We start from the raw sequence: 121,896 nt of genomic DNA, 5'->3' as shown, positions 1-121,896 counted from the left end.
GCCAATCAAAGCTGCATTCAGGCAACGCTGCAATGACAGCTCAGTTAGTGCCTCAGCAGCCCTCATACTGTGCGGTGATGTGTAGAAGAATTACATAGATAGTGCAGGAAATAGTGATGTTACCTAAAAGAAAAGGAGCAAGGACAAAAAAGAGAGGGGAGATATTAAACTCAGGAAATTAAAACAACATCCTGCTTTTAATTGTACAAATATTTGTTGGGTTTCTTTGGATTGTAACAAGGGTTATGGATGCATTTTTTATTTTATAGGTTATTTAACATGAACAAAGCAGAATTTACAATTAATTAATGTAGATTAATTAGTCTCAAATAAAGATTTGATCATTGCAAACAAACCTTAAGAAGTAATGTAATTACTTTTGGAACTTTTTTAACCCAGCATGTAGAGCTAATGTCTCTAAAAAATGCCATTTCTATTGTTATTATTGTTGTTTTGCAGTTGTACATCAAGCCTTTTATGGTCAGTACAGTCACATTATTAACCAACAGTATGTTGTTGTTTACAGCGTGCCTCAAAACGTCATTACGTATTCCCCCAGCTGGACCAATGAGAGCACAGGAGGGCGTAAAGCGGTCTGGCGCCGGGTAAAAGGGATTTGACAGTAGCAGGTTTCTAGCTGATCCTTCAGTTGACTTCCTCAGTGGGGCCGAGACAGAGACGATGGCGGCGGCTGCCTGCAGCCAGCACACCGCTGTCACTACCGCCACCGTTAGTGGCAAAAAACCGCATGCTAACAGAGAACATAGCCGGAGGAACCGTGAGAACTCTCGACGGAGACAAGCGGCTCTTTTGTTTCTCAGTAACATCTCCCTGGACGGCCGGCCAGTCCAGAGTAATTCCGCTGAAAATCAAGGAACACGCCACCACAAACACAACGACTCGGAGGGAGCAGACTCCAGCTCTGCGGCGGGGGCTGCAGCCGGTTTGTGTCCGGATACCGGCAACAGTAGTAGCTACGGGACATTCTCTAATGTACCAGCTTCCGTAAGCAGCGGGACAGTCACTCATTCCGCGGCACCGAGAACGGGACTCACCACCGTGCCGCCGATTCTCGTCCTGCCGTCGGACACGGACTTCAACGATGTGGGGAGCACCGAGGTGTTGCTGGAGTGTCGCAGAGGCTCGTTTCCTTCCTCCGGGAACAGTAACCTGCTCTCGGCGTCCCCTTCCAACACCAGCCTGCTGCCGTCGCCGGTGGGACCGCGGAAGTCGTCCACTTTGCTGTCGGTTCAAAGCTGTAACTCGGTGTCCTCAGAGCCGCGACAAAGGTGAGATATATACGGCGGCGTTTCTGTTCTCTAATCGGGTGAGCGGTGCCATCTGAGCCTGGCTTTCAAGCTTGAATTTGCATGTTTGTCGTCGGTATTCCCTTTTAAACAACACCTGAAAGTTAACAGGGAGACCAGCTCGGCAGGTAGACTGTAGCCGGAGTAGTTTAGTTTGACTTTGACTCGAAACAGTCTTTCTTGTTCACAAACTGAAGCACCGACATTTCATGCTGAATGTGAGCTGGTGATCCCAGAGTTGATGTGTGAGTTCAGCTACTTTTGCTCCGGTCCACTCACTCCTCAGACATTTAAGGACGTTTTAGGACGTGTCAGCGGTCACGATGCAACAAATTCACGGTTAGTGTTGCTGCCTGGAGGTAACCGTGAACTCAGAGCAAGAGCTTGTGTAGTACAGGACTCATAGCAGTTGAATTTGGGACGCAAACTACTGAAAACCCAATACCACCAGCATTTAATGACATCAGACTCACGCTTGCATTTTTTCATTTAGTGGCGTAATATCCTTTCCTAGAAGAAACAAGACATGTGGTGACAGTGTTGTTTATGTCTTTAACTAGGTTGCATTGCGTGGGAAACGGCTGGCATTTAAAAACGAGCTTTTGTTCTTATTTTGTTTCCTATTTTTGGTTTCTGTCTAATTTAGTTTCAGTTAGTTACCGGAGTAACAGTGTGAGGTTTTGTCTTTTTAACTATTCCAACATAGGTGTAGCAAACTCTTGACTCACTCTCATGCAGACATCCCAGTTAGGGTACCCAAGAGCCTGCAACACAGATAATAAACAAAACAAATTGAAAGTTGATAACCTATAAAATAAAACCTATACCTAAAAAAGACCTATAAACAAAATGTGTTTTAAGAAGCGATTTAAAGAAGGTTCCTGACTTCTTGACCCTTATCTCCCCGGGCAGTTAGTTAAAAGCCAAAGGGTCCTGATGAAAAAAAGCAGGGTCACCTTTAGATTTAAGTCTGGACTTTGGAGCTGTAAGGGTTGCACTGCAGTGTAGCCTGGGCCTAGACCCAGATCTGTGGTTTAAATGGGAAGGGCAAAATCTTAAAATCAATTCTAAAATGTGCAGGAAGCCAAGACTTGAGTGATGTGATGTTTGCTAAAACCAGGAAAAAGCTGCACTGCTGCGTTCTGAACTAATCAAAGTCGTGAGAGTAACCTGTTCAAGGTGTTATAATCAAACCTCGAGGTCTTAGTGTGAAAGTACTGTTTTTATTCTCAAGATCGTCGTTGTTTATGTGTTGTTCACCAGGTTTATGGGCAGGTTTATCTGGTTTTTTTTTTCTCCCTTGAGAAGGTTATGTTTTTGGTAGGGTTTGTGTGTATGTTTTTCAGTCTGTAAACATGGCTCGAAAAGTATTGATTGAATTCTGATAAAACTTTGTAGAGGTGCAGAGTGGGGCCATATCAGCAGTCCTTTAATATTTGTCTTCAAAATCAGCTTAAACTGGCAGAAAATGGACAGGAAGCTTTATAACTTAGAAACTATCATTCTTACACTTGTGGTGTTTATACAGTACTTTCTGAATGTTGAAAATAAAGATTTACAACATCATGTCACATTTGACCTCTGACCTCAACTTCAAGGATAAAATTTCTCTGAAGGTCAAAGTGATGATGATAATGACACTGTAGCTATTTAAAGTGACAATAAGTTTTAAGACTGACAAGAACATGTTGGCACGGGATTTGTTTTGAGTCTAGTTGAATAATTTTATTATGACATTGTTATGTACACTACAGTAACATGTATTTAGATGGTTATAAGCTAACAATTTGAGTACTTGTATAATTAGGGCTGGGTATCGTCACTGATTTCTAGAATCGAGTCGATCCACGATTTGATTTGATTCTATTCAAATCGGTAAAATTTTGCCTCAGACAGTCAGAAATATTATAATTCAGATAACGCATCAACATTTCCATATTTTTTGTCTATAAAAAGAAAGCTGACACTTGTGAGACTTTATCCAAGGTGTGAGCATCACAGCAGATGTCTTTGTGTCAAAGTAGCTGAGGATAAAAACAGAAAAACATGAAGGTGATTTTCCTGGCCTGCGATTTTATACAAATATTCTGCAGTAGATCAAAAACGAAAGAAAACCATGAATCACCTCATGAACATTACCTGATGCTGCTGAAGTGAAGCAGAGAAGAGTTACAGAGGTTTTATTAGAGACACAGCTGAGCGTTTTGCATAATTTACATAAGTTTAAATTTGTTCAGTAGCCTATTGAACGGCAGAAATGAGGCTTTCTTGTCGGACGTAGGCAAAGGAAAAAACAGCGTCCGACAGCGCTGTAAACAACGGTAGACTTGCGCGTAATAAGCAAGCGAATAATGCAGAAAACAGATTTTTAGACGGGAAACTGTCCTTGAAGTACACACACACAGAGACAGCGCGCTTTGCATGAAGTGTGATTTTTATCATGCTGGAAGCAAAACAGCAAAAGTCAGAGGGAATTCATATTGGAGAGAAGTAAAACCTGCAGCTTCAGAATCAGCGCAAAAATTACGTAAACACAAGGCACGGACCCGCCGATGGATCAGAATCAGCGAGCTGTCAGCTTTCAGCCCCGACCGTGTCCGTGCCGTCGGGTGAGAAAGGCGACATCTCAATGATTTGATGCGTCGGCGGGTCCGCGCTTTGTGTTTACGTCTTTGTGCAGAATCCGTGTTCCTGCTCTCATTTACTGTTTTAGCTGTTTGTAGGGCTGCCACGATTTGTTGACTAGTCACGATTACGTCGACTATCAAAATCGTCCACGACTGATTTAATAGTCGACGTGTCGTTTGAAGCTTTGTAAGATCGCAAAAGACGCAGGAATAATAGCAGGATTTAAGAGTGTAATAACGGACTGAAACAGAAGATGGCAGCACAGCATGTACAAGGATGCCAGCTGCCGTTAAACCCCGAAGAAGAAGAAGCAGCTGTGTCCCAGAATTCATAGCGCGGCCCAGCTTAGTTTCCAACAATGGCGGTAGCTAGTTAGTTTTAATATTACTCTTATTATTCTTTCTGGGTCACAAAATAAACGTTTAACATATTTTCAGGCGAGAATGTAGCTGTGTAAACCTCAAATATCGGCTCAGTTTATCAGGACACCACATATTTTCAAAAGCGCTCCGACGTTTTCGGAGACGTCTGTTACCCACTAGCTCGATAGCTAGCCGGGGGCTAGGTCACTAGCGCCGTGAGAACACCGGACTCCCGGCAAATTGTTTTCAAACTCACCGCCGTCTTTCGCGACTCAGGTTAAATATATATGAGTCACTTAGATAAATTAAAAATGTTGTTGTTTGGCTTTTTTTTTTTTTTTTTTTTTTTTTGTATTTTATTTGTTCCTGAGTAAATCGGTTTGGCTGAGATTAAAGTTATAGTTTTTACACAGCTGAATAAACGTCAAGCAGACAGCTGATTATCAGAAGTGTGAGATGCTGGAGAATATACTCCGGTGTCCTGTTATATTTTAGATAGCAAGGAGTTTATTAAACTTTACCGAAACAATCTGCAAATTTCATTAAAATTGAATAAACTATCATCTTGTCTTTATTTTTAGTTAGCACCTTAAAAGCTTAAAGCTGTAAGCTAATGATAGTTATATAAGAGCAGATGCTGCTGGTGCAATAAGCTGTAGTTTTACGTCCAGTGGATGATGATCTGATTAGTCGACTAATCGCATAAATAATCGGTGACTAGTCGACTATCAAAATAATCGTTTGTGGCAGCCCTAGCTGTTTGGTGGTTGTTGAAATTTTGTGAGGTTTAACCTGAGGGCAAAATAAATGTATATTTAAAAATCGATTCAAGATTTTAATGAATCGATATCACGTTATCCAAGCTAGAATCGATTTTAATCAATAATCAAAACCCACCCCTATGTATAATGTATCTGAATAATTATTTTTTGGAAAACAGGCCAAATAAAAATAGCCTAAACTTTGCCCTTATTTTTACTGCACAATAAACTTCTTAAAGTCCATTTTAAAAAGAACAACAAAAACAAAATGAATCTATACAAAGTACAAAACTATGTCCTTAAAATTAAATCGTGTATTAAGAGTGCGTGAATCAAATATGACCTAAGATTGAACCTTGTGGTACACCATAGGTGAACAAACTGTAGAAGATAAATTACTTGCATTGAGAAAGTTTATTTCTCAATAAGTTTATTATTTGGTTTCATTGACATAAAATGAAACCAAATAAGTGCACTTTCCTCATGCATGTTTTAAGTTGATCTACTACTTGAAAAGAATGAAGAGAGTCGTGGTTAGCTTCAAGAGGACCTGCATTGTGTAACGCGCTAAAGCATAATTACCAACAATTTTCTTCATGTGTTGGCAAATTTTACTCTATTAGCAAAGCCTAAAGCTAAAGTAAGGTCCTTTATACACTACCGGTTAGAACACCCCAATTTTCTAGTTATTTATTGCAATTCAAGTCATTCAAGTCCAATGAATACCTTGAAATGGTACAATGATAAGCTGTGAAATGCCAGAGGTTAAAAAAGGTAAGGTTACACAAAACTGAAAAATAATGTACATTTCAGAATTATACACAAAGGCCTTTTTCAGGAACCACAAAATGGGTTTACTTAGTCCCTAAGGACCCCAAAGCCCTTTACACTGCATTCAGTCATTCAGGTAATGGCAAGCTACATTGACAGAGCCGAGGCTGCCGGACACTGGCACCACCAGGCCCCCTGACCACCACCAGTAAGCAAACATGGGGTATCTTGCCCAAGGATATTTGGCATGTAGACTGGAGGAGCCTGGGATCGAACCACCGACCTTCCGGTGAGTAGGTGACCCGCTCTACCACCTGAGCTACAGCCACCCAAAAGATAACCAGGCTAGACCAGAACTACCCCAGGAAGAAGGAGCAATATCTGCCAAAGGTGACACATCAAAGTAGACACATTTGACTACTTTGATGTGTGAAAGCTGTAGAATATATTTTGGTCTATAAATTGATTCCATGAGTTCTTTTTTAACTCCAATTGCTTATTTGTGTTATGCTTTTTTCAGAGTGCAATGACACATTAAACTGCATAATTTTCAATAAAAACTGGAAAAATTGGGGTGTTCCAAAATCTTTGACTGGTAATGTACTCTTTATTTTGTTTTATTAGTTGGGTTTTATTTCTTTTTAGAGTTTTAATTTTAAATGTGTACTTTTTTTATTTTTCACTTGGCTTTTATTTTTCAACCCTGGCTCGTTTTAGTTGACTCTGATGACTGTGGTAGCCAGCTGTAGAAGCCAGCGGCTTTGTAGGCAGGATATGAACCCAGAAACGGTTAAAACCACCAACAGACGTGCCGAAGACGAGCTGCCTTCTGTACCACAGTAACCCCCAGTCGGTTTCAGTGAGGTGTTTACTGCTCTACTTATGTTTCTCTTCCTGAAAGAGGGGGGAATTCAGACATGCCTACAAAAACAGATGGAAATGAGCTGGATAAAAAGAAAGTTGCAGCAGCAATGAAAGTGAGAGATGAATTTCTTAACATAAAGCCTGTGTGTGTTTTTTATTTAGTTATTTAATTTTTTCTTGAGTGACAGGGAGTTTGTGTGTTTATGATGCATTCTCACCTGGCAGCGGTTCATACACGCTGATCCTGCGTGAGTGCTGATGGATGGATCAGCATCGTCATCATGTTGGCAGCGCTTCAGACCCAGAGAATGCCAGCCACGCAGCGATAAACACCGCTTAACCTATTTACACCTAACAACAGGCTGGGAAATTACCAGCAGATAACAGCTCATCAGTCAGACTGCTGCACCAGCTTTCAGCTGCAGCTCCTGTTGTGTGAGGATTTGATTAATTTACTGTGATGATGCACTTACAGTGTTTTATTATTTTTCCCAGCAAGTGGGCTGCCAATAATATTAATGAGTAAAATTTACACACCTAATATTGGTCTGTGATGTCAAGAGTGTGCGATGTGAGGATAAACTTCATTTGATTTGATTTGACCACATTATTATCATTTTTGATGGTCATGAAGTGTGAGGAAGTAAACAAAGGATCAAATAAAACCACGGACAGGAGGATAGAAAGATAGTTTGAAGTGTTTATCAGATATTTTTTTTAATTTATTGTGTGTACAAGTTTCTGTTAAATTAAGTAAATGATTAAAAAATCAGATTTCATCATTACTTTATTATTTATTTTAATCTATTTTTTTTTTTGTCAGCAGTGCTGTCTTCGCCTCCTCCTCATGACAGGCAGCTTCACACAGCCCTCCCCTCTCTAGTTGATGTTCACAACACTGAGTAAAACTCCCATTTCAACAATACTGACGTTGGTAAAATATACAATACAATTAAACAGCTGTAAATGGCAACCTGGCCAGCACAGCGTTAACATTAGCTACCCAACAGTAGCGTTAGCCTTTTGTTACCATTAAGGTAGCAGGTCTGAATACGGGACAGGAATGATCAGTTTATAACTTTATATCAGCAGACATAACATTATGCATAAAATTCCCATTTTTGGCATATGTGCCATATGCCATAAATATTGTATTAAGAAACAAGTGATGTTTTCATAATTAGTGCCACAATTCCAATTTTTATTTTATGTCTCATATTTTCAAGCTCTCTTTGAGGCCTTTCAACCTTTGCTTTCGTCTGCAACCTTTAGCTGCATTCGTAGAACAGTGCCCCCTAACAGTGCAACAAAGCACTTAGCTTGTTACTGTAACCATGTCTTTAAATTAGTGCAGTAATCATTTATTAATGCTGAAACACTTTCTACACTCGGGCTGAAGCGCTGCTCACTCGCTCGCTGCAGCAGGAACCCAGTTCCCCATGTAAGTCATTAAACTTTGATCCGATTCCCACCAATAATCCACTCGCTGGTTTAGGAGGGAAACTGTTCTGCAGATTTGGGGCTCAAAGAGCTGCTGAACACATAACAAATGTTGAGTTTCCTGTGTTCATTGGTTGCTGGGCCTGGTTTTAAACACACTGTTCTTCTCACCTAGACTCTTCCTGGTGTGATGAAGTTGGCCATCATCAGACATGACCATCAGTCGCACTCTGTTTAGCCTTGAGGTTCAGTGTGTGTGAAGTGCTGCCAGCCAGCTAGCCAACCACTTCATTTGCCTGCTGAGTGAACAAACTGTGAAACTGACACTCTGTTACAGAGTAAGGACACTTAGCTGTTAGCTAACACACTTTCACTGCTGCTGTTTTGATACACCTTCACTCTGTTCAAGGAGCTTTTTGATATTTGATATCTGGAGGAACTTAAGCATCTTTCTTTCTTTCCGACAGTGGGTTTCCAGTCATGTGTGCATGATATTGAAGACTAGTTTTAACAGGCTTTCATGCATGGTTGGTGGGGCTGTGTATCACTGCTTGCTCATGGTTTGATCCATATCTTTCACACATGATGCATATGCACAGGCCATATTTTCGGCACCTGTTTTGTGTTAACCAGTAAAACGACAGCTTGACCTTCCCACTCAGCTCTCTCTTCACCAAAACACAATGGTAATACATCCACATCTCTGCAGACGCTGCTGCAGTCACTTTTTCCTGTCCTCTGCTTGTGAACGGCGGCCCGGAGATTCTTCGTAAACACACTTTTCTGCTTAAGAGCCATGACCTTAGACTTGGAGGTGCTTATTGTAATGTTTGCAGATCGGCTGGTTACAGCAAAGTGGAGTTATCTGGCAGTGCACTCACTTGCACTTTTGCTTTTCTCAAACTGTCTGCTCCCACAGCTAATTTCATGTGACTGCCTGTCACTGTTGCTTTTCCCTCCGTTTTGCCGGTGTCTCCATTGCAAGTAAGTGGCAAGGTTTGTTATACTCCCACTGTACTTGGTAGTATGCAGTTTATCACGCTGCAGTTGTTATATCAACAGCCGTTTGCCTGTTTTTGGTCAGGAAATGGTGAATAACAAACACAAACAGAACCGATTTATGATGTCTATATATGTAGTGGTTGCTTTGTGATGTGCAATACATGCAATATACTTATTTTTATGTGGAAACTAAGGGTTTCAGGGGGGAAATAAAATACACAGAAAAAAATTAACATTGGGTCAGCAGTGGGCAATATCTTGAGATCATACGACGGCCCTTTAGGGCAGAATTCCACTTCATTGTATCTCAAATCTCTCCAAAAATTGAGTTAAAATGATGTCACACATGGTTAGTTTTGCATTAATAATTACTACTCACACGGCTCCAGTTTTACTCATTTTATCAGGCTTTTACGTTTTTGGCACACTTACTCAGTTGCGGTGCAATAAATCGACACAATTGGAGACGTGCTTTGTGTAAGCCTTTTTAATGCTTGTGGTCTGCTTGTTTCTGGTTCAGCCGGTGTCCCTGTTCTGGTCTGGATGTTTGTATATTCTTCTAATTTCTGGATACAAACCATGTCTTTTCAGCCTAAAGGGCCCGTCTTGCATTGTTTTCACTCTGATTCGATTGTGAAATTTCTGATCAGAAATCAGCACCATGCTGGTTTCTGTTTACGAAATAAATGGCAAAATCAGGATGTGAACTGCATCCAGTGTGTGAACGTATTGTGGTTTTGATCCATGTAATTATGAATCAGATCAGTCAACCCTACTTGATGCTCTCCTCGTGGACTTTCTCTGTTCTTGTAGCTGTAATTTTGCAGTATTATGAAAATGCTGGTTGCTCTTTTATGAGCGTATGACAGATGCATGAATAAATGCATGTACGTGATATTTTGAAATTGGATGCATCCATCATTTGTTGAATAATACTGTTGAATTTACTGCACAACAGAGCACAAAAACAGTTCAGCTGATATCCAGCTTCTTAGTTTTGATTATATTACATAATGACTTTATGTTTGAGCTCAAAAATGAAACAAGATAATTCAGTTCAGAAGGCATAAAAGATTTTTTTCTTTTACAGTTTTATTGCTGCTTTTTTTGGAATTTAGGACAGTGTGAAGTTTCAACTGAACTAAACCAAAACATTTATTAGGACACAGTCTGAAAGGGCGTAAAGCATGTAATGACATAATCTAATTCATGATTAAATTTAACCGAGCTTTAATCTAAACCTTAGGTTTTACATTTCTTTATATCGCTCTCCAGCTGTCCTGGAAGAATTTCTCTGTCTGAGGGAGAAAAAAGGAGCAGAGACTTACAGAGCACCGACTGAGCAAAGTCACCAAAGGGTTTTTGTAGGTAATTTAAAGTGAGCGTGTCAGCCTACTCAGAATTTTGTGCTGCTGAGGAGCATTAAAAACGAGGTGATGGTGCTTTTTCGTAGGGTGCTGGAGTATCCTGTCTGTGCGAGTTTGGCTGGGTGTCAGTTATGTTGTGTGGGTGCATGCGTTTGTGTATCTAAAGGCCCGTCACAGTAATTATATTATCAGCACACTGCGTGATATTTGGATATGACCTCAACCATTTTCCCTTTGATAGCAGATCTACATAATAACAAGTGCAAAGACTTTTATGTTCCACCTTTTAACTATTGGCTCATTTTGCATGGAAAGGTGCTTTTGTCACTTCGGGACTGGTTATGATTTTCTTCTGCATTTTTCCACAAGATTCAAAAGTACTCCACCAATTCAGTGTTGTACTTCTACAGCAGACTCATAATTTAAAAAAAAAAAAAAAAAACAGGATACACCTTACACACTTGTGTCTATTAAGTTGATGTTGCACTGATGAGGAGTTGCTACCAAATCCTTAAACTCAACTGTCAGAATCAGCCTTCGTGTTGTACTTTTCAGCCCTCAGCTGTAATAGTCTGATGATATTGTCTCCACCCCTCCCTGATCTCAAGGTCAAGGTCACAAGGTCTTGTCTTTTTCAGTCTTCTTGTACCTGCTGATCTGGGTTTGCTTTGCAGACAGCCACTAATTAAGTTGAGTCAAGCCGTGTTGACAGTAATCAGCCTGTGTGTGAACTTTGCAGGATTAATCACACCTGTGAGCAGTCTCATCAGTGCACGCTGCTTTTCTAGGTTACTTAACAGGATCTTGGCTGTCCTCAATTCATAGATATGAGAATTTAATAGTGATACTACAATCCAAATGAAATATGTTGATGTCTGTGTGCCTTATCGCCTCAGCTAAATATAGAGGGGAATACCCTGCATATCTATACGTGCTGTGGGCAAATGTCAATGCTTATATCTGATTGTGACTCCTGCGCTGACTCTGTTTTTAAGTACAGCCACCGTTGACATCATACTTGGTTAGTAAGTCCCATTTTGAAGCTTCAAGCTGAGTTGTTTCCATCCAGCTGTTTGACAGCAGAGCAAGGGCCAGATGTGACTGAGAAGTCCATAAATGCTGCATGTTTGTGGCTTACTGAATTGTCAGTCGCACGCTGAGACACACTCGGCTTCATTCTCCTCCTTTCTGACTTGAATTCAATTAAAGTATTGAAGGACTGTTGTGGTGAAGAGAGAGCTGAGCCGGAAAGCAAAGCTCAGGTTTGAGTTGATCTACATTTTAACCCTCACCTATGGTCGTGAACTCTGGGTCGTGACTGACAGAACAAGGCTGTGGATGCAAGCAGCTGACATGAGTTTCCTCTGTAACGTGGCCTTCGAGAGAAGAACTCAAACATGCGGAGCGAGCTCGGTGGAGGAGATGAAGTTGTTTGGACATCTGATCAAGGAGGCATCCTGATCTATACTAAGCCATTAAAATGCATAATCTTACATTTGCCCTAAATGTCTTTTTCTTTTAGTGCACAGTGTAGGTCTAACATCAAGAAAAAACATGTTTGTGCCAAACGCAGTATTTTTTAGCCTTAGCAAAACACACCTGAGGACTTTTAGTTTTCTTTTTTCCTCCAAGACTGACGCAGCAGATCAGTTTTTGTGCCAGGGGAAACACTAAATCTCTCCTGACCTACCTATTAGGCAGCCACTCAGTCAGGCCTCTTTGGCTGAACTTCCCCTGGAGGTTCAGGTGTTCCCTGAATGACTTCATAGAGTCACTGACATCTAATTCAGACTGACTAAAGAGGGTGGTTCCTTGTTTAAATGGAGATTTTCCACTTGTGACATCAGGCTGAAAAGACTCGCTGAGCTCATTTGCATGGATATGTTTTAGGATCTTTGCATCAGTGTTCATTAAACAGTCTTTTACTGCCAGGAGTTTGTAAGCAGTTACTGGCTGAGAAAACTGGAATAAAGCAGAGGAAGAGCAACTGAAGGTCAACACTAATCTTCTCAGTGGAACCGGATGAAAGAGTGAAGTGGTGTTCACACAAGCGCTGTTTTACAGAAGAAGCTGTGATCTGGGTGTAATTAGCAGGACATTCGTGTTAATTTAATCGCATCCTTTTAAACCAGATCATTACCTTTTACTGGCTGTGAGACACCATCATAGATCCAGCATCACTTTAATGATGTAAAATACCAGGAACAACAGTCCTTCAATGATTAATGTGCATTTTATGACCTCAGAATTGAAAGGAGGCACTTAAATCTCTGAACATCCCAACAGTCGCCAAATAAGTGCGGCTTTAAAATGGACCAATCAAACGTTTCTCTTCTGATACTGGTACAGATTCCTTTGCTTTAGTTTGCTCCCGATACTGAGTAAGAGTTTGATACCAGTGTTGGTGTTCTTGCTTTTATGTGCAAGACATCAAGGTCTTTATTCTACTTTTCATTTGTCTCATGAGAACATTTGAATGCTGCCATTTATGGGTACCCACTCAAGGAAGTGGGTTGGATGAGGCACAGACAAAGAGGAGATAACGTTAATGTTACCCTGACTACAATAAAAGCTGCCTAGCATGTGTTTGGCCACACATTATGAAAATGAGAAAGCGGGGGTGAGGCATTTAGTCATGTCAGCTCACTTGTCCAAACTTTGCGGTTAAACCTACTCTAAACAAACAAACAGCAGATAAGACACACCTCCAAACTGTTGAGTCTTTGCTATTAGCTTCCTCCAGGCCGCTGCTGCTGAAGCGTGGTGGAGTAAAGACAGAAAAATATAACATTTAATTGAATCCATCGGCCCATTATCCTTATCCAAACAGGCTTTTTGGGTCACGATTGGACTGATATCCAAATATATTGGACAGTTACACCCTTATTTAATTCTTTACAGCTTTTAAATGGCCATAAAAGGCACAGTCACAGCAGTCGTTTCAACATTAGGAAAAAGCTATGATGTGGGTCGAATGGAAGATAACTATCATTTTCTTTAGGAGTTGATTGTTTTGAGTTTCTTTTTCTTCACTTTATCTTCCTGTTTTTGGTTTTGTTTTTTTCTCATCATACTATATTTTTTTGTGGTTGTTTGTATGTTGCCAGACATACGTGGTGTCATGTTGCAATTCCTGTTTCGTGATGCCTGTATGTGGCTCTTAACACGTAGTTATTGCATGTTAGTGTGGTGAAAGCAGTAAGGTTTAAAGACTCTTCATGTAATAAATTAGCTGGAAATGATTCAGACTAATAGAGTTTGTTTACTGTTATTTTTTTTTAGTCAAGTCAAGTGTCTTTGTCGTTCCAAACGTGCACTGATACACTACACAGTGAAGCGAGACAACGTTTCTCCAAGACCGTGGTGCTACATATGACATATGGCAGACAATCTACACAGGACTACATAAAGTGCAATGTGCAAAAACCAAAGCAAAGACAGTGCAACAGCAGACAGAACAGAACGATGCAGGCACAGCAGTGCAATAGAAATGTGCAAAAGACTGAGCATTTTTATTCACCTCCTTCAAGGAAAACTGAGATGAACTAAGTGTGGTTTCAGAGAAAATCTCCTTATCAACAAAACTGAACACTTTTCATGCTAAAATAACTTTAAACTACCCAAAAGTAGCTGTTCTTGCTTCGGCCTCTACTACAGTACCTGTCTGCTTACTGTGAAGGAGATATGTTTTGTACCGTAAAAGCAAAATCTGTGTGGAATATCAGTCAGCACTCAGGCAACTGATATGTTGGATATTTTCCCTGCCTCTCGCTCTCTGCCTGCACACACCAAAAGTGTTGCAGAATTTGTTGTCTGAAGGAGTAAACTTATCAGATTCAACTGGAAAACTGATTAGTACAGACTTTGACACACACACACACACACACACACACACACACACACACACACACACACACACACACACACACACACACACACACACACACACACACACACACACACTATGAGAACAAACAAGGGGACCTGGAATCTGACTGACATCATCTGTGTGTCTTACAGTGTTTGTGTTTGTCTAAACATGCACACCTGTCCAATGAAACCCCACTCCCATCCACATCCTTAGCACACGTGACGCACAAACACACTTTCTCGCTTCACATCAGCCTGACTGTTCAGATGATTCTGGTACAAACTCTGAAGTCACAGATCAGAAATTTTAGAAATACTTCAGAGGAAAAACGATCCAGAGCGACATTCCCATTGTTGGATGGTAGGAACTAGGCTAGGCGAGGCTAGTGGTAGTGACTAGTTAGCTTTCTAGAGGAAGCATTTTGAATTAGCTCTTTGTGTGGGTGACTTCTCTTGTAGAAGAATGAGGAAGACCTCCTTTATGTCTCTTATTTACCACACTCACCAATCAGTAGCTGCATAAATAGCTTACTTTGACATTGAAATATGCTCCCTTGGCATCTGGGTTCTTATTTTTTTTACACTCTCTGCACCATAAAAATATAACCATGTACTCTTATTTGTATCAGCCTACCATGACTCACTCATGCTACTTCAGAGTACTTTAAATCTTTTCTTAACAAAGTGATATGTTACACATGACTTGTTACTTTGTGTTTTGCAGAGAATGTAAAAGTGAAATCTCACACATGCCCACATGTGGGACAAATTCTTCTGCTAATAAAGATGCTCATCAGTGCATTCCTCCCACAAACCCACCGAGTCTTATCAGTCACATCCAGTTTGCAGAACTTTGTTCTCTAGAAACAGTTTAGGCTCCTCAGTAGGCTGATGAAGGGTCATTTCCTCTCACATGCTTCTGCTTTACTGTTTACTTTGTGCGGTTAAAGCCTTGTTAGTAGTGTCAGAGTATCTAAAACAAAAAAAACCCAAAACAACCTCAGCTTAGTTTTGTCTCTGAAAGTGGACCTCTGATACTTATTTTTCTATTTTCTCATTCAGTTATTTTTGTTTCTGTGATTGTTCTGAATGTTTGTACTAAACATAGCCAAATAGTTAGGTCAGTGTATATGTAAGAAACCTGTCAGCCAACATGTCTGGCTTCAGACTGACTTAGTTTATTTTGTTTTGTAGCTGCCTGTGTAAGGATTGGGTGATTTGCTTCTTAGTTTAATAATAACGATAATAATAACAACAACAGCGATGACAAGGACGACAATAACAACAACAACAACAATAATAATTGTTTTTGTTGTGCTCGTCACGGGTCACCTCTCACTCACAGCAGTTTTTCACAGGGAAAAATGTGCGGTGCAACAAGGTTACAGAGACGAGATAAATGAGCATTTCCGCAGATACGATCGTGCTTGGATTTAAAAATCAATCCAGCAGTCAGAAATGCCCTCCGCCTGTTTTCTCTCGTTTGGTGATGATTATTATGGCTCCTTGTAGCTGCTACACAAACACACATGCATGAACTTACATGTATAAACTCGCCTGTGCGTGCTCAGAGACATCTGTGCTGCATGTGTCAGTCATATTTGGATATGACTGACACTGACTGAGGGTATTGGTTAAAAATCACAGCAAGTTATTCCCATAACCTTTTACCATTATTGATCCCTGACATGAGCATCACAAGCATGGTCTGGTCTGGACACAGACATACTGCACAGGGAGAAACGTAACCACAGATTTGTTAAACACTTTAAGATTTGTAAGAAGCAAGAGGACAGGAAACATTTTTCTAGGAATCCAAAAGATAACCAAGAAATATTACGTTTTGGGTTTTTTGAGAAAAAAAGAGGAGTGAGAGAAGAATGATAAGAAATAATGGAAGTTTTTGTTTTTTGGACCCAGGGGATCAGGCTGAAGGCGAAGCAGAAGGTGTTTGTTAATCCGGTGACGTAAGATGCGCAGCAGGCCTGCTGGGTAGACTTGTGTGTGTGTGTGTGTGTGTGTGTGTGTGTGTGTTGCTCAGTCAGACGTCCATGCAGTGTAATCCGTGTGGTGTCCGCTGTCTGTCAGTCACTGTCAGAAGTGTGGACACTGTCCTTATACACTGCTGTGTGTGTCTGTTTGTGTGTAGGATGGAGATTTAAGAACAACATTTAATCTATGGTTTGTGTTTTTATTAGTTTCTATGTTTGCTCAGGATTTAGCATTTAAGTAATTGTAATTGTGTGTGTGTGTGTGTGTGTGTGTGTGTGTGTGAGAGACAGAGAGAGGGAGGGACACTTTAAGGCATTCACACACGCTCATGCAGACAAGTAAAGACAAAGTGATGGTATGAGAGCAGAGTGTTTAGAATTTCACTTGCCATTTAGTTCCTTTTTTTTACATGACTGTTCTTATTTTAGTCTGTAGTTCCTGCCTTATTCAAACCAGTTACACTGATGTGCAGCAAAGCAAATCTTTGAACGCCACCAGTGAACCTATTAAGGTAATGATGCCAATAATTAATGATGATTTTAAAAATCATTATTAATGACTGAGACAGGTATTATTTTTTATTATTATTATTATAATTATCATTATTATGATTAATGACTGTTGCCTCATAGCACGTAGGTCCTAAGTTCACTTCCACCATCAGGCCAGGGTCTTTCTGTGTGGACTTCACATGTTCTTCCCGTGTTTGCGTGGGTTGTCTCTGGGTACTCCAACTTCCTCCCACAGGGTCAGGCTGATTAATGATTCTAAATTGCCCATAGGTGTGAATGTTAGTGCGAGTGGTTGCGAATGTTAGCCCTGCGGCAGACCTGTCTGGGGTGTACCCTGCCTCTCGCCCTATGACAGCTGGGATAGACTCCAGCCCCCCACCCCCACCTGCGACCCTCAATTGGATAAGCGGAAGAGAATGGATGGAATTAGAGTGACAGGTGCAGGTTTCCTAAACCTAACTATGTTAACTGACCCAACTCTCAGTGAGGTCAATCATGACATCCTTCTCTGGTTTGTGTATTTTTTAATTGTGTTGATTTAGCAGTAGATGTGCAGACATGCAAACAGATGGTTCAGAGTAATGAGCTGCTTGTGGTTTGGTTCTTTCTGGCTGATATGAGATGACTTTAACAAGGTCAGTATTGCTGCGTCCATATTTAAAATAAGACTTAAAAAATATGTTTTTTCCAACATGAAACTATGAACAAAAATCATCTGTGCAGAGCGAGACTAGGGCTGAACGATTATGGAAAATAATCTAATTGCGATTTTTTTTGGCCCCAAAATTGCGATGCGATTATTTTTTAAGGTCTTTGTCTTCTGTATTATTAAACAAAGACAAGCAATACATCATATAGTATGGCCAATACTATATTACATTAATTTTAAACTGTTCTTTCCTGGAAGACAGACCTCTGTTATGATGACATGAGGTGATGCATGAATTGATGACTGACATTTTTATTTAACTTCTTCAATCACAACAGTATATTTGAACATACACAATAGTTTATTTTTAGCTTACAAACATCTGAGCATAAAGTGCTGACAAGGAACCCTGGTGTAAACATTAAAATGAAAGTCAGTACAATGTGCAGATTGCAGAAATATACATAAACAAAATCAGTGGCTTTACCACACTCAGTTTTTCGACATCTGTGAACTACTAGACAGTCATTCAATTAAAAAATAATATTAAATAAATAAAACTAATAAATAAAAAATACACACATCTTACTGATCTCTGCAGTCAGTAACATTACACATAAAGTGCAAACATAATAGCAATTGTATAAACACACACACAAACACGCCTTTAAAGTTTAAAGGCGTGAAATTGGACGGTCTAGCCTTCTGATTAGCGTCACCGCTGTCTCGGTGGAGTTTAATAAACTCGGCCGTCTGCTTCTTGCTATCTAAAATATAACCAGACACTGGCGTAAATTCTCGACTGTCTCATACTTCTGTTTAATAAGTTTTCTGTTTGACGTTTAGTCAGCTGTGTGAAAACCAAGGAGGAACCCACCCGGGGGATTAATAAAGTTTTATTTTATCTAATCTAATAACTTTAATCTCAGCCAAACCGATTTACTCACGAACAAACAAAACACTGAAAAAAGCCCAACAATAACATTTTTAGGTTGTCTAAGTGACTTATATATTACGTTTAACCCGAGCAGCGAAACTCCGCGGTGATCTGAAAATGATGTGCCGGGAGTTGTGCCGTTCTCGGCCGCATCAGTAATCCTCGAGCTCCCGGCTAGCTGTCGAGCTGGTGGGTAGCAGACGCCTCTGAAAACGTCGAAGCACTTTTGCAAATATGGGATATCTTGATAAACCTAGCAGATATTTGATGTTTACACAACTACTTTCTCGCCTGAAAATATGTTAAAAGTTTATTTTGTGACCCAGAAAGATTAGTATGAGTAATTTTAAAACTTAGTAGCGGCCGCCATTGCTGGAAACTGGAGTTTGGCTGGGCCGCGCTATGAATTCTGGGATATGGTAGTAATTTGGACAGCCTTCGGCGCGTCGCTGTGACGTAATCGGTCTACAAATGCGGCCTCAGGAGGATGCAGCCCATGAATTTGGACATGTCCAGAGTATAATCGCAGCCTTTGCGGTTAGAAAATTGCACTTGATCATGTCGCGATATTATCGCAAATGCGATATATCGTTCAGCCCTAAGCGAGACATACAGGAGAAATAATAATAATAATAATGGATTGGATTTATATAGCGCTTTTCAAGGCACCCAAAGCGCTTTACAATGCCACTATTCATTCACTCACTGGTGGAGGCAAGCTACGGTTGTAGCCACAGCTGCCCTGGGGCAGACTGACAGAAGCGAGGCTGCCATATCACGCCATCGGCCCCTCTGGCCAACACCAGTAGGCAAGTAGGGTAAAGTGTCTTGCCCAAGGACACAACGACAAGGACAGAGAGCCCGGGGATCGAACCGGCGACCTTCCGGTTACAGATATGCTTCCCAACTCCCTGAGCCACGGTCGCCCTGAAATGGACGATAATAGGCCTTACAGGTTTCATATAATAGTTGATGTAGGTACTTATTATCTGTGTTGCCTTTTTAACAACTTGTTTTTCTCATGAGAGGAATTATGACTTTGTCCAAAACCAAATGTTCAAATGTTGGCTGCACCTAATTAGATTTGTAATTTTAATTATGATTTTAGCTCCCAACATGAACAACTTCTCCACTCCTGAGTTGATACTTGGGTTTGGGTATCTGCTGATACTAATTAGTGGTCTGACACCAGTGTGGAGTTATTATCATGTTTCTTCATTTTTACTTAGAGACTAGGAGTCTCATGTCATATAAAATGAACCAATGAACCAAAATCGATGGATAATCCTGATAAATAATCATTAAACCTCAATCCAGTTGATTGTGATTTGTTGTTGTTGATTTTTGCACATGATCTTGCAGCTCTATCTCAGATGAGAATGATAGGGCATTAACATTTAATCTTTTTAGAAAATTATCACCATAATTATTGAAAATAATTGTGATTATGCTTTTTTTCCCATAACCAAATGGCCTGCTTCCTAATGAATTGGCTTCATTAAAAGTGGATTATTAGCCCTGATTGCATGTACTGATGTGGCAAACCAGCAGTGTGTCAGTTAGTGCACAGGTCATTTTTCAGTTTTCATCCAGCCTTGGTTTATCACCAAAGAACACCAATTAATTGTGTCCTGGTGTTTGAGTGTATGAAGTTACTCTTAAATGTCCTGTGATGAACTGAAGTGTAATATTAGAATGAAAGCAGATATTTTTGGACCAACATAAAGGACTGAGAGAGATGAAGGCAACGAAAAGTAGTGAGGAGTTAAAAGTAGCTCTGGCGCAGAGGAGAAGATTATAGCTGTTTTTCAGACTTCATGGATAACGTGACATCTCCTTTGTTGTGCTGTGACTGACTTTTCAATGGATCTGTCTGGTCTCAATAGCTCTCATCGCACAGCGAGAGAAAGAGGTGAAAGCATGTGGAAAAGAGTGTCGGTGCTCAGTTTAACTTCAACTGCATGTTAGTCAGTGTTTTTGTCCAGGCACTTAAATGAAGAGACCTCCAAATAGCTCCATAACTAAATTATTATGACAGTATCTTGTCTGAGATATGTTGGTGTCTGTATCCTAAATGTTAGGAAGTGTTTGTTTTTTTTATGATAACTTGAGTGTAAGTGTAACCATCAGTCTATGACAGGAGCTTCTACAGGATCTGTGATAATGGCAGTCTAAGTGAGAAAGAAATTATAGTGAAACCGGCCACCTTCAGAAAACAGCCTGTCACCACATGGCCTATACTTAAATGCAAAGACCAAAATATGACCTGACTAAAATATGACAGTAAGTTAAAAATACACATTCCCATTTCACAAGTAATAATAGTAATAATAATAAAAGCTTCTTTTGTGTGACAAGGTGTGTGAGAAGGGGATGCAGTGACTGTATGTGACTAAGCTGGGAGAAAATAAAGCGTGTGACTGAAGACGAGAAAACACGTTTCAGTGAGGTAGACAAATGGATGTGGAGATCAGGCCAATAAAGTGCAGTGTAAAAATATCCAATAATCATATCCAGCTGGCTTGTACCAGTTTATTTTAGGCTAAAACAACTCGAGCTATTATTAGTGTGACTCTGGTGATCATGACTCAAACTAAACAAAGTGACTCCGACCCAGACAAATTCATCACTGCGGTTCCTAAAAACAGGAGCAGAACCGAACCTGCTCGCTGCTCACTCGCTGTTTCCTGAAGGTCGCTTTATTTCTAAAAAATGCACTTAAACACTATTCATTCAAATCCTAATGGGTCGACCTAAATATTATTAACTTGAATCATCACTTGGGTTTCACTTAGTTCAATGGTTTTGTTTGTAAAATCATAGTTTTTCATTAATGTACTCTGCAGCAGCAAAGTGTTTGGTTTGGCTTAGTGTGAGTATAGAGAACAACCTGGGAACTCAAATGTTCAAACCCCCAATAAAATGACCCCAAATCACCTTTCTTACAGCTGCAGTGAGTAGCTATGGCTCAGGTCATCTTCTAATTCAGGCCAGTATCAGAAAAAATTGTAATAATTGTAATAATCACCAAAGTCACAAATTGTCATGTTTTTCTGTGATATCAGCACAACTTTGAAACCAATATAGTTAGTGTCTGTTGTACTTATGAGCCTTAAAAAATGGCAGCTGCTGTATTAACTGAAGCCAATCGGTGTGAATGTCTAAATCTAATTAATAACGTTAACTGGAACCGTGATATGTGGTGAAAAACCATCAACCCCCAACCTTGAAATGCAGACTGTTTTTGGCTTTTCAAAATAAGAAAATGTTCATTTTGTGCACGTGGACATGAATCAGTACTGCTCATGTGGGACAGATAAAGAGTCACGTTCAGTGACATGAAATTTGGAGTGGGAAATTTGTATCGAGGAACACGAAAAGAAGCTCAAATTAATTTCCAAAACCACAAATCAATACATAGAGACTGTGACTGTTTCACAAACTGCCATTTGAGTGTGCTGACTGCCCCCTCCAAAGGTACGTATGTCCTTGAAATCAAAATTTCAAAAGTCTATCAAACAAAGCCTTGTGTGAATGCATAAATATGTCTCGTTAGGGTAGAATAACCATTAAAACCAGTCCATTTCCAACTTTCAAGTAAATCACAGCAGGATGCACCCACAGTAGATCATTTCACACAGCAATTGTGACATAGTAATAATATGAGTCAGTACAAACAATAATCTACAACACAACCTACATCATTATATCTGTATCACTGAAGGAGAAAAAAATACCACTTAAAAGTAGGAAGATATGTTTATTATTATTCTACTTATTCTGCAGAATAGTGTCACTGTACCCATCATTCTTCAGTTAAAACTGCGGCCTCCATTAATGTCGTATTATCAGTTGTAAAAGTTCTGGTATATCAAGTTGGCAAAGAAATCGATGTAAAGCAGGGGTGTCACAAATAAGGCCCGGGGGCCAGAATCAGCCCAATCTGGCCCACTGGATGTCTTTGGAAAATGTGATTGTGGTGGTAATAACTTTTGGACTTTTAATTGTATTTTCATAAAGTTAACATCTTGTCCTACTTTGCCAGAGTCATTCATACTAAATTAATTAACAAAAACGTAGCAGTTTGTGCAACGAGTTCCCAGAACACTTTCTGTAGGGTTGTGCATTCATTTCTTATGATTTAAGTGCAGAGAACTGTGCCGACTGACTTCTTTTGCTACAGCAGCATTTCTTTATCATGTAGAAAAACTGAGACATGAAATTGCTCTTCTTCTTATAGTGAGATACAGCTTTAATATGCAGTCAAACTTCTTTACACTGAGGGAAAATGGATTTTCACCAGTTCAGACCACTGAAAATCAAAGTGTGGTCCGTGATGTAAAATTAGTTTTGACATTCCTGATTTGTATTTGAATATAAACGCAAGACGACATTAGAGTTTGCTTTTGGCTAAACATCCTCTGTAAGAAGGAAGTTATGAAAAACAAAATCAGCGGTAAACAAGATAATAGCACCTCGCGTGGTTGTACCCTCAGTATGTCTTTATCTGATCACCAACAATCATCTTCCTTAGTAGCAGCAAGGGAGTTATCACTGGATCTTTCCGTTCCCACAGAATGGGAATTTTCCACAGCATCCCAGACAGATGAGGCTGGCTGGTTCTCATGAAAATGGGCTGCTGGTCAGAGCGTTGTAATCACGAGCCCGCTGATCCACAGCTCAGACACTGGGACAGATTTAGACTGGGAGAGTGGTGGCGTCAGCTATCTCTCTCTTTGCAGATATTGTTGATGTTTATTCCTACAGCGTTTCCTCACTCAACCCTCCAAGCTGAGAAAATAATTTCAAGATAACTGACAGGGCTGTTTATCATGACAGTGCAAAAAAGCCATTCTGTTAAATGTCAGTCACACTCCAGCTGAGGAATTTTATGATAATTGTGTTTGGGTGTCTGATTGTGGTCTCTCCAAACAGGTTGTTAAAGCCAAATTGTTATTTGTAGCTGCCACTCATGAGATGAGTTACTGTCATTACTGCAGCTGCATATTATTCACCCACGTTCGTAAGAAGGGCTGGGCGACAAACCTCAAATCTTTTTTTGTCAGTGTCATAAAGTCTGAGTACCAAAGGTAGCACGGACTTTCTTTACTTGTTCTTGCTAATTTAACTTAACATATTGGAACATATTCTGTATGACTTTCATCTGTAGATGATGTTGGAAGAAAAAGGTCCAGGTAAGTTGGCCTTTCTCACATGTACCAGGAGATTATCCATATTGGATATGTCCCAATAACTGAAAATGCTCTGTGTGGGTTTAAGGATGGGTAATATAAAGAAAATTTGCAGTAATGATATTAATAATGATATTTCTGACCATATAGAAAAAAAATACAGTTTTATTAGCGCTTTCAGGCAGTAGCATTTATAAGGTATACGTGTAAATAAAGGGTGTTCTTCATCCTTTCCCAATGAGCTGCTGTGATTGTGTTCATTCATTACAGCACAAGTCAAATGTGACTACAAAAGTAGCCTAGGTAGAGTTATCCCTGAAATGAATAAGTGAAAGTATAAAATAACTGCTTAACACTTTAGTTTAATGTTAACTAAAGTGTTTAACATTGTAACTCTTCAGGACATGTACAGTATTTTCTATTTAGAAAAGTTGTTTACTACCCCCTTTAAAGTGCGTCGTTTTGACTAGTGTCGTCGATACTTTTGTATGAAATTTCATGTATCATGTAAAAATGTATATTTTTTTAAAATTTTTTATTTACACTTGTTTGGGATGGATTGGAGCGTAAAAGCTCTTCTTCTGTCTGAAGGACTAAAAGTAAACCTCATTTTATCCAGAATCCCGGATCTTGTCTGAGTATTTGATTGGTTTTCATTCCATCTTTGATAACTTTGTCATCTTTCTTTGTTTTACTTTTGGTTCCAAACATCAACTTGTCCCCATGACAACCACGGGCAATCCAAGTGGAGTAGTGTCCTGCTCAAAGGCACTTAAGTAGAGCAAGTGTTTGCTCTTGTAAAAGCAGATATGTCTTTATTTGTCTTTATCTTAAACACTGAGCGCCATCATCTTTGTCATATCCCTTACCATTAACTTCATCCAGTGGGCTCTTTCCCTTCCCACACAATGGAAACAATCCACAACATTCCAGTATGCCGCTCACTGATGGTTCCCTTGGAAATGGAATGCTGAGAAGATTCCATCACGTGAGTTTGGCTACCAAAGATAGAATGTTTGGGATTGATAACAAATGAGGCGTGACAGCTTAGAGGGCTTTCGTGGCTTTTTTTATTTTAAATCTATATTTATATCCACAGGAGGAAAATGATCCATGAGGCTAAATGAAATTGTGAACTTCTGTACTGTGCAGCTAGTGACGTGATGTGATTGAGGTTGGCGGTGCCGAGTTCAAGTTCAGTCTGCACGTTGAAGTAGCATGGAAGAGACTGAGCTCAGTGGATCTGACATAGAACTAACTAATTAATTAATGAGCCAATGAAGTTAAAGAAAAGAAGGATGCTTATTATTAAAACTCTCTTGCAGATGTGACCAAAGTATTGTAAACGAGTCCCGCATGGTTCTGAAATGGCACCAGGCAGGCAGTCAAAAACGATTCATGGGAAAAGAGCGAAACATTTAATAGATTTTCAGGGACATAAAAATGTAATGAATCACGGCACCGCTGCACCATCATAATATCATTTTAATTAAGTGTTTGACCAATAAATGTGGCCAGAAATTATTTAGGAGGTGATACGTTGCTGTTTGAATCAATTTAAATTCCTTTGTCAATATGTGAATTGTGTGTTTGGTCGGGTATTTGTTGACCAGCAGAAGGCAACAATCCTCTTAAAGCCTCACATTCAGATGTCACAACCCAGATGTTATAACTGCATAACACACATGTACACAAACACACACATGCACACACACACAGCAGCTCTCATCTCCCAGTCATGTATTACTGAGTCAGACAGTGAGCAGCAGCGATAACAGTGATTTAGACTCCATGTGGTGTGGGATCAGCAAGCCGACCATAAAAAAACAGTAGCAGATGCTGTGTGTGTGTGTGTGTGTGTGTGTGTGTGTGTGTGTGTGTGTGTGTGAATTCATAGTTGTGTAAGCGTTATGTTTCCCAGCAGACAGCCATCTCTCTATGGGCTTGCAGATCAAATCTCCATTGGCTCCTGTGAGAGTGTTTATAAAATGTTCTGCTTAAAAATATGTTATATTGTCCTTCACGCAAATGTTAGGGACTGTATTGAATGATGGCTGTAATATTGTAGGAAGAGATTGGATATGTTTTTTCTGCATGTGTTTATAACATGTTTTCTTCAGACTTTTTGTAATGTTGTTTCTCAAAATAAAAATGATTGATGTATGAAACAAAAGCCATTTATAAAATGCACAGTAAGGTTGGTTTCTGTTTCCTACCAATGACTCCTGATTATAGTCATGCACACTGTTACGTGGGGGAGAAACCATATAAAATCACCTGTTCAGGAAAGTCGCTAACCGACTATTGTCAAAACTGACGAACGATAGGAAGTACGGAGTCACATCATGATATGAATTGTTTTTATAAACCAGCTTGGGTTGCAAATAAAAACTGAATGCAATGGTTTGCATATTTTATAAATATCATCTTTATTTAAAGTACAACACAGTATGTATAAAATATTTAAAGTGAGAAACGGTGCCATTTTAGAATAATATGTGCTAATATTTGCTCTTTAACATGAGGAGACCAGTTGCTAAAATTTGGCTGCTCGGCCATCCTGGGTCTCCTTTGCTATATATTTAATTTCATGGTGCTTCACATGTTTTCAGTTGGTAAAAGGTCTGGACCACAGACAGGCCAGTGCAGTATCCTAACTCCTCTTACTGCAAGAAGCTTCAAATCCACCATGTGGCCGAGGCCTTTCTGTGTGGAGTTTGCATGATCTTCCCATGTTTGCGTGGGTTCTCTCTCTCTGGGTCCACACCCACAATCCAAAGACGTGCACTTAGTGGCATTCATTTCATTGGCAATTCTGTGTGTGTGAATGGTTGTCTGTCTGTATGTGTTGTCCCTGCGACAGGACGGCAACCTGTCTGAGGTGTACCCTGCCTCGTGCTTTATTGTAGCTGGGCCACTGACCCTGGATTGTTTTAGCAGAAGAGAATGGATGGATGGGTGGGTGGATGGACTACAGACAAGCCAGTTCAGCACCCAGACTCTTCTGTAAAGCTATGCTTTTTAAAAATTATACAATTCCTTCCTTGAAAAGAAGTCATCTGGACGAGTGCATGTGTTGCTCTGAAATCTGTAAATACCTTTCAGCATTGATGGTGCCTTTCCAGATGTGTAAGCTGTCTATTCTAATGCACTAATACAATCTTTTCTTCTTCCAAAGATGTGATATTTAACCTGCATTTTGTGGATGGGACACAGTGATTTCTGAAAGTGCTCCCGAGCTCAGCGAGGCGTGCACAGGCGTGACAGAATCACGAGAGCCCAAAAGTCACAGGCATCCAATGTTGATTTTATTGGCTTTGTTTTTTGCGCACAGAGATTTCTCCAGATTCCTGGAAGTTTTTGGAAAACATTATGCACTGAAGATGCAATGTTTTATTTTATAGAACATTATTCTGAAACAATATGTAGGCATATCTTTTCCAGTTTGGTAAACTTCTGCCCGTTTTAACTTCTGAGAAACATGTAGATGTTCAAACATTATTAGTTGATCCTCCACCTGTTTAATTTTACTAGCACTTACTGTGGTAAGTATTTATTATATTTGATATTATCTATTGTGAATGAGTGGAGGATTTTGGACACAGCAGTAGTTTTAAATTCTCAAGAACACAGAAGCTAAATCAGCAAAATATAACAAGAAAAAAACAACAAACTCCCCCCGAAGAAAAGAACAGAAACCAACTCGAGAGGCAGATGTATTTATCCAGTTGCATAATCCTGTATTTATGATCTAGTGTAGAGTTATAGGAGAAATATTCATCACCAACCAATAATAGCAAGAGCATTATAAATGTGAGTTTCTATTTGTGGCCAGTTTATTGGCTTAGTTCAAAGCATTGTGTAACCTGATCTGACTGCAGCACTGCATGCTGGTCCTCTGAGTATAAATGAAATATGGGACTTTTCCTTGTTTTTTCTTACATGTAAGATGAGGAGCAACCCTCGCTGAGGAAGTTTCTGTATGTGTTTGCAGAAATGTATGTGCATGATTATGGCGACTGTGCTGCATCGTGACATGATGTTCATCATGAGACGATGTAAATGACCGCGGTGCAGTAACATGCAGTTTCAGCTTGTGTAGGTGCCGTACGTGTGTGAGACTAATGCTGATGTCAGTAACGTTATGTAACTGCTGTGATGTCACGGCGCTGAGCTTCTTGGCCCGCTTTCATGTCGAGATCTGTTGTTTTAATCCATGAGGGTCGGCACAGTGATACAACCTGGCTCAGAACTTGACCTTCACCAGGCAGACACACAAACTCGGGATGTGTTTAGAACTCAGAGATGTGAACTGTAAGAAGAATTTATTTATTTTAGTGATCCCTAAACTTGTGCTGTATATTTATTCTGAATGTTTTAATTTGTTGTAAAGATGGAAAAATATGTGTTTTGCTCAAGAAGCTTTGGTAACGTTCCGTCTTGAGGCATTTTTAGGCTTAATTCTGTGACTCTGTGAGTGTGTGTGCGTGTCTTTTAAGTGGAAACTGTGTCTACTGGCAACCTCTTTCTTGTTTACAGATTTGAGAGCAAATGCCCTTATTAATATTCATGTTTTTTTTCTGTCTCGCTCTCCCTCTGCAGAACTCGTAACCTCTCCGGTGGTTCTCCCAGACCTCGACACACCAAGAAGATTCACTTCATCAAAAATATGAAACAGTACGACACAAGAGGCAGCAGGTGAGCCACACAGACTCCCACAATTCTGTACCATCAGATTTAACAATGAGCAGTAATACAAACTACTTACTTTAATACTCAGAATCTGCAATACACAGGTACATACCAGGACCCTGAAGGTTCATATCTATATCAAATATTATGATGTCATTATGTTGCCTAGCAATCACCGAGCAAAGAGCTGAAATAATCTGGTTTTAGCATATAAGCATCTATAACACCTAATAAAAGTATCCCGTCATTTTAATTTAATCACAGTGGCATCTCATTTTTATCTACAAAGGTTTAATTATACAGGACATGGTATGATGCCATAAGTTCCCTAGCAACAGGATAAAATAACCTTTTCGAGGAATATAAACATAAATATAAAAATAAATAAATAAAGTTTCTCAGTGTGATCATGTTTTGTCACCAGCGTGCTGGTGTTCAGCATGTTTGTGCTAAACATGCTGAACACTACTGTAGCATAAATATGTATCATTCTGTTATAGCTCTATTGTTAAATATAAGTCTTCAGAGTGCAATTATTTTTCTTGTGAGGTCTGTATAAAGTGCTGGTGACTTTTATATCCCATTTTTGTATACATTTTATATTTGGTGTCTTTTAATTTAGCTTTTTGAATTATCAAATCACAAAAGGATGAAAAGTAAAAACAAACAATACTGAAAAACTGAATCTTTGGTCTTGAACTCTGAAAAACAACAAATCTTTGAAATGTTTTGCCCACGTTTGGCTCCACAGTGAGTCTGAAGTTGTTCCCTTAACTATATTTGAGTTTGAAGGTAAAAAACACGTCATTCAGCTGCTTCAGCCAAGGTGTAGACTGTATTTAGAGGCATGTTGATCCCTAATGTCCCCCAGCATGTGGAACAAGGTCGATGCAGCAGGTTGAGGCCTGTGGAGGTCTGTGAAAGCTTTATGTAGAGGTGCGCTATCAGTAGAGGCTACAATGGCAAATGCTCTGGCTCTTTTTCAAACCGTTCCTCCTACATTGACTGCTCAGGAATCACAATGAAAACTGTGTGGTACGTTTTGTAACGCAAAACTCGAGGACTGGCTGAGGCTTTTCTGCTTCTTTCTCATTGGGGCAGTCCTTTGTGACAGTGTACAGAGGTCACAACACTGATCTTTCCGTTATTGTTAAGTCTCTGTCAGAACTAAGCCCTACATACGCTGCTGACTTGCAGAAGTGTGTCGCCTTTACAGCAGGAGAGGAACCAGAGAAGCCTGGACAGTGTCATTCTGTTCTGCTTAACTCTTCTATTGTATTGTATTCGTGTCCTTCCTTGTGGAGTGTATAAATACAACTCTGGGTCAAAAGGGCCCACAGGGCTGCTCATCACATAATAACAGACTGACTGAGGGGTAATTGTTTTAAAATAGATCCAGTAAAGAGCACCAGTGCTGTTTGAAATTCAGCTAAGTCACCATGTTGTCACAGAGAAGAGGAAATGTTAGAGCTGTCTTCCCTCAGAATGGGCTGTTGTGTCCCATGATCCTTGTTTGGGTCATCCTGGGAGACTTTAAATGGTTCACCTTGAGGTCACCTGTAAAAATTGCTTGTTTACTTCCTTTTAAAAAAGGTTTTCTTTGGAAAAAAGAACCAAGACATTGATTGACAGTGAAATATAGAAACAGCTCACAATAACAGTCGTCTCAAGGTGCTTTATTTTGTGAGGTAAAGAACTTAACCCAGGGACAAGACAACACTCCCTGGGAATGTACTTGGTGAGAGTGGGGAGAAAGACCTCCATTTTAACAGGACGAGACCTCAGGGAGGGACAAGCCATTTCTTGCAACAAGTTGAGTGATGAGTGGAAAGTGGAGAGACCAAAAGAAAGCATAAAGAAAATGGACAAAACATAAACTACTGCAGAGAGTAGACAAAATTAACTGACTGCATGGGCAGTGTGGTACTTTTCGGCATTTATCACACCGCAGGCTAGCAGCTGCACGTGTGCAGAGTGTGGTTAGATGCTGCTTCAGTCGATTGTTTATATATCAGTTTACTCTGACATGCCAACTCTCATTTTGCACATCAAAGTGATGGAAAGCAAACAGATGTCATCTGCTTGTTTTCCACCTCACTTGTTTACAACTATAAGTCAGCTGAAAAGAGGGCCGAGCAGTCAGTGGTGCTCGGTGTCATGATATCTTTGAACCAGCAGGTAACGTTTTTGTACTTTAACAGTAAAATATTAGTAATTAGTTTAAGTGACAGGTGAGCAAAGTAGGTGACCTTTTACAGTGTAGAATATCCACCAAGATCCATCCAAGAATTGTAAAAGTTCTTGTTGTGTTTTTTAAAATCAAATTTATGTTAACTAATTATATTTATATATTTTTTTAGTTTATTTTTTGTTTTGTTTTTGGGGGGAAATGGTGAAATGGAGAGTTTTCTGCTCTAGTTAGTTCCCAGCAAGATGAAAATGTTCTGCTGTTGCATATCATTTATTAAAAAGCATAATTGTAAGTCACATTAAACCTTCCACTACGCATACATTTCACTGATGAAGCGTAATTGGAACATAATGCTGTCTACATTTGATTTGAAACATACAAAAAAATGCTAAATGTTTTGTCATTTTAATTTTTTTATCTATAAATTTCCTTTGTTTGTCTGTTGTCAGTGTAGCTACATAGACAAAGCTCTGGGTCAGTGGTTCAGTCCTCAGTGCGAACATTGTCTGTTTTCCTTGTAGGTGATTATGGAATAATGTGCCCCCAGTGTTGTGAAATGTGGTGTAATAAATGGATGGGTGCAGGGGACAGACTCCCCAGCACAGTCACGTTTTCAGCAGCTGTGTTGCGATGTCTCTGCTGTTTCCACTGAGCTCCCTGGTGACTTCCTGCTCTTGACTTTCCCATGCATCACAGGGAACGAGCTTTGTGTGTATTTTTGTGTCTCCGGCTCACACAACCAACAACGGCAAATTCAAACTCATAATCTGTCTCGAGGGATGATCAGAAGGGTAGGAGGAGCAGCCTCCTGTCTAAATTGAACGAGTAATGATTCATGCTTTAATGACCTTTAATGTTGAATTTTCCATCGCGCTGCTGCGTATTTAGCTTCCTAAAGAATTAAACTTTGAACCGCTGGGCTCCCTTTAGTCTGTTTTCATCCCCTTTAAATGATAAATCACTTAGTAGTGTAATACAGTTTTACATCCCGAACCATAATTAGCAAACATGGGTTAAAACTGCGTGTCTCTATTGAGCCTAAGGTTAAAGTCTACTGAATTATTTACCCAGTTGGATCCTCATTAAGATGTGCTAAGCGTTTGACCGGGATCATGTCATCTCTGTAAGAAAAACCGCAGTGTTTGGATTAACTGGCTTCCTTCTTCATATGTTTATCCCTCTGTGACTTTCTAAACAAAGAACAGTGTATACAAGTCCACTACATAACAGTTCTTCAGTCTGATGCCAAAGACCAATGCGAAGAGAAATAAAAACGAGTTACTACACATCATAAATTAAATGGATAATTAAAGATAAATTTATATTGTTTGGTAACAGTTTTCCAGACTGGCATCATTTAAACAGTCTGTGATTCAAACCTGGAGTCAGATGAGACGGTCAGTGTGTGAAGTGTATATGTGTAGCTACGTGATATTGACCACTGGCTTCTGCACATCAGCATTTTGGCTGCCGTGAGCTTTTTTGTTTGTTTGTTTGTTTTGAAGCCAAAAGTGATCACAGTTACATCGGATGGTGGAGTGATAATTCTAGTAAGCATAGTGAGCACGCTGCATTTGTCAAGTGTACAAGTGCAAAGCAATGTCCAGTGAAAGGAACTCTAATGCTTTATAATTTTGGATAATTTCATGCTCCCAACTTTATTGAAACAGTTTGGGGACCCTTCCTGTTCCAACTGCACACCAGTGCACAAAGCAAGGTCCATAAAGACATGGGCGAGTTTGGTGTGGAAGAAGTTGACTCGCCTGCACAGAGTCCTGACCTCAACCCGATAAAACACCTATTAGAGCAGAGACTGTGAGCCAGGCTTCTTCGTCCAACATCCCTGTCGGATCTCACAAATGCGCTTCTGGAAGAATGGTCAAAAATTCCCATAAACACTCCTAAAGGTTCCTAAAGCCTTCCCAGAAGAACTGAGGCTGTTATATCTGCAAAGGGTGGGGCGACATCACATTAAATCTTACGGATAAGTAAACTTTTATCCACTATCTACACCTTGGCTGAAGCAGTAACCAAGAATGTGATTGGCCAGCTACCAATCACCAATCACAGCTACCAAAAAAACAATTGAAACGCAGTCTTGGAAGCAGCCTGTAAGCAGCTAAACTAAGGATGCACCAATTGCAATTTCACTGGCCAATTAAAGACCAGCTGATATTGATTTTTGCAGATCCTGATTTTCTTTTTAAGAACTAACTGGCAGCATTGAGTAAAAAACCTCAACTTCTCTTCTATGCTAAATATTACGGTCATAATAAAAATAAATTATTAAACTTCACAGCTTCCCCCAAGCTGCACTAAGTTACAGGATCTTCTCTCGATTAAACAGCTGAAAATAAAGGGCTCTGCTACTGGAGAGTAATTAACTGAAAATGATTGCACTCTCTTACCAAAGAAAAGTAGGTGCAGCAGATTTATATAACAAGATAAATCAGACACTTATGTTATTCTCCAGTATGTTTATAAATTCATCATACAATAGAACATCTACCCGTTTCTCTTTTTCATACGTTTCCAAAATTTTCGTCATAACTGCTTTGATCCTTTGCTCATACCAAGGTCTGGTTAGCTTTAGTCTGGATAGGTTTAGCTTTAGCCTCTTTGTCTTTGTTGTCTTTTTCAAAATATCCATGTTGATGAAGGTGATTTAAATGCATGATTAAGTTTGTTACTACAAATGTGTTCATGGTAACCCCCCCCCCCCCCCCCAAACAGTTTATTCTGGCAATGGGCTAATGACATGCTAGCATGTGGTTATGTGTGTGTGTACGTGCTCGACTCTTTGCTGCTGGCTGGCCAATATTGTTTAATCCAGGTTATATAACTACTTTGATAAATTTACTGCTCGGTCTGCCAGCATCCTGATGAACTATAGAGCCGATTCGTGCCTTGGCTAAATTGGGAACATTTGCTTCAGTTACTCGGAGACCTTGAAACGCTGACCTTGTGTTGCCTTGACAGACAAAGTTGTTCTAACTGACCGAGAAGCTGCATGTTGGACAATTATCTGTTCAGCTCTGAGCTAAGTGTGTTTATTCACTATGTGTGAAAACATAATCTTTTAGTCTCTTGGTTCCTGAGCCAAATATAATGACTGCAAACATTTTCCTCTTGAGACCAAAACCAGGCCAGCAAGCTGTAGTCTCTGCTCCAGATGGGTTTATACTCAGAGGAGCTGCAATAAAAAACAAACACGGACATGCACGTGCACGCACACACTGTGTTCTCCATAATGAAACTCTATTATATCATGTCATAGTTGAGCAGAATTGAGGGTAAGGGTGCAGCTGGAGCCTTTAACTCAATTAAGTTGGTGTCAAGTGTGCATTTGTGTGTTTTGCTCTTTAACGGTGAGTAAATATTACGCCATGCTGAGGAGCGATATGATCCTTTAAACTTTCAATCCTTAAATTTACCCTGGGATTTAGCTTTATCTTCATTTCACCACAAAGATGCAGAGTTAGCGTCTTCATTTTGAAACTTTGTCTGTTTTTGTGTGTGTTTAGTCAGCAAAATGCCTCAGATGGAGAAAAGTAATTCAGCTGGACAGATGTCAAAACACGATAACCACTAATGTGTGTTTTTGTTTGTGTTTCAGAATCGTGCTCATCTGTGCTAAGAGGTCTCTGTGTGCTGCCTTTTCTGTTCTTCCCTACGGAGAGAGCTTCTACCTCAGGTAATCCGTACAGACACATCTGCTTATGTACTCCCACCTTCTGCCTCTCATGATGAAATCAAGAAAAAGGGTTCGACATAACCAATGGGCTGATGGCAGGGGGAAAAAAGTATTTGTGGAAAGTTGATTTAAACACTGCTGGCTTATTTAAAACTGTTATTTACTGAATTGGTCATCGCTGGCCTAAGTTCACCTGAAGCAAGCTGGCTGAAGGAAACCTTATATATAGTTATCTTCATCCTGCCAGTAGCTGTTTTCACATGAAAGGAAATGTTTGAGGTTGCTGAGATAAAGAGGCTGTTCTACTGGCAGGTGATGCTGGTGATGGCCTCAACAGCGTGGAGGTTTCACTCGCAAAAATAGATTCGTGCAGACCATCAAATGAATTTAGAAGCATGTGAATAAAAAGTTTTCAGAGATTTAGCCCAAGCAGAGGTTTAGACCAGTAACTACCCCTGTCGCTGTTCACTAGGCAGGAAGGAGGCAGCGCCGTAACTAAGAGAGTGAACCAAGTGGAGTGAAAGGAAATGTTTGTCCTGCAGCTCTCAAAAATCCGAGACCTTTATTAGATGGACTTTTAAACATGAAGAAACGTGAGCTTTTCAGCTGTTCCCATACACTGCTGGTTCATCCTGCACAGCAACAAAGAAAATGAATACACAAGTTTCAAGGAAATGCACAAGGGGCCCAGAAAATCACTAGAGGGAACAATGCTTGGACACTTACGAGAAGTAGAGGTAGGGAAGTAGAAGTAGCCGAGGTCTCGTTTCTTCATTGTGAGACAAAGGGACATGAGAGTAGAAGAGGGGATGATGCAGAGGAGTATGAGGGAGAAGAGCCGTTTGTTCGGAGGGGGATGATTTTTTCCCATGTGCATCAGAGCCCTCTGACCTGACCTTAGGTCTGAGTGGCTGATGACTCATACAAACACCACGATCACACACAAACATCTCACAGTAACGACAAGAAGAAACAATAATGGAAACAACAATAATGCTGTTCTCTCCAATAGACAAGTCATCCTGATCAATTTTTTTCTCTTTGTGTTCACACAAACACGTTTTTTTCTCAGCTGAAATTCTGAGAAGTCTTAGTGCATGTTGTGTCATGTCACACTCGCACCATGCGCACATGTAATGTACGCAGCTATTATCATGAACACATTCTCAGTTCCCTCTAGTTCCCATTTATAGATGGTTTCAGATGGTGCCAGAAGAAACTTACTGAAATTACAAACAAATTAGGTAAGAAAAAATCAATGGAAAATATATTAAATATCAACCATTTTAATTCAATCAATGTTGGTTTTTTTTTAATTAGTTTGTAAAAAGCAACGTGTTATACTTCAGAGTTTCAGCATTTTTGTGTCCTTCATCCCGTAAACGATTATCTGTTTAGTTTGAAATCTTATTCAAGCCAACGTGCGATTCTGCAGAGGAGGAGGGAGGCGCCGCATGGCTCCTGTCACGCAGGTGGTTGTCTGTGGGACATGTTAAAATATAAAAAACTAAATCCAGGAAGTCTGGGAATTAGGTGTAGCATCTGGAAAGCACACAATCACTATGAAATGGTTAAAGTACAGTCAGATCATATAAGGAAAAGGAAAGAATTAAACCTGTGAAATGAACTGGTATGTACAGTGAAAGGGTGTAAGTCGTATGCTGTGTACATCTAGTATTACACAAAGAGTAAGATTATATTTAATGAGGTAGGTTTTTCAGTGTGAATAAAGATGTTTTGTTGTAGCGGTTCCAGAAAGAAATTTATTTGGATTCATTTTCTATAAATCATAAAAATCCATCAGTTTGAAATTAAGTCTGCAGTAAAAAAGTGATAATTGCAAAACAAAGTTGTATTTTTGTGTAATTTCAGTTGTGCTCAGGCTGTGATGAACTGCTCATAAATGATTAATTCATCGATTCATTTTCAGTGTCTGTCGTGTCTCGGAGCGACACGAGGCTGAACTGTGATTATTAGAGAAACAAACCACAGCGTGACCCGTCTGAAACGCTCGAGCAGTTTCTTTACGATGCTAGCTGATGGCTTGTGGCAAACCGAAGCTGCTGCTAACTTCTGGATCTGTTTTATGGTGTTGTGAATCTTTTATTGCTGTTGTCCTTAATTTAATTTCCTGTAGGTAAACCAGCTGCACTGAGGGGTTTCTGCTCCAGATGCAGCAGATGTTTGGACTGGTTTCAGCTAGGGCACGAGTCGGAAGAACTGGGAACCAAATATTCCTACTGTATGACAGTGCAGCCGTCTGCTGTGTGTTTACAGGCAGGCTGTTTACCAACATTTTATCAATAATTCTCGCTCTCTTTCTTTTCTTGATGCCTTTTTTTCTCCAGTGATCCTTTGTTAAATCACCCCAGGAGGAGACACTCGTCTGGAAACATCTCTACCACCCTGGAAATGCTGCCGGGGCTAGAGGGTTTTCACCTGGACACCTATGGCAGGGTAGAAAATGTGGACCTACTTCTCATGGATGCTTTTATGATCCAAAACAGTTTCTTGTGGTCAGAGCTCAGTTAATAATAATCTTTCTCTTTCTGTGTCAGTCTGTGTCATACGCACAGTTCCTGTACCCCACTAACGCGCTGGTGAGGCAGAAGCCGTCGTCTGCCAGCGACCTGACGCTGCAGATTCCCGTTTCCAGGAGCACACACAGCATTCCGGGCAGGAGCTACCCGCCCAGCCGGCTGAGCAGCACCGTGGGACTGGATCTGGGTAAGAAATGGAACCGAGCTCAGTCACAGCGTGCACGTCTCCTAAAAATAATAATGATTCTTTTTTTCTAGCAACAGTTTAAAACTGTCAAAAATAAATTTCACCAAAGATGTGGCCATTTATTAGATGTAATGTAGATAATTACTGACATCAAGCCACAGACACAGTTAAAGGATTTTATCATGTTAAAGGGAACAACAAAAACACCGTCTGTTTATGGTTCAAACTGTGAAACAGCACAGTCATGGTGCATTAGGACTCTGAGCGATATGACTGATCTGTTTCCTTGAATTCTGAGATTTCAGAAAAGAGGCTGAACTGTAACTGCTCAAACATTTCTGGATTGAAATGCTAAAGAAGGATGTAACGTGAGGAAGAGAAAACAAACACAGGATGCTGGGATGAAGAGAGCAAACGAGAGCTGCTGCAGCTGTGCTGGAGCATCATCCTCTTTATATTTTAAACACATGTGTATGAGCATGTCCTCACATCCTGTGTCTGTAAACACACACATCCACAGTGACAGAGCCCTGAATTAGCCTCTAAACCCCTCTTTCTAATCCACAACCTTTCATTAACACAATACAGCTGTGTGTGAGCGTGAGGCCGTGCGCAGCAGGTTCGATATTTTTAGTCCTCTGGTGACGTTTTTCTTTAGACTCGCAGCTCTTAAGACTGATATGATTGTTAAGTACTGACAGAAACACCAAAGACTCGTTTACTCAGTTATAAATGGCATAATGTTTTTAGCTGTCGATTAGTACAGAGCTGCTCTTGTACCTGTGCATAGATGCTTGGACCACTGGTAGCACTATGAAAGAAAGCCTGGACGCCTTCTGTTGATTCACAGTTGGTGGCAGCAGAGGGCCAGCAAACACTAAATGGATGAAATGGTGATTGGATGATGAAATGCTCTTTAGGCCACAATATGAAACCAGATGAAGGCTTGGTAAAGTTCACAGGTGGTTCTCAAATCCATTTTGTCTTTTGATTCCAGAGGGAAAAAACAAGACAATCTCTGCAGATATCAGAATGATAGATTTTGGTGCTGCTGCCATTTTCAGATCGCACCCAGTCAGCTCTTTTTCGATCACTAGAACCTGCACAGCGGAGGTCATGTGCTGGATCTCCACCACTGCAATTTCATTTTGGGGAAAGAGGACAAAGATCTCTTTGAATTCTGATGATCGGGAAGGTTGTTAGGGAGCAATGTGTTTGGCATTGCCCCAAAAAAGCACAATACTCTGTGCCATAGTTGGGATGCCAAATGTGCACACATGCCCAGGAGTTTGAAGCCAGCCAGCTGGGTGACTTTGCAGAGTTCAGACTTGCTAAGATGAAGGACAAACAATTTAGACTTTTCAACAGGAAGCACTGTATTGCAGCTCAATCAATCTTGCCATAAGTGTGGTTGTTTTATCACTGTCACTGATAAAGAACCAGAATAAGGTGGTTAAACCCCAGGAGCCATGCTGATGGGTTTCTGTAACTTTCTAATGGTACAGTTTGTTTGTAAAGACTTTACACTGACTGAATGAGGAAAAACTGAGATTTTTCTGAATGTGAATGTCTGCAAACTGTGCATAAACTCTGTTAACAGTTTAATAAATTTGCTTTTATAAGTTTTTGTGCAATAATGGCCCTCTTAAAATCAACTCCCGTGTCCCGTGAACTAAACTAAGTTCGACACCTCTGCCTTAACAGTTTGAAACGAATGTTAAATGTCTCAGGATGTTGTAGTAGAGCTCTGCACTGACATCCTGGGACATTTAACATTTAACACCTCTTTACGTGAACCTACTGTTGTCACCAATGCTGATCACCGAGTGGGGCCCTGTCAGTCTAAAGTTGATGTCTGTAGACTCTGTGAGGTTCATGGAAGAAGGGCAGATGTCCTGGGGGTTAAAAGAAAGTAGTGGTTGAGCTGAAAGCAGTTAAGAGGTGCACAAAGGAGTGAGCTGGAGTAGGACAGGAGCCAAATTTCAAGCTGGTAATGTTGCATCAAAGACGTTTCCCTTTCCCTCAAAGACAAATTATCAGGACTTGGTCAGAGAAACAGGAAAATGGATAAAATTCTCTTTTCCTTAACTGTCTGCAGACAGATCGTGCTTAGATGCACTAAATGTTTTTGCTGTGAGTCAGAGAACTTGTTGATGACACCTCGTGTTACTCTCCTCACCTCGGTTTTGCTCTTTTGATGATATTTCTGAATCGATGTGTATTGTTGTCCAGGTGTGGAGGATGTGATGGATTATGACCCCAACCTGCTCAGTGACCCCCAGTGGCCCTGCGGCAAACACAAACGAGTGCTGATCTTCGCCTCTTACATGGTAAGAAAACACTGCAGATGGTTTGAAATATAGTTGTTTATTTTCGAGGACGCCCACACGGAGCAAATCGCTGACAGCTGTGCGTCTCCTTCACACCACGTTCAGAGCTCCGCAGGCTGTTTGACACCTTTAATGAGCTTTGTGAGAGGACAGATGGTTTTAGTAAACTAATACACTTTGGAGTCTGTAGCACTGCGAACCTGGTGCTGTAGCCCTTACTAGGCTGTGTTTGTGTGTTATCTTATCAAAGTTCTAAAAATAAGCACATTTTTGGGTTTAAGTGACCTCAGCAAGACAGATTTTAAACAGTCATTTTGGCAGTAACTGAATTCGGAGCCTCCAGCCTTAATCTAAATCAGATTTCTTTCTTCTGCATCATCGGGATTAACAGCCTTCATCATAAAGCTGCGGCCTGGTACGGCAGCGATTTGGAGACAGCATTCCCAAATTCTTTTGCCTGATAACAAGAACGGATCTAATATGGGCTTATTCTGAGGAGCTGCTCTTATTAGGTCTAATATTTGTAGCTTGCATCAGTCTGTTGACCAAAAATGTTAATGTTGAGTTAAATAAATCAAGTTTAGTAACAAAAACAATACATGAAAAAGAAAAGTTCAAATCTCAGGAGATCTGCACTGAAAGCTTTGGCATTGGGGGACTTCCATTCAGATTCAGACTCTGTTTCAGGGTTGAGCACACCTCTTGTTTGTAACTCCTGAGTTTATGGATGGTTCAGTTCTGGAAATAAGATTTAAAATGTGAATGAATATGAAAGAAAATTCAATAAGAAATGTTTGTAACTGCACTCACAAGATGCTAGTTTAATCCCAGTATAGTTGTGAACTAGCTGCTAACTAATGCTTGAAATAAGCACCCATTCTCAGATTCAGAGGTTAACACAAACTAAAGTCCAGAAAAGCACCTTGTCATGAAGCTTTGTGGCTGATGAAATGCTAAGCACCACTGTTGAGCTGTCTGTGCATCGCAGCACGCTCATGCTACGTTCAAGTCCCATCAGACTTATACTGATTACCAATTTCCATCTTATAAATACGCTTCTTTGAACTTGTAAACATTGTAATCTTTCCTGTCATCACCAGCCCTCCCCCATGAAATCGACATCAACATCATGCTTACCACAAGTGTTTGATGTCTGTGATGTTTATGCATCTGTAAAGATCCAACCAGTGAAGTCCTGCACACCCTGTCCAGTGATTAGTGACGGGGTGGCGCATCACAGGGGCCAATCAGATTTCAGCTGGGTCCAGCACCTCTCTGAACACGATCAGAAATCTTACTGAAACACATGTGAGCTATTAAAGAGCTGTGGTTTCTAAATTAATTAAAAGAATTCATCATAACGACAGCAAAAACAACACGACCACTTTGATCTAATTTGCTCTCGGTGCTTCTTGCACCACCAAAACAAGCTCCGACCTGCCACAGCAGGGATTCAGCAGGATGTGTGGAGGCTCCAAGACATTAAGAGCAGATCCTATTAGTCCTGTAAGATTTGGAGCCACTGTTATTCCAACACATCCTCCAACACCCTCTTGGTGTTTCACTGTTGGGCCGATCTCAGATGACTGTTTGAAGGTAATCGTCAGCTCACGGGGAGCGCCCAACGAGCCTCGATGTTTCGGGGCGGCTCTGACTCAGACTCATCTGGCTGTAACACCCGTGACTTTACACCTGCCCCTGCTGCTGTTTTTAGGATGACTGCAACTCTCAGCTTTGCATTTACTGTCTTATAGTGGTGACAACAACACTGATGAGAAATAATCAACCTTATTCACCATGTACAGGGTCATAGTGTTTTTGGCTCACTGGTGTGTGACTCATATGAATAACAGGTTCAGTAAAAACTGAGCTGATCACACCAGTAGGTGGTATCTAATCCGTTTAATGTCATCACATGAATTAATGCATCATCCAAGTCAGATACTCACTCATCTCTGGTAACTGGCAGGATTTCTGTATTTGACTATTTTATTTTATTTTATTTTATTTTTTTTTTTTTTACACATTTTAATTATAATGTTGAGTCAGACAATAACATCTGTGCTTCGGGGAGATTAAAAGTGTAAATTGATCACATTGAACCCCAATTTTAATTTCTCATGTTCTAATAAACAGGAATAAATCCGAAGGAGAGACAAACGGGGTGAATAAAACAGATGATTGTAAGAGTAATCAGAGTACACATGCTCTTTTCTTTTTCACTGTCCTAGAGGCTGCGGCTCAGTTTGATCCCTCTATAGACAAACACACACACATTCTCGTTTTGATATCTTAGTGAGGACATCTCATTGACATAATGCATTCCCTAGTCGCTCACCCTAACCCTCAAAAATGACGGCCTAATCCTGACCCTCAGCCTAAACCTAACCAGAACCTAATCGTAACCCTGACACTAAGACCACATTTTGAGCCTGAGAAATGCCTTCAAACTCGTGAGGACGGCACTTTTGTCCTCATAAGTGACTGTTGGTCCCCACAAATATAATAATATTCCAATTTTTGGTCCAACAAAGATGTCTAAACAGGTACACACACACACACACACACACACACACACACACACACACACACACACACACTGTATCACAGTGTTTAATTCATGAGACGATTACAGCTGAGGTGAGCTGCTTTTCACTGAGCTTACTGTGAGCAAGTGTGTGTGTGTGTGTGTGTGTGTGTGTGTGTGTGTGTGTGTGTGTGTGTGTGTGTGTGTTAGTATTACACAGTGTGATTTCACCACCTACTGTCAATGTCGCCTAAACTACAAAACACCCCCCACCCACACCAGTTTGGTGCGTTACATGGAAATGGTGCATGTTACCTGCATATGATAAGGTTTAGATCAGGCTGTCTACCAGGATTATCTCGCAGGCTTCTCTCCATTAAATTAGGCCTTGGAAGTGTTGACATGAGCATGTATGTGACTAAATATCAGGATTAAGGTCTAAACTGAGTTGAGCTGTAAAGAAACTGTTGAGGAACCTGCAGCTCTTCACTGTCACCTCTTAATGCTGGTGACTTTAAAGCTGTTTCATGGAAAGGTGTGTCTGTTTCTTCACTTAAGTTGAGTTGTGTGCCATTTAAATAATGAAAGTTGTAAACATGCAACATGTGGTTAAAGGAGCCCTCTTAAGTTTGCAAAATAAAACAAACCCACTGGAGAGAGAGCAGAGCTGCCTTTGGGTGTTTGAGGCTATTAGTGAAAAAGCAGGAATGCTGTGTGGCAATACTGGATTTCTATAAGATCAATGTGATCTAATACGTCAAAGTATTGAGCCATCAATCCATTTTCTTAACTGCTTAAAGAAATCAGCTGGGGTGGGGCTTGAGACTGTGTTTTGGCTACACAGTGACCAGGTGATCTGTCCATAACAGGACAGACACAGAGACGGACCGACTCAGTGGAACCAAAGCCTGCGTCGTTGTTAGATTTAAAAATAATCAGCAGGGGAGTTTGACTTTTATTTAGTGTGTAAAGTCAGTGCAGCTGTTTTGGAACAGATTTGATGAGGTTATTGGATACTCCTGCGAACAGTCATCACAATACCTGGAAAGACTGTAAACTAAAGCATGAATGAGTTTCCCTGCGTGAGAAATGGTGCCATCTTTGCAACAATGAGTCACAGAAAGAAATATTTACCCGTCGGTGTTTACGTCCTCATCAGATTATTTACATTCACTGACAACTGTTTGACTTCTCATTGTCTCTGCTTACAGTTAAATGTGTTCTGTGCTCTGTTTATGCATTCTTCCGCTCCTTATTGTTCTGGTATGGTTCATTTTCTTTTGCTCTTTTTCTCTTTGTTCTTTTATCCTGCAGACGACAGTTATAGAATATGTCAAACCGTCTGATCTGAAGAAAGATATGAACGAGACTTTTAAGGAGAAGTTTCCTCACATTAAACTCACCCTCAGCAAAATCCGAAGGTAACGTTTCTCATTTCTGCCAATGAAAGGATTTCAGCACAGTAATGTGAAAAAGGGCCGACTGGATCACCACTTGGTCTTAGAGCTGAAGGAGCTCATGGGATGAGACATGAAACATCTTAAAGAAACTTAAAGCAGTCCAGTCGCTCCTTAGATTACCATGACCTGGATGACTAAGAACCTACACAGATATGTGAAAAGGGAGTATTAAATAATTAGAACATGCTTTATTTCTTTTTCAGCCTAAAGAGAGAGATGAGAATAGTCGGGGAGGACTGCGGCCTGCAGCCCGTCACCCTCGCGATGGCATACGTCTACTTTGAAAAGCTGGTGCTGCAGGGTCGCCTCAACAAGCAGAACAGGTTTGTTCGAATCTCGTCCACATGTAAACAGCTCGTCATCGGTTTCTGCTTCGTTCATAGGCTTCACACTCTGCTTGAAATGTTGGTTAATGACGACTATGGATCATGTGTGACTGTTTAGCTCTGTTTATTGTTATTATAAGTGATTCTGCACCATAATTAGTCTCAGGTAGAAAATCTGATTGGTTCAAGACTTCATCACATTGTGTTCCTGTTAGAAAACGTAAAACAAGATTTGTCTGATAGCTTAAAAGGTGGCTGTGCTGCAGTTTTCTGTGTGGAGTCCACAGTGTGAGGTGTGGAAGTGGCTCCCCCTTGTGTTTATTTTCAATAAGCTCGGTTTAAAAGAAAAACTTCTCACTGTTGCTGATGGTTTGTATTCTTTGATTGTGATGCACTGAACTTCAAGTCCTCACTGTCCCATAAACCACATGAAGGAAAGCTCCTGTCTCTGTGAACTGCCTGGAAAATTATTATTGAAGTGTGTGCATCATCACAGTGACATTTATAGTTATTTTATAGAGTATGTTTACATCCAACTCAAGGTCTTTAAGATCTAACTGATGACTGATTCAGTCAAAAACTGACAACAAGTCTTATAATTAGAAACTGATTGTTAACGCAAAGAAAACACCTGATAAAGACTTGATACATTATTTCAAACAAACTACAAACTAAGACAATAATTCTTTTAAGAATAAATGTTGTCCAGAGAGCGAGCAGTCTGCATTGTTACATTGTTACTCTGTGGCCTGATGTCCTGTCAGTTACGTAACTGTTGATGTTGTTCACAGGAAGTTGGTCTCAGCTGCATGCATCCTATTGGCAGCTAAGATCAGCAGTGACCTCAAGAAACAGGAAGTCAAACATCTAATTGACGTATGTAATACACACACACACACACACACACACACACACACACACACACACACACACACACAGTGTCAGTGAAAAAATCTGCCTTGTGAGTCAGATCATGTTCCTCTTGCTCAGCCTCTGAGGCTTTTCTACCTGAGCAGGTGGAAAACGACCTGCTGAGTGTTCGAGCTGCTGGACTAGAGGCTGTTAATGTCCTTTATAGTCGAGTGTTGAGACCATGCAGGAGAGAATCCCTGAGGTCTGATTGAGTCCTGCATTATCACTGTACTGTATTTATGCTGCATATTCACTTTTGTCATGGCTCAAAAATATTGATTTTAATTGTTTCAGTTCTGCGACCACCAAACCAAAAACCCTGCACGCTACTACCAAGCAGACGATCGTTGCACATTTCTTTAGTTTTTATGGAGTTATGGATCTTTTTAGTTTTACCTCATTTATCATATCTAATGAAACACTGATTACAAATACAGTGCTGTGAAAAACTATTTGTCCTTTTCCTGATTTCTTTATTTCTTTATGCTCATTTGTTACACTTTATTTTTCAGAAAATCAAAAAAAAGGCAAAGATAACCTGAGTAACTAAACTGGTGATTACATTTCTTTACATACCTGGCCCTGTGTGAAAGAGTAATTCCCCCCTTGTTAAATTATTAAATGTGATTAGGGACAGTTTTTGTAAAGCTGAGTTTAAGTTACACTAAATGCACTCGGGCCTTATTACTGTTATACATGTCTAATCAAGAAATCACTAAAATAGAAGTTATCTGACAAAGTGAAACAAATGAAAAGATCTCATAAAGCGACACATCGTACCACGATCTAAAGAAACAGTGAAGTTGGAAAAGGGTTTAGAACTGTGATTTTAACAGTCGCTGACCTCTATCAATGAAAGGATTACGAAGCCATTTCTGAGGCATGTGGAGAGTATGAATACCCACAAATGGAGAAAACTGTGGGCAGTTCTCAGGAGTGGCCGGCCGACCAAAAATACTCCAAGAACACATGAACAACTCATCCAGGAGGTGACAAAAGACCTTAGAACAACATCTAAAGAACTGCAGGCTTCACTTGCCTCAGTTAAGGTCAGAGGTCATGGCATGGCCATTGGTCAGAGGAAACCACTGTGACCAAAAATCACACTCATCACACTTTTGCCAAACAACATCTTGATGATTCCCACTACTTTGAGGGAAATGTTCTGTGGACAAAAGCTGAACTCTCTGAAAGGGCCGAGTCCCGTTAAAAAGTAACAAAGCATTTCAGAAAGAGAGAACATCAAACCAGCAATCAAACATGGTGGTGGTAGTGTGGAAGCTCTGGGGCTGCTTTGCCGCTTCAGGACACGGAAGACTCGTGATAATTGATAGCCTGACAGAAACACACCAGCAAACCCATCTCTGAGCGGCTAAAAATAAAAAAATGAAAGTTTTGAAGTTTGAAGGTGAAAGACTCGTTGGCAGTTATTGCAAACACTCAATTGCAATTCTTGCTGCGAAGAACCCTCAATAGATTAAAATAATTATTTAAAAACTGCAGTTTTTATTTAATTGGGTTCTTTTTGGCTAATAAATTTAAAAAAAAAAAAGAAAAAGAAAGAAATCAGGAAACAGGGTAAATACTTTTTCACAGAAGTTTAGTTAAAATGAACGGCCAGTATAAAAATGTCAAAAGATACTATGTTTATTTTAATTTCAAGATTTAAAACTCCCACAGACGTGGAGTCAGACATGAAACGGTTTGTGTCATCAGAAAGTATTTGTTCTCTCTCACGTGCTGGTTTGTTCCTGCAGAAGCTGGAGGAGCGTTTCAGGATCAGCAGGAGGGAGCTCATATCATTCGAGTTCACCATCCTGGTCGCCCTGGAGATGGCGCTCTACCTCCCAGAGAGCAAAGTCATGCCACATTTCAGACGGTTGGTGCAGCAGCAGCAGGTATAGCAGTGCCTGGCTGAGCAGCACTGCAGCACGCTTCTCCGCCTCTGCAGAGAACCTCAGCACCTTCGAGCTCCAGCACTGTGACGGATCAGTCCTCGTGATGCCTGGCTCAAAGGCTCAGACGCCACCCAGAAATCATCCTCCTCCTTCCTGCGCACTACATCAGACTTCAGCCACGCTGTCGTGGCAGCAAACGGCTCAAAGACGTCACTGCAGAGGAAAAAGTTCCCTTCCTCTCCTCCGTGAAAAACCAAAGTGATCACACACTGTGACTGACGGTTCAATCACTGGAGGTCAAATCAAAATCAGGAAAATTCAGGTTTTCTTCCTCCAGCATTATTTTTATAGTGTAGGCCATTATAACTGTGGGTTTCAAAAATGTGCAAAAATGTACATGTAAAAAGAAAAACAAAAACAGACTGTGCACCTTGAAAAAACAAAAACAAAAGATGAAAAACAAACAAAAGACAGAGGGAGAAATTTGCTTTGAACAAAACCAGAACTGTCTGACTCTGAAAAAGCTTTTCTCTAAACTCTGTTTTTTAGGTTCTTTATTTTAGCTTTATTAGAAATATTACGAGTAACACTGACACACATGCATCATGCATCAGATAATCATATTTTTTACGGCTGAAAATAGTGCTGAGTGTTTTCAGCGACTGTAGCTCAGATACAAACCGTTACGAGGACGCTGCCAGTGACTGAAAAAGGCTGCGAGTTCTGTTTTTGAGAAGAGCAGCAGTGTGGTTTCTTTTCTGGTTTGCTTCTGCTTTATCCTTTATCCTCATGACTTCATGCAATACATTTATTTCATGAAGTCAAAATTTTTCTTCAAGCCTGAACATGTGGCTGCTTTTGCTTCAGCCTGTATTTCTTTTGTAAGGTTTATCCTGCCCTGTAATCAGGATATTTGCTCTCAGTCTCTCCGTTTCTGTGTTGCCAGCTTTACATGCAGCGATCTCTATTTTGACTTCATGCCGTTCAGAGAGTGCAGACGTCCTTTTAAACGAAGCTATGATGGGGGTTAGTGTTGGTACACAGAGCCTCTATAACATATGAGACAAACGCTGCTGTGATGCTCACTCGTCTCCAGCTGCTTTGCTTCTGTTTGTTATGGACTGCAGTTAAAGGCTGTCTCACTCTGACGATTGCAGTTTTTGCATTCGCTCCAGTTTTTGGAATAAAACGTGTCAGAAGGGAAAACCGTTTCTCTTTTGCACGCGCTGCATGTTCATGGGCTGCATTATCTGAAACGAGCAGCAACACAACTGAAAACCACAGACGACACTGACCTGGTTAATAATAGGAAGAAACATGAAGCGCTGACTGTAAGACTGCAGTTTACAGAAAGGACATCAGAATGTGTCTGTCACACTAAACATGGAGCATTAACAGATACTTAAAAGTTGCAGTTCTGCAATGATCATTTACATTTTTAGCACAGATATTCCTGGAAACTGAAACTTGAGCATCTGTTTAAAGTGAAGCGCAAACACATTCATGATGTTAACAGCAGGAACTCGCTGTGGCTACTGACTTCCTTTTTCTGCACTATTAACACTGCAGTTCCTGAGTGTCTGCTTATGAAATACCTTAGAAACACACATCGCTCAGTAGTTTTCTTTTCATTGTATCGTAAAGGGACAGATATTTAACCAAACTGAGGCCTCCAACAGGACGTCTGTTGAAGTCTGGTGTCAGGACACCAGTGGAAGATTTATAGGAGACTCATTCATGTGGACTTCATGTCCCTTTTCCAGCCTTTGTTGAAAGGAGGCTTCAGAAACACTTCCTGTTGAGCCTCAGTTGTTTTTGCACTTTGCCTTTTAGCATCACAGTCCTCAGACTTTATTTTATCACCAAGTAACAACAGTATATAATATTTTTCTACATTTAAAGTAACTTATTGTAATGATGTGTATTTAAAAACTGCCTGATAATAATTTATTACTAATAATCCTGTGGATGAAGAATCGTGTCTCCTTTGAACCTGCAGGTGTTTTATCCTCTCACCAGATAATGTTGGAAACATGATTGTTCATCCTGAGATTTCCACGTTCTTCCACTCATCTTATTTTCCTTCGTGTGTTTATGGACTTGAGTTTTATAGATGTCAGAGCAAGAGAGCCGAATGAGTTTGGACCAGGGTTCTGCTGTAAGACCCCAAAGAGTTTGGATACGATCCGTTTGGTTTTTGGAAAAGCCTAAAACTTTATCTGCTCCTACCATAGCTCTTGTTGTCCTGAATTAGCCAAAGTTTGTCTTTCTAACTCGCAGTTCATGTGCTTTTAAGACTGTGTTCACCCGTAAATGTTATTTTCTAATAAGATTGGTCTGATCCCAGAGACTTCGTGTTAATATCATGTGTAAGTGAGGTGTGTGACTGCAGCCGTGCATGTCGTGTGTGTGTGTTTAGTACACATGTGAAGAGCTGTGGGCAGACAGACTGCACAGCCAGTGTAACAAAGAAGAAGCAGTGAATGCTGCTTGTTAATTCAATTTGAAATCTTTGAGGTTTTTACATTTTACATTTCAATCCATCATATTTTAATTAATTTACAAACAGGATGTAAACAACACTGGAGTAGCATCAAGTGAGGGTTAGATGTGTTTATTTTTATATGAAGAATTATTTCACACATGGGCCTGGAGTCAACTTAGACTAACATGGAACCAATGTGACGTTCACTGTGACAAACGACCCAAATAAAATCAGTCTGCTCATTGAGTTTAACCAGCAAAAGCATTAAGATGTATAATTTGCTGATGAAGCAATCAGACGTTGGACTGCTCCAGTAAAGACGTGTTTTACATGATGTTTTACAGACAGTGAGGAAGAATCCACACTCAGTGACTTGCTCTGAGATGCTTCAATTCTTCATACGTACCTAACAGGATGTGGAACACAGCAGTAAACAGCAGCACTGATAAAGTCAGAAAAATGTTCAAAACTTCGGTCAACTCAAAGATAAGAATCTGCTTGAGAGTAGAAACGGCACGCGAGCTTCCAAAATCATCTTCTCTACATTAGAGATTTGTGATATTGACTCTATGCAGCTTTTATTCTGTCATCCTCCTCTTCCTCCGTTTGTTTACCTCTAATGTGCCACAATAAAATTTTTTACCTGTCACTGTTATTTAAATGTCACATTAACATTTTGTATTTAGTTTGAGTGCTTATTATCATTTTATTATTCTTTGAGCACTGCGGTGCTGTAAAGGGAAATATTTACCAAGTGTTTGTTTTTGTTTATATTTACCTTTTTTACCTTCTAAGTTCTCTGTTAACTTAAAAAAAAAAAATTGTAATTTTTGTTGACAACACAGACGAAGCACGCAGCAGTTCAGCAGCGTTGCAGTCGAGGCGTCACATAAGTTAAAGCCACAGAAATATTTTTATGTTGCTACTTTTGCATAAATATATTTAATGATCCAACACAGTTGAAATAAAGAGGCGAGACTAGTTAAGACGTGTTGCATTGAATTGATTTGCAACTAAGGTAAATATTCTTTGTATGAGGAAGCTGAGCTCAAATACTTCCACTGCACAAGTGAAGGAAATGTGTGTATTGTAATATTTATAAGATATTTTGTAAAGGATAAAGACCATACACTGTTAAAATGCCAATGTTTATGTTTATTTTCATTAAAATATGTAAATTACTGCATCTCTTCATTTTTTTTGTTGTTGTTTAGGTATAAAGTTGATGTTAATTTGTTACAGTTAATTATTTAAAGAACAAGTATGTAAAGGAAAAACAGTCAAAACACTGATACATGTGCTACAATAACTTTATACATTGAAATATTTAGCTGCCGTGGAATCACAATATATATCTCCAACTACCACATGGAAGCTCCTGTCGGGCATCACAGTGGCTAACATGAACGGGGCACAGAAATGACTTGGCAAGTATACCGGAGGAGTGAAACACCAGCTACTGGTGGACGAAACAGTCGCCCAAGACTGCAAGACCAGGCTCACCAACCTGTGCACTGCCTGGATTAACTACAAGAAGGCCTATGACTGGATGCCCACAGCTGGATCCTGGACTGCCTAGAGTTGTACAAGATCAACAGGAACTCAATGGGGATGTGGCGTACAACACTGGAGGCCTACTTCAAGCCAATAGCATGTCACCATCAAGTGTGGGATCTACCAAGGAGATGCTCTGTCCCCACTGCTGTTCTGCATAGGCCTGAATCCTCTCAGTGAGATCATTGACAAGACTGGCTACGGATACCGACTACGGAACAGAGCAATTGTCAGCCCATCTTCTACATGGATAACATCAAGCTGTATGAGTAAATGAGACATCAATTCACTGATGCACTACCAGAGGGCAACACTGCAAACATCGAGGACAGCTACAAGTATTTGGGAATCCCACAACCAAATGGAAACAATGGAGAGGCCGCTAGGAAAGCTGCAACCACCAAGTACCGGCAGAGGGTCAGGCAAGTCCTGAGGAGTCAGCTGACCGGTAAGAACAAGATCCGGGCTATCGACACCTACGCCTTGCCCGTGATCAGGTGCAGGCTGTGTAAAGATTCCCCTGAGACAATCCAGCACATAACAGCAGGGTGTAAGATGCTAGCAGGAAGTGAATACATGGAATGCCATTATCAAGCCGGAATAGTATACAGGAACATCTGTATGGCCTGAAAGTCCTGAGGTCAAAATGGAAGATGCCCCCCTAGGGTGGTGGAGAATGACTGAGCTAAGATCCTGTGGGATTTCCAGATACAGACAGACAAATGGGGATGGCCGGAAAGAAAAGTGGTGGACAAGCAGAGAAAGACGGCCATAGTGATAGATGTAGCAATATGACAGCAACATCAGGAAGAAGGAACACGAGAAGTATTAAGGGCTCAGAGAAGAGCTAGAGAAGATGTGGAGGGTGAAGGTAACGGTGGTCCCAGTGGTAATCGGAGCGCTCGGTGCAGTGACTCCCAAGCTAGGAGTGGCTCCACCAGACCCCAGGAACAACATCCGAGATCTCTGTCCAGAAGAGCGCAGTCCTGGAACAGCAAAGATGGATCTGCGTAGGACCCTCAAGCTCCGAGGCCTCTGGTAGAGGACCGCCCGCCTTATATCCAGTTGTTTTTTCAACTTTGTGTGATTTTTAAGCTTCGGAATGGAAATGAGGGAGCAATATAAAACTATCCTCTCATGCATGAAAAATTAGCTATAATAACCTGTTTTTTGTCCTCCGTACAGAAGGCTGAAAATCTATTTCTGCTATAAATTTGGGTCTGCTATGACTGACTTGTGAAGAGTGAAACAATCGGTCATAGTAACACCACATGAAGTAGTTTATTTATCTGCATGCTGTGGCTTTTCTCAGCTAAATGTCATCTGAAAGAGGTGAAACGTCCGGGCTGACCTAATCACTCTGCAACATTCATCCTCACACAGCGGTCTGTACATTAACTTTCTGCAGTCTCAACTGCTAAATGCAATGATGGAATACTCCAAAGACGAGTACAGAAGGCTGGAAGTCTTCAAAATGCACAGTTCTCTTTTTATTGGATCTGTGCTGTAGCATCATACCATAATGCTAACATGTGCTATTATAACTGTGGTATTGCAACATTCTTTAGTTCAATGTTAAGCTAAAATAAAAGTCACTTTATCCCGAGGCTGACTCCACGTTTAACTTCAAAACATGTCAAAAGCAGAAAAATAAATAAACTTTTGTATCAGTTGTGTTGAGCTGTTGTCCACTGAGAGAGTTAAGACTTCATCCATAGCTTAAGTCCTGATGTAGTTCATACTGATGTAACAGTAGAGTACAGAGGAGGTGAAGCATCTTTGGTGTGGTTGGTGGTGCTGAGGTCCTCTGAAGACTTGGAGTAGACGACATCAGCTGTGTTACCACAGGGGGCGCCGTTTGTGTCAGGACTGTGGGAAAAATCCACCTCAGCGTAATAGAGACTATGCAAGTTGTCTTCAACCTGGGATACAAAAGTGAGATCAAACTTTAGAATTTGAGTTTGTTGTCTGAGAACAGATGAATTACTTCACTACACAAACAGTTGCCTGCTTTATGGCCTCAGCTTAGACTCACAACACAGTTTTACTCACGTTGTTCTGAGCAGAGGTGACGAGGCAGTAGATGCCTCCGCTTTCATCTCCACCTGAACGGGGACCTTTGGCGTAATCATAAACTGAAGACACTTTTACAGGAGGTGACCTGCTCGCTACGTCACCCTCTCTGATCTCTTCATACAACCTGTCGGCCTGCAGCAGGAGAATAAACCAGCTGACAGATGCAAAGCAAACAATAATGAAGCTGATGTGTGTCACAGGTCCTAAAACTCACCTCTGTGTCCGTTTCCACAGGAGGTCCTGAAAAACATGCAGCTCAGAAAATAAACATCTGTCTTTAAGACACATAACAGGAAGAAGAACCTGAGGAACTAAACTCAGGAACGATATGAAGAACTTCATATGAACTACAGTTAAATAAGACACATGACTGATAAAGAATCAAAACTATATCAATCAAATCTGCTACCACCAGTTTCTGTTGTGAGTCATAAATGAACATCCGGTGCTCTTTTTATAAACAGACTGAACTTCAAAGGTGAAAACAGCGTGACAGAAACGTCACACCTGACTTAATTCATGCAAACTGGGACATTCTGAGCTGAGACAGATCAGCCATGGTGCCATGTTTCCCTGTGTTTTATGGTTATTTGATAAAACTGTAATTTTGAAGGATTATTTTTGAACATATCCAAGTGAGACTCTGTTGGTGATCGTCACCATCAGATCAGTAACACCTTTCAGTCCAACGGTCTGTTTTCACAGCAGCTCTGTCAGTCTGAGATTATCTGGTGTTAACATGACGTAGACACACTCTCATCGTGGTGACTGGATCAGAGTTACGCTGATACAACAAAAAATGGAAAACTGTGGAAGAGAAAAACTCTTTTCTATTTGGTTGTTGTGTTTAAATGGTGATAAAAAATTATACTTTGTCATCATAAACACCTTTTAAAGGCAGATTATTTACCAGTACACTGAATAAGGCAGCAGATTATAGCGTACATGCTATGTTTTGACATTTCTATTGTTTGACAGAATATTAAATCTGTGCCTCACCTCTGGGTTTAGTGGTCCTCCTCTTCATGTAGAAAATCAGCAGAGCTGCTGATAAGACGACGATCATAACGAGCAGAATCAGACCCACATAAATCAGCACATCTGCAGGAGTTTAACAGAGAAGATTTCTTTTACTCACAGTGTAAACATGTGGTCTCAACATCTGTTCATTTAGCAGTAAAGTTGTGCACACAGAGAGTAACAAGTTGTGCTGCAGAAGGCAGAAATGTGCTGATCACAGTCTGTATCTGTCATCTAGCACAGATCTCATGCAGTGCTGCTCTGAGGAAGTCAGCCATGTCCTCTCTCAGCTGCTGACCTGCTGTGGTGGAAACTTATTTCTCTTTATTTCTAAAGTCTTTTCTCTTTTACTTCACTGAAAGATCAGAGTGATTCTTCCACAGCTCTTAATGTGTCATTCTTGTGTAGTTCACTCAGTAATGGATCTTCATCACATGTAAATCTGCATACATATAAAAATCTATAACGTACCTGAACTTCCAGAGGAAGCTGATGAAGGTGTGGAGCTTCCTGAAGTTGAGCTTAAACTCTGTGCTGTTGGTGGTGTGGAGGCTGATGAGAGAAACACTGAAGCTGAAAAAGGTCTCAGAGTCCCGTTTGGTGTTGAAGTGGTTGAAGCTGTGAACAATGAGTCAGAGTCATAATAAGACCACTTGAAGCAGTTTATATATCTGCATGTGACTGACGTGGTTATGGGCTGTTTGACAGCAGAACTTTGATTTGAAGGAAAAGTAGCTGCTTTTGAGACGTGAAGCTTCTGTCACACCTTCAAAGACAAACACGACTGTTAGCAGAAACTCACCTTCTGTGACAATCAGCTCAAAATCATCGTTTCCATCTGGAACCAAAGTTCTCTCCAAAGAGCACCTGTACCGTCCTGAGTCAGACTGTTTCAGCTGTGTGATGCTCACATACATAATATATGACAGAGTGTCTGTTTTTTCATATTCAATGCTGTATCTGCCGTTCTGAGCTGCATCATCAGATGTTTCAACAAGAATGTTTCCATCTTCACATTTTTTCTTACAGAAGAGTTTCCTGCTTCCAGACAAAGTAAAGCTGCATCCAACTGTGATGCTTCCTCCTTCCTCTGCTCTGTGGGTGAGAGTTTGTGCTTTGACCAAACCAGTGTTTCCATCCTGAAGTGCTGCTGAAAGGATGAACAATCATTAGTTACAATCTTACTATAGATTAAATGTGACAGATGATTATTAATTTGAACCGATGACAGAAGTTCAGGTAACTTCATTTTTCTGTTTTTATTTGCAAACAACAAACTTCCTGTTTTATACACAAACACAAAGCATCTGATGTGGAAGATTCAGAGTTTAAGGTTCTGAAAAAGATTTATTATTATCTATTATTATTAATCTTTGATGACATCATCATCATCATCTGTTTCTATGTTTGCATGTGAAATGAGTGTTTTACATCTGCTGCTAAACATCCAAACGTTTCAGTTCAAAAAGAAATGAAACACAGAGTGCTGTTTCATCAGTGTTGTAAGTCTGTCTCTCAAAGAGGAGGAAAAGTATTTGATTACAGATTCTGTCTACAACATAAAGTAGAAATTTTGGGGATCAAACTGGTGTGAAACAAAATAATTTGCAAACGGCAAGAAACAAGTTTGTGGAAACATTTAAATTCCACATGTTTATACATTTCAAGGAGTTTTCTTGTGCTTTCAATAAGCTGCATGTTTGATTCATTTCCAAACTTCACACTATGTTTAACCACAGAAACCAGCGATTACCTACAAATGAAAATAAAATGGAGACAAATAAAAGTTAGAACAGAGAAAGTGACAGAAATAAGAAGAGAATTTACTCACTGAGGAAGATGAAGCAGACCAAAGTGTGTTTCATCTCAGAGCTCTGATGGTTTAATGCTGCTTCAGTTCTTCTTCACTTCAAACCAGGAACTTCTTACTTCTCTTAATGATGAGGTCACGCCTTCACACCACACACACACCTACACACACACACACTCCTTCTCTCTCACCAGTCGAGGGTGAGTGATGCGATCCTAAATCCCGGCAGTCTGAGTGTGTGTGCAGGTCTGGATCCTGGAGGTCACGCTGGAAGGATCCATCTAGTGGAATCTCTGGACTCTCTTCATGGAGCTCATGGCTCAGTAAAACAGCTGACAGAGACACGGAGCATCGTTGATCACATGAAACCGGAACTTGTGCGATTTTAGCGGCTTCTCCCGAACATTCATCTGACTGTTAGGGGCCAGCTGATAAACGTCAACAGCTCTGACTCAAGGACAACTTTGATGGAGCTAAACTTCAGCAGACGAGACAGTTTCTGTCTCTAATCACGACCGTGTCAAGTTACCTGGAACAACGCGATGCGGAACTTCCTGTAAATTTCCAAAATAAAGGCTCCTGTTTGACTTAGCAGGAAGTGGAGCAGATAAAACTCTTTTTAGAAGACCAGTATGTATATTTAAATGGAAATAAATGGAAATAAAGAATAACTAGTTATTTAAGCCAGCCTGTTTCCAGCATGGTTATAAGAGGTGTTAGTTATAATACACTGTCAGTCCTGCAGATCAAACAGAACACTACAATCCTACTAATTAATTTTTTCTACATCTAAAAATCAGCATAAAACTTTTTTTTTTACCTACATTTGTTTAAGTAAATGTAGAAAAGTAAAAAATGTTATTGTTTGCTGGCCTGACTCCTGTTTACCTGTCAGACCTTCTGCACCCAAACACTCCACAAAGGTCTCTCAGATCAGCTGACCAGTCACTCCTTGCTGTCCCCATGTCGAGACCGAAACACTGGGGGGACCGAGCTTTAGCTTCTGTGGCCACCAATTTCTGGAATAATCTGCCCCAACACTTGAAATTTCTAAATCTCTTTTAAAAACGCACATTTTCTTCATGGTTTTTTAGGAGTATTACCAGAATCAACTTGTAGTAGGCTGCTCTCAATCTGTATTTTAAATTTGTTAATTTTATTTATTATATGAATAAAATAATCATGTATTTTACTAATGTTTTAATATTGAATATTTACTTATTTACTTTTTTCATTTATGTATTTATTTTATTGTTATTTAACTTAGCTTGTCTGTTTAATCTGTGGTTTTTAAACTTCTGTTTTTTATTGGAAAGCTTTGGACAAACATGTTATTTTTAAAGTCCTCTATAAATAAAGTTGGATTTGATTAATTAATCAGATATTTGTAGAAAAAGTGAGAAACAGATGAAAAGTCCATCATGACGTGTTTTTGAAATTAAAACTGAGCAGCAACAAATGAAGACTCGGGGATGGGAGACTGTCTGTGATCACAGGAAGACAAAGAAACAGTTCCTGTTTTAATGGAAGGTTTTATTGCTTCAAGACATAAATTCACAAAACAGATTTGATCATAAGCAAATATTAAGCTTTTGTTGACACAATAAGAGCAGAACTGATAAATCCAGAATAAGTATAAACAATAATGATCACAGGCCAAACCCAGCTCTCGTTCACATTATATTTACTTTATTGTGTCAAATATTTATCAAATGTTTTTTCTGGCAAATAAAATATTTCAGACTTCTTTTAAATTTGTTCTGATCATAACTTGAATCTTTTGACATTCAGACCTTCATCCAGTCTCTTCTGACACTTGAGCTGTGAAGGGAAATATTTACCAAGTGTTTATCTTCATTTTATTGCTTTTATATTAGAAAATATTTCCATGTTAAATTCTTGATTTGACAACACAGACAGGTGACACAGCAGTTTAGCTGAGTTCCAGTGGTTTAGTTTAAATACACATCATCATAAATAGTTGAGCACATGCAAAATCAGCCACCTGGAGCGTTTTTGATGACTACATCTAAGGACCTCCCTCCAAGAACAGCCTACCTGCTGGCTGATCTAATAACTCTCCATACTCCCTCCTATATGCATCATTTTGTGCAGCCCTCTCACTGAATCTGTCCAACAGAATCACTATAGCAAGAATAGTTTCTCAAACTGGGAAATATTCCAGTTTGAGAAAATGAAAAACAGAATCAATTATCTGTTAAACTAAATTATAAGCAGCTGCAATTAAAAAGCTTTAAACTGAGGCTGATTGTTTGTCTGCAGGTGATAAACGTCATAAACTGTTTTAGTCACTGAGGTTCCATCAACAGCATCACTGCTGGTGTTTTTCAGCAGCAGAGGAGATCTGTGGTGTGGTTGGCAGGGCTGGCATGCGCCTGAAGCCTGGAGGAGACGACATCAGCTGCATCACCACTGGGGGGCGCTGTTGGTGGTGGGAATATGTGAAGTAAACTTCAGCGTAATCAACTCCATTCATGTCATCGTTAGCCTGACATCAAACTTCAGACTCTAAATTAAATGATAAAGTTACCCTCAGCCTGTGCATGAAGCAGAAATGAACAAAATAATGAAAATATCCAAAACACTAACAACTGTACCACAAATAACAACAATCATCATCATCTCTAATAACAAATTAAAGATTTTATTATTGGACTGTTTTAACTAGCTGTACCTAATAAACTGGGAGCAGAGAGTCTGCATTGACTTTGTGCATTCCTCATCATTAATATTAGCTGGTAGAAAGAGATGCTATGGTAAAAATCAAAGAGCCTAGAATCAGACCACAGTTTTACTTTGTTGTGAGCAGAGGTGGAGAGGCTGCCGAGGTCTGTGTTTCCATCTCCATCTGGCTGAAGGCTTTTGGTGTAGCGTACACTGAACACACTCCTGCAGGAGGTGAACTGCTCTGTCTGTCCTCCTCTCTGATCTCTTCACACAACTGCTTGTCCTGCAGAAGGAGATCAAACCAGCTGCTTGATACAAATCAAGCTGTGATGAAGCTCAGCTGTCTCACAATTCCTAAAACTCACCTGTGTGATGTCAGCACGCTCAGATTCCACAGGAGGTCCTGAAAAAACATCAGAAGATAAACATCAGTCTTTAAGACGTGTTCACCAAGTAGAACCTGAGGAAGTAAACTCAGGATCGACGATGATAACTGGCAGTAATCAGTTACTGATGCATGTGCCGCCAATATGAACCACAACAACAGCAAACTAAGAACAGTTCCTGTATATTTTTATTTGATCTTATTAAAGATCATTTTAGTTCATTCACTACTTTAAGCTTTTAGTTTAGTTTTAGTTAACTCTAATAAGCTTGATGGACACACTTTTATCAGGCCGACTGTTACAGAAGAATTAAACAAACTTTGTACAAACTGTGATTATTTTGTTGAGGAAGAATCTCTGTGCCAGGCTCTGTTTGGCTTTTCTGTATATAAAATGATGAAAATGATATTTTCCTACTAAATAAACTGCATCTGTTGACAGACAGAAGCTGATTTCAGGCATTTTCTTTGCATTTTTCTCGTCTGACTCCTGTTGTTAGCACATAAATCTGTTTCCACTGTGACATGATGAGTAATTTCCTACAATGTGTACTCTTAAATGTTTACTATTCAAACTTGTTCACTGAGGTATTAGACTCCAGGAAATGACTGTGCATTAGTGTGATGAGCTCTGAAGTGATGACAACACTGTTGTCATGTGTTTCCTGTAGCCTCACCTCTGGGTTTAGTGGCTCTGCTCTTCATCAGCAAAGATGCTAAAAAGATGCTGATGACAACGACCACAATCAGACGCACATAAAGCGGCACACCTGCAGAGAAGATTTCTTTTACTCACACAGTGTAAACAGTTGTTACAGCAGTGGTGGTGTAACAACTGACCACAGGCGTTTCCTCTCATAATTGTGGGCGGGGCATATAAAGAGGAAAAGCTGTGCTGTTGGGCCGTTTGAGGCAGTGTGTGCGGTCGTCATCGTGTTACTCCTGTAGAGTCCTGAGTTGTTGTCTTTTGTTAATTTTTTATTGTGCATGAAATTAGGTTGATTCTCTTGGTGGCGCTGTCACTTGGTGTTCGCTCGCTCTGTGGTAGAGTATCACTTCCTGTTCCTGCTCAAACACAGTGGTGTTTCTGAGTAGCTTATTTGCTTAGCAATTTAATTAACAACTTTTAAATACATTCTTCTTTCATAGTATAATCTTCACGTGCTTCATCCGAAGCACACTTTTTGTGTACTCACAACTTAATTTATAGCCAAAGTATTCACTCACTGTCTCTGTACTGTCTCGCTAGCTTGTAGCCGACTCATTAGCACCATGGCTACTTCACCTGTCCCTCCTGCACTTTCTTGCTCATTGTGTCAGATGTTTAGTTACTCCTCGGCCTCCTTTAGCAGTAATGATATCTGTAACAAATGTAGCATATTTGCAGCGCTGGAGGCCAGGGTTACTGAATTGGAGACTCGGCTTCGCACCCTTCATTCACCCGTAGCTAGCCAGGCCCCTGTAGCTGGTGCAGCCGAAGATAGCGTAGGCCCCGCTAGCTGTTCCCCGGCAGATCCCAAGCAGCTGGGGAAAGAGGGCGGCTGGGTCACAGTGAGGAGGAAGCATAGTCCTAAACAGAAGCCCCAGGTACACCACCAACCCGTTCATGTGTCTAATCGTTTTTCCCCAGTCGGCGACACACCCGCCGGGGGTCAAACTCTGGTTATTGGCGATTCTGTTCTCAGACATGTGAAGCTAGAGACACCGGCAACCATAGTCAATTGTCTTCCAGGGGCCAGAGCAGGCGACATTGAAGGAAATTTAAAACTGCTGGCTAAGGGTAAACGTAAATTCAGTAAGATCATAATTCACGTCGGCAGTAATGACACCCCGTTACGCCAATCGGAGGTCACTAAAATCAATATTGAATCGGTGTGCAACTTTGCTAAAACAATGTCGGACTCTGTAGTTTTCCCTGGTCCCCTCCCCAATCAGACCAGGAGTGACATGTTTAGCTGCATGTTCTCCTTAAATTGCTGGCTGTCTGAGTGGTGTCCCAGAAACGATGTGGGCTTCATAGATAATTGGAAAACCTTCTGGAGGAAACCTGGTCTTGTTAGGAGAGACGGCATCCATCCCACTTTGGATGGAGCAGCTCTCATTTCTAGAAATATGGACAAATTTATTAAACCCCCCAAAATATGACTATCCAGAGTTGGGACCAGGAAGCAGAGTTGCAGTCTTACACGCCTCTCTGCTAGTGATGGTGAGATGAAGCCTCATGATGAACTGAAGCTTTCCATCCAATTGGTCGACTCATGGTTCGAAGCATTGTGATGATTCATTTGCTCTACTGCGCCATCAAGTGGACAATTCAAGTGAAGCGGGCTCTTTGATTATAATGATGTGTAAACCTTATGTACATCTGGATAATGACACAAACTAGTGTTTGGTGCTTCACTTTTTAATAAACTAAAAGACAGAAATCAGATTATAGGATGTGTAGTGTTGTTTATTTATATTTTGGTGTTTATCATTTGTGATATTTATTACTGTGTGCATACTTTATTAGGAGAGACAAAATAAAAAAAAACAAAACATCTCTTCCTTGCTGGTTCCATCGAAGAAGAAATGCACAAGTAACTATGTAGCACGTACGTAATCCAATTCCACAACACGGTGTGATGGGGAATCAGCTGTTTTCCTGCCCATGTTATTTCGAATCTGGCGCGAACCGGTGAACCAGTCCCTGAATCAGTCACGTGGTACGGACTGCCCGCGAGGCCTCGAACGTCACTGCATACGTAATCAAAGCAAGCCTCGATACGCGCTTCAGAAAAACGCCCCCGCGATTACCCGACGCACGATTTGAAGCTTCGACACACAGGACACATCACTACTCTCTGCAGCTTCTCTCCTCCTGCTACCCCCCCAAAAACCCATCTCCATAGAGACTGTGTCAGCTTCCAAAAAGACAAAAAACAAACTAAAAACCAGCAACAAACAACTTAAACATAAACAATCACAAAGAAAGAACAATACAGTATCCACATCTGAACCAAAGAGTAAAACAGTGAAATGTGGATTATTAAATATTAGGTCTCTCTCCTCCAAGTCTCTGTTAGTACATGACTTAATAATTGATCAATAAATTGATTTACTCTGCCTTACAGAAACCTGGTTGCAGCAGGATTCATTCTAACTACCAGAAACCTCGACGCACAGTATGGGCTCAAAATGTGGTCATAAATATTTTGTACTTGTAAAAAAGATTTGTGTGTGCGTAAAAAAAGGTTTGTGTGTGGACTTAGAAAAAAACCCCCTGCAAGTTACAAGTACGGATTTTGACCCTATTTTTCTTCCTTTCATCTGATTGGTCAATGTCATGTCAATCACAAATGTAACAATCCAATCAGAGAACAGATGGGTTTGGCTGTCGAGGGGCGCTTTTTTTGAACTGCAGGTCTTTGAAGGGAATAAATGCCCTTTTACATGCCAACCCAGCGTTTTCCTTCATCATCACGAAGGAAAACAGTCTGTGGTCGTCCGAGTTTGGTGATTTTTGTGTCAGAGGTCTACGTGTTTAATACAGGGACTTCCACAGCCTTTTCAACAGCGCTGCGGACCGCGGGGTGGGGGCGGGCAGTGTTTTGGAAATGACAATCTTCATTACAAAGCTTTCTTCGTTATGAATTAGCATACATGTTTTTATTGAACATTTGAAGAACCAGCAAAAAAAACAAACTCTTGTAGAGGACATAAAGTCAGAGATAGAAAAGACAAGGAGCAGGTGCATCTAGTACAGGTAGAGCTGCTGCAAAAACCCACAGAGCCCAGCAGCCAGCGTAACAAATTCTGGATCCTTTGCTTTTAGTTAGCAGTTAGCATTAGCAGCACATTCTGCGTCCGATGTGAAAGGACTTTTATGCTGCGCACTGTGACTCACAGCAATGGTCCTGGGTCAGCCCTGACTTTGTGTTAAACTAATCCTAAAGTAATAATGGTATTTCTAACCACTGATATACCACAACTTTTTCCTTTCAACAGCTACTGAAAGTTAGGGGACCTAGCTGTTATCGGATATTTATATAGCGATCCTCCAGCTTCAAACTGTATCACCCTTCAAGGACCTGCAGTTCAAAAAAGCGGCCCTCTGACAGCCAAACCCATCTGTTCTCTGATTGGATTGTTACATTTGTGATTGACATGACATTGACCAATCAGATGAAAGGAAGAAAAATAGGGTCAAAATCCGTACTTGTAACTTGCAGGGGTTTTTTTTCTATGTCCACACACAAATCTTTTTTACGCACACACAAATCTTTTTTACGCACACACAAATCTTTTTTACACACACAAATCTTTTTTACACACACAAATCTTTTTTACGCACACACAAATTCTTTTTACACATACAAATCTTTTTTACGCACACACAAATCTTTTTTACACATACAAATCTTTTTTACAAGTACAAAATATTTATGACCACATTTTGAGCCCATAGCACAGGCCGAGGGGGCGGTGTGGCAGCAATTTTTCACACCAGCCTATTAATTAATGAAAGACCAAGACAGACTTTTAATTCATTTGAAAGCCTGATGCTTAGCCTCGTCCACCCCAGCTGTGAAACTCAGAAACCAGTCTTACTTGTTATCATCTATCGTCCACCTGGGCCTTACACAGAGTTTCTGTCTGATTTCTCAGACTTTATATCTAATTTAGTTCTGAGCTCAGATAAAATGATTATTGTGGCTGATTTTAACATCCATGTAGATGCTAAAAATGACAGCCTCAACATGGCATTTAGTCTGTTATTAGACTCAATTGGTTTCTCTCAAAATGTAAAAGAACCCACCCACCACCTTAATCACACTCTAGATCTTGTTTTAACATATGGCATAGAAACTGAACATTTAACAGTGTTTCCTGAAAACCCTCTCCTGTCTGATCATTTCCTGATAACATTTACAATAATTGATTACACAGCGGTGGAGAGTAGACTTTATCAAAGTAGATGTCTTTCTGAAAGCGCTGTAACTAAGTTTAAGAATATAATCCACCCACTGTTATCATCTTCAATGCCCTGTACCAACACAGAGCAGAGCAGCTATCTGAACGCTACACCAACAGAGGTCGATTATCTTGTTAATAATTTCACCTCCTCACTACGTACGACTCTGGATACTGTAGCTCCTGTGAAAACTAAGGCCTCAAATCAGAAGTACCTGACTCCGTGGTATAATTCTGAAACACGTACCCTAAAGCAGATGACTCGTAATCTGGAGAGGAAATGGCGTGTCACAAATCTAGAGGATCATCATTTAGCCTGGAGAAATAGTTTGCTGCTTTATAAGAAAGCCCTCCGCAAAGCCAGAACATCTTACTATTCATCACTGATTGAAGAAAATAAGACCAACCCCAGGTTTCTCTTCAGCACTGTAGCCAGGCTGACAAAAAGTCAGAGCTCTTTTGAGCCAACCATCCCTTTAACGTTAACTAGTAATGACTTCATGAACTTCTTCACAAATAAAATTTTTATCATTAGAGAAAAAATTACCAATAATCATCCCACAGATGTAATATTATCTACAGCTACTCTTAGTACCATTGATGTGAAGTTAGACTCTTTTTCTCTAATTGATCTTTCTGAGTTAACTTCAATAATTACTTCCTCCAAACCATCAACGTGTCTTTTAGACCCCATTCCTACAAAACTGCTCAAAGAAGTCCTGCCATTAATTAATTCTTTGATCTTAAATATGATCAACCTATCTCTAATGATCGGCTATGTACCACAGGCCTTCAAGCTGGCTGTAGTTAAACCTTTACTCAAAAAGCATCTCTAGACCCAGCAGTCTTAGCTAATTATAGGCCAATCTCCAACCTTCCTTTCATATCAAACATCCTTGAAAGAGTAGTTGTCAAACAGCTAACAGATCATCTGCAGAGGAATGGTTTATTTGAAGAGTTTCAGTCAGGTTTCAGAGTTCATCACAGCACAGAAACAGCTTTAGTGAAGGTTACAAATGATCTTCTTATGGCCTCTGGCAGTGGACTCATCTCTGTGCTTGTCCTGCTAAACCTCAGTGCAGCGTTCGATACTGTCGACCATAATATCCTATTAGAGCGATTAGAACATGCTGGAGGTATTACAGGTACTGCGCTGCAGTGGTTTGTATCATATCTATCTAATAGACTCCAGTTTGTGCATGTAAATGGAGAGTCCTCTTCACACACTGAGGTTAATTATGGAGTTCCACAGGGTTCAGTGCTAGGACCAATTCTGTTTACATTATACATGCTTCCCTTAGGCAGTATCATTAGAATACATAGCATACATTTTCACTGCTATGTTGATGACACCCAGCTCTATCTGTCCATGAAGCCAGATAACACACACCAATTAGTTAAACTGCAGGGATGTCTTAAAGACATAAAGACCTGGATGGCCGCTAACTTTCTGCTTCTTAATTCAGATCAAACTGAGGTTATTGTACTCGGCCCTGAAAATCTTAGAAATATGGTATCTAAGCAGATTCTTACTATGGATGGCATTACCTTGGCCTCCAGTAACGCTGTGAGGAACCTTGGAGTCATTTTTGACCAGGACATGTCCTTCAATGCACATATTAAACAAATATGTAAGACTGCGTTCTTCCATTTGCGCAACATCTCTAAAGTTAGAAATATCCTGTCTCAGAGTGACGCTGAAAAACTAGTTCATGCATTTATTACTTCCAGGCTGGACGACTGTAATTCATTATTATCAGGATGTCCAAAAAACTTGTTGAAAAGCCTTCAGCTAATCCAAAATGCTGCAGCAAGAGTCCTGACAGGGACTAGAAAGAGAGAGCAGATTTCTCCTGTTTTGGCTTCCCTTCATTGGCTTCCAATTAAGTCCAGAATTGAATTCAAAATCCTGCTCCTCACATACAAGGTCTTAAATAATCAGGCCCCATCTTATCTGACCTTGTAGTACCATATCACCCTATTAGATCACTTCGCTCTCGCTCTGCAGGCCTACTTGTTGTTCCTAGAGTATTTAAAAGTAGAATGGGAGGCAGAGCCTTCAGTTTTCAGGCCCCTCTTCTATGGAACCAGATTCCAGTTTGGATTCGGGAGACAGACACCATCTCTACTTTTAAGATTAGGCTTAAAACTTTCCTTTTTGCTAAAGCATATAGTTAGGGCTGGACCAGGTGACCCTGAATCCTCCCTTAGTTATGCTGCAATAGATGTAGGCTGCCGGGGGATTCCCATGATGCATTGAGTTTTTCCTTTCCAGTCACCTTTCTCACTCACTATGTATTAATAGACCTCTCTGCATTGAATCATATCTGTTATTAACCTCTGTCTCTCTTCCACAGCATGTCTTTATCTTGTCTTCCTTCTCTCACCCCAACCGGTCGCAGCAGATGGCCGCTTCTCCCTGAGCCTGGTTCTGCCGGAGGTTTCTTCCTGTTAAAAGGGAGTTTTTCCTTCCTACTGTTGCCAAAGTGCTTGCTCATAGGGGGTCATATGATTGTTGGGTGTTTCTCTGTATCTATGAAGCGCTTTTAGGCGACTTTTGTTGTGATTTGGCGCTATATAAATAAAATTGAATTGAATTGAATTGAATGAAGTAGTTACTCAGAAGCACAGAAAGTTTTTATACTTTCACCAAGTTTTCTGTGTTAAGTTCCTGCTGTTGTACTTTCTGCTAAAACTTGAGCAGCTCCTCATTCTGCTTCAAACCCTCAGTAACAACTACAGCTCCCACAATGCTTTCCTCTGTCTGTGTCTGTTACACTGACACTTGTGAAAACGCTCTGAAACCAAACAGCGACTAATCACAGTCTATATCTGTCATCTAGCACAGATCTCATGCAGTGCTGCTCTGAGGAAGTCAGCCATGTCCTCTCTCAGCTGCTGACCTGCTGTGGTGGAAACTTTTTTCTCTTTATTTCTAAAGTCTTTCCTCTTTTACTTCACTGAAAGATCAGAGTGATTCTTCCACAGCTCTTAATGTGTCATTCTTGTGTAGTTCACTCAGTAATGGATCTTCATCACATGTAAATCTGCATACATATAAAAATCTATAACGTACCTGAACTTCCAGAGGAGGCTGATGAAGGTGTGGAGCTTCCTGAAGTTGAGCTTAAACTCTGTGCTGTTGGTGGTGTGGAGGCTGATGAGAGAAACACTGAAGCTGAAAAAGGTCTCAGAGTCCCGTTTGGTGTTGAAGTGGTTGAAGCTGTGAACAATGAAAGCATCAGAGTCATAATAAGACCACTTGAAGCAGTTTATATATCTGCATGTGACTGACATGGTTATGGGCTGTTTGACAGCAGAACTGATGAAACTTGATGTTTCAGATAAATATAACATCTGTAGGTGATTTGAAGGAAAAGTAGCTGCTTTTGAGACGTGAAGCTTCTGTCACACCTTCAAAGACAAACACGACTGTTAGCAGAAACTCACCTTCTGTGACAATCAGCTCAAAATCATCGTTTCCAACTGTCCACCAGCGTTTGTCCAAAGAGCACCTGTACCGTCCTGAGTCAGACTGTTTCAGCTGTGTGATGCTCACATACAGAGTATATGACAGAGTGGATGTTTTTACACATTTAATGCTGTATCTGCCGTTCTGAGCTGCATCATCAGATGTTTCAACAAGAATGTTTCCATCTTCACATTTTTCCTTACAGAAGAGTTTCCTGCTTCCAGACAAATAAAAGTTGCACGCAACTGCGATGTTTCCTCCTTCCTCTGCTCTGTGAGGGAGAGTTTGTGCTTTGACCAAACCAGTGTTTCCATCCTGAAGTGCTGCTGAAAGGATGAACAGTCATTAGTTACAATCTTACTATAGATTAAATGTGACAGATGATTATTAATTTGAACTGATCACAGAAGTTCAGTTAACTTGAAATTTCCCACTCGTGGGACTAATAAAGGTATCTCATCTTAACTTCATTTTTCCGTTTTTATTTGCAAACAGCAAACTTCCTGTTTTATACACGAACACAAAGCATCTGATGTGGAAGATTCAGAGTTTAAGGTTGTGAAAAAGATACAAAAATGAAATTTGACTTTTATTTATCTTTGATGACATCATCATCATCATCATCGGCAGCAGCAGCAGCTATTTCCATATTTGTATGTGAAATGAACATTTTAGTCGCGCTGCTAAACATCCAGTTCTCACTTTGTTGCTCTTCAGCTCATTAAGAGAAGAAATGAAACACAGAGTGTTTGTTTCATCAGCTCTACTATTATAAGTTTGTCTCTCATAGAAGAGTAGACGAAAAGTATTTGATTACAGATTCAGTGTCCAATAAAAAGTAGAAGTTTTCTGGGGATCAAACTGGTTTAAAACTAAAAATAATTTGCAAATTACAAAAAAGTTTGTTGAAACATTTAAATTCCACACAGATTTATATATTTCACAGATTTTCTTATGCTTTTAATAACCTGCATGTTTAACCACAACAACCACTAACTATGAGGGAGAACAAGGAAATGAAGAAGGAAGTTGAAAATTTAAAAATAAAATGGAGACAAATAAAAGTTAGAACAGAGAAAGTGACAGAAATAAGAAGAGAATTTACTCACTGAGGAAGATGAAGCAGAGCAAAGTGTGTTTCATCTCAGAGCTCTGATGGTTTAATGCTGCTTCAGTTCTTCTTCACTTCAAACCAGGAACTTCTTACTTCTCTTAATGACGAGGTCATGCCTTCAAACCACACACACACACACACACACACACACACACACACACACACACACACACACACACACACACACACACACACACACACACACACACACTCGGGGTGAGTGATGCGATCCTAAATCCCTGCAGTCTGAGTGTGTGTGCAGGTCTGGATCCTGGAGGTCACGCTGGAAGGATCCATCTAGTGGAATCTCTGGACTCTCTTCATGGAGCTCATGGCTCAGTAAAACAGCTGACAGAGACACGGAGCATCGTTGATCACATGAAACCGGAACTTGTGCGATTTTAGCGGCTTCTCCCGAACATTCATCTGACTGTTAGGGGCCAGCTGATAAACGTCAACAGCTCTGACTCAAGGACAACTTTGATGGAGCTAAACTTCAGCAGACGAGACAGTTTCTGTCTCTAATCACGAGCATGTCAAGTTACCTGGAACAACGTGATGCAGAACTTCCTTTAAATTTCCAAAATAAAGGCTCCTGTTTGACTTAGCAGGAAGTGGAGCAGATAAAACTCTTTTTAGAAGACCAGTATGTATATTTAAATGGAAATAAATGGAAATAAAGAATAACTAGTTATTTAAGCCAGCCTGTTTCCAGCATGGTTATAAGAGGTGTTAGTTATAATACACTGTCAGTCCTGCAGATCAAACAGAACACTACAATCCTACTAATTAATTTTTTCTACATCTAAAAATCACCATAAAAGTTCTTCACCTACATTTGTTTAAGTAAATGTAGAAAAGTAAAAAATGTTATTGTTTGCTGGCCTGACAATCAGCTCAAAATCAGAGTTTCCATCTGTCAACAAGACTCTGTCCAAAGAGCACCTGTACCGTCCTGAGTCAGACTGTTTCAGCTGTGTGATGCTCACATACAGAGTATATGACAGAGTGTCTGTTTTTTCATATTTAATGCTGTATCTGCCGTTCTGAGCTGCATCATCGGATGTTTCAACAAGACTGTTTCCATCTTTACATTTTTTCTTACAGAAGAGTTTCCTGCTTTCACGGAAATAAAATTTGCACCCAACTGTGATGCTTCCTCCTTCCTCTGCTCTGTGAGGGAGAGTTTGTGCTTTGACCAAACCAGTGTTTCCATCCTGAAGTGCTGCTGAAAGGATGAACAATCATTAGTTACAATCTTCTTATATGTTAAACTAAGACAGATGGTTGTCACTGTGTTGTTCCTCTTCAGTATATGAAATAAATAATAATTCAGTGTTGCTTAAGGAGCTCTACTAAGATGTTCAGAAGGATAGAGAAAAAAAAATATTTGATTGCAGACTTAATGTACAATAAAAATTCAAAAAGTCATTTCTGGGGTTAAAAGTGAAATCAAAATGATTTGCACAATGCAGTGATGCAAAAGCAGAAGTTTGTGTAAACCTTTGAATTCGACGTATGTTTATATTTCAGGGTTTTATCTTTTTATAAATATTAAAAAGTGTCCTTTCTATGAGCTGCATGTTTGAGTGACTCTTTTCCAAACACTCAGTTTAATCACAGAACGAAATAATTTGTATGAGAGAGAACAAAGAAGTGAAGCAAGTTGTAAAACCAGCTGATTACATACAAATGACAATAAAATGGAGACAAATAAGACTTAGAACAGAGAAAGTGACAGAAATAAGAAGAGAATTTACTCACTGAGGAAGATGAAGCAGAGCAAAGTGTGTTTCATCTCAGAGCTCTGATGGTTTAATGCTGCTTCGTTTCTTTCTTTACTGCAAACGAGGAACTTCTTACTTCTCTTAATGATGAGGTCACGCCTTCAAACCTCAGGATCAGGACTTTTATGAAACTTTTATGAAAAATAAAATGTTAGATTATTTAAACAATGATCATGTTCAGAGAGCAGTTTCTCTGATCAGTCAGACATTAAAAACTAAACAAGAAACTAAACCAAGAAGAACAATAACAAAATAAACACTCACTAATAACCACATCAAAAAAGTGTTTTTTCATCTCGCAGTGATGTGCTGTTATACTTCTGCTGTGCATGCACAAAGTTTCACAACACAGCTTGTAAAGAGCTGCAAACTTCTGTATACAGGTACATGTAAGAACTGTGTGTATGTGTTGAGGATACATGATTGGCTAATATTGACCATTTCAACAGTTCACTGCTGCTTCCCCTTAATCCTCTGCAGCAGCATGTTTAGATGAGCTTCAGCTGATCTGCATGGACTGCTGGCTGAGCTTAACTCAGGATAATGTATTTTTAATGTTAAAATAGAGGATCATGTCATGTGTCATGTAAATAATCGTTCATTTGTTTCAATCTGCTCTACCATGATTAAGTGAAATTAAGTAGGGGTAATATTGAAGCAGGAGTATATAAACAGTGTTGTGGAGGTGAAGAGAGTGCCAGACAGAATCATGAAATTAAAGCTGGATATTGAAGCTGTGATGATGAGTGTTGTCAGTGAGTTTTCCCCACAGGCTGGATCTCAGTTAGAATAAAGAGAAATTCTGCAGCAAGTATGATTAAGTGTTAGAGAGTGCCACCGGGGGGAGAGAGTGACGACCGAAGCAGACTTCAGTGGACAATGGACAGACTTCAAGGGAACAGAGGCGAAGAGGAAGTGTGGGGTAAGTATGATGTAAAGGAGGGAAATGCAGGAGGGCACACGGTTGTTAATGGTGCGAAAATGATGGAAACGGCTGTAGTGAACACGCGTCAACCAGAGATGACTGATAATATACAGCTGTAGTGCTGAGGGAAACTGCCAAGCAGGAGCCGTAGGTCAGCGTGCCTGGGGGACCCGGTCAATCCGAGCCAGAGGTCAGCACGTTGGAGGGACAAGGTCCACGTCCAGCACGGCCTGCTCGGCCTGCACGTCCACGTCCAGCATGGCCCGTTGCAGGCCACCTGAGCTGCAACGCGGCCGCCACTGGACTCCACTATTTTGTGGGAACTATTTAGATACTGCTGGTGGATGCATGGTCGGATTTTGGGAGTATGAACCTGGAAGAGTTTTTTCCTTTTGTTTATTTTGGGAAGGCTCTAGCTCTCCGTGCTAGACCTCCCACCACCCACCCTGGGTTGGTCTGAACTCTGTTTTTGGTTGGTGATTGTTTTTGGGCCTTCGGGAGCCGGTCCTTAGAGGGGGGGGGGTTACTGTCAGCAACCTGGGCTTGAGCGACCCAGGGTCCCTGAGCAGTTGTGGACTTTTTTATATTTTGTGAAAATGTGTGTGCACTGCTCTGCTGTCAAGTTTTTTTGTTCTCATGCGTGTATGTATAGGGAGGTGTGTGTGTGGGAGTGGCTGTAGCCGGAAGACCACAAAGAGGATGCTTAATGGTGTGGTGAAGCATCCACCGACCGAGATGATTGAGTGAGACTCCATGTCAGTGTCTTGAGAGCAAAGTCCAAGTCAGTGTATGCCCGCAGGGGTAGTGTGCCTTGACAGCTGTGTCTATTGCATAGGTGTCAAACTCTGGCCTGTGGGCCAAATTTGGCCCGGGGGTCTTGATGGTTCCTCCTCTTCCTGCTCTTTCTTGGGTTTCTGCTGCCCGAGGCCAGTCCCTGGCCTCCTTCTTTCCGCTTAACATACACTCACTAATAACCATATACTTGGCGGTTGCAGCTTTCCTAACAGCCTCTTCGTGGTTCCCATTTGCCTGTGGGATCCCCAGATACTTGTACAGTGGGGCAAAAAAGTATTTAGTCAGCCACCGATTGTGCAAGTTCCCCCACTTAAAATGATGACAGAGGTCAGTAATTTGCACCAGAGGTACACTTCAACTGTGAGAGACAGAATGTGAAAAAAAAATCCATGAATTCACATGGTAGGATTTGTAAAGAATTTATTCGTAAATCAGGGTGGAAAATAAGTATTTGGTCACCTCAAACAAGGAAAATCTCTGGCTCTCACAGACCTGTAATGTCTTCTGTAAGAAGCTTTTCTGTCCCCCACTCGTTACCTGTATGAATGGCACCAGTTTGAACTCATCATCTGTATAAAAGACACCTGTCCACAGCCTCAAACAGTCAGACTCCAAACTCCGCCATGGCCAAGACCAAAGAGCTTTCGAAGGACACCAGGAAAAGTATTGTAGACCTGCACCAGACTGGGAAGAGTGAATCTACAATAGGCAAGCAGCTTGGTGTGAAAAAATCAACTGTGGGAGCAATCATCAGAAAATGGAAGACATACAAGACCACTGATAATCTCCCTCGATCTGGGGCTCCACGCAAGATCTCATCCCGTGGGGTCAAAATGATCATGAGAACGGTGAGCAAAGATCCCAGAACCACACGGGGGGACCTGGTGAATGACCTGCAGAGAGCTGGGACCAAAGTAACAAAGGTCACCATCAGTAACACACTACAACGGCAGGGAATCAAATCCCGCAGTGCCAGACGTGTTCCGCTGCTGAAGCCAGTGCATGTCCAGGCCCGTCTGAAGTTTGCCAGAGAGCACATGGATGATACAGCAGAGGATTGGGAGAATGTCATGTGGTCAGATGAAACCAAAGTAGAACTTTTTGGTATAAACTCAACTCGTCGTGTTTGGAGGAAGAAGAATACTGAGTTGCATCCCAAGAACACCATACCTACTGTGAAGCATGGGGGTGGAAACATCATGCTATGGGGCTGTTTTTCTGCCAAGGGGACAGGACGACTGATCCGTGTTAAGGACAGAATGAATGGGGCCATGTATCGTGAGATTTTGAGCCAAAACCTCCTTCCATCAGTGAGAACTTTGAAGATGAAACGAGGCTGGGTCTTCCAACATGACAATGATCCAAAACACACCGCCCGGGCAACAAAGGAGTGGCTCCGTAAGAAGCATTTGAAAGTCCTGGAGTGGCCTAGCCAGTCTCCAGACCTCAGCCCCATAGAAAATCTGTGGCGGGAGTTGAAAGTCCGTGTTGCTCGGCGACAGCCCCAAAACATCACTGCTCACGAGAAGATCTGCATGGAGGAATGGGCCAAAATACCAGCTACTGTGTGTGCAAACCTGGTAAAGACCTATAGTAAACATTTGACCTCTGTTATTGCCAACAAAGGTTATGTTACAAAGTATTGAGTTGTATTTTTGTTATTGACCAAATACTTATTTTCCACCCTGATTTACGAATAAATTCTTTACAAATCCTACCATGTGGATTCATGGATTTTTTTTTCACATTCTGTCTCTCACAGTTGAAGTGTACCTCTGGTGCAAGTTACTGACCTCTGTCATCATTTTAGGTGGGGGAACTTGCACAATCGGTGGCTGACTGAATACTTTTTTGCCCCACTGTAGCTGTGCTCCATGTCTGTAATGTTCCCTTCTGGTAGTTTGATCCTCTCAGTTCTGACTACCTTCTCTCTCTTTTTTTTATCATCTGACTACACTTCTCCAGTCCAAACGACATTCCAGTATTGTTGCTGTATATCCTGGTGGTGTGGATCAGTGAATCGATGTCTTATTCTCTCTTGGCATACAGCCTGATAGAGGATGAGCTGACGATTGCTCCATTCCATAGTCAGTATCCGTAGCCAGTCTTGCCAATGATCTCAATGAGGGGGTTCAGGCCTATGCAGAACAGCAGTGGGGACAGAGTATCTCATTGGTAGATCCCACACTTCATGGTGACTTGTGCTGTTGGCTTGAAGTAGGCCTCTAGTGTTGTCCGCCACATCCCCATTGAGTTCCTGATGAAGGCTCTTAGGGTCCTGTTGATCTTGTACAATTCTAGGAATTCCAGGATCAAGGTGTGGGGCATCGAGTCATAGGCCTTCTTGTAATAAAGCCAGGCAGTGCACAGGTTGGTCAGCCAAGTCTAGTTAATGTTAAATTAACTAGTTAATCTCTGGCTCAACAGAGATCTGACTTTTTGTGAGCCTGGCTACAGCGCTGAAGACAAACCTAGGGTTCATCTTATTTTCTGCAATCAGTGAAGAATAGTAAGAGGTTCTAGTTTTACAGATGGCTTTTTTATACGGGGTATATAGACGGGTTTTTTTTTTATAGTGGGCTCTTTACATTTTGAGAGAAGCCAGTTGAGTCTAATAATAGATTTAATGCCATATTAAAGCTTTCATTTTCACACGTTCGCATTTTTGGGAGTCGATAACAGGAGGAGAGAAGCTGCAGAGACTGCAACTCTGCTTCCTGGTCACACCTCTGATTAGTCACATTTTGGGGTCTTTCTTACATTTGGCTAGATTGGCTAGAAATTAGAGCAGGTCCATACGAAGTGGGATGGATGCTGTCTCTCCTGACAATGCCAGGTTTTCCCCAGAAAGTTTCCCATATTTCTATAAAGCCCACATTGTTTTTATTTTGTCAGGTGATCACCATCCTCTCCCTCTGTCTGTTTACCTTCAATGCCCTGACATTTATTTTTAAAAAACCTGTCACTTTTATTTTAATTGCACATGCACATGCTTTATTTAGTTTGCTTGGAGTATTTACTGTTATTATATTTTTCTTTGAGCATTGTAATGCTGTCTGTAAAACTTTCTGTATGAGTGTAAGAGGTTTTTTTCTGCTTCCAACTGTCACTTTTATTTAAATCTTGCATTGACACATACTGTTTCCAATTTAAGTCCTATATTAACTTAATTTATTTGATGAGCCATGCAGCTGCTTAGCAGCGTTGTAGTCAGAACATCACGTAATTTAGATATACAGAAATATTTTTTGTTGCTACTTTGTACATTTAATGATTGAATACATAAGAAGTAAAAAGGTAAAAATGATTAACAACATGTTGCTGGAATAACAGTGTTTTGATGATGAATCCTTTATTTGGACCCCTTCCAACCATTCATACATTACACAAACATCACACTGGGGAGACAGGTCGGAACAGGTAGCATTAAAGAAGTTACAGTTGTTCTTAATGTCGACCACTGGTCACCAGGTCTATTAATTTCCCGTTGCAAAGCCATATTGCGTTCAATAAACACAGTCTCAGTACTCATGCCTTGCCCTTTGTCAATCAGCCAGCCTTGTGGGGTTTTGAACAGCTGTAACCGCTTTCTTTGTTCTTCGATAAGCCTGGTCCGAGCCATCTCCGATCAGCCAGAGCTCTGTTATCATGGTGTCATGTCATTCAGTGTCCTCCATCGAGAGTGTCGCCAGGCACCCGACGCAACCGACCACTGAGTATCCAGCAGCAAACGTCTCTGCAGGACAATCAGGCTCTCCGAGCCTAGGCTTCTGGTCGAGGGTAGGGTGTCAATTTTGGTAAGGGACCAGTTGATCAAATCAGGTTTTAGAGAGCAAGACTGAGAGTCTCTCTGAGGGTTAGAGTTAGACGAGACTAGACAAGGACATAGAAGCCAAGCAGGAAAGATAAGGGAGGGAGAGGGTGAGAGATGCATCCGCCACCACCAAGAGCTCCCTTATGTGGCAGGTTTTCAGCTAAACTCAGTGCTCATGCCAGTGCACTTCAGACCAGGACAGACCCTAAGACAAACACTAGCTCACCCCAAGGGAAAAAATCTCAAACACAAGCTAATCAATAAATAACAGGAACAAATTACAAACTTGGAAAGCTAGAAAAAAACAGGCAATAAATACAACACCTTAGCAACATTGTGTATGGTGTGCAGTGAGTCCATGGAGCATCCACCCCATAAAAGCATGACAAACATAGAAGAGCCACTTCGACAGGACGAGACTCAGATATACATCTGCACCTTATTCTTTAAAGACGAAATACATATTTTAAAGAGTGCCAGTGTTCCCATTTCGGACCAAGAAGACAGGTGTTTCTGAAGTGGCCGTCTATGTCCACTGTAAATGACCATCATTGAACAGAGGAGGTGATTTATGAGCTCACCTATCAGCCATCGACAAACCAGTTTTGAGATCCCTTCCCAGGTCCTTCAATCCTAACTCACACCTTGCATCAGGTGACCTCAGTAGATCACATGATGGTGTGGGGCAATAAATATGGCTTCACCCAAAATTGTTTTTCACACCTTGGCTCATTTGATGAGGCACATGATCAATAGTGGGCCAATGACCACTAGGATTCAAACACCTGGGATTCTCCACCTCTGGGTTTTTAGAACTGAAGATGAAACATCCTCAAAAAGTTTAAGAAGTCCTGTTGCTTTCTTTTACAATATTGTTTTTATGAAGAAGCTGAGTCTAAACATTTTCACTGCAGAAGTGAAGGAAATCTGCGTATTCTAATATTTATAAATTATTTTATAAAAAGAAAATAAAAACCATACACTGTCAAAAGTGCCAATGTTCATGTTTATTTTCATTAAAAACATGTAGATTACTGCATCTCTTCACTTTTCGTCTTCCTTGAAAGATATCTTGTTTCCAAGCAGTCTGTTTTCTGCAATCGTTTCACTAAATTCATCCAGAATCATAAAAGCAACATTTTTATATTATATATCTGTTGAGCTAAATTATAAGCAGCTCTAATAAAAACAACTTTAACCTCAGGCTATATAACTGCATACTTCAAACTCGATTTTTCCCCCACCCTCATTGTTTTCTCTCGTTTTTCTTTCCTTTTTCTTCTTCTAGTCCTCTGATTTCTTCTCCTGTCTTTTGCCAATTCATCCCTCACCCCCTGTCCATTCCAGCTTAATATCTATACAGAGAAAAATATGAATAATAAAATAAAATAAATAAATAAAACAAAAACCTAAAAAGAGTCTATGGTGCTCCTCTTGGGAAAGCAAATATGTTTGGCACAACAAAGCATTCAGACCATTATTCTGCGCGACAGGACAGATTTAAAAAAAACACTACTGATGTAATTCATAGTGAGGCAACAGTAGCGTACAGAGGAGGTGAAGCATCTTTGGTGAGGATGGCAGTACTCAGGTCCACCTGAGGCATTGAGTAGACAACATCAGTTGCTTCACCACAGGGGGCGCTGCTGGTGACAGGAATGTGGGGAAAATGCACTTCAGCGTAGCAGAGGTTATCTGCCTTAAAGAGATAAAGAGGTGAGATCAAACATTAGACTCCAAAAATATGTTATAATTAAAAAAAATCTTAAATATATGAAAACCAAAAACCAAAACAACCCTTTAATTATCATAAAGCCTCTGAAATCATCTTTCAAAATACTTTTGTAACAAAACAACTTTTGATAGACTTGTTTTCCACCAGAAAGGTGTTTATATATATGTGTATATATATCTATAGATATATGTGTGTGTTTGTATACATACATGTATATGTTTTGCCTGTCCCATTTGATACTTGAATAATTCAGACAATAATTGTGATTGCTAAAGTAATCAGAATTATTGTCTGGAGGCCAAGAAAGATGTCCAATGGATTTATTTTGACCAGTGGATCATTATGGTCTTTGTTGTTATTATTTATTTATTTTATTTCAAGTTATTACAGACCGGACAGACATGACTGGGGGATAGGTAAGGGAGAAAGAAAGAAAGAAAGGAAGGAGGGAAAGAGGGACAGTGAGAGAAGACACTAGAAGACACTAAAAAATCCACTCGCTCAGCTGTTGAAAGAGAAAAAAAAGAAAACAAGCAAAAAGAGAGCAACACAATAAACACAACACCACAGCAATAACCTAGATAAGTGTTAACCAACAGTAAATACTAAATATTGAATGTTATTGTGCAGCACGTGACCAACAGCGCACGATGTGCTTTGAGGTAGCAGAAAGATATAGTTTGTGTCTGTGAGCACCTGTGTGAGCACCTGTGTGCACACCTGTGTGTACACCTGTGTGCACACCTGTATGCGTGAGCGTGCTTGTATTCAAAAGGTTACTCCATGTAACAGTCCGCTAGAAGGTGTGGGGAGCCATAGCCCCGTTCCCCAGGGCATGAGCATGCATGCAGGAGATCCAAACCCCAGACATTCAGAGGCCCCCAGAGCACGAGCCCAAGGAGGACCATCCACAACTACCCCACCCTCCTGGAAGGAGCTGAGCCACAGGCGCCAGGCCCTGCCAAGCAGCCACCAGGAGTGAGCCAGTACATACCTGAGCGCCCAGCCCCCAACACTGAGACACACCAACCACCGACGGCTGAGGGCATCTGCCACTGACAGGGAGTGTGGTGAGATCTTCCCAGAGAGATGGAGTCTAATACCCAACCTGACACACAGACACAAGCATGCATTCCCATCCTCATGCACACATATACAAATACTCAGCGCTCGCCCAACGTGGAGACAAACAGAAAAGGACACCGTACACATACTCACACTCCCCAAGCATACTCTACACACCAGGTCCAGGTACCCTCGCCCCCAGAGGGGCAATCCGCCCCTAGACCCAGGAGATGTTACCCCTTTTCCCTTGGGTGGAGACAAGCAGACTGCCCCTGCAGCAGCAGGGAAGCCCTGCATCCCAGATCCCGACCAGACAGCCAACTCCTCCTACCAGCCTCTGCCCCAATGTCAAAAGAGAACGCGGGTGTGAGGTCTATAATTTCAACTCCATCTGCCTGGGGGTCGTTGGCGGTGGCATAAACTGAAGACACTTCTACAGAAAGTGACCTGCACGGTATGTCACACTTTCCAATATCTTCATAGAACCCGATGGTCTTCAGCAGGAGAACAAACCAGCTGACAGATACAAAGCAAACAATAACGAAGCTGATGTGTGTCACAGGTCCTAAAACTCACCTGCATGTCAGCATACTCTGTTTCCACAGGAGGTCCTGAAAAACATGCAGGTCAGAAAATAAACAGCTGTCTTTAAGACACATAACAGGAAGAAGAACCTGAGGAACTAAACACAGGAACAATATGAGGAACTTCATATGAACTACAGTTAGATAAGACACATGACTGATAAAGAATCAAAATCATATCAGTCAGATTCTGTTGTGAGTCATAAATGAACATCCGGTGCTCTTTTTACAAACAGACTGAACTACAAAGGTGAAAACAGCGTGACAGAAACGTCACACCTGACTTAATTCATGCAAACTGGGACATTCTGAGCTGAGACAGATCAACCATGGTGCCATGTTTCCCTGTGTTTTATGGTTATTTGATAAAACTGTGATTTTGAAGGATTCTTTTTGAACATATCCAAGTGAGACTCTGTTGGTGATCGTCACCATCAGATCAGTAACACCTTTCAGTCCAACGGTCTGTTTTCACAGCAGCTCTGTCAGTCTGAGATTATCTGGTGTTACCATGACGTAGACACACTCTCATCGTGGTGACTGGATCAGAGTTACACTGATTTTATACAACAAAAGGTGGAAAACTGGGGAAGAGAAAAACTCTTTTCTATTTGTTCTCCGTGTATAAATCTAAATGACAATTACACTTTGGTAAATAATCTGCTTTAAAGGTGTTTATGATGACAATACACTGAACAAAGGAGCATATTATACATGCTGCATGTTGACATTTGCGTTGATTGACAGAATATTTAATCCAAGCATGAAAAAGTGAGAAAATAATTTTTACTGTGATGAAATGTGATGAAAACACTGTGTTTGTTTCCTGTAGCCTCACCTCTGGGTTTAGTGGTCCTCCTCTTCATGTAGAAAATCAGCAGAGCTGCTGATAAGACGACGATCATAACGAGCAGAATCAGACCCACATAAATCAGCAAATCTGCAGGAGTTTAACAGAGAAGATTTCTTTTACTCACAGTGTAAACATGTGGTCTCAACATCTGTTCATTTAGCAGTAAAGTTGTGCACATACAGAGTAATGTGTATTTTTAGATTGAAAACAGTTCCTCAAACATTACCTGACAAACTGTTTATCAAGCATGACGGAACAATTTTTATTTAAAACCACTGACTTCAGTTTCCTTCTGCATTAAATTATTTAATGAAGTAGTTACTCAAAAGCATAGAAACTGTTTACTTTTTCACTAAGTTTTTCTGCATTGAGCACCTGCTTCTCATTTAAGTCACTTAAAGATCTGAGTGCTTCTTCCACAGCTCTTAATGTGTCATTCTTTTGTAGTTCTCTGATAAAAACACATTATGAACCCAAAGCCCTTTTCTACTCGAGCACTCATATGACCTGCCTTATTCATCTTTTTAGACAAACACTTTTGTGCTTTCTATCCAACAGTGACACTGATGAGCACACTGGAATTTGGGATCAAACGACTGGCCCTCCAATTAACAGATGACAGGCTCTACCTCCTGAGTGACAGCCACCCAGTATATTGTACCTGCATGTTTGGTTTCAGAGGACGCTGATGAAGGTGTGGAGCTTCCTGAAGTTGAGCTTAAACTCTGTGCTGTTGGTGGTGTGGAGGCTGATGAGAGAAACACTGAAGCTGAAAAAGGTCTCAGAGTCCCGTTTGGTGTTGAAGTGGTTGAAGCTGTGAACAATGAAAGCATCAGAGTCATAATAAGACCACTTGAAGCAGTTTATATATCTGCATGTGACTGACGTGGTTATGGGCTGTTTGACAGCAGAACTGATGAAACTTGATGTTTCAGATAAATATAACATCTGTAGGTGATTTGAAGGAAAAGTAGCTGCTTTTGAGACGTGAAGCTTCTGTCACACCTTCAAAGACAAACACGACTGTTAGCAGAAACTCACCTTCTGTGACAATCAGCTCGAAATCAGAGTTTGGATCAAGCCGTAGAGCAATGTCCAAAGAGCACCTGTACCGTCCTGAGTCAGACTGTTTCAGCTGTGTGATGCTCACATACATAATATTATATGAGTTTTCATATTTAATGCTGTATCTGCCGTTCTGAGCTGCATCATCAGATGTTTCAACAAGAATGTTTCCATTTTCACATTTTTCCTTACAGAAGAGTTTTCTCCTTCCTGAGGAATTAAACCTGCATTTAACTGCGATGCTTCCTCCTTCCTCTGCTCTGTAGGTGAGAGTTTGTGCTTTGACCAAACCAGTGTTTCCATCCTGATGTGCTGCTGAAAGGATGAACAATCATTAGTTACAATCTTACTATATGTTAAACTAAGACAGATGGTTGTCACTGTGTTGTTCCTCTTCAGTATATGAAATAAATAATAAGTCAGTGTTGCTTCAGGAGCTCTACTAAGATGTTCAGAAGGATAGAGAAAAAAAATATTTGATTGCAGACTAAATGTACAATAAAAATTCAAAAAGTCATTTCTGGGGTTAAAAGTGGAATCAAAATGATTTGCACAATGCAGTTATGCAAAAGCAGAAGTTTGTGTAAACCTTTAAATTCGACGTATGTTTATATTTCAGGGTTTTATCTTTTTATAAATATTAAAAAGTGTCCTTTCTATGAACTGCATGTTTGAGTGACTCTTTTCCAAACACTCAGTTTAATCACAGAACGAAATAATTTGTATGAGAGAAAACAAAGAAGTGAAGAAAGTTGTAAAGCCAGCTGATTACATACAAATGACAATAAAATGGAGACAAATAAAAGTTAGAAGAGAGAAAGTGACAGAAATAAGAAGAGAATTTACTCACTGAGGAAGATGAAGCAGAGCAAAGTGTGTTTCATCTCAGAGCTCTGATGGTTTAATGCTGCTTCAGTTCTTCTTTACTTCAAACCAGGAACTTCTTACTTCTCTTAATGACGAGGTCACGCCTTCAAACCACACACACACACACACACACACACACACACACACACACACACACACACACACACACACACACACACACACACACACACACACCTTCTCTCTCTATTGCAACAGTGTTTCTTTATGTCTCAAAAGAAACTGACTGCTTGAGGTTTACTGAACTACAATTATACATTATTAGTTATAAACTAGACTTGCTCATTATACTAAAATGCTGTCAGTCCTCCATTTTCATCAGATCAAACACAACACTACAATCTTCCTAAAGGCTATTTTTACATCTGCTCTGCAAAAATGTTCTTCACAGAGGCATATCTGGAACTTTTGATCAAAATAATGCACCATTGTTTAAGTATTTGGTCTCAATACATTATGTCTGATGAAACAGACATAAAAATAACAAATGAATGAAAGTCAGTTAAAGACTTTGGAAATTAAAGAGGGGCAGTATGCAAACAAACAATATTAGAGAGAAATATTATACCCCTTATGTCAAACTGAGTGATTTATGCCCCCCCCAAAGTGATTTATGGCCCCCAATATATTATTCATTAGCTCAGGAATTAATAAAGGAAGTAATAAAAATATGATATTCATAAAAATATGATATTCATAAAAAATATGATATTTATCAAAAAATATGCTAGTTCATAGCTCATTGCTTCCCCCCCCCCCCCCCCTAAAAACTACTAATTGATTATTTAGAAAGTTTCTTATATATCAAATAGCATTCTTTTATTTTTTAAGCCATTGAAAAGTTTTTACTTTTTATGCTCAAAAAAAGCCATCTGTCAGTGTGTGTGTGTGTGTGCGCGCGCGCGTGCCCGAGGCTGTGTGTGTGGGCGCTCCGGGGCTGTGCTTATGTGTTTAAAAATCTGTTAAACTATATTAAAATTGTTTAGTTAAACTTGTGCTTTTGTAACGTTCAGTATGGCCGGAAATACAGGCTGCATGCCTTGGGGCAAAACTTTATTTCGATTTATATGCATTTGTAGATTTAGAATAAAACTCATAGTCAGAAAAAACTCTCGCGATCACCTAACCCTAACCCCCATCCTTAAACACATAAGCAGGGAAAACTCCTTAAAAAACCCTTCGCGTTTTCTCCAAAACCCTAGAACAGTGGTTCTTAACCTTGTTGGAGGTACCGAACCCCACCAGCTTCATATGCGCATTCACTGAACCCCTCTTTAGTGAAAAATAAAATGTGATTTTTTTACTGGTGCACAAAATGAGCCATGCATGTCATGGCGAAGGCTCTGCCGAACCCCTGAGACCGACTCACCGAACCCCTAGGGTTCGATCGAACCCAGGTTAAGAACCACTGCCCTAGAATAACTTGTTAGCTACCCTCTATTCCCAAAAACCTTATATTCGAAAACAGGGCAAAAATCCTTAGTCTTTTTTCTTCAAAACCATCCCTCTTACTAGCAACCTCTAAAATTCTACGCAGAGTCTAAGTTCTACCTCGCTCTTAATCGCACCGACCCGCAACCGCTTCCAGAGCACAATTTGTCCTGCTTGTTCGCTCCCCGCTCAGCTCCCGAATGCTGCTTCCCTCGTTTGAAAATTTCCGCCGGAGACCAACTCCGCCTAAGGTCGCCCCCCTGCCAATCACATAACAATGGCACGGCTCCCTTCGCACCCCGCTTAGCCAATCGGCTGCAGGTCCGATTTACCTTCTCAGCGATAGGCTTATTCTCTTACCGCATTCAGGATAAATAATCTAACATTTCACCTTAAATTTAACAGTTTTTTTCTCTCTCAGAAAAAACAAGCAAGTTTTCTCTTTTTTCGCAAAGAAACATGGCCGCCAGACCTACCAACCTCACTGTGGTCTCTCAAACGCCCATAACTAGCTACAGGGCCTCCGCCACGCCGCCAGAACTCAGACGGTTACATCTTTGCAGAGTGCAGCCAGCAGCAGCGGTTAGCCGTTTGGAGGAAAGATTCAGCCTCAACAATGGTGGGTTTTGGGGTTATGCCTTCAGCCTCCCAGAGGGTGAAATCTTTTTCTATCAGCTCAAAGCGGATGAAAGTTTTGGCCCGCTAACACCGCGGATCGCTTTTACTTGCTCTGACTGGGCTGTTCTCACGCTCATCACGACCCCTGAAATACAGAGAAGTGTGCGGGAGACGAGCTCGCAGCAACCGCGAACCAGAGACCAGCAAACACAGACGCATCAGGTTTCCAAAAAGGCCTACTCGTTCCCACCATTCACCCAAGAACCCAACCATGAGTTGGTCATGGTTGGAAATAACCCGCCACGCTCTACATAGCCCCCGCCCCCTCATCCGGTCCCCCCTTACCCCCGCCTCCTCCTCACCCTGTCCTTTTAAAAACTGCAACCGCTCTCTCATCCACAACTTCTTAAAACAACCATGACTCACCACACCTTTGGAACCCTCAGCGCTCTATCTCCATCATCCCTCCGACCATCAGCTGCTTCTACGCCACCACCCGCCCTGCCAATGGCTCTGGCTACTCCACCATCGAGTCCGCTGATGGCTCTGGCTACTCCACCATCGAGTCCGCTGATGGAGAGCCCGCATCAGGCCTCAGCGTCTCCGGCCGCTATGCTTCCACCCCTGCCCTCATCACCTCAAGGATGGAACTCGCCCAGCCACCCACAACTAGCCGCTCTCGGGTGGCAATCACCGGAGCAGACTCCCTCAAGCACCGCAGTCTCCGGTGCATCGCTGTGGGCCTTGGGCGACCCTGTGTGCCGGGCTCTTTTCGGAGAGTCTGAAGACAATGACCTCCACCTCGACGAATGCCGAGGACAGCCTTCGCCCGCGGACAACGATGAGGCCGCGACTCTACTCCCTACTGCTGTGTTTGAACTTATAAAATTAACCGTTAAGTACCTCGTTAACGCCTTGCTCCAGAAACATAGGCAGGATGTCTGTCAGGGATGTGAGGTGTCACACCCCTCACAAAGACGAGGGTCCTCACAAAGACGCTGCGAGGCTGGACCAGGCGTGGACGAAGGCACGGAGGCTGGACCAGGCGTGGACGAAGGCACGGAGGCTGGACCTGACGGCAGCAGGACGGCTGTGGAACCTGACGGCTGCGGAACCAGACAGTGGTCATGCTGCAGGCGGTGATGCTGCAGGAGGTGGTGTGGATGCAGGCAACGGTGTAGAAGTCACAGGGGATGATTCAGCAGGTGATGGCTGAACAAACTTCCCCAGACCGTCAGCAGACGTGAGGATGTGCTTGCTGGGTCCTCCAGGACCCCCAGCAGACGAGGCGTGGTGCTGGGTGGGCTCCTCGGACCCACCAGCTGACTTGGCTTGAAGCTGGACGGGCGACTCGGGCCCTCCAGCAGACGACACTTGAGGCTGGACGGGCGACTCGGGCCCTCCAGCAGACGGCACTTGAGGCTGGCTGGGTTCTCCCAAACCCCCAGCTGACGACACTTGAGGCAGGATGGGCTCCTCAGGCCCTCCAGCCGACGAGGCAGGACGGTGGCTGGGTTCACCTGAACCCCCAGCTAACATGGCTTGAGACTGGACAGGCTCCTCTGGCCCTCCAGTGGAAACAGACACTGAAGCAGCAGGTACGGAGACCTCCGCCAGTGTGGACACTGGCTGGGACTGAGCAGCACAGTGGCTTGACTCAGGCAGCAACAGTGGGATACAGTCCTCAGAGGGCTGGAAGTGTTCCCCAATACACTCAGCAGATGACGGAGGTGGGCGGGTGAACTCACTTGAACTCTCAGGGGGTGCTGAGAGCTGAGACTGTTCTGGTGAGTTCTCCGGTGAGGCTGCTGGCACTGGCGTCTTGACCTCTAGGGGTCCAGAGTTGGCTGGTGACTGACACCCAGCCTCTGGGGAGGCCCTAGAGGGAGCAACTGTCTCTGACATGGCCAGCTTAAGAGAACCAGCAGATATTGTGGTGAAGTGTGTTCCCTGCTTTAAATGAGACAGTGAGGATGGTGGCTGAGTAAATGAGCGGGCAGACAGCTGAACTGGTGGCGACAGAGCAATAGGCAGCGAAGCGGCTACAGACTGACCTACAGGTAGCGGAGACGATTGTAGTGGAGTCGTAATGAGTGGTGGAGTGGCTGACTGAACGGAGGGCAGCGCGGCTGCTGACTGAACGGAGGCTGCTGACTGAACGGAGGCTGCTGACTGAACGGAGGCTGCTGACTGAACGGAGGCTGCTGACTGAACGGAGGCTGCTGACTGAACGGAGGCTGCTGACTGAACGGAGGGCAGCGCGGCTGCTGACTGAACGGAGGCTGCTGACTGAACGGAGGGCAGCGCGGCTGCTGACTGAACTGAGGGCAGCGCGGCTGCTGACTGAACTGAGGGCAGCGCGGCTGCTGACTGAACTGAGGGCAGCGCGGCTGCTGACTGAACTGAGGGCAGCGCGGCTGCTGACTGAACTGAGGGCAGCGCGGCTGCTGACTGAACTGAGGGCAGCGCGGCTGCTGACTGAACCGTTAACTGAATTGCAGACCCAACGTTAAACTGTGGTGAAAGTGTGGATCGGAGAACATGATCAGGAAAAACTGTTTCGGTGAGGTGAAAATTATTGTTATCTTCAGAAGACACACAAAAAATAGCTCCAGAAAACACAGTCACAGAGTCTGACGCAGCAGAAAAAGTGTCCCTTTCACTCACCACAGCCGATTGTTTACATGTCCCGACATCCGGCTGTGGGGTGCCACGCCGACGGCGCAAACGTCGCTTCTTTCTTGGAGACGGCTCCGACAGGCCGGGTAATCCCTCATCCGGCGGTTCGGACGGCACGTCCTCCGTTGAAGCGAGCAGGCGAGCGGCACGGGGGTGTAGGTGAAGCTCGTGGAGAACGAAATTCTGCACGAGTGGATGCAGAGAGTTCAATAGCCAGGGATAACAAAAAATAAGGTGTTGTAGGTTGGCTTCCACAGAATAAAGAGAGGCTTCTCCCTCATGCTCTAACAACTGGTAAATTAATTTAGAAGCAGAGTCGATAACGGCCTCCTGAAGCTCCCTGGGTGGGGTGACTGCCGCTGGATCCATATCTGGCTGGTCCGTACTGTCACGACGAGTGAGAAGAGCCGTGTGGAAGAAATGAAGGAGGATCCAAGCGCAGGCAGTCGTGAGGGTGTGAAGGTGGTTTATTGAATAAATGGCAAAGGAAGAATGGCAAACGAAGACAAACTAAACTATACTGGAAAACAACTGAACTACAGCGCAGAAACCAGAACACGAACATGAAGGAGGGCGAGCAGAGGCAGACAATGGTAGACAGCAGGGAAACACACAGATGAAGCAGGGTGGAAACACAGACGGACCAGCAACTACAATGACAGAGGACACGACTTAAATACACAGAGAAACACAGGGGAATTACACACAGGTGGTGGACACAGCTGGGAATAATCAACAAGACGAGACAGAGGTAAAACTGAACACACTCACATGAGACGCAGACCTTCACAATAAAACAGGAATAAGAAACCATCACACTAAGACGCAGACTCGACATAGAGAGACAGACAGAAAATGACACATGGAACTAAACTAAACCTGCAAAAACATGACAACTCAAAATACTGGGTCAAACTGACCCAGAACCGTGACAGTTTATTGTTTGTTCATTACATCAGATTAAATAGTTTGTGGAAAACCGTTACATCAAATAAAACTTTTTTGGAAAAGCATTGTAAGAATCAATCTCGTTATTTGTTTCACCCCCATTCAAATCTATTGCTTTCATGACATCAGATTAAATAGTTTGTGGAAAACCGTTACATCAAATAAAACTTTTTTGGAAAAGCATTGCAAGAAATCAAACTCATTATTTTTATTTTACTAGAAAAGAAAAAAGTGTAATGTTATTAATTATATCAAATAAAAAATATATTCGCAAACTCGTTACATGACATAAAACTAGCCGCTCATAATGAAATAAAACCATAGTTAAACATAACTTCAAAGATCACACATGGCAGAGCAGAATCTATTGAAACGTGCATATTATGATCCATCTCACCCTGGTAGTTTTTGCAGTGTGGAAAAATTGATTAAAAGCATACAGTATGAAACTGGTACAAAGATTAACGCGCAAACAGCCCAAAAATTCCTCTCTGGACAAGACGCTTACACCTTGCACAGAGCTGCACGCCTGCGCTTTCCGAGAAACCGTGTGTTCGTCCCCAGACCTCTTAATCAATACCAAGCAGACCTTTGTGATATGAGAGCGTTATCCGAGCATAATGATGGCTATCAATATTTACTTACCGTTATAGATGTTTTGTCTAAAAAGGCTTATGCAAGAGTCTTGAAAAACAAAACAGGCGTTCAAGTCACTAAGGCTTTTGACTCTTGCATAAGCTTTTTTAGAGAAAACATCTATAACGGTAAGTAAATATTGATAGCCATCATTATGCTCGGATAACGCTCTCATATCACAAAGGTCTGCTTGGTATTGATCGCATGTTTGTCGACAGTGTTGGGGAGTAACGGAATACATGTACCGCCGTTACGTATTTAAAATACAAAATATGAGTAACTGTATTCCGTTACAGTTACCGTTTAAAAAGGTGGTATTCAGAATACAGTTACTTTGTTGAAATAAACGGATTACACTGCGGTACTTTCCTGTTTCATATTGTCGCGGGTCAGGACTGTTTGGGTTTTGTTTGACAGCTACATTCTGTTGTTCCAGGCGGCAGCGTTACGGTTGCCATGGTTACAGGGCGACACTCTCTCTCTCTCTGCGTCTGTGTGTTTCCTGGGTGAGAGAGCGCCTTTTCGTTGTTGTTGTTGTTGTGCTAAGCTAACAGGCAGAACGCTACAAGCATAGCTCTAAAGAATGTAGCATCATGGGCAGTGTAGTCCGTGTTGCAGGGAGAATGGACTGCCATACACGTTATGGGTCTGTGAGCGCGAGGAGGGAGAAAAAGGGGAGTGGAAAGGTACGAGTTGTCATCGAGGAAAAACGGGAGCTGGAAGCATGTAAATATAATAATAACCACTGCAGCCAAGAAGAGAGCCTGACGAGCCCAGTTGTAAGTAAGCTATTAAGACTCGACTGTACACCGTGTTCGTGTTTTCCTCCGAAAACAACAAGTTCCGTTGGAGCAGCCTTTCAAACGCCTCTCTCTGTCTCTCGCAAGAAAAGTTGACCCACACAACAAAGTAGAGCTATTTTTCGGCTACGAGCCGACAGGGACCCCGCCGTATTAGTCAGAGGTCCCTTTACTACAGTTCGGAGTCGCGGACCTTCAGTAATAGTAATAAATCACACAGCAATAGTACATTCACGTTGTTGTAAAAAGCATGATAATATATTAAGTAATCCAAAGTATTCAGAATACGTTACTGTCATTGAGTAACGTAACGGAATACGTTACAGAATACATTTTGGGGCATGTATTCTGTATTCTGTAATGGAATACATTTTTAAAAGTAACCTTCCCAACACTGTTTGTCGACTAGCTCTACATATCCATCTGCAAAACGGAGTGCTCTTGGTCTCCCACTGGGTGTATGTCACGGTTTTGCTCACCATGTTTGCAGTCCGGTGCCGATTGGGTTCTTGGGTGAATGGTGGGAACGAGTAGGCCTCTTTGAAAACCTGATGCGTCTGTGTTTGCTGGTCTCTGGTTCGCGGTTGCTGCGAGCTCGTCTCCCGCACGCTTCTCTGTATTTCAGGGGTCGTGATGAGCGTGAGAACAGCCCAATCAGAGCAAGTAAAAGCGATCCGCGGTGTTAGCGGGCCAAAACTTTCACCCGCTTTGAGCTGATAGAAAAAGATTTCACCCTCTGGGAGGCTGAAGGCATAACCCCAAAACCCACCATTGTTGAGGCTGAATCTTTCCTCCAAATGGCTAACCGCTGCTGCTGGCTGCACTCTGCAAAGATGTAACCGTCTGAGTTCTGGCGGCGTGGTGGAGGCCCTGTAGCTAGTTACGGGCGTTTGAGAGACCACAGTGAGGTTGGTAGGTCTGGCGGCCATGTTTCTTTGCGAAAAAAGAGAAAACTTGCTTGTTTTTTTTGAGAGAGGAAAAAAAAACTGTTAAATTTAAGGTGAAATGTTAGATTATTTATCCTGAATGCGGTAAGAGAATAAACCTATCGCTGAGAAGGTAAATCAGACCTGCAGCCGATTGGCTAAGCGGGGTGCGAAGGGAGCCGTGCCATTGTTATGTGATTGGCAGGGGGGCGACCTTAGGCGGAGTTGGTCTCCGGCGGAAATTTTCAAACGAGGTAAGCAGCATTCGGGAGCTGAGCGGGGAGCGAACAAGTAGGACAAATTGTGCTCTGGAAGCGGTTGCGGGTAGGTGCGATTAAGAGCGAGGTAGAACTTAGACTCTGCGTAGAATTTTAGAGGTTGCTAGTAAGAGGGATGGTTTTGAAGAAAAAAGACTAAGGATTTTTGCCCTGTTTTCGAATATAAGGTTTTTGGGAATAGAGGGTAGCTAACAAGTTATTCTAGGGTTTTGGAGAAAACGCGGAGGGTTTTTTAAAGGAGTTTTGCCTTTTGCTCGGTGGAGGATCGGGGGCGCTGAATTTGAGAAAAAAGACTAAGGATTTTTTCAGGATTTCCCCTGTTATCGAATATAAGGTTTTGGGAATAGAGGGGGTACCTAACAAGGGTTTTTTATGAATATCATATTTTTATTACTTCCTTTATTACTTTATTACTTCCCGAGTTCATGAATAATTTATTGGGGGGCATAAATCACTCAGTTTGACATACGGGGTATAATATCACTCTCTAATATTTAATATTTCATTTATCACAAGACTCAGAAATAAAATCTTTATTTATTTAAAATTTCTATTTTAAATTGTGTATCATAACATCTTTTAATGTTCAGAAATTCATCCATTCTCTACCCAAACCTAAACACAATAATAGAGGAAAGGAAAATATTTACCAAGTGTTTATTTTTGTAATCATTCTTTTCTTCTTTATTTGAAGTTAATTTATTTTTTTTATATTGTGTTGTAACAAATAGCAATTGCTCCTGAATGCTTGGTAGAAAGGTGCAAAGGATACTTTTTTTTTGGGTTGCAATTTTATTTTGCTGACACAATATCTGTGTTTGCTGGTGAAGAGGAGGTTAAAATACTGGTTAAACATCAGTTGGAGCGTGGCTTTTTATTCAACACTAAACATTAAAAATAACCTTCGGGAGCGGTTACATATAGTCAGGGGTTAACGCAGTGGTTCTCAAAGTGCGAATATGTGGTCCGGTCTGTCGCGCATCATTGTGGTGGTGCCATAACACAGGATTGGGGCACGGGAGACCCGACCACATGTTCACACTTTTCAGTACACCTCTTTATTGCGGCTGTCGACTTACACATTCGGCTACAGCCTATACATATCACCAACAACAACAGGCTTAGCTTCTGTTTTAAGCCGGAGAGGCGTGATTGCGGATGCTGCTCAGGTGCGTCCGCCTCCCCCGCAGCTGCCATGCAGACCGCGCCCCGCCACAGCTCTGCAGTCAAAAACAAACTCTCACTAAATTACGTATTTCCCGGACTACAGAGCGCACCTGAATATTAGCCGCACAAGCTAAAAGCAGGGGAAAATCCTGTTTTGTACATACATTAGCCGCACCTGACTAAAAGCCGCAGGTGTTTCAATGTTGACTTATCATATGTAAGAGAATATGCACAAATCGAATTGTCAGGAAAGAGATGGCTGTTTGGAGACACACCACTTTTATTAATATTTTGAAAAACAAGTTATGGGTACATATTTGCATAACCTTTTAGGGTATGTGTACAAGTAGTGGTAATTACAAGTACAAAACATGTACTGTGCTTCATAAATGAGTAACAAATGTAGTACATAACAATAACCTACAGCACACCAGAAAAATAGATTCAGACTACCTTTTAGGCTCAGGTGCAGTGACACGGCTTTAACAAGAAGAAAAGTCAGTCATTCACCACCATCTTCCTCTTCTTCCTGCGCACTAAAACCACCAAAGTCCTCTCCTCCAGTGTCGGGAACGAACAGGCTCAGGGTGGCTTCATCATCCACTCTCAGCTCCTTTCTTTCGTTGTCACTTTCAAAACCAAAGAAATCCTCATTGTCAGTGTCAGAGTCGAACACCTTCTGAAGAGCCTCCTCTCCATCAGGCAGCAGTCCAGCCCTTCGAAATCCGTTGGTGATCGTGGATGTTTTCACACTTTCCCACGCTGTCAGAATCCAGTGGTGGAGTTGGGCATAACTTGCTTTTTGCAAGTTTATCGCCGCTCATCATCCACGCCTCCAGCTGAACGCGTAGCGCTACTTTGAAGTTTGTTTTTCGCGCTACTTCGTACGGCACTACGTTGCCTGGCGGATGGACATGTGACTAACATACCACTCTTGAACTCCGATCCTTCCGCCAGGCAACGTAGTGCCGTACAACAGCGGAACAAACAAAACAAATCCGCTCATGGACAATCCATAGAAAAGCCGCACCTGACTAAAAGCCGCAGGGTTCAAAGCTTGTGCAAAAAGTAGCGGCTTATAGCCCGACAATTACGGTATGTATTTTTCATCTCTGTTCACAGTAGCGGTTTTTGACACGGGCGGTTGCCCAGCGGCATCTTGGTTAGGGGCGGCATCACAGGCATCGGCAAAAAACAAAAACCTTTTGCTCGTACTCATGCTGCCCCGACATCAGCCAGCGCATATTGGGAATGGCATAGGCACCGATCGGTTTTCTATCGCCCATTTGCTGGGAATAAGGGCGCCCTCCGTGCGCCTGCTGCTTGCGGCACAGGGAGGAGAGGGCGGGGCGGCGGGGGATTCTCTGGCTCGCTGGAGCGGCATCTGATAACCAACTCACAAAATAAAATAAAAACAAAACAACACGAAAACACCGAACATTATGATACAGAATTATAATTTGCACCAATGTTTTTTCGAAATTCTATACGCGAAAAGTGAGCGCGAGAGCCCTCGGTGCGCCTGCTTGCTGCTGAAGTCAAAGTAAACTTTATTGTCATCTCCGCTACATACAGTCCAGTATATAGAGAGACGAGACGACAAGGCTCCAGTTACAGCAGTGCAAGTAAACAAACAATAAGTATAAGAAGAGTTAGTGTTGAGCTAGTTAATAGGTATGCCCTCATTGTCATCTGTTGTGATTTTATTTTGAAAGGATGCTTCCTGTTATGCTGCGCGGAGTGTACGGGAGAGTTCAATAAACAAGTCACCTTTTGGTGTGAATGTTCCGGTAAAAGCCATGCCCCAGGTGTGATTATTCCTCCGTTTAGACAATAAGTATCTTCAATATTCATGCAGATTCTGCTGGAAGACCCGTCTCTGCTAACAGTAAGAAAATAAATATACTGATAGGTTTGTAGGTTGAACCTATTCGCTGGAACGTTCAAGACAATTTAATTACACAGCAAAAGCAAGACACAAGTAGGCAAAATTCTTTGTGTTACTCATGCATGAGGGAGAGAACCACGACAAGCGCAGTTCCTTTGCTTGACCCCAGTCGCTCTTGTCCGCTCCCCCGTAACACTGCTTTTTTTATTGAGGTTACATGAATATACATAGGTTCATTAGCATATGACGTCTACATACACACAAAGAGTACCTTGCCTTTGCGTTGTGTGTGTGTGTGTGTCCCCCCATAAAGACTTCCCTAAACCTGCTGTTCTGGAAGTCCAGCAGTTCATCTAAACAAAAGGCACTTAGACTAAAACTGACACATGCCACGTTTATCCTACCACAATAAGAGAAGGTACGACCTCTCCCATGCTCCCAGGGTGTGGGTGTGAATGCCAGAACACTCTGGAATGCACACAAACTCTTTGCAGACTATTAAGGATCAAACCTCTACCAACATAACATTGATTATACAACTCTAAGCATATATGAGTAGATATTTCAAAGCATAAATGACAATCAACAATACAAATCTAACATGTACACTTTAGGACTAGGGGTAAATGCATCAATAACAATTTAAAATGTATAATTTACAGTTAGGTACCTACCACGGGTCACAATATATTTAAAATAGGACAGAGCCGTAGGCGCACAGTCAGTTAAAAAGGGTTTAATTTTCAAAATGAAAGTAACAATGTAACAGCGGCACCTAAAAACAATTAAAAACTTTACTTTATTAAAAACGATAAGACTGTATGATTGCCCGTAAGACAGGATAAGCGCTGCGGGGAACCGTTTAAGAACAAATCGACATAGCACACAGGTTAAAAAGGGACAGCAACTCACACATAACCCCAAATGGGCAAGACACTATAGAATAAGGCAACTCTTCAGTGCCGTCTTTACTCAGGCCCACCGCTTTACATGCAAAAGTGGCGAGACAAAAAAAACAAAACAATTTATTTTCCCATTAAGCGCCTTCACCGCCTGCAACAATCTCACACACACACACACACACACACACACACACACACACACACACACATATATAAAAAAGGGTTAAAACACTGAAAGAATCAATATCTGTGGTGCCTACTGATACAGAAAAATAAAACAAGAAACAAACACAATCGACAGCCGCAGCAGTCAGTCTGTTGAATTACACCAGGTTAAAACAGTTTAAAATTCAGTGACGTGTCGGGTCCTTTGCCCGCAGCCAGAAATCCACTTGGCAAAGCAGCAGCTCGGTACCCTGTAAATAAAAGGCAGGAGATCACTTACGCTGGACAATAAAACAGGAATATTCCTCAACTGTATTGTTTTTGTTACCTGTCCACAAGTTCGCGTCACACCCTAATAAATGTGGGTCAGTGGCGGTGAAGTCCACTACACTGTTCTCACAGCAATGTTTCCCACCTACAAGGGTGCAAATAACTGTAAATTAGTGATTTGACGTTCTGTATCGAGGCTTCAAAGCTTGTGTCGAGTAATTTAGGGGGCATTTCCGCCATGCTCCTCCCATAAAACCCCATTTTATTTTACCCCACGGAGTATGTGGCACGGACTACGCACCATTACGGACTACAAAGCCAGGGACACTGCGCCGATCAACGCCGACTCTGCATTCACAAACGAGCTGAATCGGTTCTACGCCCGTTTCGAGGTTAGCCAGGCGGCTAATGCTATCTACCGCCTGACTACCGAGGACAGTGACGTCATCAGCGAGAGACCGGTGACCAGCATCGCGGAGCATGATGTCCGAGCGGCACTGAGGAGAGTGAACACAAGGAAAGCGGCGGGGCCAGACGGCATCACCGGCTGTCTGCTGCGCTGCTGTGCTGACCAGCTAGCAGGTGTGTTCACTTACATCTTCAACGAGTCCCTGGCGAAGTCTGTGGTCCCCACATGCTTCAAAAGATCCACCATCATCCCTGTGCCCAAGAACAGCAAACCCTCATCCCTGAACGATTACCGGCCAGTTGCACTGACCTCGGTAGTAATGAAGGTGTTTGAGAGGCTGCTGAAGAACATCATCTCCTCCTCCATCCCAGACACCACAGATCCGCTGCAGTTCGCCTACAGATTCAACAGATCCACAGAGGATGCCATCGCCCACGTCCTACACACCACTCTCAGCCACGTGGACAAGAAACAGGGTAACTATGTGCGAATGCTGTTTGTTGATTACAGTTCAGCGTTTAACACAATAGTGCCCTGCAGACTGTTCACAAAGCTCAGGGATCTGGGACTTAACAGCCGTCTGTGTGCATGGGTGTTGGACTTCCTCACTGGCAGAACTCAGGTGGTGAGGGTGGGCAGGTGCTTCTCCAACAGCATCACCATCAACACAGGAGCACCACAGGGATGTGTCCTCTCGCCACTGCTCTACTCCCTCTACACTTCAGACTGTGTGGCCACCCATGGCTCCAACACCATTGTGAAGTTTGCTGACGACACAGTGGTGTTGGGTGCCATCTCCAACAACGATGAGGCGGCCTACATGGATGAAGTGAAGAATCTGGCATCGTGGTGCCAGGACAACCACCTCCAGCTGAACGTCAGCAAGACCAAGGAGCTGGTGGTGGACTTCAGAAGGGGTCAGCACAGAGACTACAAGCCCATTATCATCAATGGAGCTCCAGTGGAGAGGGTGCAGTCCTTCAAGTATCTTGGTGTCCACATCTCCTCAGACCTGACATGGGCTGCCCACATTCAGGTCCAGACCAAAAAGGCTAGGCACCGCCTGTATCACCTACGACAACTGAGGAAGTTCAGGGTCTCTCCAAAGATCCTCAGGATTTTCTATACAGGCGCTGTGGAGAGCATCCTCACACAGAACATGACATTGTGGTTTGGGAACAGCTGTGTGAAGGACCAAAAAGCTCTCCAGAGAGTGATCCGTACAGCAGAACGCTGCTGCAGGATTGCTCTCCCCCCGCTTCAAGACACCTACACCAGGAGATGCCGGACTAGAGCAGCGCAGATACTGAAGGACCCGTCCCATCCTGGCAACAAACTGTTCCAACTTCTGCAATCTGGTAGAAGGTTCCGCATCATCCGGGCAAGGACAGAGAGACTCAAGAGGAGCTTCTATCCCCAAGCCATCCGTGCCCTAAACACACACACCCGCCCTCTCACATCATCTATAATTGACTGAGACAGGACTCTCTTCCAGACACTCTAAACCAAGGCACAATGTACATTTCAAACTCCTTTAATTTTAAATATGTTTATATTGTCTATCCTGTAAAATAGTCAGATGTCTATTCATATTAATGTACAGAATTCACCTGCTTGCTGCTACTACTGCACATTCACCCAGTGTATATACTACATACACCCAGCACGCCCCTGCGGGCGGTTTATCCTTCAAGCTCGGGTCCTCTACCAGAGGCCTGGGAGCTTGAGGGTCCTGCGCAGTATCTTAGCTGTTCCCAGGACTGCGCTCTTCTGGACAGAGATCTCCGATGTTGTTCCCGGGATCTGCTGGAGCCACTCGCCTATCTTGGGAGTCACCGCACCTAGTGCTCCGATTACCACGGGGACCACCGTTACCTTCACCCTCCACATCCTCTCGAGCTCTTCTCTGAGCCCTTGGTATTTCTCCAGCTTCTCGTGTTCCTTCTTCCTGATATTGCTGTCATTCGGAACCGCTACATCGATCACTACGGCCGTCTTCTTCTGTTTGTCTACCACCACTATGTCCGGTTGGTTAGCCACCACCATTTTGTCCGTCTGTATCTGGAAGTCCCACAGGATCTTAGCTCGGTCATTCTCCACCACCCTTGGGGGCATCTCCCATTTTGACCTCGGGACTTCCAGGTTATACTCCGCACAGATGTTCCTGTACACTATGCCGGCCACTTGGTTATGGCGTTCCATGTATGCCTTGCCTGCTAGCATCTTGCACCCTGCTGTTATGTGCTGGATTGTCTCTGGGGCATCTTTACACAGCCTGCACCTGGGGTCTTGCCTGGTGTGATAGACCCCAGCCTCTATGGATCTTGTGCTCAGAGCTTGTTCTTGTGCTGCCATGATTAGTGCCTCTGTGCTGTCTTTCAGTCCAGCTTTGTCCAGCCACTGGTAGGATTTCTGGATATCAGCCACCTCCTCTATCTGCCGGTGGTACATACCGTGCAGGGCTCTGTCCTTCCATGATGGTTCCTCGTCTCCCTCCTCTTTCTTGGGTTTCTGCTGCCTGAGGTATTCACTGAGCACTCGGTCAGTTGGGGCCATCTTCCCAATGTATTCTTGGATGTTCGTTGTCTCATCCTGGACTGTGGTGCTGACACTCACCAGTCCCCGGCCCCCTTCCTTCCGCTTAGCGTACAGCCTCAGGGTGCTGGACTTGGGGTGAAACCCTCCATATATATATATATATATATATATATATATATATATATATATATATATATATAAAATGTTCTTCCTCTACACCCCCCCCAATTTTTGCACATGTCGAGGAGCGTGTCAGGCTACATTTCACTGTGTGTTACCACGTGACTGATTCATGAAGTGGTTCGAACTTTGCCGCGAGCTATGACAGCAATATAAACCCCTCAGACTCCATTCAAAATGTGGGTGTTTGATGGAGAGTTGCGGTTAGTGAGAGTTTGGAGACAGTTTGGAGGTTTATGAGAGTGAGGAGAGAAAGTCAGTGTGCAAAATGCCACACTCTTCAAATTCATGCCAACTAATATTTTTATGTCCAGTAGGTGTCTTACTAGAGCAAATGAAGCTTCAAGACGCTTTGCGCTGCGGTGAACCAATTGAATGAAAAGCTTCAGTGCTTCATGAAGCTTCATCTGCCCATCACTACTGTAAATCTCTGCCAACAGCCAGAGCTCAAGTGGTACATTTTTGTGTAACCTACCTACCGTTCTAACAGAAGTTGAGGGGGACCCGCATCAAGCTTTCATGGAAAGAAATTAAAAACACCAAATTGCCCAACTTGGACCAAGCACTCGCAGCTTCAGGTTTGCTGAGGAATATCTAATTGCCCCCACCTGAGCTTATGAAAGGAGCAAAGACCAGCTCCACCCACCAGGGGCGGTTCCCAGACTCAGGTCTCACCTGTCACAATATGATTTAAATTCTCACACACAACCTGTCGAAAGGGGAGGGAGACATGCTGCTTCCAAATACAGCACATTTCATTCATAATGATGTAAATCCAAGCCCATTATGTATTCATGATTTGAATCCTGGGTTGTGTGAAATCTCAGAAATGCACTCTAGACAAAGCAAATCTGTGAACTAAGGTGTAGGTCTATTAGGTTATGTTGGGGTGATCCTTGGGTTGGGGGATGGGTGTTCATACTGGAGTGCAAAATTAAAACCAATGGAAGATGGACAAGAAGTTCAAAGCCATCAGGTGCTCAGTTTAGAAAAAAGAGAAAAGAAGAGGAGGAGAAACGAGCAAAAGATACAGGTAAGCAGATGTGTCATTGGATAATGGCAGGTCATCCTGAAACAATCAGAGGCAGAGGGAGTGTTCGCCCGGGGCGCCAAACAGGCTAGGACCGCCACTGTCTGTTCACAAGTTTCTGGATTTCTTTTTTTTAATAAGAAAAAGAGTGAACTTTATTTTTCCATGTTTGGCAATTCACATTTTGTTGAACTTGTAACTTTTTTGAAGAAGTGGTGCAGACTAATGAAGCAGTCTAGGGACAAAAGTTACAAATAGTTATTTGAAATGAAAGTTGTTTATTTAAAACTGAAAAAATACTGAAGGATTCATTGTGAATGACTTTACTATCTAAATAAAGTTGAAGCTAGGCTTGTCTGTCATTGTATTTTTTTAAGATGGGGCGTGAAAATATTCCTTCCTGCCATGTGGGGAATGATATAAGAAGTTGAGAACCACTGGGTTAAAGTGAGATTTAGCAGGTGAGGAAACCCTAAAACTACGAGTGCTAAACAAGAAGAGTTCCCAGATGGTGCAGTGGACACATGTGTGACTCCTATGAATAAAGTATCTTTCGTTCAGTTTAACGAGTGAACCGTCAGCTCGTTCAAACACACATTAAAATCTGTTTGGCTCAACACCACTGAACAGAGGCAGCAATATAACATAGCTAACATTAACAGTGCAGTGAATCCTGCTTGTGCCGTGATATTCAGGACTGCAAACTGAGCAGCATCACTGACTTACAGCTTGTTGTGTTTGTGGATATATGACTGACTTTAATCATCCATAAAATGATCACATTCTCTGTATGATTAAGGTCAACTTTTTAAAGTAAAGGCTTTAAGCTTTTAAGTTGACGCTGAAAGTGCTAAAATCACTAATTTCACATACCTTTGCCGACATGAGGCCAACAGTGATGTTTTAATGTTCTTTGTTACTAAACATTTGCACATAAATAGGCGACATAATATTCAGTACTTTTAAAAGTTTACTCTTCGGCTGCCCCACTTCAGCCATCCACCTTTTTTTCCAAAAAAAAGGTTCCACAGCTATGAATTTTGCGATAGTTTGGGCCATGAAGGATATACCCGACCCATCCTTCAAATCTGGGGAAATGAAGGATGTATGTGTCAGCCGCATTTGGAGCAGCCTTCGAATTGGGACAGACGCGATGAAGGCTTTCCCCAGTGCCTGTGACCATGCCTTTGACTTGTATCAGGGTAGCCAGCCTCTTGTGGGGTCGACTGCTAAGATTAAGAATTATATGCAATCTCTAGAGTCTTTTATGTATTTATTTATTAATATCTGTTTGTGATACTTAAGATGGCGGTCCCCAACCCCTGGGCTATGGACCGGTACCGGTCTGTTAGTCATTTGGTAGCGGGCTGCGAGAGTTGAGGCTTGGGTGTGAAATTTATGGTTTTCAGGGTTTTTACTTGTTTTTATCACTTTTTAAAATAGTTTTTATCATTAACTTGGTTTCCCTGTGTCTTTTCTCGTGTGTTATGAATACATCTTCTTTTTTTGTTACCAGTACTGGTTTTATTTTGTTGCATTTATCCACGACACCTTAAAGGCCAGTCTGTGAAAATATTGTGGAACATAAACTGGTCCGTGGTGCAAAAAAGGTTGGGGACTGCTGACTTAAGATATTACATTATGCTGTAGTTCCTGTAAAGGAAGATGCACCAAAACCAGAAAAACCTGCTTCAGGAAGAGGTGGAGCTACATGTAAAAAATGAAGTAAACTGAGCTTTATGCACACAACACTCCTGACTCCTCCCACTTGCTGCACAAAGCCACTGAGTATAAAATGGCTGATTCCTGTAAAGGGAGAGGCAGGAAACACAAATAAACAGCGTCAAGAAGAGCTGGAGTAATACCAGAAAAACAAGGTAATTTTCCAGAAGTTAAAGTAAAAGTGAGAGAGAGCAGCAGCAGAGCAGCAGTCAACTCCTGTATGTCTCTAAAAGAAGATTCACTGGAGTCCATCAGGTTTCTTTCAGCAACAGTGGTGAGTGCAGCTGAACACTTTTCCTGTTTCTACACAAATCTTCAGTGCACTCTGTTCACTTCATGCTGAATAATCACTAGGGATTAGAATCGAAAACTGGTTCTTGTAGAGAAAGATCTAATTCCTTGTTAGGCTGTTTGCCTATTGATCCAACCAGTTCCACTTGCACTTGAGCTACAATCAACTGATTTCAATTTGTGTGCAGGAGGAGGAAAATAACAGCACAGCTTGCAAACTGGATATGGACATTACTTTTATTTTTATTGCACAAAAGGAAGAGAGCGCAATGGTAAAGTGGAAGTTGTATTCAGTACAGAAACAAATGCATCATACCGTTAACACAACTTTGGCTCTTAATGAGCATCTGCCCTGACATCATGCTAATGCTAAGCAAACCAACAAGGTTAGTGTTAACATCATGTTTAACATAACTGAGCTTTAAGATCCCTCTCTTAAAGCTCAGTGAATGCTGACGTCAGCCCATCAGACAGACCCTAAACTTCAAAAGGTAAAAAAAAAAAAACCCCAGTAATGAGCAGTCACTGCAGCCTTTGTTTCTACTTGTTCATGTTTCTACAGTTGAATCACTGTGGAGATCATTTTAAAGTCTCTTAGTGCTGGTTTTCATCTTTGTGTTATACCTGAATACTGTGAAAAACACCACGTGTGTACTCATTATAGTAGGAATTTGTGTTGGTGTTTGGAACTATAGCCTATATGTTTATACTATTCACTGGTAATTGTGTGACTGTGGTTTTAGGACATTTTACAAAGTTATATGAAGGTAATGTAACAAGTAGCATACTGAATTACTTTCTCCGGCGAGTAAGTAATACACTGCATTGCTTTATTGCTTTTCAGACAAGTCTTCTGTGTAATATGCACAATGCATTATAACCATAACACTGATCACAAAAAAGAGCAGAAATACCTCCAACATGCAATTAAGTTGCACAAATGTAATGTCTTTGCAGAGCAATGGAGAACTGTGTGAGAATTTATGTCACATACGACTAAAAGTTTAAGTTAACTTTTTTTTTAGATAAGAAAAATTTCAGGGTTAACAAAATCATAGTTTAGTGGCCACCCGAAGCTTTTAGTTTGGTGCAGAAAAAGGAAATCCTGTGAGTTTCTTCTGAATTTCACCCAAACTCCTGACTCCTCTCACTTGCTGCGCACATCACTAAATATAAACTGGCAGATTCCTGTAAAGGGAGAGGCAGGAAACACAGACAAATAGCTGCAAGAAGAGGTGGAGCAACACCAGAAAAAAAGAAGTTCAAGGTAATTTTAGAGAAGTGAAAGTAAAAGTGTGAGAGAGCAGCAGCAGAGCTGCAGTTGAGTCCTGTTTGTCTTGTTAAAACCTCCCAATTCTTTTGATCTTTGGGCTGAAGGAAGGACAATACTCGGTGTATAAATGCTCAATCAACAATCTTTTATTCCATACAAATCTTATTATTCCATACAACACTTTTGAGCATAAACCGTCCGGAGAGTAGCGCAGGATGGTGTCCGCCTGAAGTGTCTGAGCATTCCTCCCATTCTTATAGCTTCAGCCCCCCTCCACCTAGTCATAAAACCTAAACATTCACATTGTTTCTCTCTCTCAGTGAGCCTAAGTTATGACCTTGGCTTCCTGTGCAGTATGTTCTGTTCTTTTCTAATCAAACAAATAAGGCGATGACTCAGTATGTCTTATACCTCAGCAGTATAATGCATCATAAAACAATATCATTCATTCACAATAAATCAGCAGTCTAATGTAATACAAATCAGTTTAATAACTGTAATAGTTATCACCTCTTCTAAGTCAGGAGAATAATGCAAACTAAAACTACATAATGATTTCACCATCTTTAATTAGGGGTCTAAGATAATATAATAATCTCACAGTCTCTAAAAGAAGACTCACCGGAGTCCATCAGGTTTCTCTCAACAACAGTGGCGAGTGCAATTTCCTTTTTCTACACAAATCTTTAGTTCACTCTGTTCATTTCATGCTGACTCACCACAATAATAAGAATTTCACACAGGTTTCATGTTAGTTATTTATATTTTTACTGTCACATTACTTTTTAAAAAATGTAAACGTTAATTCACTTTTACTTTTGTTTATTTCAGTTATCAGTATTGTCCAGCCCATAATTGAGGACCAATCTTTGTTTGACTTGCATTTCAATGTTATGGAGCACTGGAGACTTTTTTTTTTTTCATATTACGATTAGTACTTAACAATTTATGTACACACACAAGAAACAAAAGGATGGAAAACCACAAAGCAAAATTCACTGTAAAGTAAACCATTGTATATGTGTCACTATTTCCAAAGGCCCCTGATTCTGCCAGTCTGAAAAACAACCCTAAACTACAACTGAGTAATTGCTGTTTCAAAAAGTCTGCATTTTCAGAATTGTCCAGATGATTGGTTTAAACATAGTAATTGTCACATGTTAAATGAAAATTTGCAGTAAAATATGTTAGTGTGTATGTGCCGAAAGTTTACTTTCTACAGTTTTATTTTGCTGCAGGTCAACCTAATTTTTCCTTGGTTTCCTTTTTTTTTTTCTCTGTGTACAGGATGATGAGCAGTTCATTGGTTCTTTTTGTTAAAATGTGAAAAGAAAAAGTGTGACACAAGCAGAACAACAAAAGAAGATTACTGGAGAAAGGAGAATTTGTGTGGTCTCTTCTCTGCTGAAGACTGTAAAAACACTGAATGCTTGCTGCTAGTCCTTAAACTGAGCCAACAACACAGGTAAAAATCATTTCAAGTGTAAGCCATTAAAGTTTTCAAGACGGTAAAAAGGTGATTTCAGCAAAACTAATTTATCTTGTTGCCTTTACCAAGACACTGTAGGTGTTGTTCCTCCGTAAAATATAGCTTAGTGAAATTATAGTAAATGTAGTTGTTATTAATGATAAAATTCATCCAATACAGACACCTTTCAATTAATATCTTGTAGCTGACTGAACTGTTTGTTTTTGTTGTTGTTGTTTTTATCTACAGGCAATTGTTGCAGAATAAAGCTCCTTTTACAAGTTATCATGACAATGTGAGTAATATGAGATTAATTAAATCAAATCAAACCAATTTATTTATATAGCACCTTTCACTGGATAAAATCCACAAAGTGCTTCACAGTAATATAAAAACAGAAATACATAAAATACATCAATAATCAAACATACAGCACAAATCTAATTAAAAGCCAATCTAAATAAATGAGTCTTAAGCTGCTTTTTAAAAGAATAAATACAATCAAGGCAACGTACTGATGGAGGGAGAGCATTGCACAACCTAGGGGCCACCGCTCTAAAAGATCTATCTCCTCTGGTTTGTGGGACTACCAACAGCCTTTGATTAGATGATCTCAGGCTGTGAAAGGGAGCGTGGGGTTCTAAAAGTTCAGAAATGGAGGCAGGGGCATCACAATTCAAAGCTTTAAAAGTCAGTACCGAGATTTTAAAACTGCCTAATTATAAGTCCTAGAGTAACATGTACAAAAGAAAAGGAACAGGACCCAGAACTGAACCCTGCAGTACCCCATATGTCAGATCCTTAGAATGTGACATAAACTGATTTGCAAAAACACTAAAACATCTGTAGGAGAGGTATGACTGAAACCACTTCAAACCCAGACCGGACACACCGACTACGTCCCGGAGCCTGTTAACTACTAATCAAAGTGGGCACTTTGTTTAGCAGCAAACAATCCATTTTCTAACACTTGTTTGGGCAGTAATGTAAGCAGAGATGCCCAGACAACTGTATGTACAAAAAACAAAAGTATGGAAACTTTTGCTGTTTAAAAAAATATCAATTTAAAGAGTAGTCCTGACGATTGGTCTAAACATAGCAATTATTATATTTTAAATAAAATTTTGCACTAAAACATATTAGTATGTATTTTTTAGTGTCTTCCAGGGCGACACCAGTTAGACATGCCCTATCTTCCTCACCTAGGAGTACCCAGCAAGCATCCTGGTCAAATGCAATGGCTCAAATATGAAACCCACTCCTATTTTTAAACAAATACTTAATTTTTCTTCTGTAATTTTATCACTGAACGCCACCCAGTGCATTTTAAGTATTGTCAATATTTGATTGATTTTCAGACTTTCAGCTGTCACTCAAGGGGTTTAACAAAAGGCCTATTCCTTTGTTATTTCATAACATTCTGCAGATAAAAGATCTAGAGTTGATTGCAAGCATTAAACTTGCATTTGCTATCTCTTTCCACTTGAACTCACAACATGAAAAAATCGTTGAAATTCCTGAACAGTTAATGCAATTATTTGATACTTACGCAATGATACAGGTAAGAATATCCGAGAAAACTGATCTGTACTTCTAGAGCTGTTCATCTAGAGGTTACTTTTTCAGTAGGAATTATGTTTTGTCTCTCGTCCAAATTACTTCTACAGGACTCTTGGATGAGTTCTCATGACTAATGGTTATTGGCCATTAGTACAGAGCACGGACTCAAGATAAATGTACTTTTGATAAGATTGATGAAATGTTTCTCCCACTCAAAACACTACATCCAGAAGCAAGCTGGGTGTCTGCACTTCAATTATACAGGGAGTGCAGAATTATTAGGCAAATGAGTATTTTGTCCACATCATCCTCTTCATGCATGTTGTCATACTCCAAGCTGTATAGGCTCGAAAGCCTACTACCAATTAAGCATATTAGGTGATGTGCATCTCTGTAATGAGAAGGGGTGTGGTCTAATGACATCAACACCCTATATCAGGTGTGCATAATTATTAGGCAACGTCCTTTCCTTTGGCAAAATGGGTCAAAAGAAGGACTTGACAGGCTCAGAAAAGTCAAAAATAGTGAGATATCTTGCAGAGGGATGAAGCAGTCTCAAAATTGCAAAGCTTCTGAAGCGTGATCATCGAACAATCAAGCGTTTCATTCAAAATAGTCAACAGGGTCGCAAGAAGCGTGTGGAAAAACCAAGGCGCAAAATAACTGCCCATGAACTGAGAAAAGTCAAGCGTGCAGCTGCCAAGATGCCACTTGCCACCAGTTTGGCCATATTTCAGAGCTGCAACATCACTGGAGTGCCCAAAAGCACAAGGTGTGCAATACTCAGAGACATGGCCAAGGTAAGAAAGGCTGAAAGACGACCACCACTGAACAAGACACACAAGCTGAAACGTCAAGACTGGGCCAAGAAATATCTCAAGACTGGTTTTTCTAAGGTTTTATGGACTGATGAAATGAGAGTGAGTCCTGATGGGCCCGTGGCTGGATTGGTAAAGGGCAGAGAGCTCCAGTCCGACTCAGACGCCAGCAAGGTGGAGGTGGAGTACTGGTTTGGGCTGGTATCATCAAAGATGAGCTTGTGGGGCCTTTTCGGGTTGAGGATGGAGTCAAGCTCAACTCCCAGTCCTACTGCCAGTTTCTGGAAGACACCTTCTTCAAGCAGTGGTACAGGAAGAAGTCTGCATCCTTCAAGAAAAACATGATTTTCATGCAGGACAATGCTCCATCACACGCGTCCAAGTACTCCACAGCGTGGCTGGCAAGAAAGGGTATAAAAGAAGAAAAACTAATGACATGGCCTCCTTGTTCACCTGATCTGAACCCCATTGAGAACCTGTGGTCCATCATCAAATGTGAGATTTACAAGGAGGGAAAACAGTACACCTCTCTGAACAGTGTCTGGGAGGCTGTGGTTGCTGCTGCACGCAATGTTGATGGTGAACAGATCAAAACACTGACAGAATCCATGGATGGCAGGCTTTTGAGTGTCCTTGCAAAGAAAGGTGGCTATATTGGTCGCTGATTTGTTTTTGTTTTGTTTTTAAATGTATATTTGTTATAGATGTTATATTGGTTTCACTGGTAAAAATAAATAATTGAAATGGGTATATATTTGTTTTTTGTTAAGTTGCCTAATAATTATGCACAGTAATAGTCACCTGCACACACAGATATCCCCCTAAAATAGCTCAAACTAAAAACTACTTCCAAAAACATTCAGCTTTGATATTAATGAGTTTTTTGGGTTCATTGAGAACATGGTTGTTGTTCAATAATAAAATTATTCCTCAAAAATACAACTTGCCTAATAATTCTGCACTCCCTGTATCTTGGTGTTTAATTTAAAATCCACTGCGGTGTTGTTACTGAAGCAAAATGACAAAAAAGTGTATTCTTGTAGACCAGAGTGAGAACCAGAAAATAATGATTATATAATATGTTGTTTGGCGGAAAATAAATGTTACTATAGCATGTAGTGTAGTGCAATAGAAGACAACTGCAGGGTACAATTCTCTTTTTGTTCAACTTACTTCACTGTCCAGAATGTTACAGTTATGAATGACATATTTCATTAATATATGCTCTGGTCTGTTAAATATTAAAGCCTAGATAAACAGCAGCTGATTATTTAATACAGTTGACTCTGCAGCAGTGCCTGACACAGAACACATGGAAGACATCAAATATCATAGAGGGAAAAAACAGAAACATAATTTTCAATGCAAATATGGCAGTGATGAAATGTGCCTTTAGCTTGCTTAATCATGAAGAATGAACAACAAATGAAGCTGAATGCAGAGTTTGAAATAGAAGTTAATGAGCCATACAAACACAAAGAGTCGATTTCTACTGGGATGTGGGGACTGTTTTTTTTATGAAGCAGCTGTCTGCTGCCGATTGTGTGAGGAGACCTGTCACTATCCTGGATGCACAATGGCCTGGAAACCAGAACACTGTGAGGCCCTGATTAAGCAAGTTTACTGATTTAGAAACAGTTTTCAGATTATTCTGATAGATTTGAGAGCCTTATAATATATTTATTCTTTCTGGTCTCTTTAAACGTGTACATATCCCAGCAGAATTTTTTTTGTCCTAAAATGTAAAATCAGTGGCGTGCCATTGTATTATGTTCATGCCTAAGAGCAATAAAAGCAGGTTTATGTATTATTGTAGGGGATACCTTACAATATAGAGTGTCTTCAGGTGACTGTTGTTGTGATTTGGTGCTGTGTAAATAAAATGGAATTAAAAATTGAAACAGTAAGAAAAACTGCCCACCCACTTAGCACTTACAGTCTAATGATGCTTCTGCTCTGTTGTATTTCTTTTATGACAGGAATACTGGCTCATCAAAGTTCAAGCACATTATTTCAATGTGTGATAGGGTCTCTGAAAGACCTCCTATTCGCTATAGGGTAATGGCAAAGACGGACATGAGTGGACCTCTGAAAAAAGTTACTTTTGGTAAAAAACATCCAGAAAAGAGAAATAAAACCATCTTACTTGTGGGAGAAACAGGAGCAGGAAAATCTACTCTGATCAACGCTCTGCTCAACTACACCATGGGAGTGAAGTGGGAGGATGAAGTCTGGTTTGAGATCGTAGAGGATGAGAGGAGAAGTCAGTCAGAAAGTCAGACTTCAGATGTGATCGTGTACGAGATCTTTGGTTTTGAAGGTAAAACTCTGCCCTACTCTCTGACCATCATTGATACACCTGGATATGGAAGCACCAAAGGGATTGAACGTGATGTCATCATCAGTCAAAGATTATTTGACTTGTTTCGATCGCAGGATGGAGTTCATGAAATTGATGCAGTTGGTTTGGTAGTGAAGGCAACTGAATGCCGAGTGAGTGACCGCCTCCTGTACATCTTCGATTCAATAATGTCTCTGTTTGGAAATGACATAGCGAAACACATTGTTCTCCTCATCACATACTCAAATGGAAGAAGACCTGAAAATGTTTTTCAAGCTCTTAAAGCTACAAACATTGAATGTGCACAAAATGAGAATAATGAGCCTGTTCACTTCCTGCTTGATAACTACCAGCATGAAGTCCGGAATCAGCCAGGATACCCTGATGCTCCAGATAAAACATCAGCATGTGGAATTGCAAAGTTAACAGATTTTCTGAAAAATACTGCTCCTCAAAAACTGGAGAAAACTGTGGAAGTTATAAAGGAACACATCAGACTGACAGCCTGCATCCAAAACCTGCAAGACCGCATTGAGCTGATCGAGCTGAAACGGAGAGAAATCAAAGAGATTCAGCAAGCTGTGAAGAAGCATGAACAACAAATGAAGCTGAATGCAGAGTTTGAAATAGAAGTTAATGAGCCATACAAACACAAAGAGTCGATTTCTACTGGGATGTGGGGACTGTTTTTTTATGAAGCAGCTGTCTGCTGCCGATTGTGTGAGGAGACCTGTCACTATCCTGGATGCACAGTGGCCTGGAAACCAGCACACTGTGAGGTCATGAAAGGAGGACGCTGCACTGTTTGTAGCAGGAAGTGTCTTGCATCAGCTCATGTAAAAGAAAAATGGAGATATGTGAACAAGGTAAAGAAAGTTAAGAAAACCCTGACAGGTGTAAAGGAGAAGTATGACAAGAACAAAGCAGCATCTTTGAAGGCATCTGCGATTTTGGATGATCTCCAAAAAGAAATTGATAATCTTGAAGCAGACAAGGAAAAGTGGATTGACATGGTTTTCCAACATGTTGAAACACTCAGTGAAATTGCTTTGAAAGTTGATTCAGTGTCCACTTATGTCCACTTGGACTACCTGACTGAGAAGATGAAAGAAAATGGAGACACAGAGAAGTTTCAGAAGCTGAAGGGAAAGATATGTCAGGTCAATGAAGCAGTCCGCAGTGGGGTGAAGTATGCATATGATGGCATGTGTAAAAGATTTACAAAAAATAAAGAAAACAAAGAGGGCACTAACGTGTAGGTTCCCTAATCATCATATTTGAATGTGCATCACATCTGCAGATGTATTGTAGTTGTTTTTGGGGTGGGACAGAGAGAGATTGTAGTCTCCCCCAGCTTACCTCTCATCACATCTGAGGCAGGATAAAAGGTCTTAACATCCAGCCTTTTATTTTAAAAGTAAAAAAAATAAAATAAAAGGCTGTAGAAAAAATAAAATAAAAATCATAGCACTTTTAAAAAGTGCTATGATTTTCTGTATCACTTTTAAATGTGCTATGATAAAGTCTATATGTGGTTTTGCTAATAGTCATCTTTAGTCCTGATCAAAGATATAATCAAAGTACAAGTCTGATAAATATGTTAAATGAGAAATTTGTTTAAGTAATGAAAATTATTGTAATGTCTGAAGTTTGTGTTATTATCTGTCACCAACCCATCATTATATACTATATAATGATGCGTTATATCATTATATATATAATAATAATAATATATATATATATATATATATATATATATATATATATATATATATATATATATTATATTTTTTAAACTTTCTTTTGGTTTATTTCTGTTTTTAGCTTTTAGCTTTTCTGTGAAGCACTTTGTGATTTTTGTCTTGAAAAGTACTATACAAATAAAATTTTACTTACTTACTATATATGATTCTGAATAAGAGAAATTGTATTATGTTGAATCAAAGAAGTTCACTGTTGAAAATTCCAGCAGAGACATCAGAGGGATCGATCACTGCCCAAAATGTGGACTTGCAGATTTTGACTTTTTCTCTGCTCATTTTTGCTATGTTAGGTTATAAATTCAAGATTCAAGGATTTGTATTTCAATTGTTTTCCTGCTTGATTACAACTTCTAAGACTTTCCACTGTTGTCCAGTCGATTGTAAACTTGAGAAGATTTGGATTTCCACTGTATTCCTGCGATAATTAATATCAAAAGGATGCTGCTTTTCTGTTGGATTGTTATGCATTATCAGGGACTGTAACATCTAGTCCTTTTTACTGAATCAACACAGAACACTGAGATAAGCAGCGCTGTATGTGCCCATCTCTTCTGGAATCTCTCTCCTTTCAAAGACCAGAACACACTGAGCTTTAGATCAGAGTAGGTTATTTTGATTAGTATAAATCAACAAATTTAATTCTGTGGGTTTTGCTTTTGTTTGTTTGGACTTTCTGGCTTTTGCATTGCTCCTGCTAAATTGATCTAATAAAATATCCTGCATTAAAAAAGTCTAAATTGTGAACATTGCCTTTTTATCCATTTGTGAAACAGTAAAAGTAAAAATTAGAATATTAATAAAGCATAAAGAGGTCTTACAGTTTGCTTCACCCTTTTAAAAGTAACAGACCTTTGGGGATTAGTATTCCAAGCCACTAAATTAAACCCATTAATAGTCCAGGAGCACTGATATAAGGCATACGTATGGCATAGAAACTGAACATTTAACAGTGTTTCCTGAAAACCCTCTCTTGTCTGATCATTTCCTGATAACATTTAAATTTACAATAATTGATTGTGGAGAGTAGACTTTATCACAGTAGATGTCTTTCTGAAAGCGCTGTAACTAAGTTTAAGAATGTAATTCACCCACTATTAACACCTTCAATGCCCTGTACCAACACAGAGCAGAGCAGCTACTTGAACGCTAATCCAACAGAGGTCAATTATCTTGTTAATAAGATAAAAAAAATAAATAAAATAGAGCCACAAATCAGAAGTACCTGACTCCGTGGTATAATTCTCAAACACGTACCCTAAAGCAGATGACTCGTAAGCTGGAGAGGAAATGGCGTGTCACAAATTTAGAGGATCATCATTTAGCCTGGAGAAATAGTTTGCTGCTTTATAAGAAAGCCCTCCATTAAGCTAGAACATCTTACTATTCATCACTGATTGAAGAAAATGAGAACAACCCCAGGTTTCTCTTCAGCACTGTAGCCAGGCTGACAAAAAGTCAGAGCTCTTTTGAGCCAACCATCCCTTTAACATTAACTAGTAATGACTTCATGAACTTCTGTACACATAAAGATTTAACCATTAGAGAAAAACAAATACTCATAATTATTTTACAGATGAACAGAACAGAAGAAGTTTCCTCAGGTAATTCTGGAAATGAAGGAAATAGACACTTTGCAAAGCAGTGAATTTGTAAATAGCAGACAAAATGCTGCAGAGAAACATTAAGAAGTTTCAGGAGCTGTGTGAATGAGGCAAAACATAAATAGACATCCAGAGTGGAAAGCAGTGCAAATAAATGCAAACACAGCTGCAGGACACTCATCTTTTATCAGATGGATGTCAGTGTAAGCTGTTTTTATCACATTTAACCTGAGATTGAATTTTGTGTAATTTCTGCACAAAATTTAGGACAAGTATGAAAAAAGTGTTTTTTATTGTTTTTGTTTTGTTTTGTTTTAAACATAAAACTGTTTAGCCAACAACACTGTGTTTTGCAAAGTAAAGCTTGAGTCTATCCATTGTATGGTCAGACTTAGCAATGACAACCCACAGAGGTCAGAGATCCAGATATCGTTGTTAAGCTTAACATGGGAATGCTTTACAAACATTCAGAGATGAACTTACACACTGGCTTTACTTCTCTGGGATAGCTTCCCCTGAGGTTAAACGCTGGTTTGCAAGCACATAGCGAGGTTCCAAATCCTTTCCGTGTGAAGTAACGCCAGACCGCTGACAGATCTCGCACACCACAGCTGCTCCATCACGTGACGCATACTATACTTATGCCATGTCGCATAAGTCGCCAAGTTTTGTCAGGTGCTTTTGTGATAGTCAATGGATCGGATTACATTTTTATTTCTCCTTGATATCCGATTGAGTAATTTAGGTCAGATACATCGGATCAGTTCAGAATCAGAATCAGAAAGGGTTTTATTGCCAAATGTTGAGCAGGTTTACAACATTAGGAAATTGCTGCGGTGCTTCAGTGCAAACATACTGTCATAAATTACGCTTAAATAGACATGAAAATAAAAATAAGAATAAGAATTAAAAGTGCTAAGTAGATGGATATATACATGATATATACATGAGTGCAGGTGGTGATCAGTGCCAAACATGGAATGATGCAGTGAACACAGCGTAGGGTCATGTGTTAGTGGTGGGAACAGTCGGTTATTGTTCATGTGTCCAACAGCAGAGGGGAAGAAACTGTTCTTATGGCGAGAGGTTCTGGTGCGACTGGACCGGAGCCTCCTGCCTGAGGGGAGCAGGTCAAACAGACTGTGTCCAGGGTGAGAAGGGTCAGCTGAGATCCGAGCTGCACGCCCCAGTGTCCTGGAGGTGTACAGGTCCTGCAGAGATGGGAGTCTGCAGCCAATCACCTTCTCAGCAGAGCGCACAACACGCTGCAGTCTCTGTTTGTCCCTGATAGTGGCTCCAGCGTACCACACGGTGATGGAGGAGGTGAGGATGGACTCGATGATTGCAGTGTAGAATTGCATCATCGTCCGTGTTGGCAGGTTGAATTTCTTCAGCTGCCTCAGGAAGTACATCCTCTGCTGGGCTTTCTTAATGACGGAGGTGATGGTGGGCTCCCACTTCAGGTCCTGGGTGATGGTGGTACCCAGGAAGCGGAATGAATCCACAGAGGTGATGGGGGTGTCAGTCAGGATGATGGGGGGGAGTGGGGCTGTGTGCTTCCTGAAGTCCACAATAATTCATCCCTAGTTACTATAAGGTCATCAAGATAAGATGGGCCTGATTAATCAAGACCTAGTATTTGAGGAGCAGGATTTTAAATTCTGGATTTAACAGGGAGCCAATGAAGGGAAGCCAATATAGGAGATGTCATTGTAGGTGTAATTCTAGTTTGAGTTATATTCTTGGATTTGTGGTTCTTCATGGTTTTGGTTCTCTTTATTGTTTTCAACTCGTCTTATATTCTTAGTACAAAAAAAGCTTTGATTGCTGGAAGCCAGAAAATACAAACTAAACTGGAAAAAAACATCAAACTAAGCAAGACAGGTAAGCAGGTGAAAAAACACAGCGGGAGATCAAGACACAGACCAAGGAAAACACAGGTCAAGGTCAAGTTTATTTATATAGCACATTTCCAAACAATCCATGCTGCACAAAAGTGCTTAACAATGTAAAATGCCACTAAAATAAATAAAATGTAACACAATGATGCAGTAAAATATAGAAAAAACAAAAACAAATGAGTAGATAAAATAAGTCAATAATAGCAACTAAAACAACAACTAAGGCTGTTAAAAACAAAATGCTTGGGTCAAAATGTGTTAAAAGCCAGATCAAAAAATGTGTCTTTAGTAACGATTTAAATTGATCAAGTGTTTGTGCAGATCTAATATTTAAAAAAAAAAAAAGTGCTGTTCTTACAGGAAAACGCTGGCAGCTGGGGTTACTAGGGACTTCCTGTAAAGTGCAAACTTATTACTGCTTTGCCTGCACCTAAACATGCATTTATGGCATACAGCTAGATATCATTTATGGCATACAGCTAGATATCATTCATGGCATACAGCTAGATATCATTCATGGCATACAGCTAGATATCATTCATGGCATACAGCTAGATATCATTCATGGCATACAGCTAGATATCATTCATGGCATACAGCTAGATATCATTCATGGCATACAGCTAGATATCATTCATGGCATACAGCTAGATATCATTCATGGCATACAGCTAGAAATCATTTATGGCATACAGCTAGACGGCTACCTGAGGACTCATGTGAGAGAAAATCTGCTCACACAGATATGTAGAGCCAAATACTGTCAATAAGGCCTCTGCAATGTTCTGAAGACAGTTAAACTTGTCAGGTAGTGATGTTCAGTAGGTGAAAATGCAAGCTCCATGAACACGCACAGCTGGGGATTCCAGCTGCTTCGATGTTGCATTAACTGGTATTAACTCAGCCAGTTAATGTGAGACAAATCCAGCTGCTCATTAAAGATTTCTGGTTTGATCAGAAAAGAAAACATTGGTCCATACATCTGAAAGTCCCAAAAACGCATTGTGAATTCTGTTTCGAGTCTACGGATGTATCCGTGTATTTCCATGGTGCTGATGCTGCGCTGAGCGGAAAGCTCCTGAAGCTTTTGAAGTGTCAGAATGTGGAAAGCTAACAACGTCCCTCTCACCAGAAGTTATTTTTAGCCAATTACAAGTTGAATCTGGTAGTTGGGGTTGTTAGCTAAGATACCGTCATTAAGAAGAGTCACAACTAATGTGTCTATGTGAGCTGATTTGCGATGTGCACCGCTGGCGCAGCCATTTATTTTTTGATGCACCCGCTCAGATTAATTCACTGCGTGTCGAGCCCAAACAAAAAAACAGCACGGGCATTTTGACTTAAGACCGGCCCACCAGGTAATAAAGCCATAAAGCCTTTGAATGAAAACAGACGCTGTTGTGACAGTGATGTACGCTGTCTTTTTGGTATATGTATGATTTCTATACATTTTATGTCAGATAAAAACTTTGGTTGTAAGATTCAGAAAATTATTTAATAACAGCCAGACATTTTAAATGAGAATAAGAAAGAAAAGTGTTTCTTTGTGCCCCCCTTTCCCTGTTAATGCCCTACCTGGCCCCCTGGCAAAACTTTTCTAGACCCGCCCCTGCACAGTTACCAGCTGTCAGCTATGTAGAAAAGGATCCTGGTGTTATTTGTCTCTCAGAAACAGTTCATAACTCCCCTTCAACTCATTCACGTCACCTAAAAGGTAAACCTGTTTCTCCATCACCTGTTCAGCTCTGATGATTCAGTAAGGACATCTCCTGGTTTCATCTTCATGTTTCCCTCTCAACAGATATACAAACCGATATCATGACCAGCAGCTTTACAGCTGTGGCTCCAGCAAACATCAGCTGATACTAGAAATTAATATTAAATAAATTCTAACAACAGCTGGTCAAGCTTAAACGTGCTGCTGTTGTTTAACGCAACATCCGCTGGTTTCCTCTTTCTGGCGCAAAGTGGGCGATAAACAAACAAGGGAGAAAAGCCGATCAGCTGATCATTGATCAGTTTCATGATTGAAGTAGCAACAGGAGAGGGAGGGAAAGAATGAGAGAAGAAGAGGCAGCTGTGCAGCGTAAAGACAGAATAAATCCACCTTTGTGTCTTTTTCCATTCTAGCTGAAGTCCGGGACAAACTGGGTCCCTTCTCAGCTCAACACGAAACACGTAATAATTTCTCTGAATGCGGGACGGTTGGCAACTCTAGTAATTAACCTTATAAATAAAATAAAGTTCAACATCAGTAACATCATAGCACCCACCCAGCTGTATATAAACTCTGTCATGCTAGCTAGAACGCAGTACGAGTTATTGTAACTGACTGTAAAAAGTCAGCACAACAAAAATAAACTCCACCTAAACTCTGTTTATATCTGACCCAGATAGACTGCAGGTCATAACTTCTTACCTGAAGTTCAGTTCACACTCGGACTGGAGGCTGCCTCGGGTCTCTCCTCCTCCTGCCTCCCCTCTCCCTCATCCACCTGCCAGCCTCCATCACTTGTTAATTTTACTGAATCTGTGGAAGCTATGCCATAGCCACCACCAAACAACTGAGTTGTTTTTACACACCAGCCAGCATCTGGCCAATCCACCACCTTTCATTGTTTATACCGTTACAAAAAAAAAAAAAAAAAAAAAAAAATCATCGGCCCACCGTGCAAATGCCCGGTATACCTGATGGGCAGTCCAGCTATGGTCATGCCATGAATTAACCCTTCACATGCCAACTGTGGCACGCACGCCTTAGATTGCCGACCCCTGTTCTAAAATCATGCAGTTTGTTTACTGGGAAAATAAAAATTTCGTCACATTATGAACACAAAATTCAAATAAAACACATAAATTACATCAAATGTTTAAACTGAGAACATGTACCATTTTCAGAAAACTATTAGCTCATTCTGAATTTGATGGCACACCATAACGTCCCCTCATCTTTTAACAACAGTCTGGAAACATCTGGAGACCGAGGGGACTGAGGAGACTAGCTGTTAGGAATGTCGTCCTGTTCTTGTCTGTTAGAGGTTTCGAGCTGCTCAGCAGTCCTGAGTCTTCTCTGTCATGTTTTTGGTTTCATGATGCTCCAAATATTTTGAGCTGGTCAAAGGTCTGGACTCCAGGCCGTGAAGCCAGGCTGGTGTAGTAGATACAGAATGTAGTTTAATATTGTGTTGATGAAATATACCTATAAGACCTTCCCGTAAAAAGATGTCTGGATGGGAGTACACCTTCCAGCATTGATGGCACCAAAACCTTAAGTATGTATCAGCAGCAGAATGGAGCTAAAAATAAATGTTTGTTTCAGTTCTATGAAGCTTTGAGTATTTTGGATCAGTAGCACTGCTGTGTTTGTTGCATTATATTGCTGTTTATATGCTTTATATATTCTGAGGTAAGTTGATCTATAGTGTTACATCATATTCTATAAGGATGTTATGTGTTTGTAGACTTTCTGCCCAGTTTGACCCATTTAGCAGAAGTCAGCCTGTTTAAGGCTCTGATATCTATTCTGTGTGACTTAAAGCAGTTATGACATGGTCTGATTTTCTCACCCAATAAAGGAATATTTAATATATGGGTCTACTCTTCATTCTATCAGAAACAGTTATCACAGCTCGTACATTTTCTTTTTACACATATATGTAAGCATTGAGCAAAATTTTGTAATGCCAACATATTAAAAGAACAATATTTGTCTTTTATATATGATACATCTATATACACACTGTCAAAGATACTTGTCTTTGAGTGAAGATTTAAGGAGATAGGAAATATAAATAATTGTAACTTGAATCTTATGGCGTTATTTTTGTGCCACTATTCTGAGCGCACGTAAAAAAAAATTGAGCTGGGCTCGCATGAGCCAAGTGAGGAAACACTATAACAGGGAGCCGTCTGCACCGGGAGCCGGTCACAGACCGCAGCCTCCAGGCTGGGCACACAGGAGGGAGGCAAAGGAGCCCCCCAGCCAGGCTGAGAGGACCCCCAGAGACCCAGCGGCCACGGTCAATCACAGCCCCGGTGCAGAGAGCGCCCTCTGAGGAAACACTGGAGATATGACACAATACGATATATACAGGGTAAAATGATAAAATAAATAAGAACAGGATACAATATAAATATAAATAGAGTAAGAAGAAAATGAATAAGAATAAAATCAAAAAATATTAGGTAAAGCCTAAATTAATAATAGAATAACAGGATAGAATAAATAAGCATAAAATAAATAAACGCTAAGTAAAAGCTAAATTAAAAAGGTGGGTCTTGAGCCTGTTCTTAAAAACATGTACGTTCTCTGCGGCCCTGAGCTCCTCTGGCAGGCTGTTCCACAGACGAGGACCATATCACTGAAACGCTGCCTCTCCGTGAGTATGTGTCCTGACTTTAGGGACAATCAAAAGGCCAGTACCAGAGGACCTCAGGGTCCGCGAGGGTTCATATGGTAAAAGCAGATCTGAGAGATAAGAAGGCCCAAGACCATTAAGACATTTAAAAACCAATAAAAGAACTTTAAAATCGATCCTGAAACACACGGGGAGCCAGTGCAGCGATTCTAAAACCGGTGTAATGTGGGCCCGCCCTCTGGTCTTCGTCAGCACACGAGCTGCCGAGTTTTGCAAGAGTTGTAAAGTTGAAATATTCTTCTTAGGAAGACCAGAGAGCAGGGCATTACAGTAATCAATGCGACTGGTAATGAAAGCATGCATCAGCATCTCCGTGTTGGCCCGAGAGAGAATAGGGCGGACTCTGGCTATATTTTTTAGATGATAAAATCCAATTTTGGTTACATGTTTAACATGTGGGATAAAACCAAGCTCAGAGTCAAAAATAACACCCAGGTTTTTCACTTGTAGCGAAGGACATAGTGAAAATGCCTCTAATTTAGACAAGAGTTTCTCTCTCTGAGCCTCAGGACCGACGATTAAAACTTCAGTCTTGTCCTGGTTAAGCTGTAAAAAGTTTTCTGCCATCCAAGATCGTATATCTAAGATACAGTTAAAAATCCACACACACACACACACACACACACACACACACACACACACACACACTAGCAGCCCCTCTCACTCAGTTTTTGCATTTGCGCTCGCTCGCAACGTGTTGCTCGTGCTCTCAACATTTCTGCCTGTGCGCGCTCAACTCTTTCTCTACACCGTTATATTTGTGCCACAAAACCAGCAAATCACAGACTTGGATGCAAAAAAAATCTGATTGGCTGTTCTGGTCTCCAATCAGCTCGAAATGACGAAATGCAATATCCCAGAATCCATTTCGTCCAAAACTCAAACGAGGCAGTGGCGGAGGAACACAGAATGGCAGAGTTTGAAATATTACTCTTTCTGGGTCACAAAATAAGCTTTTAAGATATTTTCATGCGAGAATGGTGCTGTGTAAACTTTGAGTATCTGCTCAATTCATCAAGACATCACATATTTGCATAAGTGCTCTAACGTTTTTGTTTCCTAGTCAGCAGCTCACCGTTGAGCGATATTTCAGACACTGAGATTCACCCTATAACTGTCAGCGATCATGCTCCTGTATCTTTAACACTAATACATAAGAAGAACATTCCGCCAAGTAGAAACTTTATTACATTACTGCTTAAAGATGAAGAATTTATGAAATATTTAAAAAAAAGAGTGGACTCCATATTTAAACTGTAATGACACTCCTGGAACATCAGCATCTGTTCTATGGGAAGCAGGAAAAGCTGTGATGAGAGGTAAAATAATTTCTTTCTCATCACATAAAAAGAAACAAGAAAACAAAAATAGGAACTAGAAAAAAAATCAAATCCTTAGAAGAAGCCTACGTGTCCCACCAAGATCAGGAAATATTGAGCAAAATAGGCAAAACAAAGCAAGAATTAAATGAAATCATTAATTTAATAAACACAGTTCTTAGTACACAGACTTTTGAACACGGTAAAAAAATCTGTTGATTCTTAGCTAACCAGTTAAAGATAAATAAATAAAAAAACAACTATATGTGCTGTTGAAGACTTGTGTCATGGTTGGCTGTGTGGCAGGCAGGCAAGCAGGAATGGTGGATCCAAAATGCAGGACTCAGACACAGAAGTACAACTTAAAGCGCAGCTTTATTGCTGGAAAACCTCTTACTAAACTAAACTCACCAAAAGACAAACAAAAATGCTGGTGGACTAAAACACTGTAGCAGAAATACTGAGCTGGAGACAAAACACTGGCAACACACACACACACACACACACACACACACACACACACACACACACACACACACACACACACACACACACACACACACACACACACACACACACACACACACACACACACACAGCTTGTTGAGGGTACGACGCAACACTGACACAGAGAAACACAGGGCTTAAATACACAGATGGCAGTAATCAAGGGATGAGAGACAGGAAGGGAACACACCTGGGAGAAATCACAGCTGACGAGACAGGGGAAACGTAAACTGAGCACACTCACATACGACACAGACCTTCACAATAAAACAGGAAACTCAGACACATGGAACCAGACAAGACATTGAACTAAACAGACAGATTCAAACAGATGGGGTGACACCATAGACAGACAGATACAGACGCAGACTCAGAGGCAGACCGAATATAACACGTAGAACTCAAACAATAATAATCATGATAATAAATTGGAAAATGCTAATAGTAAACTTAAAGCGCTGGGTCACCGACCCAGGACCATGACAACTTGTCTGGGAAAATAATATATGACCCTAAAAGAATAAACAACAATTTTAGGGATTTCTATGAAACTTTATACTAACCACAAATAAACCCGTCTAAAAATGAAATTGATCAGTTTCTTGATAATGTAACCCTTCAAAAATTACTAGACAGTCGAGCAATGGCACTGGATTCGCCACTGACGCCAGGTGAACTCCAGGAAGCTCTGATAAGTATGCCCAATAATAAGGCTCCAGGTCCAGACGGCTTTCCAGCAGAATTCTACAAAGAATTCTGGACAATTCTGGCACCTGTATTCCACAGTATGTTCCAAGAAATTAAGGAAAATGCCAGACTTCCACCCAATATGAATTCTGCCAACATTAATCTCCTGCAAAAACCAGGCAAAGACCCTTTATTTCCCTCAAGCTATCGTTCAGTATCCCTGATTCATGCAGACATCAAAATAATCTGCAAAGCTTAGAGAAAATAACCCTTCTCTTAATTCATTCTGACCAAACCAGTTTCAGGCAGGCACTCATCAACAAATACAGTACATGTAGATTACTTAATTCAATAGACTAATCATGCAATAAAAACACTGAAATCACAATATTGTCTCTAGATGCAGAAAAAGCATTTGGCAGAGTTAACTGGAAATTTTTATTTGCAGCTTTACAAAAATTTGGTTTTGTAAACTCTTTCATAAACTGGTTAAAATATATAATTCCCCAACAGCCTGTGTCAGAACAAAGGACCAAATATCCTTCAGCTTCTGTCTCCTGAGGGGCACCAGGCAGGGATTCAGACAATAATTCTGATTGCTACAGTGCTGAACGGGATAGGCAAAAAATAAAAAATAAAATAATGAAGTAGTTACTCTGAAGCATAGAAAGTATTTATAGTTATAGTATTTATAATCTTTCCTCTGTCTGTGTCTGTTACACTGACACTTGTGAAAAAGCTCTGAAACCAAACAGCAACTAATCACAGTCTATATCTGTCATCTAGCACAGATGTCATGCAGTGCTGCTGTGAGGAAGTCAGCCATGTCCTCTCTCAGCTGCTGACCTGCTGTGGTGGAAACTTATTTATTTAGCTGTTGTGCTTTTTACTGAACTCACTGCAATGATCAGTTTACAATCAAACACATGCTACATACATTTGACAGTTTTGACTTTAATTCTACTTTGATTGCAATATTTTTGTATTTTCATTTATTTCAACACATTTTTATCTTTTACTCAGAATAGAGTAGCCATTTATTGTCATTCTACATGTAAACTTCTTTCCTCGGTGTTGATGTACATTTTAGAAATGTTCTTCTTCCACATCTCACAGTGTGTCAGTACTAGATAGTTCACTCATTAATGGATCTTCATCACATGTAAATCTGCATACATATAAAAATCTATAACGTACCTGAACTTCCAGAGGAGGCTGATGAAGGTGTGGAGCTTCCTGAAGTTGAGCTTAAACTCTGTGCTGTTGGTGGTGTGGAGGCTGATGAGAGAAACACTGAAGCTGAAAAAGGTCTCAGAGTCATGTAACTGTGATGTTTCCTCCTTCCTCTGCTCTGTGGGTGAGAGTTTGTGCTTTGACCAAACCAGTGTTTCCATCCTGAAGTGCTGCTGAAAGGAGGAAGAATTGTTAGTTACAATCTTACTATAGATTAAATGTGACAGCTGTGTTTATGTTTGCATGTGAAATGTGCGTTTTAGTGGTAGGACTGCAAAACATCCAAAGCTTAAAGTTCGTCACCGCTCACTGTGCTGTTGCTCTTCAGCTCATTAAAAGAAGAAATAAAACACAGTGTTTGTTTCATCAGCTCTACTATTATAAGTTTGTCATTCAAAGAAGAGTAGAGGAAAAATAAAAAAATATTTGATTACAGATTCAATGTACAATAAAAAGTAGGAAAATATTTCTGGGGACCAAACTGGTTTGAATCTCAAAATAATTTGCAAACTGCAAGAAACAAGTTTGTGGATGTTACGGCCCGGCTCTGCTAGGCGGCAGCGGACGTAACATAAACGAGCCCAGAGACCAAGGAGTTAGATAGGAAGACAAACATAAGGTTTATTAACACAACTGAAATCCGTTAGTGAAAC

At 41.0% G+C, this 121,896-nt stretch overlaps 5 protein-coding genes across 9 annotated transcripts; 2 read left to right on the top strand and 3 right to left on the bottom strand.

Moving 5' to 3' along the window:
* Nucleotides 1-621: 621 nt before the first annotated feature.
* cables2b (Cdk5 and Abl enzyme substrate 2b) lies at nt 622-50,082 on the top strand. The gene is made up of 10 exons (XM_014407459.3): nt 622-1,289; nt 28,257-28,352; nt 34,154-34,231; nt 36,580-36,688; nt 36,790-36,958; nt 39,191-39,288; nt 43,130-43,236; nt 43,479-43,598; nt 44,393-44,477; nt 46,271-50,082. The coding sequence occupies exons 1-10, from the start codon at nt 682-684 to the stop codon at nt 46,415-46,417; spliced, it is 1,617 nt and encodes a 538-aa protein (XP_014262945.3). The 5' UTR covers nt 622-681; the 3' UTR covers nt 46,418-50,082.
* Nucleotides 50,083-51,916: 1,834 nt separating this feature from the next.
* LOC143414382 (uncharacterized) lies at nt 51,917-55,916 on the bottom strand. Of its 2 annotated transcripts, none has more exons than XM_076878651.1 (7): nt 55,378-55,916; nt 54,349-54,696; nt 54,018-54,164; nt 53,526-53,627; nt 52,741-52,766; nt 52,503-52,658; nt 51,917-52,372 (listed from the first exon to the last, which is right to left on the bottom strand). In XM_076878651.1, the coding sequence occupies exons 1-7, from the start codon at nt 55,409-55,411 to the stop codon at nt 52,187-52,189; spliced, it is 999 nt and encodes a 332-aa protein (XP_076734766.1). In that variant the 5' UTR covers nt 55,412-55,916; the 3' UTR covers nt 51,917-52,186. The 2 variants fall into 2 exon arrangements, with proteins under 2 accessions (XP_076734766.1, XP_076734768.1); XM_076878653.1 differs by having other exon boundaries at nt 54,349-54,693.
* A 1,107-nt stretch (nt 55,917-57,023) lies between these two features.
* On the bottom strand, nt 57,024-68,503 carry LOC101486515 (uncharacterized). 2 transcript variants are annotated; one of them, XM_024806396.2, is made up of 7 exons: nt 67,964-68,503; nt 66,833-67,180; nt 66,459-66,605; nt 59,107-59,199; nt 58,410-58,447; nt 58,173-58,327; nt 57,024-57,885 (listed from the first exon to the last, which is right to left on the bottom strand). In XM_024806396.2, exons 1-7 carry the CDS (start codon nt 67,995-67,997, stop codon nt 57,879-57,881), a joined length of 822 nt encoding a protein of 273 aa, XP_024662164.2. In that variant the 5' UTR covers nt 67,998-68,503; the 3' UTR covers nt 57,024-57,878. The 2 variants fall into 2 exon arrangements, with proteins under 2 accessions (XP_024662164.2, XP_024662162.2); XM_024806394.2 differs by having other exon boundaries at nt 57,024-57,799.
* A 7,791-nt stretch (nt 68,504-76,294) lies between these two features.
* On the bottom strand, nt 76,295-81,641 carry LOC105941301 (uncharacterized). 3 transcript variants are annotated; one of them, XM_014407403.3, is made up of 6 exons: nt 81,442-81,641; nt 80,568-80,906; nt 80,188-80,340; nt 79,512-79,613; nt 78,666-78,700; nt 76,295-76,988 (listed from the first exon to the last, which is right to left on the bottom strand). In XM_014407403.3, exons 1-6 carry the CDS (start codon nt 81,473-81,475, stop codon nt 76,815-76,817), a joined length of 837 nt encoding a protein of 278 aa, XP_014262889.3. In that variant the 5' UTR covers nt 81,476-81,641; the 3' UTR covers nt 76,295-76,814. The 3 variants fall into 3 exon arrangements, with proteins under 3 accessions (XP_014262889.3, XP_014262891.3, XP_014262890.3); XM_014407405.3 differs by having other exon boundaries at nt 76,295-76,984; XM_014407404.3 differs by having other exon boundaries at nt 80,568-80,903.
* An 18,504-nt stretch (nt 81,642-100,145) lies between these two features.
* On the top strand, nt 100,146-110,308 carry LOC143414331 (uncharacterized). Its single transcript, XM_076878486.1, has 4 exons — nt 100,146-100,337; nt 102,915-103,092; nt 103,345-103,390; nt 107,453-110,308. The coding sequence occupies exons 3-4, from the start codon at nt 103,383-103,385 to the stop codon at nt 109,071-109,073; spliced, it is 1,629 nt and encodes a 542-aa protein (XP_076734601.1). The 5' UTR covers nt 100,146-100,337; nt 102,915-103,092; nt 103,345-103,382; the 3' UTR covers nt 109,074-110,308.
* The last annotated feature ends 11,588 nt before the right edge of the window (nt 110,309-121,896 follow it).

Source organism: Maylandia zebra, linkage group LG20 (assembly GCF_041146795.1).
Source record: "Maylandia zebra isolate NMK-2024a linkage group LG20, Mzebra_GT3a, whole genome shotgun sequence".
Classification (NCBI taxonomy): Eukaryota; Metazoa; Chordata; class Actinopteri; order Cichliformes; family Cichlidae; genus Maylandia; species Maylandia zebra.
Note: the sequence above shows the minus strand (reverse complement) of the source record. Positions and strands in the feature narration are given on the sequence as shown.

Bases quoted from the DNA above. Each gene is read 5' to 3' on its own strand.
- cables2b (XM_014407459.3), top strand. From the start codon at position 682: ATGGCGGCGGCTGCCTGCAGCCAGCACACCGCTGTCACTACCGCCACC. The intron at 1,290-28,256 runs GTGAGATATATA...CTCCCTCTGCAG, and splicing joins TCCTCAGAGCCGCGACAAAG to AACTCGTAACCTCTCCGGTG. The intron at 36,959-39,190 runs GTAAGAAATGGA...ATTGTTGTCCAG, and splicing joins CACCGTGGGACTGGATCTGG to GTGTGGAGGATGTGATGGAT.
- LOC143414382 (XM_076878651.1), bottom strand. From the start codon at position 55,411: ATGAAACACACTTTGGTCTGCTTCATCTTCCTCA. The intron at 53,628-54,017 runs GTACGTTATAGA...AAACTCCTGCAG, and splicing joins AGCTTCCTCTGGAAGTTCAG to ATGTGCTGATTTATGTGGGT. The intron at 52,767-53,525 runs GTGAGGCACAGA...CATGTTTTTCAG, and splicing joins GAGGACCACTAAACCCAGAG to GACCTCCTGTGGAAACGGAC.
- LOC101486515 (XM_024806394.2), bottom strand. From the start codon at position 67,997: ATGAAACACACTTTGCTCTGCTTCATCTTCCTCA. The intron at 67,181-67,963 runs GTGAGTAAATTC...TCATCCTTTCAG, and splicing joins GCTCTGCTTCATCTTCCTCA to CAGCACTTCAGGATGGAAAC. The intron at 59,200-66,458 runs GTACGTTATAGA...TCTTCTCTGCAG, and splicing joins AGCCTCCTCTGGAAGTTCAG to GTGTGCCGCTTTATGTGCGT.
- LOC105941301 (XM_014407403.3), bottom strand. From the start codon at position 81,475: ATGAAACACACTTTGCTCTGCTTCATCTTCCTCA. The intron at 80,907-81,441 runs GTGAGTAAATTC...TCATCCTTTCAG, and splicing joins GCTCTGCTTCATCTTCCTCA to CAGCACATCAGGATGGAAAC. The intron at 76,989-78,665 runs GTGAGTTTTAGG...TATCTCTTTAAG, and splicing joins CAGAGTATGCTGACATGCAG to GCAGATAACCTCTGCTACGC.